Source organism: Solea solea, chromosome 5, assembly GCF_958295425.1.
Source record: "Solea solea chromosome 5, fSolSol10.1, whole genome shotgun sequence".
Lineage (NCBI taxonomy): Eukaryota > Metazoa > Chordata > Actinopteri > Pleuronectiformes > Soleidae > Solea > Solea solea.
The window spans coordinates 28,631,720-28,769,585 of NC_081138.1; the positions used below are offsets into that span (position 1 = coordinate 28,631,720).

Below are 137,866 nucleotides of genomic sequence, written 5' to 3' on the forward strand. Positions count from 1 at the left end.
CAGTTCCAGCACGACTTGGCTCTACTTGATTATTTTTGCTTTTCCGTTAGTGATAGTACCTGGAACCTGGTGTTTTTTTTTGTTTTTTTTTAAGTACCTGCCCTGGCGAGGTTCCAAGTGAGCTGACCCGATGCTAAAATGTGATGTCACAGGAAGAGTTGCTGAACTGTAGATCAGTTAGAAAGACTTCAAAATCCCTGAAAACCTGCGTTCATCTCCAACATTTAGCAAAGTTAACGGAGCAGTCTGGTGTATTTACTGCCGAAAGCCGGCGATCGCGTATTTCAGACGTCAGAGTCTGATTCTAATGATTCAGTTACACTGAACAGAACTGCGTTACACGTCACTAGTTTGTGTGTTTGTGTCGCGTATGAAACAACGCCGCGGCAGTTTTGTCGTGCAGCCGTGCTATGGCGTCTCCGTCCACGTTGAGGAGGAACTGCGAAGTAATGGAAAATGATACCAAACCGAGTAGAGTTGAGCTTAGTAAGAAAGACATAATGCATCACCTAACCCTAAATCTAAGTCTTAACCCTCAGAAGGCCGTTTAAAGTTGTGAGGACCAGCTAAAATCAAAATGTGTCCTAACAGCCTACTACAGACCTGTACACACACACACACGTACAGTACAGGCTGCACTGTGTACTGTAGGCTTCAAAGGCCATGTACTGTACATGCACTGCTCTCATTAACCGCGTTCCCGGGAGCAAGAAGCAGTTATGTCAGCTCTGAATCTCACCGTTACTAACTAGAGAAGAATTATTTATGTCCGTGGGTTGATGTAATACACACCGTATATTAATATCTTTATATGCACTCACTGTATTAGGTGTCAGTGCGTTCAGAGATTTTGCCTTTTGACGAGCAGATGTTTGATTTACTGTTGCCTTCCTATAATTTTTTTAATTAATCTGGCAATTCTCTCCTGATGTCTGGAGGCATTTTCACCCAGGGAAGTGGATATTTTCTTTTAATATGGACCATTCTTTCTTTGAAAACCTTAGAGATAGCTGTGCATAAATTTCCCAGTAGATCAGCAGTTTGTGAAAAATTGGCACCGACAACTGTGCTGCGTTCAAAGTCATTGCTTAGGCCCAGTTTGAACTGAAGCAGGGTCGTCTTTTCCATAACGTGTTGATGAAATATAATTGGCCGGACATTTGTGTTTACGATCACCTGAACAAAGTGGACGCGTCATGTTTAGAACATCACTAACCTTGAAAAAGGCAGCGTTCTCCACGTGCGCGCCGTCTGATTTGCCACCTGTCCGTCTAATATTTTGTCGTTTATGAGAAATGCTTGACTCGAAGCGTCGGGACAGTTAACAAGTGCATCTAAAGATTTAGTGCCTTTTGGGGGCATTTATCACTCATTTCAAACATCGTCATTTGTCAATATTCCATCAGTGGAAGTGAGAGATCTGGACTGCTGCTCTTGATCGATGGTTGTGCAACTGATCTCTGAGGCGGGTGAGAAGAAAAAAAAGAAGTTTGCAAAGAATGGATGCCTCGCAGAGGTCAGGTCACGTCGTCCACGTGCGCACAAAGACATGAGTTTTATTAATTAGCCTGTGTTTTTAGTTAACTTGCAGTATTTTTATTTAAAACACAAGTATAAGCAAAAAGAAATAATTTGAACGTAAAGGATGAATGAATCTGATGCATTCATCCTTAAAGAAACTGGGTCGGGACCCACAGATGGGTCACAGGAGATGCTATATTACTTTAAGTTGCCTTGCATTTTTGTTTTTTTTGCTTCATTTTAAGATTTATTGAATAACATGAGGCATAAAGTGAAGTTGTGATTCATTCATAAGAAAGGTCACTGGTTTACTTAATATAATAATACCAGGTGTTACAGACAAGGCAGGGAAGAAAAAAAAAATAGCCAAAAATACTAGATTGTGCACAAATTTGCTCTTGTCATGAATTATGTTGTGACGTTGGGTCACAATTGTTTTCTCCTTAAGGGCAATAGCTATCTATCTAGCCAGCCATCTAATTAATCTGGTCGTTCCACCTATCCTATCCTTCAATGTAATTTGTTATTCTTTTTTTCATGTCACATTGGGATTTATTTCTATATTAACGTCTGTCAAAATTTAGGCCTCTAGTCCCGCCCCCACTCCCCAGTCACATGGACCTCCGTTACTAGCGATGTGCCACACACGAACGAGCCGGGTCTAAGAGCCGATTCTTTGTAGCGAACGTAAAAAGAGCCGACTACCGTCGTTCAGGGAGAACGGAGTCTTCTGCCGAATCCCTGATTTTATTTTGATGGACAGCGAGGACAGATACCATACCGGCTACGTACACACAGAGTGATAGAGAGAGACGGAGGATCCAGATTTAAATTCAAGCTTGTTGAGGGAAAAGTTGAAGAAATTAGCATCTTGGAGACAGCGAAGCTCAATGCAGGGTTTGGTTGTTTGTTTGGTTAGTTGGTTGTTTTCAGTTAAGTGCAGTTTTCTGTGTTCAGTTGGAGCATGTCATGTCGTGTCATGTCATTCTCATTCTCTGGTTGCAGGTGACAAAGAAACTTTCACCGGTTCCACCCGACAGATGCCTCTGACCTTCATGTGGAGAGAAAAAGGTGAGTTTGAATGTTTTTAATCAATGAAATGTAAACAGGAGAGTTTTCTGTACAGTTTGATCCAGTGACAGCTGCAAAAAAAAAAGTTATAGATACATAATTATGACGTGTTTTCATACAAAATCTACTATCTAATTTAGTTAACTTGCTAAATACCTGGAATTAGTCCTGAGACTCGACTCAAGTTTTTTTTCCCCCACCAAACAAGTGCAGACATTAACTGATGGGCGGCGTTTTAATTGTTCTTCTCTTGCCTGACGAGATTATGCCTCTTAATGTGATAATCAATCAGTCTGTGTCTGCTGGACCGCCACAGGTGAAGCCCAACATCATGGACGCTAAGATTCATTATCCGTCCCACACACAAAAAGCCCCTCCATCACTCTAATGCGTCTCAATTTAACCAAATCCAAAAGCTGTAATTCATACATGTTTGGCCCGGAAAGAGCGCGCACACTCAATCCAAGTGTTAACACTGACCTCTGCATGGACCCCTGCCAGCGCCTCAGGGCAAAATGTTCCTCCAGAAAAAAGGTGTTTCCAGATGGAGTTGACTTCAGTTTCTTCTTCTTCTTCTTTTAAACTTCCAGGCTTCAAACGTTGTTGGAGTGGACACTCCTGGGCCTGGAGGGAAAGCATGAATAATAGATTCTTCACCCAAAGGGGGGAAAAAGGACAATGGAAGTCAGACACACGAGGTATGAAGGGGAGGATTAAAACTCAATTTTCGGCCAATACTTTGAGGTAAAAAGGTCATAAAAACTTTAGGGGATTGGAGTGGATGGGGAGATGACACCCTCAAATTAAGAACATATTCATGTGTAATTCAAGTATATTGCAGGGGCCCTCCTGGTGCATACTTTTAAAAGCTGTAAATGGGATATTCAATAGCCTATTCATCACATTTTACGCGTGCACTTAAGCACTTATATATAATATATTTATTATTCATACTCCGGCGGCAGCCGTCGTGAAATGTGTGCAGCTGTAAAGTGGTACAGGATGTCACCTCTCTCTCTCTCTCTATGTGCTTCTTCACACCCTCTCTGTTTATATTTTTGTTCAAGTTTGCCGTCAAACGTCTGACACTGATGCAGTGCCCGCAGTAATCAGCTGGTCGTGTTTTTGGGGCTTATTTCATCCACATGCGGCACCCCAATCGATTTTATATGGCCCAACCCCTTAATTTCTAATTCTTCTAGATTATAGACTATTATAGAATATAACACTAGGTACGACTGTTTGCTATTGTCATGAACAGTGAGAATATTTTTCGATAATAATACCTAAGGTTATACTCTTTACTTATATATATATATATGTGTATATATATATATATATATATATATATATATATATATATATATATATATATATATATATGTATTTAACATGAAATTATAGCATGTTAGCAATTATGAGCATGTTTAGAGCTTTTACTACAGTTGTCCATATGTTATTATTTAATTTTCGATTTTCATTTGCATCATACATGTCTTTCCATAGCGTAAACAAACACTTTTACTTTGAAATTCTTAGCTAATTCTTAGCTCCCTCATGACCAGACTTGACAGACTTGTGTTTTACTAAACTTTCATCATCCTTGAAATCCCTGGAGGTTTGTGAATTTGATTTTTTTCCAAGGTCCTTGAAAGTTTTTTGAAAATTGACCTCAATAGACACGGGTCATTGAATGTGCTTTAATCTTGTGCAAGAAAGAAGTTAAGTTGCTGCAAATCAATAAAAGTTTGTTCCATGAAAATTCAGTCCTTGAATTTTAGGGAATTGGTCCTGGAAAGTCATTGAAAAGTCAACCAATGTGTGGGAACCCTGATGACAACATTGCTTTTGTGTATAGTATAATATAGTATAATATAATAACATTTTGTCTAGTTTTAATGCCAAACTTATTCCACTTTTCTTTCAGAAATGGTTTTATTTGCACACACACACACAAATTAGTGGTGAGTGAATTTCATCCTTTTTTTACACAGCAGTGTTGAACACACTCACACAAAACGGACACAGGAGCAGTGGTGTATTGAGACTATTTATCTGTGCGCGAGGAACATTCGGTCCTTGAATTTCAGTGAATTGGTCCTTGAAATGCCCTTGAATTTGATGTCAACCAAGGTGTGGGAACCCATGCTTCACAGTAGAAGTTTGTTTTGCAACCCAGAAAACTACATCCGCGCTTATGTACAGTCTCTGGCAGCGACCGAAGCGACACTTTATTTATACATCCCAGGGCTCGTCCTCTGGGTTTTGGAAGATTTTCTGACACCGTCGACAATTACCGCTGGTTTTGCTTAATAATAATTAGTCATTGGTGCAAAGTGTGTTCCTCATTCCAAAGTCTCTATTCCAAATTACAGCAGCAGTGTGCTGACCAAACAAGTGCGATGCCTGCCTTGTTTCATAAGGCGCACAGAAGGTGACACCGAGGCCAATGCAGCACGTAATGTGAAGTCAGCAACAAGGGAGGTGGCAGAAGGGAAATGTCTTCTATTTATCCTTGCTGTCGATTTTTTTTTTCCTTTTACCTGCCTCCCTGTCCCTTCTGTGCTTTCATAACTCCCTATTCTCTCTGTCTCCTTGTCGCTGGATGGCTTTTTCTCTCTGCCTTCCTCTGTGCATGTGGCTGTCGTCCTCCCTCCCTCCCTCCTTCCCTCCCTCCCTCCCTCCCTTCCTCTCTCTGTCAGAGTCAGCCTTTGATCTTGCCAGTCCTATAGCACAGAGGTAGACAGTGATGCTATACGACTCTTCTCTGCCTATTAATGTCTCAGCTCTTGCTCTGCCGATTGCAGGAGGTCTTCTGAGACATTATATCCCCCCCCACGCAAGTCTCTTTAATGACAGGCTGGGACACACTTAATCATGAGCACGCACTGCTCCATGTGTATTTAAAAGACGCGAGCAATAGGTTTTCGAAATGTATAAGTAAATAAAATGGTTACGTCCTCCCTCATTAGTGTCAAGCGTAGCGTTCCATAAACGTGCTGTTTTGTTTTCCGTAGATAAAACACAGCACCCTGTCGCTAACTGTAATCCCATCCAATTAATCATTTTGTGGCACAAGATGGGGGAAAAAAAAAATATAACATTATGATACTCAAATACAGCATTTTCACCCATATCATCCTTCTTTCCCGCGGGTTAATCATTATTGCTGAAGAAGAATATGATGAAGAAGGAGAAAAAAAAAAGCATGTGTGTCTGTGGCAATAAACAGGAAAATTAAGATAAACATCCATTAGGGACGGTTCAGAGATTGCTTTTTCAGTGCCACAGAAGATCTGTCAAGAGAGAAAATGGGAGGAAATTACGGCAGTTGAAGATTTATTGAAACTGTTATGAAGTTATGCACGGAAACTTTCACCCCGCGGCGACTCCATCTGAATATAAAAGCTGCACAAAAGGAACGAAAAAAAGATTTGTTTTTTTTTAAAGTTCAACTGTGTAAGATAACATATATTGACATAAACTTAAAGTCACAACGCTGTTTTTATTTGTGTATAATAACTAATGACTAACGTTGCAATGCAATATGTCGCTCCACCACTAGATGTCACTAAATCCTGCGTAATAAGCAGATAAAAGGCAACTACGCAGATTTATCTACAAAGATATTTGTGTTTTTAATGTCTTCCTACATTACCCAGGATGCATTATGCAGCACCGACACCTCAATTCAGGTGTGTTATTTTGTAGCTAATGTGAAGCTAATTCTTCTGACTCGACTGAAATCGACTCTGGTGAGTCACTTGAGGCAAGTTAAAAGATTTTGAGCAACTCATTACACTGTAACAGTGCGTGAAGTATATTCGCCCTATTCCACTATGGTCCCAGCTCGCCTCATCTCGGCACGGCACAGTTTAGGTTGGTTTTCCACTACAAAAATACTACCTACTCAACGTGGGCGGAGTCATCACTGCACGGCTGCATGAAACTGTGGTGACTTTGTTTTACACGTGACACACACACACACAGGTCTGTAAAATATTGTGATTTTAGACATTTCCCTGGTTATTTTTGGACATTAAGCCACGTTATTTTTAACGTTACTGATCTACAGTTCGGCATTGCTCGGCTTGTTCTTGTGTTGGACGTGTCTTCCTGTGACGGCACTCTGACCCTCGGACCAAGGCTCGGACCAATTGTCACTGGTGGGCACGTAACAGAATAAAGAATAAGGATATTTCTCGACTCAGGGGAAACTGAGGTTGGGAAGCACAATTTTTCAAAAATACTGCTCCTATTCTAGTAATACAAAGCTAAATGCAAATCGGGGAAATATTCCTTTAACCGTGCCGAGGCGAGAGCGAGTCGAGCCCGTGGAAACACGCCATATGAAGAGGAGGATGATGATGAGAGAGCAAATTATCTTATTGGGAATAAATCTGCCTCCTGTGAAAAGTCTGACCGCGATAATGTATATAATATATATAACTTCACAAGCTCAATATTTTCTCAGGTGGGTATAAAAAGTAGTTTGAGAACCACTGCTCTAATTCTAAGGCTATGAAAAACCAAACAGTGTTTGATGTGATTTGATTTTAAAGTGATTTCACTTATACAAACAGACTCCTGAGTCGTGAATTCAATATCTGCCAATAAAGCTGTCTAAATGTTACACACTGGAGCTTGAAATACAGTTATTTATTATTATTTTACCGTACCTCCTCCTCCTCCTCCTCCTTGATCAAGTGTAGCCACGATGACGTTAACAATGAAGAGAGGAACTTCTGTGAAGACATTGCCGACATTAATCAGTAATAATATCGTTTGTGCTTATAGATTTAAAATTCAAAGATGGTATTCTCTCTCTGTGAGCCAGTCAAATGTCACTCGTTCTCCCTTTCTTCCCAAACCCACCTCCTCCCCCTCGTCCTGCTGTCTATTCATCTTTGTGGAGTGATGGCTCAATTACCCGTCCTCACACCGGGGCTTCACAGGTGGACAAAATGAAGCAGGATGCTTTGACTCTGTTCCGACATGAACTGTGACACTGGTTATTTATGAGCTTTGGGTCGATTTGGTGAAAAAAAAAAAATGCCTCTATGAATGAATGAATGAGGGAATCAATTAGTCATTGACTCTGGAACTGATATGAGCAATGCAATATCATCCAGTGTAGATTTTAAATTAAAATGTCTTATCATCTGCTTCCAACGGTATTAAATGAAAGTGATCAATCCCCATCGCTTCCAATCCCGACTCTCCAAATGCTGATCCTTCATCTGCCAGTTTGTGAAGCTCCTGGTTCTCTCCTCCCTTTAATCCGCTCTCTCCCTAAGTGCCTGTTCCCGGTCTCGAGCCTCGGGGAATCCACGCGACCTGATTGTGTTTTGATGTTCCCTGTGAATGCGACAAGTGCACTCACACATTTTCGAGACAGTTCCCAAGGAGGAGAATCAGAGGCAGGCGAAAGACGGAGTGTTTACTATCGCTGTTGTCAATCCAGTGTACAAAAGTACACAAATCCCTGCATTAGCTGGTTTTTAAATCCCCTAATTTGTGCCATTTCTGGTTCCTAATCTGTTCAGAACTGACTGTTTCATTTCTTTTTCAAATCACATGCTGTTTGCAAGATTGTTTACTTTTTAGTGCTCTCGCAGTTATATGGTTATAAGCAGACCTTTGTCACAGGAGCCATTTTGTCATCATTACATGCGACCCTTAAGGGAAAAGTGGCAGAGAATGAATGAATGAATTAATGAATGAACAAAGGGTTATCATTCATTTTTTTTTACATAAACACAGGTGTTTCAAATGACGATAATTAATGTTTTGAGCTATATCTAAGAACACTAGCGGACTTAATCACTAACACCTGTGTTTACAGAGCATTTCAGGTCAAAACAGACTAAATAAAACACATTCAAAGTCTAGTTTCAAAGAAAATACTTGTTTCTCAACGAAATATTGCATCCTAACCGTGATATTTTATAATAATAAATCACTTTTTGTATGAGTTGGCTGGCTCATTAGTCAGTTGGGTTTATAAAACTGAATCATAACCAAATCGTTAATGAGTGGGAAAACTAAGAGGCCATTCATGGAGGGAGGTGTCAATCAAAGTTTTTTTACCCGCCCACTCAGTCCACAGAGGAGGTTCTAATTAGGAAACGCAAGGAACACCTGTGTCGGCAGACGAGAGTTAAAGCCATCTATCTTTAGCCACCATGAGCAGCCGTGTTAAGCACTTAAAATAACAGCTGTAAGTACAATTTTTATGACATCACCATGCACAGAAAATTCTGTAATTCCAGTACTTTTTTCTTGCATGTTTGCGTCTTTTTGTTTGGATGTTGCTCTACTTTGTAAACACTTAGATGCTGAAAGTGGACATTTCTGACTTGGATTTGTCCTTGTTTATGTGACTCGAAAGCTCATTTGTATTTTCACAATCTTCAGAAATACCTTTCATAAACCTTTTTATGGAGTCCATAGTAGCTATGACAGGCAGATTGGACACTCTAAATTGACCGTAGGTGTCAGTGAATGGTTGTTTGTCTCTAAGTGGCCCTGTGATGGACTGGCAACCTGTCCAGGGTTTAACTCGCCTTTTGCCGCATGTCAGCTGGGATTGGCACCAGTGACACTCATGTGGTGGATAAAGTGGTTGAAGATGGATGTAATAAAGCTGAAAAAATATCGGTAATAAATAATAGGTGAGGCCATTGGTTAATTGGTTAATTGGTTAATTCATGCACCTTTTCTCCCTAACAAGCCTAACTGTTAGCAAAGATGGCGGACACGCTTACATTCTGGGAATGAGGTCCCGTGCCCCTACGAGTGGGTCAAAAAAGTGTGGAATTAGGGTTGCAGTTTCAAGCCTCGGACCAAGTGTCACTGGTGAGCATGTAACAAAATAAAGAATTAATATATTTATCGACTCTGATACTAAAATACTACCCCTATTCTAGTAATGCAAAGCTAAATACAAATTGGTGAAGTATTCCTTTAATTTAATTTAATTTAATTTAATTTAATTTAATTTAATTTAATTTAATTTAATTTAATTTAATTTAATTAAAAAAAAAAAGTTTTATTTTCTCAAAGTCTCAAAGGGCTTTTTCCCCCCTTGGAACTATTGTGTGTAATTCCATGCTACACTCAAGGAACAGGGCGAGAACATCAGCTTGTTAAGAACAGGGCCTGCTTGTAATTGCACACACATGGTGACGTATGTGTGGGCAATTACATCCAAGAAATGTCATGTTGTTGTTGTTGTTGTTTTTTTATCCCCTCCAACTTGTGCCAGAAGAAATGTCAACAAGCAGAGAAATATGAATGTCAAAGCCGTTTAAGGGCAACACCATTTCACAAGTGTGAACAGATTATTGTTGTGTCGCTGCTGCCGCCGTGTTGCCACATTGATTATGCACACCTATTTTGGATGAATAATGCAGGTGACTAAATGGTTCTACAGACGTAGTTCAATTATCATGAATAATACATCGATTATTAAAAGGCGTTTGGAGAATTTGGTCACACGGGGCATCAAATAATTGCCAGATTTGTGTTTCTCTTCAACATAAAGTCACCCAAAACACCACAAACAACATCTGCTGTCTTGACGGAGAGATGCAATTTCACAAGTGTGATTACAAATCCATAATACTTTATACGGTAAATGGAATCACACCTTTTTCAAAAAAAGTAATAAATAAGCTCGGGGTTATGAGCTCCGGAACAGAATGTAACAAAACGGGAGACATAAATCCCCGACTTGGACTCGTACTTGTGTAAAAAATGATCTTATTTTATTTTACTGTCTGTTCCTCTTCTAATTAAATGGTCACATAAAATTTAAATCTAAATCCATTTCCTCCACTCCCTCCCCCCATCCACGTTTTGTCCATTTGACTGTCCTCCACTCATCAGCAATAACCAGGAAATTATTAAATTATTAATGGGCTTCGCGTTCCAACTGAAACTTTAATAGATACACTTCAGTTTTCCACATATCTGTGCAGCACACAGAGCGTTTCCCAGCATGCATTTAGTAAAAAAAAAGCAGGGTAAACCTTTGTCTAACTATGTGGTCACATTAACACCGTTCTTTACTTTAGCTAAATCACAAGGCAGGGTCCCAGTGGATCCTTAAAATCCTTGAAAGTTTTTGAATTTGAAGCAAGAACGAAGTTAAGTTGATAATTAGGTGAATGTCTCCCTTGTGTGTTACGACGCCACCTACTGTTTCATGTTGGTTGATGTACAACTAGGCCTATGCAGAACGAACGTCGTTGACGTGAGACTCCATGCAAAACAATGAGTGAGTAAAGTTAGGCAAGAGAGAGCAAATAACGATGTGATGCCCGGGAAATGAAAATTCCAAGATCTCTGTCTCACCAAAGGAAAATAACAAAGACTGACTTTGACCAAGATCCCAAAAAGTGTAAAAATAAAAGTGGACGCCATGGATGAAGCGACTCTTACAAGTTGCCCTCCACATTTGGTCCTTGAATTTGAGGGAATTGGTCCTTTAAAAAGTCTTTGAATTTGATGTCAACAAAGGTGTGGGAACCCTGACAAAGTGAATACAATGCTGCAAGACCAATATTAGCAGTTAGCATGTTAGCTATCCGTTGTAGCTAGCTGTTAATAACAGATAAACCAGACATGAAAAAGTCTTCAAACACAAAATCTACACTTTAATCTTGTATCTGGTACACGTTGGATCAGTTGGAGTGGGCCCAACATACCTGAGATTTGTTGAGGACAATTTGGACTGAGAGTAAGGTTAATCGTGTTAACCGAGAGGTAATGAAGTGAAAGATTTAGTGCGGATAAAGTCGTCAGCAGGAAGTAGAAAGACACAGCAGGTCAAATGTGTCTTTAACCTTTAATGGGATCAACGAGCCATACGATGAAGGAAGACTGATTAAAAGATGGCTAAAAAGTGTCAGACTGGAAAATAGAAATGAGTCAAACTGGAGTCCAACTCAACGACTTAATCACTCAGTTTGATCCACTGGAGAAGACTGTCTGGACTTGTATAGACTCTTCCTTCTTATATCTTGTGTGATCCTGCATACACATACCAAATTTTAGTTCAAATCTGATGATTTTTGACAGGGCTGCATACTACACATGTTTATCTATCATTTCAAACCAATCTGGCCTTTACCCCCATGACCTCTGGTACCAACAAGGCAGTTTCCTACAGAAACCTGCAGCTATAGCTTGATATTTTCTCTCTTGTGGAGAATTCTCTGTAAACTTCAGAGATGACTATGTGTGTGTGTGTGTGGAAAATCCCTGTAGATTAGCAGTTTGTGAAATATTCAAAGCAGCCGTCTACCACGAGCAACCATGCTGTGTTCTAATCTGATTTTATTCCCCATTCTGACGCTTGGTTTGAGCTTCAGCAGGTTGTCTTGTCTAATGTCTACATGCGTACATTGTGACTGTGAAGCAGTGGCAGGTGAGTGTGTGTATACTGTAGGTATGTACACTTTCACCGCTTTCTTACTGTGTTTATGTTAATGTTAATGATATGGTTAATGGGTCTCAGTGGCTCATGTGGTTCAAAAAAATGGGTCTAATCCTCATCAGGACACTTAAAAATATTTGGCTTTAGTGAGAGAAGAGAAAGGGAGAGAATGAGCTGGCAATTGAAACGGAGAGGATTTCTAAAAATAGAGAAAATGCGATGTCACTCTCGTGGGCTCAATATTAACCAAATAATTAACATCAATTAAGTGTCCACAATGAAAATTTCAATAGCCCCGAGGCAACAATACAGTAAAAAAGCTTGCTTTTTAAATGGAGGAGACGAGGCTCTATAACTGCACACACACTCCCTTCATACACCTCAAGGGATAACTATAGTTGAATGAAATCCACTGTAAAGGCTCTTGCTCAACAACATGATGGAAGGATGTATCTCGCAGAGAATTGCAGTGCTGGCACTCTCAGTGGTCAGCGAAAGGGCAGCTGCATGGCGTCGCCTGTTTGAAACCCTCCCCTGGAGAGGTGATGCATGATGGTTTCTCAGTGACTCATCTCATTAAACTGAGTCTAATCCTCATCAGGACACTTAAAAAAAAAAAAGACATTTGGCTTTAGCGAGAGAGAAAAGGAGAGAATGATTTGGCAGTGGAGCTGCTTTTCATCAGATGTTCAGGTTCTTATTGTTTTTCCTGGCCCAGATACTTTGGATAAACAGATGAACATAATTGTGCACGATGCCGAGCCATCCTTAAAGGGACACAATGCAGGATTTTAACTTTTAATTAAAAAATAATGTCTCCAAGATTACTTTGATGGTACCTCGACGTACAACACTAGCAATGTGTTCATGGACACAAGTAACCGTAATAAAAATATGTCACGTAAACATGCCTTTCAGTCCTTTAAAACACAATGCAATGTTTTCAATTGTGCAAAACATCAAAGCGAGTCCAAGAGAGTTGGAAGAGCTTTGTTGAGCGAGAGAGAAAGAGCCACAGAGAACAGGATGAAGATGAAAGAAACAATCAGTGAAGCTGCTAAAAACCAAGCTGTTTAAGAGGTGAACACAGCACCTTTTCCCCCCCTCTGTAGTTGGCAATAATTCACCTATAAGCTGGTTGTCAACCAACAATAAACCCTAACAGAGAAAGAAGAAGAGAAGCCAAGAGTGAAAGAGCTCAGGCCTGACAGTTTCCAGCTTCTTAGAAGTGAATTTTCTGCTGATCTATTTGTCACATAATGAAGAGTTTGCCGTTTTTGTTTTTTTTAAACCACCACAGTTTTTAATCTTCAGCTTCTCCCTGTAGGGGTCACCATGGCGGATCATCTTGTCTTCTCCTTTGTGTCCTCTTCTGTGACACCAATTGTCCTCATGTGCTCTTTCACAACATCCACCAACCTTCTCTGTGGTCTTCCTCTTTTCCTCCTCCCCGGCAGCTCCATCGTCTACATCTTCTGCCCAATGGAATCACTATCCCGGCTCTGCACGGGACCAATCCATCTCGACCTTGACTCTTACTTTATCTCCAAACCTGAGCTGTCCCTGGAATATGCTCGTTTTTAATCCAGTCCATCCTGGTCACTCCCAATGAAAATCTCATCATCTTCAGCTCCGCCACCTTCAACTTCATCTCCTGACAAAAGAGTATTTTATTTTAAGTAAATACACTGATGTGATGCAACAGTAGGACGGTGATATATTGTTTCAGTGCATCCAAAAGCTGACATTTACATACTGCGCTCTCCACCCACCCCTCCAAAAAACATCCAACTGGACCTGATCCACAGTTTGAATGTGTCTAAAAGGCCAAATCGCTAGAGAAAGGGCTTTTTGAAAGAGAGGGCCATAAATATTCCACTTCTTTATCTGTTTAAAGTGCAGTCTTGTCAACACATTGTGGTGGATTAACATATAAATGTCTGCTCCCTTCAAAGAATTGCAAGCCGGTAGTTAGAGAATACTTTTGAAGGTCATGAAGCCTTTCACGTCGCTTAATCACACAGTGGATTCGACGTCCCACTGGGCCTCTGCGGACGCAGCTTCAATCCAATACCTAAACCACAAATCTGTGCTTCTCCTCCTGCCACCACCATCGATCCTCTAACGACAGGTGTTCACAGGTGTTTAAATGTGGTCACGCATTGACCGAAAACCTTTGTGAGCCTTAGAACAAAGGGAATCAGCTCAGTAAGGCAGCGGGAGAGCGAGGACCGCCGTTTATATGGCGTCCTCTATAGTTTGTTTGATATGTCACCTTCCCTCTGTACCATGAGATGATGTTTGGAATACCTAAAATGTCTTGTGATGTTAAATTTAGAGGATTTTAAAATGACATAGAGTAAAAAAAACAAAAACCTCTCACTGATTCAGTTGAGCTTGCAGAATGAGATGGAGATCAATTCTAATTCTACGCAAATGTCACATTTTACAATTAATCTATTCATGCTCAAGGTAGTAAATAATCAAGATTTCACAACATCAGGGAACAGAAAATGAGTAATTGACATGGACAATAATGGCTACACTGCTAGGTTGAGCATTTTCAGACTTCAGGTTACAGTGTGACTTAAAATGTTTCTTTAAATTTGTCTATGATGATGTTGATTCCTCATGTTCTTCATGATTTGGAGGGTAAGGATTGTAATTTATGTTGTCTGAAATGGTCAGTATGTCTATATTTCACCTGGGAATCGCAAAAACATTAACGGAATGTAAATGATGACCTTTTTGCTTTGACAAAAACGAACGAAAACTGCATCAATCAAACACAACATGCCTGCAAAAGGGCAATGAAAAAGGCCTAGAAGGCATGCTAAACTTAAAGCTGGAGTGCGTCATTTTTTGTCGTTGTCAATGTTGTCATTCTGCCTCTGTTTGGCGATGGAACATTATTTGTTTGCTATGTCCTTCATCTGGAAACTGTCAGGCAAAACTATCAGACCTGACTGAAGGGGGCGTTTGTGTGTATACAGCAGCAGGGCAGGGGCGGGCGGGGACAAGGAGCATTTATCCTGTTAAACTGTCAAATTCGCTTTTAAAACTTTTCTTGAATGCTTCTTTGGGTTTTCAGTTTGCAGCCGGCTCGCTTTACTAGCTCAATGCTGCCATTATCCTTCGTCTATTTTTGCGTAAAACAGATGTCTATGGGTGACATGAGATTTAAACACTGCTACACTGAGAAATACAGAGAGAAGCTGATAGACTCAATCAGCATTGTTTGAACTCATTTCAGTAGCTTGAATGGAAAAGTAATTTGTTTATAATTAAATGTTACGTACTATAGCTTGGGTTTTTTTTTTTTATGTACGGCCCTGAGTTTGTTTATGGCTCTGTGGTCTATACAATAGCGATAAAGTTGTGGTTAATAGTCTCAGTTAAGGTTGACGTATTCCTCTTGGCTGCAGTGTGAACATCAGTACTGTGGTTCCTGAGTTTACAGCCTTGAACCTTTCTTTTTTTTTTTTTTTTTTTTTAAATAGCACTTTCACGTTAACCGTATACAACTCTGCAACTCTGTGATAGTTCAAATCCAGATTTATCAAGCATATTGATTACAGTTCACCGAGACACGGATGTGAGGGGAAAATGATGACTGTTCCCAGAGCTTTAAAGAAAGTGAAGCAAGGACATCAGTGTGTGCTTAAATAAGTGAACATGTGCAATATTACTGCTTTAAAAGTTGAGCCAAACAACCAACACATTGTTGTCCAGATATACTTAACGGCTCCTTTATTAGGGACACCTGTTCAACTGTTCGTTAGCGCAAATATGACCCAAACCGATCGTTGGAATGAGAGCGAAAGGAGATTTAAGTTGAGTTTGAACTTGGAACGGTTGTTGGTGCCAGACGAGCTGCACTGAGTAGTTCAGAAACTGCTGATCTACCGGGATTGTCAAGCATAACCATCTGTAGAGTTTACAGAAAATGATCCAAAAAGGAGAAGTTCTAGAATACCACACTGTTGGTTTATTCAGTGTTGTGTGTACCTAATAAAGTGGCAGGCGAGTGTTTTTCTGCTACTTTTATCCCTCGTCTCTCTTCATGTCGACTGAGAGTCTCTCATGATGAAGAATTTCAAATGACGGTGGTATCTGCCCACCTTTGAATTTTATATTTTCATATAACTGATAATGAACTAACAGCCTCTCTAAATGCGAGAAATTATTTATAAACTTGGCGCCAAACTTCACCCGTAACAGCATCCCTGCCTTTTACAGACACACTCGAACACATTAACACCTTCCAATGTTGTTTTTAAACCATCTTATCACTTTCCTTCTCAGCCAATAAAATACAATTACACCCCTCTGTCCCTCCATCTGCCTCCCATACACCCCCCCCCCCCTCTCTATTTCTCCTTCTCCTCTTCCTGCTTCTCCCCCTGTCCTTACTCTTCTGCATGACCAGTTCCATGTCAGCCCTTAATTGTGTTTTGATGTTCCTCCAGACCTGCAATTGAGCTCCATTCTCGGCAGCCAAAACAGAACAGACATTTGTCACCGCACCGAGAGACTGCTTACCCTGTCACACACATTCTCTGCTGCTCACCTCCACTTCAACTTCTTTTTCTCCTCTATCTATCTATCTATCTATCTATCTATCTATCTATCTATCTATCTATCTATCTATCTATCTATCTATCTATCTATCCATCTATCCATCTATCTATCTATTCATCTTTATTTTGTTCTTTGTAGATTTGTCAGAGAGCGTGAGCTGTGGCAGAATAGCATCAGTGTAGGATGAGACCAAAGACCTCGTTTCCCCACTGGGGCCTGTGTCACATGTAATCACTGTTACTTGTAAGACAAGCACACACACTCGCACACACATGCAGGTTCGTGCAGCTATTCTTCTGAGGACACTGCCTTGATTTCCATTCATTAGGACGGCCTAAATAGAGCGTTATCCCCAACATTAACCACAACCAAATCTTAAATCTTCTGCCTCATTAGGAACCTGTTTCTTTTTTTTGTCTCCATGAGGATTGCTGGTCCTCACAATGTTGGTGTTTAGACCAGGAAAGGTCGCAAATAGGTAACAAATACAAGAACACACACACACACACAGAGAGCGAGAGACACACTCTCAAACTCTCCAAACACTCAGCTAAGCTCAGCTCTGGGAGTCAATATTTGTGCTGTGCAAGCTCTAGACAGAGGAAGGCTCCTCACCTCATCACTGTGCCACCAAATCATGAAATATTCAGAGTTGGGGAGACGGGAGGCGGGGGGAAGAGAGTGAGAGTGAAATGATACGAGAGAGAGAGAGAGAGGTCATGCATAAGAGAACCAGCTGGACTGAGGTAATGTGGGTAGGAGGCTCGGTGCTACAGCAGAAGATCTGACGAGAAGGAGCGCTGTGCTTGTGAAAAGATAGTGAGAGAGGGAAAAAATAGAAAGCAAGGGAGGTGTTATAGGAAGGATGGAGGCTGAGGAGAAAGTGAGATGAAGAGGAGAGGGGTTGACGTGTGCGACAGGACAGAAAGAAAGCGAAAGGACCGAGGGGTGAGAGGAGGGGTGGCTATATTCTAACCGTGGAGGAAATAAAGATGTAGACTGACAGGCAGACAGGGCCGGGAATAATCAGGCAGCACAGTGTGTGGTGTCCGACACCAGAGGAGGTGTGTAAGAGTAAATGGAGCTCTTTATGGTCCCAGACAGTGTTCAGCTGAAGACTGATAATCCCCATCCAGGACTTAATGAGGGTTTATTCTTTCACAGGTCATTTTGTCCTGGCATCACATCTGAGAGACTTCTCACTGGCAGAGCTGCTCTGTTCACGTCCACACTGTGCACTTTGTGATTTTTAAAGGATCATTACGCTACCATTTTTTTCCCCGATACTTGTTTGTGGTTTAGTCACACTCGACTCACACATTTGAGTCGATTTAAGGCTTGATGGACGAGCCTGACACGCAAGTCTGCCCCAACACGTGGAAGGAACTTAATCCTTAAAGCACAGACTAGATGATCCAGTACAGACACAGGACCACACACTTGGTGTTTAACCCTTAGGGCTCCATGGTAATTTGCCATGGGAATAATTCACAACTATGAACATCCTGGGGATGTGTCTATGTGTTGTTGAGTCAAAGTTATGATTCATTTCATGTTGCATTTTTAGTCGTGATATAAAGCAAATGTTTTTTTTATTATATCGCATAATAGGAGCTCTAAAACACAATTTTTTGGAAATCCTGAAAGTGGCAGCCTTGCTTTTTCACATATGCAACGTTGTACATGCTTCACATCTTTACTAGCTAGATCCACGTCGAGACAACTTGTACACACAAAAAGTATCTAAAATAAGTATGAAATCTTAAAAATAGTTATATTATGACAACTGTTGTTATATTATATTGTTATTATATAAAATATATTAAACCAGCACGTACTTGAGGGTTTCTATAAACATAATTACATATAAGTTGTGCCAGTTTGAATTCAAAATAGAATGAGAAGTCTTCAAATATAAAATATCTTGCTCGTTTTAATTAAAAAAGCTATATTTAAGTCAGTGCGAGCAATTGAAGTCACTGTTTGTTGTTGCTGTGTGATCTCGCTCTCTCTCTTTCTCTCTCTCTCTGTCTTTGATGTTTTTATGAGAATGCAGTTTGAAAAGTCATGTGACTCACATTTCAAAAGAAAACTTGACCCGAACAGTACACGCGTCCTTCAGCTCTACTGTTTACCCTTTGAGGGTTGTAGGGGGGCTGGAGCCTTTACCAGCTGACATTCACACCAACACCAATTAACCTAAACTTGAACTGTGGGAGAAAAAAAATCCACAGAAAAAAACTATGATTTCAGAAAAATTCCACAGTGGAAAACAACCTCTTGTTGTGAGATGAGGGAGCAATAAGGAAAATTATTATCCAAAATTTGGGATGTTATCCTTTATTTTAGGTTTATTTTGCTTCAGTGTGATTATGTTTTTTTTGATCTTGATGAAAATAAAGTCTGTAGCATAGTAACAGAGAGTGGAAGCCACTTTAGAAGAATTAGAGGTTCTAACAATAGCCCTGGTTTGATGATTTGTAGGTCACAGATGATCCTGCCGCTGCGTAGCATCCTTGTTAGCCTTCTCCATTCACTGCTTCTCAGCAGGAGCTTCATTGTCTAATGGGTATTTAAGACATACAGTGCAGCCAAGAGCTACACACTTTTTAAAGGCCACATAGACCGGAAGCTCCAATTAACGCTGCTTTTGTGTATGTATCTGCGTCATTACCTCGTTCATGAAACCCTAAAGTTTCAGAACAAACAGTTCAGCCACTGCTGAGAAAATAGGGTTTTATTGTTTTCCTGGGCTCTGCAAAGCAGAAAGGCACTTCCGTTTCCTGATGATGTCATCAGTAAACCTCACCACTCCTCTCACCACTGTAGCTCCTCCTGGTGCGGGCACTAGTCCGGGCACATCCAGTTGCGTACATTCAATCGCAGAAGAAGAAGAACTACTCTCGTTGTAGCTGCTGAGATGAATTGAAACTTTTAAACAAAGCTCTTATGGGGAAACTATTGCCATGTCAACCATATGTGCAGCAGAAACAATACAATACCTTTTAGATATTAATGAGAACAAACTCTGCTGGTCAGTCGCAGGAACAAAAATATTCAGTCTAATCCAGTTTATTTCTAAAGCCCCTGTAATGTACAAAGTGAAAAAAGCCGAACTGTCGATCAGTTAAAAAGACTTAAGAATTCTGGAGTCTGGTGTATTTAGCGACAGCACTGTATAAAATGGCATCATGTCAGTTGTTAGGGAGATTTTTGATTATCAGGTGACATGACCAATGATGGAACCTCTGGGGTTAAGTTGAAAGAGTTCATTGAAAACAGCTCAGATCTGAGGAGGATGCCTGAGGTAGTGTATCTGGTCCAGATGCCTGGCACCTTGGTATCTAAGGAGGGAACCTTGAATGGCACCGAGTTTGTATCTTATCGTACGTTCTGGCTGTTTATATTGAACACCAGGTCATGGTTATGAGAATATGTGAGAAATTAAACGTAAAGATGGCTTAAGATTAGAATTTTCTCTCACAGCCGTGCCATCGTCAACTATCGGTTTGAGGGTTTTTTCATGACTAAAACAAGATTTCTGATCGTTTTATCTTCTTAAATGTGAATATTTTCTTCATTTCTTTGATCCAGATAACAAAGAAATCATTCAGTCGTTAGCTGCAGCTCTACTGAGTCGTGCTCAGTGAAACAGAAAAGTGCCACAAAACAACACAGAGTGTTGAAGACATGATGCATTTTTAAAACAGATTTAAAGACAGGAAGTCCGGAGGCTCGCCTAATGTGCAGCAGCAGCTCAATCCACGATTTGGGAGCTTCTACCATGAAAGCCTGATCCCCCCTGAGCTTCTGCATCAAAAGTTTAAAAAAAAACAAACAAACACAGCACACTGGAATTAATTGATTTAGTTTTATTCATGAGTAAACGACATGTTTCACTTGTGGCTTATACAGCTCAACTGGGCAAAGGGTTTCACAGCCGTGCTAAATATCAGGTCACGTGACCAAGTCATTTTACAGATTAAACATGTCAGCTGAATGCCTGACACATTAAAGTGTTCAAAAGTGCCAAAACTACAGTGTTTCACAGACACACACACAGATTTAGCCACTGCTCTCCGCCAACATTGAGTCATGTTGGGTAGTTAAAAAAAAAGGAGGCAGCAGAAACAGAGACATCATCATCTTTCCTCCACATATATTTTTTTTCTCCCTGTCTTGTCAAAACCTGGCGCCTGCATCGCCCACAATGCACCTCCACCACTGACAGTTCAGTCAGAGATTCCACCGTAGCCTCCAGCGAGTGGCCTCGAGCGGAGACAAGGACGAGGACAGAGAGAGAGAGAGAGGGAGGAGAGAGCTCCACAGTTCACCTCGCTCGCTTATTTCCAACTATATACACCTAGGGCTTTCTGTTAGTTTTTATTTAATCTTGAGCTCCTGTTTTCCCAACTGATGCTGACTCATGTGACCTCACTGCGGGCACTTTATTAGACCACTATAAACACACACAGGTGGATGTGTGGACATTTTTGACCTGATGTTAGGATCATGATCATACAGTGAAAAGAAAAAGAAGATTTAGAGACGGTCTAAGAGGATACACTGAACATATTTCTTTAGTCAGAGCCCTTGTCTTGTCTGGCGTCGCTGTCCATGGTGCTGAAATGCTGTTCTGTCCCAGAAGTCCACTGAGATCAAATCAGAGAAGGAAGCGGTCTCCAATTTCAGCTTTTTATCAAATTTGGGGGGCCTTTTTGATCTTAAATGACTTAAATAGGACACTTGTTTATCTTAAGAAGTTTTGTCTTAAACAAAAGTTTATGTACCAGGCTTGATACTTGAAATGAGATGTCAAGCTTTCAAAAGATGCTTTTGAAAATATTAGATTCACGATATGACAAAAAGCCTCTTCAGTGCATTTCCACCATACTTAACCCTTTACCACTGAGCGTATCGACGATGACACGCTTGCACAAGCACACTTAGGTAATTACGCAGTGGTTTGAAGTTGCATGTGAAAGCCAACGTGCGTTTATTACAGTAATTGCACTCTTTGTCGCCAGAGAGGAGAAATGTTACTGTAAATATGTTTTAAACTGTTCAAAATTCCTATTTAATGTTGTGTTTTTTTCTCTAAAACAATTTTAAATTGTTAATACACTATGTTAACATGCAGTAAAATGTAAATTACTGTCATATATTAAAAGATATTCTGGAAAAAATGACAAAGAAATCACACTTTTATGGTTAAAATAAGCAGGACATTTTGAGGCTTAGGTGTTAAAGGGTTAAGGTGACTGAATATTCCACTCCTTGGGCTTAAACATGAATGTAGCCATGGAAACACAATAGAAACAACAGTGCAAGAGGGAAGACTCCAGGTAGTTGCCTGTTTTGACAGTACAGACATCAAAACAGTAAGTAACAGCCTTTGTTTTCTGAAGAAGAAAAACAACAACAACATACTGCAGACAGCATTTCCTCTCACCTACCTCACAAGTCCTAACATCATTATCTGAGCCATTGTATTATTTTACACATTTATCTTCTTTGTTTATTCTACTTTTTAACATTTACTTTTAATAAATGTTTACTTTTACCTCCTCTATCCTTCCTCATCTTTGCGTTTCTGTCATGGTCTGTTACCTCTTTTAGAACCTTTTCTGGCGCCAACACTGACCTTGTCAGGACCAGCAGACCTCGTGGAGAACAAAAATCTGGTCCTAATGAGGCAGAACCTCATTTCAGAGGAACTGGTGACGTTTAGAGCTAAGATGTGAATTGTGGATAGTTTCAAGTTTAGAGTTAGAGTGGTTAAGTCTGTCCCAATGAATGAATAATAGCTGAAGACACCTCTCTCTGTGTGTGTGTGTGTGTGTGTGTGGGCTTTTTTCATGGTTAAGACCTGGTTTTAGGGTCATTTGAGATGGATTGGATTAAGGGTTAGGGAATGTATACTTGTATGTACATCTTTGTGAGGACCAGATCTTACATCTTAAACGGGGTGTTTATAAGTTAGGACTTGTTTTAAAAGTTAGGGGTAGAATTAGGGTTAGGTTAAGGCATTTAGTTGCGATGGTAAACGTTAAGGTAAGGGAGTATGGAATGCATGAGGTCTTTAAGTGTCCTCACTAAGAATGCTGTACAAGAATCTCTCTCTCTGTGCACATGTATTTATATATTTAGGAGGACATTTGACCTTGTAGGGGACATTTTGGTTGGTCCCCACAACTTTAAAGGGCTTTTTTCAACAAACAAACACAGGAATTAAGGAGATTTTATGAAAGTGAGGACAATTTGGCTCGTCCATCACATCTTAAGTGGGGTGTTTATAAGGGACTAGGATGGTTTTAGGGTTAGGGATTGAAGTTGTGATGGTTAAGGTTAGGGTAAGGGAGTGACAGCAGCCCACTGGAATTGTTATAGACGTATAGACATGAGGTCTTTAAGTGTCCTCACTGAGAATGATGTACAATTATCTCTGTCTCTCTCTGTGCACCTTTAACCCGCACCACCTTGTTTGCAGCATCTCTCTGGGTCTGCTCGGCTTCCTCCCCTGTCACCATAAATAGGAACTGCCCCAGACACACATTACTATTCCCACAACATGATCCAATACAGCTATAACCTACATCACAGCACAGAGGCGATGCACTGCTGTAATAATGGCTTCATATTTCCTTTCACCAGCACCATCATCATCATCATCATCTCCCCCCCCCCCCCCCCCCTCCACTCACTCACCCTTCGGACAATCAATAACAGACACACTGAAACCACTGTCCCGCGCATTTTATTTGACGCGATCATGCGGAGTGAGGGATGAGATGAAACTGTCTCTCAGACCAAGTTAGATTTGCGCGCAAACTGGCTCCTAAATCTCAGAGGAGAGAGAGAGGGAGAGAGAGAGGGGGGTGGGGGCACAGTGATACAGAGAGAGAGAGAGAGAGAGATGCACTAACAGAAAGAAGTGAGGTGGGAAGTCCTTGATTTTCGCCTCTTCGCTCCAGTTGTTGCGTAAAAATATGAAATTATCGACGCAATCACTCTTTCAAGAGCTTTTGCTCACTTTTGTGCTCATCTGAGTTTGTTTGTCCACGTCGTGTTTTGCGGGGTTTACAGACAAATACACGATCTCCTCTAACTTCATTCACTTGGAGGTGTTTGTGCGCAATGGCTCCGCGTCTGGAACGCGACGGATTCGGGATGCTCGGCTGAAGGAAAGACAGACAGACAGAAATCCAGTGGACGCGACCATGATCCTCTGAGTCTGGATTCTCGGTCGCTTTTCGTCCATGAAAACCTCTTCTCCCCCTTCTACTTGTGCGGATCTATCTCGGAGTGTGTGCGGTGTTTTAATTCAGAGCGCACCTGCTCCTCCGCGTCTGTGACTCAACGATGTGCTCCAGTGGGAAAACCTGCGTGTTTCTGTTCCTGCTTAAAAGTATCATGTCGGACCCGGGAGCCACGAACCAAGGTGAGTCACAGCGCCAACCAAACACAGACAGACTGAGAACAAGGAGGATGCAGGAGTCACATTTCACCCACATTTATAAAGTATTTTCTCTTTTACGCACACGCAAAACACAACTACATCTATATCACAGTGGATATCGCACTAAAATTGAGTCATTTCACCTTTGATCCAACTTAACACTGTTTCATGTTTGCACGTTACGTTATACAAACATAACACATCTGTTTAAGGATGATAACCTTGACGAGAGCTGCAACTAACAATTAGAATCTGTCCATGATCTTGTCAGTTCATTGTTTGGTCCAGAGAATGTTGAAAAATATTGATCCTTATTTCCCAAACTTTGAAATGATGACGTCCTCTAATGTCTTATTTTGTCCACAGACCAAAAAAATACTAAATGTTAATGATTTCTTTCTTGCCAGAAGCTAAGAAACCAGAACATATTCACAGTTAGGAAGCTGAAAAATCACGAATCATTAAGGAAAAAAACAAAAGAAAAACACTCAAAATGTCAAATTAGTTGCTGATTAATTTACTAATTGATTAATTAGTTGTTAAAATGTATTTGCTATAAACACCAAAGTTACAATATGATGTCAGGTGTGATTCCCTTCAGGCATTTTACTCATTTTACTCGTACAGTATGTGACTTTGTCAGTTTTCAGGCTTCATCTGGACAGAAACTACATTTAAAGACTCTTAAAACCTCACAATGTTTGTGAAAGTTTAAATTTATTGGCTGAATTGAGATCACAGCAGTGATAATGATGATTGGTTAGCTTTTTACTTCAGTTATGTGTCAAAATAGACACATTTTTCTTGGTGTATTACAAATTCAAAATCCATTTACAAAGCCTGAAAATGCTGTTTGAACCTCTTCAATTCATTTATCTTTATTTATCCCTTAGGGTAACTCCATTTGTGCCAGAGCATCAATCAGTGTGTGCGGCACACTTCACATCATCACCTTAACTTCATATCATAGCATACATATTGCAACATATCATCACGGCAACGTACGGCAACACAGTGGTTTCAATGTAATCTCTTAAAATATGGTTAAATGTTCATTTTAATTAAATTGATTCTAAAAGATGGAGAGAAAAACCTCTTTTGGTGGATGTGACTGCCTCTAAATTGTGTCCAAGATCATGTTCAGACCTGCATCATAATTGGTTAGATGCTGTTGTTGTGCCGCCTTCTTGGCCACGCAGGTCACTCTTGGAAAAGAGATTTTTAAATCGCAATTAGGGCTTTTTATCTGCTTAAATAAAGGACACACACATATATATATATATATATATATATATATATATATATATGCGTGTATATATACATATTGAGCGGATTTTGTCTACGTTCCAATCCCTTCACTTCACACTGAATATAGAACTCACGTCTCTGAGAAGCAGCACATGTCAATGTCTCAGCACTTTCCAACACAACTCAGCTCCAAAATGCACACATCGACACACACAAAATCACAAAATATTGGCTTATTCTGTCAGCAGCGTTGATGCTTATTTAGATTCCCGCCTCTCTCTGTCGTGATGAGTTCATTAATTCATGGATGAGCGTTCGGCGTCCAGCTTCTGGCTTCTGTGCAGTCCCCCCGAGAGGATTCCACTCGCGATAGCATTCGTGTGGATTCCGCGACGTGTGGCCCATTGGTGGGAAAATTAAATGCACCACAATCATTTTCTCCACTTTCCAAAAATCATCTCCCCCCCCCCCTCTTTCAGCCACAAGCGAGTGAGAGAGTGAGCGAGTGCACTTGCATAAGCGTATGAAGAGCACAGGCCGTGGTGATGTTATCTTCCCACATAAGTCACATGGGTTACCGCTTGCTTAAATGTAATCAGTTCTTCACGCCTTCCACTTTGCACATTTTGCGCCGGGGTCACTTTCATTTTCCGCCGTCAATGTGTTTGGATGCACGATTTCAAAAAAACGACGTCAGGTGACCTTTCACAAGCCGAAAATGCCATACGGAGTGAGGACAATTTGGGAAAGTGAGGACGTTTTGACTGCTCCAAAAGGGCTTTTTGGGGGTTAAGACCTGGTTTTAGGGTTCAGGTTTAAAGTAATGCATTATGTCTGTGTGTGCGTGTGTGTGTGTGCTCAGTTTTCCCTGCAGGATGCCTGCCTGCCTGTGATGGAGGAAAAAAAAACCGAGAGGAGTTTAAAATATAGTGAGAATGAGCAAATGTATGCTATCGCCATGCAGGTGCAATCTATCAAGAGTGAGTTCGGTAATGAACGTGAATCACTTCCCCGTGTCCTCAAGAGAAAGTCAGAGAGATGAGATGGGACGCAGTCTTTTATACAACGGCTAATTTATTGTTTTGCCCGTTTCGGGGGTCGACATGGAGATAATTGTGCGATATATATAATATCGGTGACATGAAGCACAATGTGCGGGGATTCTCCGAGGAGTTTATGTGCAGCTCCGCACTGACAATGCCTGCAAATTCACCAGTGGAGTTCTGAGTCATGCTTGGAACAACCACAGACCGTTTATAAAAGTCTGTCCGGTCCAACCAGGAAATGGATTATAAAGAACTCACATTCAAACTCTGCTTGAATGTGAACCTAATTCTAAACTTGTTTTATAACTTCTGTAAGGAGTTAATCGTCTCAATCGCGAGTTGCAGGTTTTCTTCAGTTCTTTCGGCTGCAAAATGTCAACATCTTTGCACTGTGGTTTTTTTGTGGGCGGGCCTTAAGAGGCTGCCTGCTGATTGGCTATTGAGATTTGGAGTGACAGCTCAATGGACCGGAAGTCGTCACAGGCTTGGAGCCGCTGTCCCTCTGGAACTCGGTCCCCAAGTTTTCCCCGTCGACGTCCGACAAAATAATTGTAAATATCTGTTTGTCAGATTATAAACGTCAGATACTTCAGTAGCCAATCAGCAGGCAGCTTCCTAAGGCCCGTCCACAAACAAAAATCCACGGCGCAAAGAACAATTATGATTAAATCAATATTTTATTTGCTTCGTGAACTTTAAGTGGACGCACAAGCTGCTGGTTCCTGTCGACTTATTCCCTCTCAGTTATGTGCAGTCAGTGAGATAATATGTGCATTTTGAACGTTTGTTGTTGTGCGTATCGTTTTTCTTCTGATTATCTCCTGACGTGATTATGTGCTCATCACGTTTGTCTAATGTTTTTGATGCAGTAATTCGACGGTGGATTGAGATGCACAAAGTGACGAAAGTGTAAGCACAATAAATCCATCAGTGACAGAAGAACTACAGTGTCGTATATTTACTGGAGGGAGTAATATCTGTAACAGTTTGAGGGTTTATATTATACTTTAATATACTACCCTTAATTGCACACTTTTTTTTTTCCCTCTCTAGGGGTTGCCACAGCAGATGACCTGCATATTTGATTTTTATGCTGGATGCCCTTCCTTGCAGTCAGTTTGTTCAGCAAACCGTTCACTACTATTTTTTAACTGATCTACAGTTCAGCGTTGTTCGGTTTGATTCTCGTGTCGGACGTCGTGCTCATGACTCTTCCAGTGACGACACTCTCTGACCAATAAGTTGCCAGCAGTCTGTTGACGTCACATTTTAGTATCAGCTCAGGTCGCTTGGAACCTCGTCAGAGCAGGTACTAAAAAAGTACCAGGTACTATCACTGATGCAAAAGTGGACACAGTGGACCTTTAAGTTAAGATTTAAATAGTAGAATAGGGGTAGAGAGTGAAGAGTAGAGTAGAGCTGAAACGATTAATTGATTAATTGATTGCTAAATGAATCGTCAACTATTTTGATAATCGATTATAATATGATATAATATAATATAATCACTTTGAAGCTTTTTTCATTATTAAAACAAGATTTCTGATCGTTTTAGCTTCTTAAATGTGAATATTTTCTTAATTTCTTTGCTCCAGATAACAAAGAAATCATTAAAAGTGAATTATTTTGGTCTGTGGACAAAACAAGACAATCGAGAACATCATTATTTCCAGGTTTGACAAACAGTGGCCAACAATTGTAAACGTTTTCTGACATTTTATGGACCAAACGATTACTCGATTAATCATGAAAATAATCGTTAGTTGCAGCTCTAGTGTAGAGTTATTTTTAATTTTACATATGTAGAAGAAGACGAATCAGCAATATTTTAGAAACGAAGGTTGTTCCAGATTTGTCCAGGATGTTATGTACATCCCATCCGTGAATATGGCCAGAGGTGAGGATGACAATGTTGTCAAACCATCAAAAAGTCTGTCCCTGATGGGTCAATTCATAGCTTCACTGCTTGCCAGTCAGTCCCCCTGAGGTCTGCTGTCATCGGACCCTTATTATAACTACTGTATATATGCGAGACGTACCCAGGCATGCTCCAGGTGGAGCCTCGTTGCCCCGACTGTCACGGCTATAATGATTATATACTGAACCATGTATGAGGGACTGGACCACATATGTAATCCTCTTCAGATGTGGAGACTCTTGCATCGTTGTCTTTGTTATCAGGAGAGGAGACTGTTGTTTTTAGCCATTAGCAGCCAACTGCAGTTTCAACCCCACACGTCAGATTAGATTAGACTAGATTAGGTCTGACTTTATGTATCCCACACTGGGGAAATTCAGAGGTACGTAGACGAGTAACGAGTGAAAAGGAAATAGAAAAGGGCAATACAATCGACAAAATGTAGAGTATGAAAACACAAATGCAAAAGCAGGAGTGCAATAAGTGATCTTATAAGAAAAGGAACAGGGTTATAAAAGTGTGGTAGGACAACGTCCGTCTTAACAACTGCACGCTGACTTCAAACGCACGGTCCCTTGCTTTTGTCTCTTTATGAGATTAGATAATAACACGCTGGGACAGAGCACACACAGAAATCATCTGTGTAATAAGCATAATAATAATAATTATTGTGATTATGTGATGGAAAAGTGGAGACGTTTTACACATTTTGTCCCACTTTGTCCTCAGGTAAATTCCACGTAAATGTCTAATTTCCTGCCTCTAATGACGTGGGCACAGTCATGAGCTTTTACGAAATATGGACAAAACTCTAATTATGATGGTTTGTTCCTTAAGAGCAGGAACACAGTTCAGCTTCTTCACAGAGACGGATGAAAGAGAGCACTAAATGACAGTGATTTACAGAGTGAAGCGGGAGGCTCGCCCAGACGAGACGTCACCGTGACCTCTGCTCGCTTTACCAACAAGCAGATCCTCACATCTGAGCGACTGCTGAATAAGGAACTAAATACCTTAAAGGTCTGACGTCTCTCTGACAGCTTTACGCAGATCCTGCGCTGCATCATCTGTGCCGTGATCAGATGAATTAAGATTCCGCTGTCAACTTTTATAAACATCTCAAACAGAAAAACAATGATTCTTCCTCCCTCGGTGTCTCTCCGACGACAAGAAACAAAAAAATGAAGACAATTCTTTTGGAATGTCAGCCAAGTGTTTATCTTCTTGAATATCATCAGCCAAAAGTGCTTTGTTGTCGCTTTGAAGAAGAAGAAGAAGAAGAAGAATCTTTGTGATGTGACTGAACTGCGGGTTACATTACGTATTCTTCTGTTTGAAAAGTCGCATATGGTGAAAACTGGAATAGCTGCGTAAGTCGCCTGACACACGAGCGGTATTTGTTGATACTGAAGGAAACATCATTATTATTATTATTATTATTATTACATCTCGATATCAATGTAAATGCTCGCTGAGAGCTCACAGAGAGGATGGATGACACCCACGTCGTGTATGGGAAATATGGAGAGAAAGGAGAGGGTTACCTCAGTTCAACATAATACCTGGAGTCGCCGTGTTACAGATACAGTAACAGTAGAAAGAGCTTATACCCAGAGAGAGATTTCAAAAAATTGAACTGTGCCAGAGTTTCTAAAAGAAAAGGAAATTATGCAGCCTAATTATTTCATAATGAATATATTTCATGCCAGCCTTGGTTTCCCAGAAAAATTTGACTTTTCTGCTACGATGGGACGCATTCAATTCGTACATTCTGTACAAGAATGAAAGGTTTGAGTGTGACATTTTGAAACAAATTGTTTCACACTTTCGCACATTTCTGTTCACAAGCCAAAAATTCTCTCACCAAGAGGAGGACGGGTACGGGACAGCTGTGAGTGAGGACGCAGATGTACCCAAAGTCAATTTTCTGAAACTTCTCCTGCCACCTCCTTACAACCCAAAACTCTGGATGATGTCTGAGCGATCACATTTAAGAACAGACCAGAAACAAATATTCACAGTAATCCAGCGGGCTACTTTTCTGAAAGTAGCCCATAATCAGGTGCTGTTTGCTCCTAAAGCACAGATTACTGTGTCTAAAACTAACAAATTATGACCAGGAAACAGTTATCAACCCCTTTATTCATAGTGTTCAATTCAATTCAGTTTTATTAGTATAGCACCGAATCACAACATACATTATCTCAAGGCTCTGTACATAGACAACATCAATGAGCAAACACTAGATGCATCAGTTTAGAGAAAAAAACTCACTCCCTTTTACTAGAAGAAGAAATCTCGGACAGAACCAGACTCAAAGATGTGCGGCCATCTGCCTAGACAGGTTGTGGTGAAAGGAAAAAATGGGGGACAGAGGAGAGATGGGTGACAGAAAGGGGACAGAGAATGGACAAGAGGGAGGTGAGGTGGAGACAGAGGAAAGAGACAAGGAGCAGATACACAACTATTGTATCAAGTCATAAGTTTGGAACACTATCATATTGAGATGCACCAACAAGAAATCAGGAAACAGGAAATCCATATTATACCATTCTGTAAACCACACATACATGTGACATTTGACGTTCCTTTGAATAAGATGTGTCATTTTTGATTCACACGTATGTGTGCTTCACAGAGCGGTATAATGGAGACGTGAATGTGTTGATTCTGCCGTTTGCCGTCTCTGTGATTATGTCATTATTTTGACAAGCTACTGATTCAGTCTAATCTCCGACATCGGCTACAAAGATTCAAGATTTCTTGGATCTCCGCATCACTATTAATTTATTTCTTATGTATCCCCTTTTGCTGCCTCTAAGGTAGTAGAGCTACTCATCCTGGGCTCCACACACAACACATACAATATAAAACAAACACACCATAGTTAAAATAAAAACTATTATATTAATATTAAATAATAATAATAATAATGATAAAAAAAAAATTCTAAATGTTATTCAGTGGTCAGGAAAATTCAGAGAGGACAGATGCAGATTATAATGTTTCTGTCCACTATTATACCCAGACAAAAGTAATGTGATTTGGCCTGCTGATAACTGCATGTCAATTTACTCTGTGTGTGTGTGTGTGTGTGTGTGTGTGTGTGTGTGTGTGTGTGTGCTTTGAGTGAGAAAATCCGAGTATCAAATTCAGCACTGTGGTCTCCTTGGGTGATGTATCATTTCCTGCCTCCGAAGATAGTTGTTAGAATGTAATTATGCTATGACTGCATTACTGTGTGTGTGTGTGTGTTTGTGTACATAGGTGTGTGTGTGTGTATAGACACGGCGAAGAGAGTTGGAGGAAAAGATCTGCTGCTGTCAAACATGAAACGCAGCATTACTCATGGTTATGAAAGATTGTTTTTCTTTGTCAGAAATCAATGTCTCCGTCTCCGTCTCTCTCTCTCTCTCTCTTTATCTCTGTCTATGTCGGGTTGTTGAGCAGAGGCAAAGCCGCCTTATTATAGGTTCAGACCTTAATTACCAGCCAGAGGTCTGTAAATATTAAAGCAGCTCATTTAATCTCACCACCGCCACGATCATCTCCAACCTCATATTTGGTTCCCGTCGCTGTGGATTTCCTTGCGAGGAGTTTGCACCCACTTGCATGTCGATCACTCGCTGCGTTTACACCGCCATGTCGGCAGGAAGAGCTTTTTGACGGTGCCAAATTCAAGCCGCGAGAGTTCACCGCGCGCTTAAAATCCATGGAGATCGAGCAGTATGTCGCAGAACCTGGTTGGGGTGATTATATCTGACCCCCTCATTTACCCGGGATTTAAAAAAAAATAAAAAATTAGGGACTTATTGGTCGTTATATTCAGCGAGTGTTCAGACCCCTGTAGCGACTCTTCATCAAAAAAGCGACTGACGACAATTCTAGCGACTTTTTCTGGTGTAATTGGACCTTTGTAGTCTCTGATGTGAAAGCACTTATTTGCACACCGGATGTCATTAAACAACCAAGAACTTCGAGGTGTGGTTTAAACACAATCCACACAGATTACCAGGAATTATTTTCTCCTGGGTTAATACATTCCTGCATATGTTGTGTGGGAAAAGGGGCATTTGAATGCATCCCCCTCTAAGCTCAACATACTGTGAACCCTGCATTACTTTCACTAGAACTCATGCGCTGGAAATTTAGAATATTGAAATAGCCTTTTTGCTTCAAATGCCTGTCATCACCACATGCTGAAATCTCATCCCAGCTGCCACACTGTAGATTATCACCTCACTCTCCATATAGGCCACATACCTCCCACGTTAGTGGTACCTGGAGTTGGTGTGAAATCATTGGTGTAAGTCCGTGGGCATGTCCTGCTGAGCTGCGCTGTACAGCTATATCGTCACCTTAAACATATCCTGACTGTATTTTCCTTATTAATAAATCAAAATTTGGTTTAAATACCTAACGCCTCAGTGATCTCATCACTGATGTCGCGTCGCAGAAGACTTGTGACCTTCTGAGAAGGACGGCGCTAATCTTCACGAGATGGTGGTGCCGATCCGCGTTGTCCCGGACTTTTTCTGAGAACGGTTATTTCATAGGTGATTGAATCTGATAAGGACTTTACAGCTCTGTCAGCCGCCCGTTGACAGCTTGATAACTGTTGTGTGTGCTCTCTCCCTACTTTGTCACCTCCATTTCTCTTCTGTTCAAATCCACCGTCCAACCTCTCTCACGCTCCCCTTCCATCTCCTCTCTCTCTCTCTCTCTCTCTCTGCTCTGACCTGTCATTCTTCTTGCTTATGCTGTCGCTTCTTCTCTCCTCCATTTTACATGGCTTTCTTTTTCACCCCCCCTCCCCCCACACACACTCTCTCTAGTGGTTCTGTTGGACACTACAACAGTGCTAGGAGAACTGGACTGGAAGACCTATCCTGTCAACGGGGTGAGTGACTTTGACAGTTCCTAAAACACTGCACAAGAAGATTCACTGCGAGACACTTTTGTTCTGTGCCGATTGTCATCCACACTGACCGGAAATGAAATAAAGCATTTTTTAGGCTTTATTTGAACACCGCTTAACATTGTACATAGAGCTGCAACTAACGATTATTTTCATAATCGATTAATCGATGAATCGTTTGGTCCATAAAATATCAGATACCATAAAAAATGTTGATCTGTGTTCATCAAACCTGGAAATGATGATGTTCTCAAATGTCTTGTTTTGTCCACAAACCAAAATGATTGACTTTTAATGATTAATTTGTTATCCAGAGCAAAGAAATTAAGAACATATTCATATTTAAGAAGCTTAAACAATCAGAAATCTTGTTTTAATCATGAAAAAAGCTTCAAACCGATTAATCGATTATCAAAATAGTTGTCAATTAATTTAGTACACATGCAAATTAATTGCACATTCCTTTAAGACAAAAAAGAAAGACCTTTTTTGTATTTTAATTTACATTTTCCATCAACACGATTGTTATTGATTCAGATTTTCGGACTTAAAGGATTTTGTTTTGTGCCACCGATCAATATTTCCACAATAACCTTCCAGCTCAGCGTAAACCAAGTGATCCGAGAGAGAGCTAGAGTTTGTGGACGTCCTGCGAGAGTCGGTTCAGTTCACGTGCGTCAAGGCAAACCTTAAATGGACCATAAATTTTTAAATGAAAGTCATGTGTCCTGTATGGAAATGCCGCTCAGACGTTGAGGGCGGCTAAAGTACAAAAGCCCTCGCAATTTCTACATCATTAGATGAGATTAGACTTGACTGATCTCACGCTGGGGAAATTCACTTGTTCCAGCAGCTAAAAAAAAAGGTGGGGGGGGACTGAGGGTAGACAAGAGGCGAGAACAAAACAGAAATAAAGTAAGAAATAAAAAAGGTTAAAGGACAGGAATATTCTGGAAAACATTTATATAATACAATGTGCAGCTTTCACGATAGAAAGTGAACATGTATCTGTCCATACTCATCTGATGAGAGGAGCTGAGGTCACAAAATGGCAGATAAAATCTCAACAATCAACTTCTTTTTGTATGTCTCCTTCTACTGCAGCTTTAATTAGTACATACCTTTCTTCACTCATTGTAAAACTGGTCAATCAATGACTAGACGTAACGCTAATAAGGGCGGGAATCACAGGGTAACCTCACGATGCCATATGCGACACATGGTCCACGATACCAATAATATCATGACACAACGATTTAATTATCACACAATCATTTTATCGTGATATTATTGGTATTGTGATAATAGTAATATCGCGAGACAGTTATCACAGAATTATTGTATCATGATATTATTGGTATTGTGTTAATAATAATATCACGATACAATGATACAGTTATCGCAGAGTCATTGTTTCGTGATATTATTGGTATCATGATAATAATAATATCACAATACAGTTATCACAGAATCATTTTATCGTGATATTATTTGTATCGTGATAATAATAATATCACGATACAGTTATCACAGAATTATTTTATCATGATATTATTGGTATCATGATAATAATAATATCACGATACAATGATACAGTTATCGCAGAGTCATTGTATCGTGATATTATTGGTATCATGATAATAATAATATCACGATACAGTTATCACAGAATCATTGTCTCGTGATATTATTATTATCAGGATACCAATCATATCACACTACAATGATTCTGTGCTAATCGATGTATCGCAAGACATAAAGCGATACATCGCGATATCTGTGTAACTGAAGAAAACATTAAGAAACTTTAATGTGAAAAGTTAAAGGTGCAGGATTTCTCTATTTATTCACAACACAGAGAGCATAAAGTGCATAAAGTCTATGTACTAAACGTGGATGGAGCAGCTCTTAACTTCCCTGCATACATTTGAGCAGCGCCGCCAAGAGGAGACATGAAGTAGTGATGCCCAGCAAGTGCAACTGTCAGGGACTGTTTACTTTAGAGCGCCTTCATTTGTGAATTATAATATTGATATTCGATATGTTAAAAAATCACTGAGTTGACAGGGACAACTGGAGACAGGGAGGATAAAATGGAGTTTTTCAAAATCACACCAACATTTTATGTCGTTTCTCCCTGTGCGCCCACAGCAATCAATGATTAAAACACATTTAGCCTGCAAATAAAATGGCAAATGTGAAACACACAGAGATCCTAATTCAATCGCCTCCCACGTCTTGTGTTTTGTTTTATAGAATACATGCGACAATGTTTATGTGCAACTAATACTGATTCGTCTGGAGATTAAACCAATTAAACTGTAGCGTGTAATTCTTACCAAGGCCAAGGCCCCGGAGGGAAAACGCTGTAGATTTCACTGCTGCAAATATTTCCGCTGGGACTCGGCAACAACAATAATTTTTTCTCCACAACTTAATGTCTGATTTAAGACACGGACGTGGCAGCGCTTGTGCTTTCAGGCTATTATGAAAAGTGCAATAAATCCTTAGGAGCAAAACTAATAAATAGCTGAAACAAAAAAAAAAGAAAAAGAAATGAGATATTTTCAGAGCATAAATGCCAATATTGAAATAACTTCTCCCGCCTCGCATGCAGACGGAACAGGTTTTTTTTTGCTATGGGGAGCAACAGCGCCATTACTCGGTGGAACAAAAACGCACGGCGAGATTTACATTAAATCAATAATTCATTACAACGACAGAGATTTTTATGATATTTTCATAACGCGGCTCTCTCCGTCGTCCCGTTGGTCTGACATTGACAGATTGTCTTGTGTTAATCAAAAGCTCACACCTCTAAACCAGCTGCCGTGTCTCCACCACGGCTAATGGAACAGCATACATTCAATATATTTCTTAAATGTCTTTCTTTTTTTTAACACCTAATGAATTGAAGTGAAATTCACACTGCATTATTTTGTTTTTCCACGTAGGTTCACATTGACGTGTCACACATGCACACAAACAGACACTTGTGCGTGTGTGTAGCTTCTGCCGACTGTGTTTGCTGAGTCAGCAGATTCGGTCGTTACTTTGTTACTTCGTTATGGCGTCCACCCAGAAATAGTTGCACATGGTGTGATGGGTGAATCAGTAACAGGTAATCTGACCGCCCGCACGGTTGGTGTAGTGGTTAGCACCCTTGCCTTTGCAGCATGAAGGCCGTCACATGGGTGTGCGTGGGTTTCAGCAACCAGTAACTTGAGCTAATTACTTTTTAATTTGAAGTGTCCAATACTGGTTGTGATTATCTGTTGCGGAGGACAAGAATAAAATAAGTGCACTTATCTGAATGAACTCAACCCTAATTACTCAGTCACTCACTCACTTAAATGTAATCAATTTAATAGGCGAAACATGTGTTTTCTCTTATGTTCAGACTCAGGAAGGTGTCACTGCTTTTATCTGTGATATATATAATTAACCTTTTGATAATCTCTTTTTTTTAAAAGCTCCCACAGTAAAAATGAACTGACATGGTGTCAGTTCACTCAAAATAAATCTTCAGTGCTGGATAAACAAATTAGAATGTACGGCTTCCATGGAGTTAGTGTGAAGTGTTGTGTGAAAAAAATGAAATGAATGGATGAATTGAACAGTTAATCAAGCTGTAGTAGATAGAAGGATGTTCTTTATTAACGCAGTTAGTCTTTCAATATAAGAAATAGATGATGTTAGACTAAAAAGATAAGAAATCATATGACAATTAAAAATACTTGGATGTATTCTAAACCTGTAATCACATTCCGTGCTTCGGAGAGAACAAGTCGTTCTCCATTGTTCTTATTTAATGTATCGTAACGATCACATACACGTTAAAGTTATAAATGTATATATTTTGCAGAAATCAATTTTTTTACCCCCCAGGAATAAAACACTCACATTACTCATAGCATTAGAGTGTCAATCAGTGCAAATTATGTTGATCACTTTCCAGCGAGGAAAAAAAAAGAAACTGAAAGTTTTCAGGGAAATAATTTGTAATTAAAGATTAAAACATGCCATAAAAATGTCTATTGAAGGTAATGCTCAGCTCAAATTTAAATGTTCTTTTTATAGCCATCATTGACCTGAACTTTTACCCATTTTTTCTTTGGACCAAGAACAATGTTCTTGTTCACAGCAGCTGTCAAATGTTTTTTCCTGTCAAGTGCTGAGTGTAGAACTGTCAAGAGTGAAAAACAACAACATTGCAACGCTCAGAAAAACATCACAGCTGTTCAAAGACGGCACAAAGGTGGGGCTTTCGTGTTGCTTCTGAATGCTTATATAAAATATTTCATTTGACCCAGTCACTATAGGCTTACATGACATTAGAATACATCAAATGATTGTGTTAGTCTAACTAAAACCAGTTTTTTTTTTAAAATAACTGTAAAAAATGATTTTCTGACGCAAACAAAAAGATGCCGCGGTGAAATTCACAGTGGTGCTTTTTTTGGACTGAGTTTATGCTCCGTCACCTTAAGCCTGTCCCACACTTTTCAAAGGATTTCCAAATCTGACTTGGTTTAAAAACTGGGGGCGATCACAGACACAACAAACACACATGATTTAATGTGACTTCAGAATATAAACAGACATGGAAGCGGACTGTTCTAAACTAAAGTTCTTATTGTTCATTGCAAACCAGGAAGACTCTGATGCGTCTGATGACGTTAGTATCTCGTCTGTTAATCCCTCAGATTACAGGATAATTTGTTCAAAACAGCCGGAAATCGGAAAGGCACCCAGTATTGTCGGAAGCGCCAGATCGGTAACAAAATCTGGCCAATTATCCTCCAGTGTAGGGCGGGGCTTAAATAATTTAAAATTTATAGGATGGTAGTAGAAAGACATGGAATGGTACTTGACTACCAACTAGCCTTTAGCTGAGGTTGTTTTGGTCCGTGACGTCAACCAGAAAACACTTAATACTAATGATTTTACCAGTTAAATATCCTAGTTGAGCTAAAGCCACTGTGCATGACAATAGAAGGTGGTATGGTTGAAAACACGACGTAGAAAACTACTTTACCTCATATTATGTTGACATTTTCTTGAAAGACATATATGCCGACATATTATCTTGCACAGGATGGAGCTCTGTTCACTCTTCTGGGAGAGAAAAGTGAAGTTTTGTATTGTGTTTGGAGTTTTCTAATTTAAAGTTCAATAAATCAACAATAATAATGGTAACTCCCATTGATAATGGTAACTCCTATTGAAATAATCTCATATTTTCATCTCTCCAAAATGCACTCTGGCGCACTTTGATATTTCTTGCTTTTTAAATGTGCCTCAACAAATCCACTTGACCTCACAAATTACAGTTGCCAGACCAATTTTCAAAATGAGACTACAAAAACAACCCCAGAAAATCTTTATCAATTTGGTCCATGTTGAGCAGCAGCCGAATCCAAAACAGACAAAAACACAAAATCACAAAATCTACTCGATTGTTCCGAGGCACAGGGGAAATGCAGGAAAGGAGACGCTTGAGAAATAAGAAGAAACCGGTGCTTCAGTCTCACATCGCAACATTAGTGTTGAGTTCAATACCTTAGTTAGTTAATTAGTTCCACCCCTTGTGCTTCACACCTGCTTTGTGTCTGCTACAGTTTACCGGGCTTGCTGCTAATAAGCAGAGTGATTAGTAGGTGCATATCTGATTGTTTGAGAGAGCGCGAGCTGCAGCTCATCTTTCAAACTCCGAGGTGCGCATTGGTTTTTCCTCTGCTCCGAACCATGCCACATCCCGAGGGAGCATTTTCAAAACACGGAAGCACACGGAGTGACAAATTACCATTTTTCTCTTGTTTGTATGCATAATGGAGCGCCAATTACTTAATGCTGATCTTATGCAAGCCGGGAAAGTTCGCTTTCTGCAAGTTTCTTTTTCAAGGTCTGTGAGGAGGGCACTTAAACGACAGCATATGGAAGAAATACTGCTGTGTGTGTGTGTGTGTGTGTGTGTGTGTGAGTCTAACAGTACCTTGTGTGATTTGACCCTTTTAAAAAGTTGCAGAGAATCTCAGACGTGACAGGTTGATTGGCAGGTGGCAAAGCACTGCAGAGGCCATGCAGCAGTATACAGCTCCTCCCTTTTGTGACCACATGATTCAACAGTGAATTTCAGGTGTTAGTCACTTGAGCCAATAACCTTAAGATAACTCCTATCAACACAAAGTGTGTGGAACTCATTTTACCATCGTTGAATGGGTTATAAATGTAAAATGTGTGAAACTGTGGCAGGCCGGGTTGCCAACCATTCTGTAAAACAAGGATTTTTACTCATTTGAAAGGTGAAAGACGTATGGAACACACTTTGTTCCTTATTTTTAAAACTATGACAGAAAAGTTCTGTATATCTTGGCAATGAAGACGTGGCGAGGTAAAAAAAAGATTGCAAAAATATATAATACAATTATAAATATATCGATTTTAAACCCATATGCTTAATGGAAAGTTACATACTTAGAAATACTATTGTGAAACTGTTCCTCCTTTCCTCATCAGGAAGTTGGCAACTCTTAACTGCGGCTGTTAGCATTAGCATTTAAAGCAGGCGCTGCTCATCAAATTCAAAATAGTAAAGAGAGTGTTGGTTGCCAGTGAGTTATTTAAACACGGAAATAAGGTTCATGTTCATGTTCATGTTTAGTAAACACAATGATGTTGTTTCGTGGGCGGAGCAAAAGTGGAGGCAAAACAGGACTGATCATAAATTAAATATGACTTTATTTAAAAAAAAAAAAAAAAAAAAAAATGTAGGAAACCACAGACACAATGAATTTTGTAACCAATTTCCAATGTTTTAATCTTGAGAAAAAAACACAGACTAGACATTCCAGTGAAGACACAGGACCACAAACTTGGTGTTTAATCTTAGGGATCGGATTGGGACTGTTAATAGCTGTTTTATGCTGAGAAACACAAAAAACTGTGGATAAAGTCATGGCTGACACGTCAGAATGAACTCTTGCTCTCATTGGTTATTGCTCATGTCCCAATAGCTGTTCAGTTATAAATAACAAACATGTTTAATGCTCATCATTTGAAATCGGGAAGACTCTGATGCGTTTGATGACGTTAAAATCGCGTCGGTTAACCCCTAACACTACAGGACAATTTGGCCTAAAATCTCAACCCATGATTGTCGGAAGGGCCAGATCCAGACCGGAATCCGGGTGGTTACCCTCTATTGTGGTGCAGACTGATTACCTGGTATGCGATAATGTGATAAACTTAATTTTCAGTTGCTTATCTGTCTGGAGTTAATGTAACTGCAACGATCCCTCTGCTCCCTATTTGCCTCCAGTCTTTCCTGCTTTTGTTTTGCTGATAAAAAAAAAGGGGTATTTCAATTTAAAATGGTTTCATTAATCTTTGATGATATATCATGGTCAAATTGATATTTAAAAAAAATAAATTCCATGTACTGCACCTCCAGCTATGCACATAATGACGGGATTTGGCGTCACTTTTAGACTGTTACAGACAAAAAATACTGTTAACTTGAATAATTGCCATATCACTGATGCATTGTGGAGTCCACTTAACATCACAGAGACAAGGGTACAGCATTATTAGGTGGAGGGAGTTCCAAATGGGAGAGGAACTGATTATGATTGATTAATCATTTAGATCTCGGGTGTCTCATAGAGCTAATTTAAGATAGCTTAATTAATATTAGATTAATTGCTTTTCCACACTGCAGTCAAGGTTAAAGTGTTGCTTAATAATTTACACGTGAGAACACTCTGCCTGAGTCATTTCACTTTCCCGCGGCTTACCTCATTCTGTCCGTCTCTTTGAGAACGCTTTGTACGGCGCGTCCAAGAGAGTTGTCATTACGGATGTTGTGTGTGCGCAGCTTTGCATAATTTCCTCCAATTAAAGTGTATGGAAAGTAAATGCAGAGTTTTCTCCACTTCACACCATATTCATATTAGAAAAGAGTGTCTGAGAAACTAGTGAAACTGGAGTGAAAACAGTTTCTCTCCACTTTTTAAGGTTTTATAAGGTTTTATATCAATATGGCTTGATGACACACAGGAGCCAACAAATAGTACATAAAATACAACAAAATATTCATCAGTATTTGTCAAACCTGGGAATGATGATGTTCTCAAATGTCTTGTTTTTGTCCTCATACCAAAATGATTCATGATTTCTTTGTCATGCAGAGCAAAGAAACCAGAAAATATTTACCTTTTAGAAGTTGAAACAATCAGAAATCTTGTTTTTGTCATGAAAAAGTCAATTATGAAAATAGTTCAGTAATTGTTTCACCTCTAATTTGGTGATGGAGTTCATAGCGGGATAATAGCGGAGAAATTTAGACTTTATGAACTTTGTTCTCTGGGTTGTGAATAAATAGAGAAATCCTGTACTTGAACGTTTTGTTTTCTTCAGTGAGACAAATATCGTGATTTATCGTTATATAACTGTCTCGCGATATATCGAATTATCACCGAGTCGCAATATTATTGGTATCGTGGACCTTATATCGCGTCATGTGATTCCCACCCCTAGCTGTAACCATTAAAACCCCCATTGTGCTTTATAAGCTGTTTACGTTGTTCCATGAATAATGCTGTGGCCTTAAACATTGCAGTGTCCTGCAAGTTCATTATTTTTTCCATACGTTTCCAATCGAACATGGAAATGATGACACATTATCTTATTAACAAGCAAACCCTCAGTCAGTTAGTCAGCCAACGTCACCACATGCTACGATTTGTAAACAAATAAGACGTTAAAAGAAAATGAGTGTAACTGTGGTTCATGTCGCTGGGTCTTTGAAGTGTCCCGCTGTGTTCCTTTAATATGCACAGCATCACATCCGTCACAGTTTTGCCTCCGTTTTTAAATCTAAATTAACAAAGTTATTTACAGAGTAGTCTACTGACATTCATAGATAATATAGTTCTCTGCCGTGGCCTTTAAATGCATAATTAGATTAAAAAAAAAGAATATCGAACACCACTGCTTTCTTATGTTCTGGAAATACACTGTAATTACATGTCCAGCTGTGTAAATGACATGATTTCAGCTGCTGTGAGGAGGAGGATCTGTCAATTAATGTTAAGGCTTTTGAATCTCTGATCATCGCACTGTTTGAGCAAAGCAGACAAAATGAGAGCGTCTGGCTGATGCAACGGCATGAAAACACTGGTGAAGCAGAACATTGATGTTTCTGAAAACGTCACGTGTAGACGTTTCACCGCAGGCGACAGAGCGCACACAGTTCGAACCTCGTGCAGAGTGGCTCCGACAAACCAAATCAAACACCAGCGCTGGCAGTGGCATTTCCAAACAATGATACAATATTTGCTATGAAATTTGCCCTCCAACACATTGTTATACAGGTTTTTATTTGATCTTGTGCTTTTTTACAATAATAATTCATCATATTTAACCAATTTTAACATTTGACATCAGTAAAAACACCTCAAATGTCACTATTTGTGACCCAAAATACACTTGGGTGTACATTGGGGTTGTTGCAGGGTTGGATTTAACAGTGTGGGTCAAATCAAGTAAAAAGGTCTTGATGATTCTTCTTCTTATTATTATAATAACAATAATAATAATAATAATAATAATATGGAAATAATATTGTGATATAGATGGTATTTTAAGACAGCAGTGAGGACCGAATTTAACGTAGATTTATGGTTTTGCATTGTTAATAGTTACCAAACTTACTTTTTTCAAGTATTTAGATCATTATGATGAATTTGGCTGTTTTGTTTTCACATCTCGGGTCAAACGGGACATCATAGTAGATAGAGTTTCCAAAAAAAGTGGTTCACACATCTAATCTCCGTATATGAGGTGCAGTGTTTTAAATATTGCAGCATTTAAATATATTCTTAGGCTGGAGTTCTGCTAATAAATTGCTAAGTATACACTTTGTTTGACACTTGCTTCTAATGTTGTCCTACAGTGGGACGCTATCACAGAGATGGACGAGCAGAACAGGCCCATTCACACCTTCCAGGTTTGCCACGTCATGGAGCCAAACCAGAACAACTGGTTGAGGTCTGGATGGATCCAGCGGCAGGCTGCTCAGAGGGTCTGGACCCTTTCCCTCCTACACACACACACACACACACACACACACTGAGAAAGTGTTGAAACGGATTAATGCAAACTAACAGGCAGCATGACTTTATTAGGATGGATAGCTGATTTCCATTAAAGTTGAAACTCAGTAGAAAAAGAATCAATCAAAGAAGTGCAGCACTGAAAACTGGTTGTACAAAGTTCATTGACATTATAATCAATCCATTTTTTTTAACTGTCTTCATATAGGTTTTTAGATTTAGTTGAAATGAACTTAATTCACTAGGGTGTAATAAAATTACCAAATTACGTCTTTTCAGTGAGGATTGATTTTTCTTACACGCTGACTGTATATTCTAGGTTAAATGCTTTTTCTACAGTCTTTGTTACTTATTTCAATTAATACTTGCTAATTAATTGCCACGATGTTACGAGATCTCTGCTTTTATGAGAAGGTGCAAATCTTACCCTTTCATTAAAATGTTTCTTTTCTCCCTATTTTGACTCAGGTCTATGTGGAGATGCGTTTCACTCTGAGAGACTGCAACTCCATTCCTTGGGTGTCTGGCACCTGCAAGGAAACCTTCAACCTCTTTTATCTGCAGACAGATGAGCCGCTGCCTGCAGCGACACGCTTTCGACCTCTTGACTACGCCAAGGTTGGTTATTGAGTCTTTATAATGGGGGGAAACAGCTCTTTGTTGCTGTGCTGGTATCATTGAAGGTCCAGTGTGTAACGTATAGGAGGGAATAGAATGGAATAGAATGTATTGCAGAGCTGCACGATAAAGCGTAAAAAAAACCGCGATCTCCGATTCACAACAACACGTGATCTCATGATGAAAACCCACATGGTCGTGACGAGAATCAACACAACCACCAAATCCACCAGAGTCCTCAGTTAAATGATGAGATTTTAGACATTTGCTTTGCTAAATGTTGGAGATTAACCCACGTTTTCAGGATTGTTAAGTCTTTTTAACGGACCTACAGTTCGGCAATGTTCGGTTTGATTCTTGTGCCTCTTCCTGTGCACGGCACTCTGACGACGTCACGCATTTTCCCCTGCTTATGGCTAGTGGAAACACGCCATATGTCTCCTAAGCCACTCGAATTTACGCTTTTTATTTTATCTTTTGTTCGTGAGTGGAAAATTGTGCCAGAGAATCGTGATCTCAATTCTAAGCAAAAAAAATGTTTTCCCAGAATTGTGCAGCCCCAGTGTATTGTCATTATGCAGCCAGTGTACATCGAGATCCCACGGGTCCTTGAAATCCTTGAAAGTTTTTGAAAATTTCCCTAAATAGACGTGGGTCACTGATAGTGCTGATTTCCACAGGGACCACCATTGTTCTGAAAAAAAAAGAAGTCAATTTTAGCTCCGTCTGGGATGTGTAGAGTTTGAGCTAAACACATTTAAATGTAATTTGATTGCCGTTGCTTAGAAACTTGAACATTTCTGTGAAGCACCAGACCCACAGTCTAAGTACCGCTCGATATTGCTCCGATCTGATGCCACTCTTACACACTGGACCCTTTAAGTCTCACTGAACTGTGCTAGTGAAGTTGTTTGTTGTCGGACTGCAGGTGGACACCATCGCAGCAGACGAGAGTTTCACACAGACGGATCTCGGCGATCGTGTGCTTCGCCTCAACACGGAGGTCAGGGAGGTCGGGCCGGTGACACACAAGGGCTTCTACTTGGCATTCCAGGACGTGGGTGCTTGTATTGCTCTCGTGTCCGTCAAGGTCAGTGAAGCGTCTGGAGTTACTTCTGACTGCATGAACCACAGACAGCTGTGTCACTGAGGAAAACACCGGCGCATTCTTTTATTTTCCTCATTACACTTCAGGTCTTTTACAAGCGCTGCCCGTCGACTCTCAGGAGCCTCGCCGCGTTTCCTGACACCGTGCCGCACATGGACTCGTCCTCTCTGGTGGAAGTGCGCGGCGCGTGTGTGGAGAATGCCGAGGAAAGGGACACGCCCAAGTTGTACTGCGGCGCAGACGGGGATTGGCTGGTGCCACTGGGCCACTGCGTCTGCAGCATCGGCCACGAGGAGATGGACGGCTACTGCCGAGGTGAGTCGCTTTGGTGGAAAGTATTGTTTTTTTTAAAGATAGAAGTTTTTATACTTTTATACTTTTATTATGTCACCAAACTTTTTATATAATATATACATAAATACGAGCATCCTGTGACCAAGAGGTAAGGAATTGTAACTCAAGGGTTGTCAGGTCTAGAGCTGATTGGGTGCCCATGAGCAAGGCACCTAATCCCCCATTGCTGCCCACTGCTCCTGGGCCCGGTTTGTGCGTGTTTACTTCTGGTGTCTGGTAAAAGAAAAAGATTATATAAAAGAGTACACAAGAGTATTTTACTGCCAATCTGTAACACCTAATATTATTTTGAATAGGTAAACCGAGCATTTGTGAGAGATAATATTTGAAAGAATAAAAATCAATGCAATTCCATGTTATTTAAAAAAAAAATATCTGGCAACCCAAGACTGCACTACTACAGTAAAAAAAAGAGATCGATTTGAAGAGAAGAGAAGAGAAGAGAAGAGAAGAAGAGCCTCTGGGGCCTCCCCAGTCATCTGCAGGAGTCTGACTTTACAGAATTTCTATTCCCTCCTCCCTCTTCTAAGATCCTGCATCCTTGTCTGATCCTTTCCATCCACATCTCTCTTCATCTCCTCGCAGCTCCACCTCCGTGCATCAGCGTCTTTCCTCTCGTGTCCACTTTATTTCCCCTGCACTTATTCCCTCCTCGTTCTCCCCCCTGATCCCTTTCCCCCTCCCTCTTCTGTCATTCTTTCTTTTTAATGCTTGCCCCCCCCCCCCCCCCCCCCCCCCTCACCGCCTCTCACTACCACCCCCTTTGCTGCTCGGAGACCGTAAAGACTGTGAATGTGAAGAGATTAATGTCTGTCACCCGTAGTTTTCCCACCTTTCAAAATAATTACTTTGGCTCCCCAGAAGGGCGTCTCCTTAACGATATTGTGCTCGGAATTGAAAAGTCCATCACAAGAATTTGGCAAAAAAAAGTTTTTGTTTCTGGTGCTTTGCTTGAATGTGGGCGTAAGAAAAAGTCAAAAGTAAAAATGTGGAGTCGCTCTAAATAGTCTCTGGCCTGGTTTCTCAACTAGACTGTGCAGACAGACTGTGGAGCCAAGTGGCTAATTGCCTTCATTTGTTAGTTTCACTGCTAATTTATCTCACACCTAGTCTTTTGCTAAATCTCCTCCAACTTTCCTCTTCATTCACGAGGCTTATTGGTAATTAAGGCAGGAGCTAAATTGAGCCACAGTGCGTGATTAAAGTTAGAGCACGCTCTCTGTTCCCGACCACTTTCTCAGTCTGAGCCACTTAAGGTGAAATTTAACTTAGATTTTCTTGTATATGCACCCTTCTTTACCCATGTTTGTTGCACACCAACAGTGACCCAATCAGTCAACAATTAAATCCATACAACAAATCCTCTTTACAATAGAAAATCTTCATACAAAATGATTCATTTTCACAAGGTTAAACTTACACTCCAGAGCTGCAGCAGATCCCTCAGAGCAGCTTCAAGTGGAGAAATGGTAAAGTCTCATTCAGGGAACGCGTCCTTTATCTGTAAGAAGAGCAAAACACCTGGAACTCTCTACATGAACATTTGAAATTTGTTCCACACTTTCAAATAATTTCAAGAGACTCCTTAAAACCTGGTTTATACAGTAACAAAAATGTCCAAATGTCTTGTATTCTTGTCTTGTACGTCATCATTTAAACACCGATCAACATTTTCTGACCACAAAAGTACCTGATTAATAGTTTAATCAGATTAATCAATCATGATTGTTTGATTCTCCCAAATAAACCATAATAACTCACAAACCGGGCTTAGGTGAGCAATCAGGGTTGGATGCCTTGCTCAGGGGGCACCTCATTCTGGACTTTCAACCAGCAACCCTCCACTTACAAGTTCAAAATTCATGTCGTACTCCTGTGGGGATGTGGCTGCTAAGGTTTTTTTTTTATCCTCCTCACATTTTTCTTAGCTGTATATGCTACTTGTAGTTAAAGACACAGTATGTAATGCCTGCCACTGTGGTCTCTCATTCAAAACAACAAGAAAAGAACATGTCGGGACACAGTGTGGGATCATGGGAGGGCTTATAATGAGTCGTCGTGACCCATCACTTACAAATTCACACCATAGAATAAGAAAAAAGTCAACACACTGGCTAACAAGTACTACTGAATATTTAATTCCTTGATGCCTCATGGGGGGCTTTGCACCAGAAGTTACAGCATAAAGAAAGCGGATAATCTTGAACAGAATCCAGATTTCACTGGATTTAAAAAGTGATATGTACAGTTTGGCTCATATACAGTACGTACACTAGTCAGTCTTGTTAGTTTTTAGGTAGTTTAAAGGCACCGTGTGTAAATTGTAACATTTATTGGTGAAGCTACATGTTACAGCCTCACTTTACCTTTTCCTCCCAAAAATGTGTTGGAGAAACTTTGTAGTCTTCAGCTGAGATCAAGTCTCTTCTTCTGCTCATGAGTCAAAGCTATGATTCATTTTATATTGCATAACTTTCTTAAAATAACAGGAATGGCGATACTTGTGCAAAAGTCACAAAATAGAACTTTGAACTGTGACGAATTTGCGAATTTCACAAATTAATTAAATCTTGACTACTTTTTGCTTATCGGTTTGTGCTGAAAAAAAACATGTAAGACACTCTATGTTGCACATTCTAAAGCAGCCACAACGCTCTGTGTTCTAAGGGTTAATGGTAAAATGATGCACATTATATCTTTATACCGCACAGAAGTCAGGAGAGATAACTGACGTGACACCAGTGTAGGAGCTCTGCTCTTATGGTGGTGACCCACATCCATTTTTCCCCTGCTGCCTGACAGTGGTTGCTTCTTTCCATTGTGCTGTGGCTTCATCAGTGTCAATGAATGGGTCAGTGACTCACGCAGCAACAACTCTGTCCTATTCTTCACATTTTTTATGTGGGAACCCATTTCTTAAAGATGACAAACCATTGTGACCCAATTCACAACATAGATCATGACACAGGCTTCCCACTGGGTTGAAATTCAAGGCTCTTGAAAGTTTAACTAAATAGACGTGGTCATTGAAAGTGCTTGAATCTTGTTGAAAAAATAAGTTAATTTGATATTTAGGTAAATGTCTCCCTTGTCGGTTACTACGCGACCTACTGTTTCATGCCCTGCATTGCTTGATGCCAAATGTATGACACTTATTTTTAGGGTCCGAGCACAAGGTGCATAGGAACCAATTGCAATGGAACTGGAACCGGAAATGAATCGCGTTTGTGACGCCTTTCCCACAACCCAAAACTCATGTTTTGTTTTGCGACAGAAGTGGACGAAAATGAAGAAAAGCTTTTATTGGGTGATTTTTTTTTTAAATGTTTCACATTCATGAACGACAGTTGGTATACACGTTAATCATGTCAGGACGGTCCAAAAAGCCAATGATGACTTTGCCGTAAGTCACACAAGAAAGCCACCATCTTGGGTTGAACAGCCTTTTTTTGGCGATTTCACCGATTTCACCACGGTGGCATTTGAACAAACTTGTCCTACAGCTTTGGTCTGATCATCTTCAAACTTGTTTTAGAATTAGTTTAGAATTGGCTAATTGGGGGTCACACGGTGGTGTAGTGGTTAGCACTCTTGCCTTGCAGCGAGAAGACCCGGGTTCGAGCCCCGGTTGGAACCCCGCGTGTGCGTGGGTTCTCTCCGGGTTCTCCGGCTTGCTCCCACAGTCCAAAAACATTCAATGTGGGGATTAGGTAAATTGGACACCCTAAAATTGACCGTAGGTCTGAGTGTGAGAGTGAATGTTTGTATGTCTCCGTGTGTGTGTGGCCCTGCGATGGACTGGCGGACTGTCCAGGGTGTACCCCGCCTATCGCCCGATGTAGCTGAGATTGGCACAGCACCCCCCGCGACCCTCTGGTGGAGGATAAAGCGGTAGATGATGATGATGATTAGACACCCGATTTGTTTGGGTGCCTTGCTCAGGTGTAACCCAGCCCTTGACAAGTGCTCGGATTTGATCTGACAAGCCCAATTCATTCCCTCTAGGCCATGCATGGGCTGTCCACGGTGAACCACTCAAAACACATGTATTCGCTGCGTGTCTTAGGCCTGCGCTCACAGTGTACAAGCTATGTTGTTTGTCACATTGATGCAAGAATCACGTACATTATAAAGCAGACAGAGCCTAAAGGGGAAAAAAAGCTGTACTGGATTCAGACTCCACATCCTTGGAAATATCACGGTTGCATACCAAGTGAAGGGAAAACCAGAACCTGTTTTTATTTCTCTGCTTTGCAGTCGTTACCATTGGACTTCTTCTTAAAGACCCATTAAGATGAGATGATTGGATTACAGGCTCAATTCTATACACACACCCACACACACACATGTGTCTTGTAGAATGTGTGTTCTGTGCGTGATGAAGCCGTCTGCCACTTTGCAGGCAGCGAGTGCACGAAGTTTAGGCTTGAACTTGCGGTGACTTGTGCTTTCTCCTCGTTTTCATTTTGGAACATTGCTTCAAAGGCTGCTGTGATCAAAGCTGTCTGAGAGGCAGCATGGGGAAGAGCAAAAGAGAGGATGGAGAGAGGGAGAGAGAGAGAGGTATAGAGGGAATAGGGAAAACCCCTGCTCTCTCAACTATAAGCAGAGCTCAGTGCCTCCACGTCTGTCTTTCCCTTCCAGCTGCCTAAACAAAGGCATCAGCGCTTATCAAACCCTCCTCTCCACCCCAATAGCTTTCCGCCAGACTGTTTTGACATCTCAATCGAATGCTTTATCGTGATTATTTTTCTTTTTCTTTCATTCAATGTGAACCACAAGAGAATTACTTAGCAATAGGCTGGTTATATCATGACCCAGATAGGGCAACATCATAGCGCTAATGCTATTTGTTCCACATCCTTTTGTCACAGTATCATATTAGAGACGTCCTTTTTCACCCCAGACGAAATCTAGACGTCGTCGTGACATTCAAACATATTTGGTTGCAGCAGAAACTCAATAAATATGGATATCATGTTCATGCGTTGTGCAAACAAACTTTGAGATACAACAAAAATGCTGTGATTGTTGTGTTTTTTTTACTCATAATGAAGCTTAAAAACCACAATTAATTGTTGGTTTCACTTGGAAAGCTGATGTTTATTACGATAATTATTGATTTTGACAGATTTTAGGAAATTTTAGGTTTAATCATGATAGTATTTTTGGCAGTAATCGCCCTACCTTCAAATGATAATTTTGTCCCTAACTGAATTCTGCTGCTCAAAAAATTCCGTAATTCAGCAGTTTAATGGCATGGATGCTTCTTGAGCCCCACCCACCCCCTGCCGCTGCCGGTGTATACACACAAACGCTCCCTCAGTTAGGTCTGATAGTTTTGCTTGATGGAGTCTGTTTTCAAATTAAGGACAAATAATATCTCTGCTCACAAAGACCAAGTCAAGTAAACTTTATTTGTAGAGCACATTCAAAACATAAAATCAATAAAAACAGAAGTAAATCAGTAAATCTCTGTTCATAGAGGATGATAATATTGTTATAAATTATAATTAAAAATGTGTTTTTATCTTCACTCTGTGAAAATACATGTCAGACTCACTTAAAAAAAAAAAACCCTCTGCTTCGTGGAGACGCAAGGTTGATCAAGCAGACGAGGTGCAACGCTTAAACTCGGTTGAATAAGAAATGAGGAAGTGTGGATGTATTGTCTGGGTCTGGACGCTGCCTCTCCCCTGTCCATTAAGGAGCGCGTGTGTTTACTCTGGCTTTTACCGCTGCTCAGCCAGAGCGAGCGGAGCATCACTCATTCTCTGTGAATTTCCCATCTGCACATCAAAGCTGAAAGACCATGCAGGGTAAACAGAGACTCCAGCTCCATCTGTTTTCTGACAGCGGAAGCCAAGAGAACGTTTCCCCAACTCTGCTCACCCAAACAACTCAAAGTCTCTTATATCCAGACCGGGGGGTGGGTGGGGGGCAAAATCAGGTTTGCGCTCTCAAATCAGATCACACGTGTCCAGACCAATGTAATAAGAAAGTGGGCATCAGTGTCTGTGATTTTGTCATTTTATGTTGCATTGAGATGGACTCCAAAGATATTGTGAAATGTGCTTTGAGCAGCCAGAGGAACCAGACTGCAGTGATCTGATTAGAATCATATTTCAGAGTGAATCCAAACGTCGTTTGGATTGAATTTTGTGTGTTTTTGCAACTGCAAATGTTGAATAATGGATTTGGTCTATTAGTCTAAACAAGTCTTATTTTTTTTGTCATTACAGTCCCGTAAATGTGTCTGTTATCTGTTGACATTCAAATCTTAAGCTCTCTTAAGTGAGACTCTCAGCATGTGGGTAAAGTCCAAGCGTGGTGAAGTGCTTTGGAAAGTGTGTGTTTTTTTGTTTGTTTTTTAAGTCGCACTGATCAATATTTATAGTCTAGTTACTATATATTTCAGAAGGGATTGCTTGTAGTAATGAACCCATAGAAAATTACCCCCCGACTCGGCAGCTCCCCTGAGCTTCGCAGCATCCTTCAATTTATTATTATCTCTGCCAAGGAGGTTATGTTTTCTTCACATTTTGTCTGTTTGTTTTTCTGTTTGTCTGACTCGCCGCTTTTTGAGCATTATAACTCAAAAAGTTAAGATTGGATTTTGATGAAATCTTCTTGGAATGAAGGTTATGGCCTAAGGAAGACGTGATTATGTTTTAGTGCTGATCCACATTCAGACCCAGACTCAGGATCAGTGGTTAATCATATGACATAGGGGCGTTTTTGATGAAAACTCAACTGAAAATATCAGTATTGCTTTAAAAGAAACTGCGGGTCTATGCGTATTATTTTGTGTTTTTATTTATCACATTTAGAACATGCTAAATTAACATAGTTGTCAGATCATATGTTGCCACTGTGTATTCATTCACCAATTTGTGCAAGCTCACATTTCTGAACCAAGATTGCATTGCTTAATAACTACTATTTATTTATTTTATTTAGTTTATTTATATGTTATTTATATGTTATATGTTTATTTATAGTGTTTCAATCACTTGTGCCACAGAAAAATGTGTTACTAACATTCTCTGCTAATCTACATACGCTTTAGTGGGGACCAAAGTCCACGACTGTTGCTGTTTGTGCTGAATATTGACGTTAAAGCTCTGATATCAAACCCTTTATTTAACAAACGTGTACAGAAGTGACATTTTTCACCTTTCTGGTCACAATTTAAAAACTGAAATATTAATAAATTAAGTTTTTATAGCAGCTTTTGTAAGGTGGCATTTTCCGCTGCTAGGAACAAATTAGTAGTTTTTTTTTAAGGAACTCTTAAGGGTTAACTGACAGTGACGACAGTATAGTCAGCTCTATGTCTGTTTACATTTTTAAGTCATGTTAAATCACGCAAGTTTCTGCGAGATCTCACATCCCTGGAATCTCCTCCCTGAAATCGTTTGATTTTGGTCCTGCGTGTCGACTGGATCGTCTAATCATTAAAACGTTGAAAATCGGTTACAAAGTTGGTGGTGTCTGTGGTCTCCCAAGTCAGATTTGAAAATCCCCTAGTTAAGGAGCAGGCTTGAATTTCCTCATATTTTGCCTTTTTAAGGTAAGTGGTTTTCTGTGTGTTTTTGCATCAAGACAAAACACATTATCAGGACAAATTTGTCTCCTCCAGTTAGAAAACCAAAGACAGTGGTGTAGGAGCATGTGCAGTTATAAACGAGTAAACCTCTGATAAAGCTTGTTATGGAAACTATGGGTGACAGTGAGCCCACATTTTTAGACACTGGAGAGAAACTATCCCCACTCTTCACTCCGTAATTCTTTTCTCCACAGTTGTAATTTATTCACGTGTTCTCTGCCACTATTTTCCAACATATAATGTGTGAAGAAGATAAAACTCTACATTTGCTTTTAGGGGACTTCAACAATTTCATGCTCGTGAATGTGGTTGGGTTAAGGTCAATGAGCACCTGCTTAGGGCTGGGAAGGAATTATGTTGTTTTTTTTATTATTATTATCAATGCTGTCAACATCCTCCAGAATATCTTCATAACACCCAAACAATTTGCGACAAATTTTCTGCTGCTCGGTGGACGTGTCGCAGACATCTCGCTTTGTGACACAGCAGGACCAACTTCTCCTCCTCCTCTCCGCCTTAATTACCTGAAAAACACTTTAATAGTAATGATGACATGTGTAAAACAAACATTAAGATGTTCTACTTTTTTTACAGCGTGTAAAAATAGGATCATTTTCCATGGTTTGCAAACACAGTTTAGTAGCAGCGTTCAGTTAGGAGATGATGGAGAGGGAAGATGCTTCACTTCATTTTCCATAGCATGAAGCTACATGAAGTATTTCTCACCCCCTGGATGAGATTCTAGTCCATATATAACTACATTTTTATGCCATATTGTACTTATGTATGGGGAAGTACTTTTAAAAACCTGTAAAACATGTACATATCCTATTTGACAAGATAGATTTCACAAGATTCATCAGTGGACGTCAATACGGAGATCCCTCAAATCCATTATTATTCTCAGAATACTGACTTTAATGTCAGAATTCTGACTAATCTCAGAATACTGACTTTAATCTCAGAATTCTGACTTTTTCTGTGTTTGTTCACTACTGTGTGTGGGTTAAAATAAGAAATTCTAAATCTAATTTTAACAGTTTGATCACACTTTCAAGGTGATAATTGTTGTTGTGCCCACAACTGACTGAAAGTCTGGCGGAAACGTGTTAGTTTAACACTGCAATTGAAATAGAAGGGAAGTTTGCAAACATGCCTGCATCATTAGAATAAAAAAACAAGCTCTTTAAAGCTATAAAATCCATAAAATTCTTTAAAATCTTATTTTCAAAACCAGGTCAGTTTAGGTGACCTTTCCTGTACCTGCAGTCAATTTTTTTTTTTCCGTAGCAAGCAGTGATCTAATCATTTGAAATTTGAAAAGTTGTAAATGTTTAATCACAAGCGCTTAAAGCGCGCGAGGCCGTGCTGATTTTTCGTTGTCTATTCATTACATATTCATTCATTCATTCATTATGTGCCCGCATCTCCCGGCGAGAGCGATTTTCACTGTTTTCATTTTACCGTCCAAATATTAAATCAAATCATTGACAAAAAAATACGCGGCAGAATAATAGATAATTGTTACTTTCAGACCTGAGGTTATTTACTGGGCAAACACAGTGTTCATATTGTGTGTCTTTTTTTCCCCCGTGAGTTTGTGTGTGTGTGTGTGTGTGTACACACAGCTGTATCTCCTCTAAATGGAAATATGTATTTTGTGCCAATATTGTTCCTTTCATGAATAAGAATGTCTTCCTTGACAAAAAGCCAATAGTGACCAAATTGGATCTCATTATGTCTCATTCTGCATGTGTTTGTGTGTGTGTGTGTGTGTGTGTGTGTGTGTGGGGCTTTCTAAATTTTTGATGGACATCGTGGGACGAGTATTGTAATTGTGGTCGTCGTCCACGATCATAACAGAGAGCAGGAAGCAGCAGCTGGAAACTCAAATGGATGAATGTGTGTGTGTGTGTGTGTGTGTTTGTGTTGCCTTTGGCAGGAGCTCGGCACAACAGCAAAGTAATATCTGAGGAGAATGGGAAGTTGAGTGACAGATTACTCATCTCATTAGAAACTTGGCGCTAATGTGCTGTTGGCGGTGTTTTCTGCCTGTGATAATCTTCTGTGTCATTCCTTTTTATGTAACTTCATGCTCAGTTATGTCCACCACAACAACATCTTGTTTTTTTTGATTTTCACTCTACTCTGCGTGTCATGTAAAGATGTTTTTAAAGGAAGTATTACATCTGAAAATACTGGGAAAGAATAGATAGTGATGTAAAAAAAAGCACATTTGGGCATTCATTTGATTTCCCTACAGTGTCTTTAATCTCAGAATTATTTTACTTTAATCTCAGAATTCTGACATTAATCTCAGAATTCTGACTTTAATCTCAGAATTCTGACTTTAATCTCAGAGTTCAGACTTTTTCTTTAATCTCAGAGTTCTGACTTTTTCTTTAAACTCAGAATTCTGACTTTTTCTTTAATCTCAGAATTCTGAGATTAAAATCTGAATTATGAGATTCATGAAAAAAATCTGTATTATGAGATTAATGACTTTAATCCCACAATTGTAACTTTAGTCTCAGAATTCTGACTTTAATCTCAGAATTCTGACTTTAATTTCAGAATTCTGACTTTAATTTAAGAATTCATGCTGGTTTTTTTTTGACATGTTGCCCCTAATACTCTTCCGTAGGAACTTTAAGGCAAAACTTTGCTTGAAAGTTGAACCAAAGTGTTTAACAAAGCAAAGACATCCTCCCTAAAGCAGCACTTTGAGACCAGCTTTACTCTAAATGTCAGAAGATTTGTCGGGGATTGTCGAGGAGTTACGAGGATTTTCCGGTGTGTTTTAATGTTGCAGTGCGTTGGGTTTTGTATGGAGAGGGTTGTTGCAAAGCTATGTTCTTTTTCCCCCCCGGCTCTAACCAGGTGCTTTTTTTTAACCAAGAACAGAACAATCACATGATGTGCAGCAGACATGTAAATAGGTCATTTAATTTTGGTTCCGTTGTTTATGTGAAGAACAACAGAACATGCAGTTGACTTGTGAGTAGATAATGTGATTCTTCTGGGATACAACTCTGTGGAAAATGCACATGAATGTCCGTCAACGTATGAATAGGTCGACTGCATGCAGTGAGTGCAATTTACTTCATTTTACCTACATAAGTAGTACCAATTAAGTAGAACTGCATGCAGGGCAGCAGCTATTCATTACTCAAAGGAAATAGTTTAGACAATTTGCACTATAAATACTAAGAGTCAAGAGCTGGATCATGTTTTTAATGCTTCTCAATGGGCTAATATGGTCTGTGAGGGACAAAATAATTATAATCTGTATAATGATATGAAGATGAGCAAAAAAGTCGACCATAACCAAGGCCTCAACTCAACAGGAAGTTGAATTTTTACAATTTGCACCCTACCCTAAATGAACTAGACACTTCAAAAGCAAAAAGTTGTCGAAAGGTTTTGTGGATTCAAAAGTGAGGTCAGGGAACTGCTGCACTCTCCGACTTGTGGGGGGGACGCGAGGGCCCTATCATGACTGCGTGCAGTCCCAGTTTACCCACATACACACATATTCTAATTCAAATGGCTCTGACATCAAAATGATCTTGAGATTTCCACATTATTGAATAACCGCAACCCATCATTTCCCTTTTTTCCCGCTCCCCACTCACTGCTGACATCATTCTGGGAAGAACTTTAATAGTTTTACCATCTTCTGAAAAGAAATGCAGAAGGAAGGAGAAGTGGGGAAAATGAACATGTCGTTAGAAACGTGAAAAGGTTCAAATGTGTGGCAGCGGCGGTGGTGAACAGTTAAGAGGAAAAGTGGAGTAATCGGGAGAGGAGAGCCGGCTGAATTGGTGTGCAGGAAAAGTGGGACAGTAAAATGGGAGAGAACTGGAGGAGTCGTAATGAGGTAGTAACATGAACCAGGGTGCAGATGGAAATCTGAAATATGCTTAGAACAGCACAACATTTTCAGCTGAACGCATAGTGTAATTTAATTCCATAAAACATTATTTCTGTGTTCAGGGCCTCTTTCTGTAAACGGCCTGACAAACAATTGAAACGTTTACGTTTAAGTGAATTTGAAAGTGCGGAATTCATTAAAGCGGCCGGTTTCACCAAATGATGGCTGACGGTAAATGGTTGGTTAAACATTTCCATAATGAAAAGATGTAAACGTCTAACAATATTACTTTCAGTTCAACTTCAGTTTCATTGATGCCGTTTTTGAAAATGTCTCTTTTTTGTAAAGCCATTCTTTGTGTACCTAGCGTTCTAATCTCTAATTTTAATCTCTTCAATCTGAGGCCGTCACTGGATATTTTCAGCCAATCATTTCATGTTTTTTGGAGAATATTTTTGCATTTTTTGAGGAAGAGTAGCAGACATGAGAGCTTTGAAATGACTTCTTTATACCTCTCCAGGGTTTGCCACCCCCAGTTTGTGAACCACTCCATTAGACTAATAGAAGTGATAGACTAATATAGATAAAGAACTACTGAAGTAAATGTAACTCTCTTAACTCTGTTGTTGTTGTGTGATGTCTGTTATGTACAACCATAAAAAAACTGTTATCTTCTGCTCAGCCTATTTAATATGTACTTTAATGTGTACTTGTATTTGATATGTACTTTAACATGACTTGTATCAACAGCAACAGAAATTGTGGCACTGTGAATGTCTCTGCTAGCGCACACGCCTAACATCGCCATCCAGTCCGAGGTTGATCTAAGAACATATATTATCTGCATGTCTGTGAGGTACTTTTATTCAGAGAAGGTGCTTTTACAGGTGTGTGTGCCATTTGTTGGACTGGACAATGCGCGGGGGCCATTAGCATGTGGCTTAGCGAGCTAATAACTGCGGCGACAGTGATTCATTGTACCTGGGGAAATGAGGTCAGACCACAGATGAAGAGACAGGCAGCTGGAGCTCTGACTTAAATGTAGCCCATGTGCGCTGAATGGAAATGCAATTGCACGAGGAACATTGAGCGTCGCGGTAACTCTGCCTCGCTCTGTCTCCAGCGTGTAGGCCCTCGTCCTTCAAGGCATTTGCTGGGAACTCCAAATGCTCCAAGTGTCCGCTGCACAGCTCCAGCCACGACCAGGCCGCCACCATCTGCCACTGCGACAAAGGCTTCTACAGAGCCGTCAAAGACCCAGCCACCATGGCGTGCACCAGTGAGTCGAATCATTTTTCTGAAATTCTCCTTTTTTTAGCTTCTATAGAAAATAAGTTGTAAATTTAGCTTCGCATTTCACTATAAGCAACTTCCTGGTTCTCAATAAGCCAATCCAACTATTTCCAGTAAGCTGTTAACCAACAATGTTCAAAAGTCAGTGTCCGCAGAAGTTACGAAGAGTGTTTAGCGACGAATTATAGAATTTAGCTGAGGCTGTGCACCTGTGCTCCACTTTTCTCCCCTCACAACGCTTACATTTGAACGCCTTTTTATTCGTTTTAGGCCATTTCGAGGTCTTCAACTGTTGGGGAGATGGAGCAGGGACCCCCCTACTATATATATATATTGTATAAAATAGATTTTATATTAAACTGGGCACACATGCAGCAAAGACAGTACAGATAAACGTGTATTTTTAAAAAGGTACAAATAGAATATACATTATAGACATTAAGTTACCAGAGTATATACAATATGAGCTTGATTATTTATAGTATAAACATGCACATAAGATATTGTATTGATATTGTTACAACGTTATATTGCACGTAGGATGAGTAACATGTCACATAATATCCCCTTATTGCCTTAAAATATTGATTTATGATGATTATGAGACTGAGCAACAGTATTTCACTGACATCGACTTTAAATGTCTCTGTTTCAAGTGTGAAATAAACATGCATTTTAATGCGGTGATGATGATTTGAGTTGGAGGCTTTAATAAAAGTATCGTGCTGGAATGAAACACTCTGGGGCTTTTGAAAACCCGAGCAGTCGCACACCTACACACAGATGCACGCACATGTACAAAGACGCCCTCACAACTTTTTACAGAGTTGTGAAAAAATGAAATGTGAACAGTTTCATCCAAGAAACTGACACAGCTTTTGGAATGATTTACTGCAGCATGTGCTGGAAGTCGACCACCCACACAACTCATGTACCTACAAACAAACTGTGCAGAGAAAATTCAAATTATTTGCACTTTTTTGGCCTTTTGAAGGGACAGATTTTGGCAATCATGTTCCCACTTGGTGTTTTCTGTTACTGTTTGCAATAACAAATTAAAGATTTAAGTGTAGAATACAGAAAAACCCTGTAGTATTTAACATTTCCTTTTGTAAACACACTATCAATAGAACTTTACCAAACCCCTCTGTATGTTTTATAATTATTGATAATGTATGTTGAATATTTTAAAAACTTGATTTTTATTTTTTGTTTTTCTTCTTTACCTTATTTACACATTGTCCCATTTTGAAGGAATTATGGGATGCAAAGCAATGTATAAGGATACTGTGTCCTAAGTTTATTGAAAGTTGAATAAAAATGTCTTTATGAAATTGATTAAGACACTGTTAATACCTATAAGCAGTGTATGTTGTTCCCCACATTCATCCTCCATCTCCTTATTTTACCATCCATACATTTCCACTATATACCCAGGATTTATTTTCAACGCTTTGATATTGTTTTCTCTTGTTATTTGTTCTTTATTTCCCATATAATCTCATTTGTCCTGAAAAAGAAAATACAACGACCAGTATGTTATCAATGAGGTATCGACTTCTCCCCCTGCTAAATATTATCTTTATTTCTCTTCAGGGCCTCCGTCGGCTCCCAGGAACCTGGTCTCACTGATCAATGACACGGCTCTCTTCTTGCAGTGGATGCCTCCGAGAGACTCGGGAGGCAGGGAGGACATCACGTACAACGTCCTGTGTCAGCGATGCGACGGCGACCGCGCCGCGACTCGGTGCGAGCCGTGCGAGCTGGACCTGAGGTTCATCCCGCGGCCTCTTGGTCTGACTGGAACCTCTGTGGCGATACTGGACTACGCAACGCATGCCAGCTACACTTTCCACGTGGAGGCCGTGAATGGCGTGACCGGGCTGGGCGTGGCCGCGCGCTCGCTGGCAAATGTGTCCCTCAACACGCACCAATCTGGTGAGTTTTTTTGGATTCCCACGTCCTTGAAAACCTTGAAAGTTTGTGAATTTGAAAGAAAAATGCTAGGTCCTTGAAAGTTTTTGAAAATTGCCCAAATGGAATTTTGTGCAAGAAACATGTTGAGTTGATATGTGGCGTGCCCTTGCCTGTTATGACCCGAGAAACTGTTTCATGCCCTCCATTGCTCGATGTACGTACTACGCCTACACAGCGGTGTTGTGGACACTGTCCACTGTCTCGCTCTCTGCTGTTGACGTGAGAGTACATGAAGAATAATGAGCGAGTAAAGTTGAGCATGACGTGTTGCCTGGGAAATGAAAATTCCAAGATCTCTGTCTCACCAAAGAAAATGACAAAGAATGAAAGTTGAAAGTTGGTCCTGGAAAGTCTTTGAAAAGTCTTTGAATTTGATGTCAACCAAGGTGTTGGATCCCTGTTTGTTGCTGACTTTCTCATTTATGGTGTAGAACTTGAAATACTTCAACACGCGACATTTTAGATGCTTTGGAGTGGTTTAGTTTTCTGATGTCACTGTGCTGTCTGCGGGCCAAGGTGGTAATACTTCAGATGGTGTGATGGTCTTCCAGGCTGTATATTTTATACCTGGGACAGGTTTTTAAGGTTCGAGGATGAACTATCCCCCAGAAGTATGAAGGGATATCCTAATTTTGTGGAAAGTCCTTGAATTTGATGTCAACCAAGGTGTGGGAACCGTGTTATCTGTTCTGTTTGTTTTACCGTTTCTAGAACTACAGGGGAACCTAACAAAGTGGCTGGTGTGGTAGCAGGTGTGATCTTTTGCTTTTGCGTTTGTTGTGATGTTTGCTCAGTGATGTTCTTCTGCAAACCTTGTTTGCAACAAGTGGTTATTTGAGTGTTGCCTGTCAGTCTCCTCAAACCAGATTGGCAATTATCCCCTGGCATCAAAAAATGTACTTTCTGTTGCTCTCTGGATATTTTATTTTCTCTGTAAACCCTAGACCAGCAGATCAGCAGTTTATGAAATACTCACATCAGCCCTCCAACAACCATCCACATTTAAACCTTCCTTTCCCCATAGGTTTGAACTTCAGCAGCATGTCTAGATGCCTAAATGTATTCAGGGCCAGGTCATACTTACCATGACCATTGCATGTGTACTTGAGTTCATATTTCATTCAAATAGTGGCGATTTCTCACCAGAAAACTGCCCTCAGTTGTGTCCTTTTTGTATTCTTTAGGCACTGTGTTGTACATTTGTGTACAACACTTTGTCATACAATCTCAAGCAAGTTTCCATGGTTACTGTATTCTTCATACTCTCTTTTTGACCAAAAAGGGTTACTGGGACCGTGAAGTTGCTTCCATGTGATAAGCACTTGCACAGGTGTACCTATTAAAGTGGTCAGTTGGCGTATTTCACATGGCTTCTTAACTTGGGTAAAATTAAAAATTAGCTATTAACTGAGGGCTCAGGACTTGTTAATTAATGAATTTATTAGTGCCTTAATTATCCACTATTTTATCAAGCCAAAATGGCAAACTCCTTCCACTTTATTAAATGTGATGATGGGGTGATTTTTCATTTTACATCACTGTAATTAAAGCAATTCATTAGATCACTTTTCTAACATTTGACCAACTGAAAATAATTAATGTTGTGAGTTGTAGCCATGGATGACTTTATTTAAAAAAAATCAACATTTGTGCTGAAACAGTACGTGGTGAGAGCTACACCGTGTTGCAAAAACATTCATCATTTGAATCCTGCTAGCATGGGCAAAATGGCCATCTGGATTTTTTTTTTTTTTTTTTTGCCCCCACTGGAGTCAACCCAAACGAATTAACACAAAAAAAAAACAGTTTACAATCTTGCAAACTAGCAGGTTACAAAAGAGGTTTACTCATTCACAAAGTTCTCTTGCAGGTGGCCAAATGTGCCGTACACACCGCACCTAACGACTCAGTTTGCACGAGCACTGATGAAACGGTTGCCAAAAATACCAAACTGGGGCAAAAAAAAATTCAGGTGGAACAAAAGAGTCCTTGTCTCCTGGTCCCTTGTGGAACATCGATGAGCGCATCAGCGCTTTGATGTGAAGGACCAGGTTTGGTTTATGAGCAACACGATTGTCCACTGTATTTATTGGTTGAGATAACTAGACGGACAGATAGATACTTCATTGTCCTCATTGGGAAATTTGGGAAATAAACCGTACATTTCAGCTTAACTCCATGACCTGAATGGCTTTAGTTCACTAGTTATTCTGTAGTTACTAAAATGTTTCCATATCTTCTTTTGAAGATCAGATTTTAAGCATTAAAGGTCCAGTGTATGACATTGATATATTATATTATATATAATCATTATTATTACCCCTTTTTATTAGAGGTTGATCACCTCAGGGTTGCCATGGGTCCTTGAAATCCTTGAAAGTTTGTGAATTTGAAAAAAAATGCTTCAAGGCCCTTGAAAGTTTTTGAAAATTGCCCTAAATAGACATTGAAAGTGCTTGAATCATGTGCAAGAAAAAAGTTCAGTTGACATTTTGGTGAATGTCTCCCTTGTTTTGTTACGACACAATTCCAAGATCTCTGTCTCACCAAAGACAAATTACAAAGGCTGACTTTGACCAAGATCCCAAGGACAATCACTTCAGATGCAGAGCGAGCTGCAAGTCAATAAAAGTGGACGCCATGGGGCGAAGTGGCTTTTACAAGTTACCCTCCCATCTTAAGATGTGTCACTACATTTGGTCCTTGAATTTGAGAAAATTGGTGCTGCAAAGTCCCTGTATGCGGTTTTTAGAACTTGAAATACTTCCACATGCCGCCTTTCAGACGCTTTGGTGTTGGTTTAGTTTACTTGTGTCCCTTTCCCTTTCTGCTGGCCTAGGTGTTAATACTTCAGAAGGTGTGATGGACTTCCAGGCTGTATGTTTTAAACTCGGACAGGTTTTTAAGGTTCAAGGTTGAACGATCGACCTCAAATTTTGAACAGATGTCCTAATTTTGGATGAAAAGTCATAGCTTAAAGGCCTGGCAATATGGATACATCTTGGGTTGTGCTGTTTCTACGGCGGCCTGAACGGACAAACCACCCAGAACGTGCATTTTTGCCGTTTCTGGTATACAACAGTTCTCTGACACACTTAGGAAATGGAGGGGTGTAAGAGTCCGTAATTTGCATGCTGATGCTCCGTGTATGGATTCATCTTTTAGGAAAAGTGTGTTTAGCATTGCAGCTTGGAGCAGATGAAGACAGTTAAGCAACAGTAACAGACACTGCTCTGCGGTTATATTTGCATTTGTCCTTCCTGAGCACACCCTGCACTCTTTCACACTCTTTCACCCTCTCCAACGTGAAGCACATTTCTGACTTGGGAGGAGTTGACCGATCCATGGCGACATGAACCGAGCCCTAATTAGCATAGCATTAGCTGACCTCTGGTCAATCCCAGCTGGCAGTCCAGTCCTTATGGGCAGAATTGTCTTGAGGTTGAATTGGGTGAATATGGAGATTTAAAGTTCAGGGACTGCGGCCTGAACCCTGTACTTTAAGGGCAAGAATATTGATGGAATAATTGATGGTGGGATGGTTGAGATGAAGGAGGGAGAGCGGATTAATAAATCATGATGGGATGTATGTGGACATTTTTCTTCCCTTTCAGCAGCGAGTGGATAGTGAGCTGAATTTATGATGGGAACAAGACAGTCGTCAGTTGTTTGTATCAGATATATACATGTATATACCTATGTATACATATATATACATATATATGTATATGTATATATATATATATATATATACACATACATGTATATACACATATATGTATATATGTATGTATGTATGTATATATAGATACATACATATTTATGTATCTATATATATTTAGATACATATATGTATATATACGTATATATAAATATACGTATATATGTATATATATATAGACATGTTTTTTTTTTAAAAGGCAAATTGTGAATGTGCTAAATTATCTTGTGCAATTATAGACTATCTGAGACACAACACCTAATTTCTATGAAGGTTTCACCTCAGATTTGCAAAATATTTCTGTTTTTCTGTTTCTTTTTGTTTCTGTAAACAAAGATATTTAACTACGTGACATTTTGTTGGGATAATTATCATTTTTAGACTTTTTTAAAATCGTTTCAACCAGTGGGTGTCAAACTTACAGCCCGGGGGCCAGAATCGGCCCGCCAGAGGGTCCAATCCGACCCTCAGGATGAATTTATTAAAATTTCACATTATGATTACAATCTAAACGTAATGTCAAATACAATATTTTTAACTTCCAGATACCTGTGACTAAATGTTTGTGCCTTTATAGAGCCAGTGTGATGTGTAAATGGTCAATTGCACTTATATCTCTCAAGTAAATTCATGTTTTGTAAGAATATCCTACATTAAATGTAAAACAAAGGAGAAGAATTCAGAATTCTTGTTGTTCATAGGTTATTATGCTATTATTTTAGTGGTCCTGCCCCACAAATTGTGCTGTATGTGGCCCCTGAACAAAAATGAGTTTGAACAATATAAAAAATAATAAGTTATAGCACACTAATTACGTTTAAGGAGAGCTATTAGACAATTATAGAGTTGGAAATAATAAAACTATCCATTAAAGGCTGAAAAATGTGTCTGCAATATCCTTTATAAACTTACTTAAAACAGTATAATACATCACCACGGGTAAAACTGACAACAAACAGCACACAGATGCGTTTTAAAACGTCTCTCGTAGCATTTTACAGATGAACAGTTTCTTGTCACAAGGAAAAAAAGTAATGACATCATTTGCTCCGGCGAAATATTACTGAAAATTAAACTTGTGTTGAGTCAACGGATAATTTACAGCATCGCACTTTTACTAAATTAAACAAGTATGTGTGGCACAAATGAGGTGGAATATTCATTTAGCGAGTGAGAGATGTTTGTTGTGCTTGTCTAAACTTCTGTTTGAACAGGCTGTTGGTGGGGAGGGGGGGGATGACACCGGCTCAATGCCAATTAGCACAGACACTGTGAGAGTGATTCATTCATGGAATTGACTGTGATGTGATGTCAGTGACGGGATAATGACTAATCAAATGCAAAATTAGCAATTAAGTGGATATTTATTTCTTTTTTGTCATAAAGGCGGGGTTGATTTATTCACCGCTGACATGCTATGTGTCGCTAAATGACATATTAATGTCTCATTATGCTTTTAATTATTCTAAACTTGTTCATCAGAATTACTAATAATTCCTCGTCCCTCTTGCCCCAGTCTGCGTGTCTGCCTTTGATCGCTTATGTTGCTCAGTTAAGCAAGATGCATGATGCACTTTTTTGCTTTTGTCAATCATCACACGCGTCAACGGCGTCATACGCACTTACATGCTTTCTGAGTAAAGGTTTAAAAGTGACGCCAATAATCGTAAGCAAAGAAGCAATTTTGAGCCAAATAATCCACTATTTATTCAACTAAATATCTTTAAAGATTTAGTAGATTGACAATGTACATAGCAAAAAAGATGAACAATTTTATCCAGAGAGTCAGTCAATACACTTTGGGAGGAATATTAAACATTACTGTTTGTCAGTCACAGAGGTCAAACTGTGGAATACTTGCTCTGAGTGTGGAGGAGTTCCCTGAACAGGCTCAAGAAACTTTATAAGAATTATATAACCTTGAAATATAGAATATTAGAATGTAAAAATGGACTCTGTGATCCCAGTTGTGCACAAAGAAAGAAAAGGCTCGTACCCTCGTTGTCTGATATCTTCCATGAGATCCTCCTAAATATTTTCATAGTTTCTTAATTGATTTTTATTGGATATTAATCTATATATCTAAAATTAGATTTAAAAAAAAATAATGGTACAGAATTGGCATAATAATTTCAAAGTGTTGTGTCGTCTGCGATACATCCGGTGATAAATGGGTTAAAAACGATATATTTCCCGATATAATGTACATTATTAGAGAAGTAGGTCAATGGAAATGTGTAAAACTAGTCCTGCTTACGTTCGTTGGCAGGTGTGATGATGTTTTCTGTCTTTTTGATTTACGTCTTGTGCTGTTTTGTCGTGTTTTCCTCAAAAAACTATAACTGTGCGTGTGCCTGTTTGTGTGTGTGTGTGTGTGTGTACCCGCTGCACTCGGATTCACTTCAACAGTGAACTGCGCTCTGCTCAAAAATACACCGTGGTTATTGCTCAGCGGAGCGTCTCTCACTGAAGATTCCTCCCACAAAGTGCACTGCAGTATTCTGTGAGTGAGGGAGAGAGAGCACAGACAAATCAATGCAAATATGTGTACGGGGGGAGGTTTGCCGCACAAAGGCAATCACAGAGACAGATCTTCCCTCCGTTACAGGTCGTTGGTATATTGTAAGATTTTAGAATACACCCTGAAATTAGTGTGGTCGTGACTATTTGAAAAGTTTCCATCTTTTTTGAAGGTTAACGAGAGTTTTCATATTTCTGGCGCCATTGGGGGGAATCAGAATAAGTTGAACATGTAAAGAGCAGGAGCTTCATTTAGGCGTTAAACCTTTGCAGACATAAGTGGAACTGATCCTTATCGTCTTTTCTCTCCAGCCAGACACACAAGTGGTCCAAACAGTGCAAAAAGTCAGTTTTTAAAGCAGAACTGCAGGATTTTTAATATTTGAGAGTCATTGTGATGGTTAAATGTGATGTTGTGGGGAGACTGGGGGGGCTGTCTCCACCAAAAACCGGCTCAGGGTCGCAGACCCAGAGTTCTCAGAATGTCCTGAAGTCTCGGGTTTTGCGGCAAAGGCGGCAGTAGCGAGTTATTTTAGACTTTTGTTGTGGCCCGAGTCGGAGAAAAAGAAGCAGAGAAAACCGTTCCTGGGAAGCGAGGGAGAGGAAATGAGTGTCTGACCGAGCGAGGGGGCCGGGGACACGTCAAACATCAGATAATAAACAAATCTTTTTAAAGTTTTTTTGCTCCTTTTGCTCCGGTATCTTCATCCCGAAGATACCGGTCTTTTACAAGATGCAGTGAGGACCAAAGTCACGCCTTTGTTCTCACGTGCCGCGTCCACGTGTGAATGTTTCCACAGCGTTTTGCGGTGTCCTGATTCAGGAGATTTTTGTTTTCGCTTCCCTTTTTTTTCACGCTGCTCTTTCACCTCTCCTCCTGTGGATTCTCCTCTGTTTTCATCTTCCCTGCTCGGGGAATAAGGCTGACTTCTATTTATACACTGAGATGCTGGGGAGTTGCAGCCCCTCGGGATTCCTGTACAGCTCTCCCTGTTCACTCTGTCTCTCTCTTGTTCTCTCTTTACTTGGCCCCCTCTGTTCTGTTCTCTCTTCGTCTCTTTGAGGAAATATGGTTGAGGCTTAACCTATTTTTTTGCATGTTGACAATAAACCAGCAATTCTCAGTTATCGTTACATGTGTGGATTGTGATTGGTTTGTGATACAACTTCTTACATAAGAGGTTTTTTTAGGGAATTTTTCTCTTTGACCAAAATATGAAATCCAACACACGGAAAGTTTAAAGTGGTTCTCACAAAGATGGGATAATTACACGGTGACACCCACATGTGCACGGTGATAGATACGTAACATTATGCCGCATTGGTGCAGACTGAAAATCACCTCCGGTAATGGGATTCTCGCAAACCCATAAGTGGGTTATACATATTTATCTGCCCGGTAGCAACTGAAACATGCCATCATTTCATATTTGAATGACATTTATGGTCACTATTTTTCTTTCATTACTATGTGTTTTAGCAGATTCTGTCAAATGAGAAGCACAAACAGTCACACGTTTTAGTAAAAGTTGATATTTTGGTTTTTTTAGTCATGCTTCATTTCCAGCAGATGAAACTATTGCTTTATATATTATTATTGTTATTATTGTTATTATTATTATTACTATTATAATTGTTATTATTATTATTATTATTATTATTATAATTATTATTACTATAATCATCATTATTATTATTATTATTATTATCATTATTATTGTTATTATTATTATAATTATTGTTATTATTATTATTATTATTAAAATAATAATGATATTATTGTTATTATTATTAAGTGATAGATGATAATTATGACTATGTTCTTGATTATTAGGATTATCTTCTTGGTCATTTGTCTGTGCAGATGAGTGGGAATGTACATTTACTGTGACAAACATACCTCATTCCAAATGCATGTATTCTCTATAGTTTATTTATATATGTTAAAATCAAACCAGATTACTGTAAAGATGATAAAGTGATAAGTTTGAAGTGTTAAGAGTGTAGTAGCTTCCTGCTTAAGTAATAGAGGATGAGTGTTAAACGGCTAGTTATTAAAAATTCCTGAGACTTTCTTCTTCTCCTCTAAATGCTGATAAGTCACAAAAACTTTGTTGAAGAGTTGAATAAGTTTTACAATTGTTGTAATTTTGTCAACTTTTGAGCTGTCGTTGACATTTTCTGACATTTCCAGACTTAAATGTTAATAGATTTGTGGAAGAAAAATATCAGCCGCATTTATCGAACTGGTGTTCGATGTCGAGCACTTTGTTTGTTTGTTGAGTGAAGCAAACTCGGCACCGGTCAGTTATTATTCATGACATTTACAAAGCAAGTCTTCCCTGTGCACCTTTGCATTGTATACAGTGTTCTGTCTGTACACGCTGTGCTGTACGTTCCCGTCTGTGTGTCTGCTGTTTGCCATTAATAACCACAGCCAGACAGAGATCCGCGAGATCTTGGCGCTCTGCTGTGTGTAAGCATCGTTACCTATAGAATGAGGTGACAGCTTGGCGTGTGATCTGGTGTTTTAAATAGAAAGATTCTGTACACGTCGGCTGGGTTTATTTTTATTTATATTTATACAGCACATTATTCAGTCGTCTACGGAAGAGGATTAAAAAAATCTGAATTCTGTAATTCAGTATGGAAGAGTATTAGGGCCACATGTAAAAAAAAAAAATGAGAGAAAAAAAGAAAAATAAAATAAAACAGTGTGAATTCTGAGATTAATGTCTTTAATAAAAATACTTTAATCCCAGAATACTGACTTTTTTTCTCATTTTTCTCATTTTTCTTATTCCTCAGGTTCTGATCTTTTATTTTTCCATAAATTAATTCATTAATAGTTTATTCATTTATTAGTTAAGGAGGAGGAAAAACTAGGGGTGACTACTTTGCTCTTTTATCTTGAAAACACACCGACGCAGCTGACGGGATTACTGCAGCGTGGTCAAGTCATGTAAGCCATTTGTTTACCTGAGAGTGTGTATTTATGTCTTTGTGAGGATATTTTGACCTTGTGGGGACAATTTTGTCTGGGCCCCACAACTTTTAAGGGCTTTTTCAGGGTGAAGGCCTGGTTTTAGGGATAGGGCACGGGTTAGTTGTGATGGTTTACGCTGGGGTAAGGGTTAGTTTTGATGGTTTAGGTTGGGTTAAGGGTTAGTTTTGATGGTTTAGGTTGGGTTAAGGGTTAATTTTGATGGTTTAGGTTGGGTTAAGGGTTAGTTTTGGTGGTTTAGGTTGGGTTAAGGGTTAGTTTTGATGGTTTAGGTTGGGTTAAGGGTTAGTTTTGATGGTTTAGGTTGGGTTAAGGGTTAGCTTTGATGGTTTAGGTTGGGTTAAGGGTACATGTACATGTATTTATATCTTTGTGGGGACATTTTGTCTGGGCCCCACAACTTTAAAAATCTTTTTCAGGGTGAAAACCGGGTTTCAGGGTTAAGGTAAGGGTTATTTTTGATGGTTTAGGTTAAGGTAAGGGCCTAAGCAATGCATTATGTCTATGGTGTGTCCTCACTAAGAAGTTTGTGTGTTTGTGTGTTTGTGTGTTTCTTTAACTCTGCTGCAAGGCTTCTAAAGCACAAGGAAAACAGAGCACGTTACTCCCGTCTGTGCTTCCCTGCACTGGTATATAAATGAAGGTCATTTTATTCACATACTGTACAAAGCTCTCAATAATAAAGCACCTTTGCTCATTTTGGACCTTTTAATACCTTATCACCCAGCAAGAACCCTCAGGTCTGCTGAGTTTGTTTTTTTTATCAGTTCCTAAAGTTCAGTTCCTCACAAAAACCAGTTGAGAAACTACTTTGCACCAAAAACTGTGGAACAATCTAACCCAGCTACAAGTTCTGTTGATTCCTTTCTATTCAGACAAGCATTTGTGGAGACACACGGTGAATTTTCTCTTCTTTTTCAGCCTTTTCCATTGTATTTTTTAATATTCCTCATAATTTTTTTACTGTATCAGGTGTATGCAAAGTGTATATGCTGTTCATTTTGTTTTTTTTATTGTATCTGTGAAGGCATTAAATATGTACGAATCGAGTCCAGGACAAATATCCCCATTGGGACGATAAAAGTGTATCATATCATATTGCAATTATTTTTTATTTTTTTTTATTTTAACCAGACATGTTCCCTATAATAGAATCAGAATCAGAATCAACCTTCAGAATTTAAATAACAGACGAAGAAAACACAACTCTGGTAACATGAAATATAAACATGACAAAAGTATTTGCTCATTAAGAGTCCTTTGGAATTAAAAATGACTGAATTATGAATAAAATGTGTTAGTGTATGTACAGAGGAGCCGAAATGGATTATTGATTATCTATGAGTGTTTTACATCCATGGTTCTCAAAGTGTGGTACATGTAGCACCAGTGGTACGCGAGCTTCCTCTGGCGGTACTTGGAGAAATACTGTTCTATTGTATATACTGTAACCAGGGCACGCGATCGGAGTGGAGCGGAGCTGAATTTGGACCGGATTGTGTAGAAAATGAAACAAATAACCAAAAAAATAAAAGAAAATCTCTCACTCCATCTTAATCTAATCTCACTATAGGAGGATGATGAGAGAGCAAATGATCTTATTGGGAATAAATCTGCCTCCTGTGAAAAGTCTGTAGCTGACTTTGCTCGGCCTATTTACACCACTGGATTTAAACGTTGGTGACGATGGTGTTACTTCAAGAGCTCAATATTTTCTCAGGTGGTTCTTAGTATAACAAGTTTAAGAACATCTGGTTTATATATATTATTGTTGTTGTTGTTGTTGCATTTTTGCTGCAATGAGCATCCGACTGATTTCCCGTGTGCGTACCTTGTTGTTTGGATAGAGGTTAAAAACGCATGAGCTGCTGGATCTTGAAACATTGGGTGACAAATCCTGGCTTCTCGACCCGCGCGTGAAAACTACATCTGCAGCTCAGCGCTCCCCGACTAAATACAGCAACACACCAACTTTCAGAAATGCCCCTTCTTCCAGTCTGTGGGGACTTCTCTGCGGCGTGTCTTTAAAAAACATCGGTGCGGCCGTTGCTGGGATTTTGTTTGTCCAGCAGTGATTTGTATTCCGACAACGACGTCGCAAAACAGCACACGAGACAACAAAGGGATTGGCTCCATTATTTTTGCCAAAATTTGTTCAAGCACAGGCTTTATGAATAATTGATGGTAAATATTTGAATCTCTGCTCGGTGATTCTATGTCTCCTCGGCAGCCATGAGTAAAATAAATGTGTGTGTGTGCACAAATTCAGAGGTAATGACAAAAATGATAAACAGTCGCTCTGGGCGTGAGGATTCAGTCAACGAAAATTGGCCTCAGGTCGCACATCCTGCTACAGCTGGACAGTGAAATGGTAATTTCCTTGGCCCTCCTTCTCCTGTGGGTATTTCTGTTTGTTGATGTTGTTGACGCCTCTTGAACGAGGACTGAAGGATCCCGTCTTTTAAAATGTGCTTTTTGGAAGGTGACCATGAGCTGCTCAGTCCTTCTTTTACAAATCCACGTCACTTTATTTCGTCTTGACTCACAGAAACATTTCAGCGAGCTCGTTCTAGATTTGTACCCGCGAATTGACTCATCTGGAAATATAGCAATGCCGTGAATAAATGACGGCGTCTTGTGTTATTGTTGTTGTTACTGAACTCTTTGATTTATCATTAGGTCCTGCTCTGGTGGGTGCAGTCAGAAAAGACTGGGCCTCTCAAACAAGCATCGCCCTCTCCTGGTCAGAAGTGGAGCAGCCTCCGTCAGACATAGTGGACTATGAGGTCAAATACTATGAGAAGGTAAGTGCATGTAAATAGGTCGGACTGCACTTTCTTAGCCTTTTCTAGGACCTAGTTGTGACAGGGACATACATGCACCAGCCACTTTATTAGGGACAGAGTGGTAGGAGTGACTTTTGCTGGTGTAGCCAATCTTCTTTTCATTTCAAAAAGGTTTAGTCATTTTTCTTTGACCTCCAGCATCACTTTTCCCCAGAGAACTGCTTCTCATTGGGTATTCTATCCTTTTTGGATCATTCGGTAGATCAATTGTTCCCAACCTTTTCCCCCTTTCTTGTGTCCAAGACAAAAACGAACCCCTGTCCTTGCTCACCTACCAAATGTGAATAATGACAAACGTTTATATGCAAAAACAAAAGTTTTTGTGCCTATTCTCACAGTGTATATGGATAAAAAAACAACACTAACAACCATGCCGCAATTAAAGTCACTTAAATCAACTTTCCTCCTCCTCCTTGGAACCTCGCAAGGTCGTTTTGAGATTCTCTACATGCTGAAATGCACTGGATTGCTACCGTGTGATTGGCTGATTAGAGATTTGCATTAAGAACATAGCTTTTTTTATGAAATGTGGACGTCGTTTTCCAGTTTGCAGGGTGAGTCGAACCAGAAATAAATTATTTAACTGAAAAGCCAACAGGCTTCTCAAGAGCAGATTATGTCACTTTTATGTAAGTTCAGCACATTGGAGTGGACACCAGTGTGATTGACAGCTTGTACTGTACCAAATTAGTTCCTGCATGGTTGCTCGTGATGGCTGCTTTACTTTACATGATATCGGTCAAATGTCCACTTTTTATATGAGGTCTATGGTTAACAAGCAGGTTAACAAGTGTACCTAATAAAGTGGCTGGTGAGTGTACACAGAACAATTACTGCTCGCAGAGAAATGTGCATTGGTCGCATGCTGACACCTAAATTTAAATCTTGAGCCTTCAAAATGTATCTTGTGCTTTATTCGCCATCTGCTCTCCTAGTTAATAGGATAGAAAAAAGTATGTTCAAATGTTGCAGCGATAACAAGTTTAATGCGTTTGTTTACCATCTGTTTCTGTTTCTGTTGTTCAGGAGCAAGAGCAGCTGAGCTACTCGTCAACGCGCACCAGAAATCCCAGCGTGGTGGTGACGGGCCTCAGACCCTCCACCGTCTACATCTTCCACGTGCGCGCTCGCACTGCAGCTGGCTACTCGGCGTACAGCCCCACCTTTGAGTTTGCCACTGCGGCTGAAGGTAGCTCGGGGACAAAGGGAGCGTGTCTTCGCTCTGGATTTGTGTTAGGGAGGCACGGGCACTGATTTTCAGTCAGCGAGATTTGTGGAATCCCCTCAATGAGTATGAAGTTAAGTTTGAACGCAATGTACAGGAGAAGAAGAAGAAGGGAGTTTTAATGTGGCGGCGTCTGTGTTGATCAATGATCCCATAAAATCCCTGGAGACAATTCATGGTTGGTCTTTGCTACGGATCAGTGCAACTCATCAGTGCCTCTTCAGGCATGAGCCAGTTATTTAAATGTTTATAAGCTCTTGTATAAGTTCCTGATCCAGGCTGCGCATTCGTGCTTATTACATTTTTTTTTTTAAAGCACGCATAATGCTCGGATGATTTTTAATCCTGTTACACGAATGCCCAACACACTTTTTTTTTTTTTTTAGTGATAAATATGTAGATGTCCACCTTTGCACTCGCTTTCTTCCAGCAAAAACTTCTGATGTAGGTCATGTATATAGTTGGATTTTGCTTCTACATGTGGGTCATGTTTGCTACAATCCAAAGAAAATATTTAATCTACACATTTACAGAGGCTCAATAGCTAATTTATCAATGTGTTCAGGGATGAATCTGGAGGAATTCTCTTGTTTTTGGACTAAAAAATTGATTAACTTACTGAACTGAAGATACACTGTACTTTTTCCCAGGAACAGCAACTGAAACCAAGTTGATAGCAGCTCTATAATAAACTTAACCAATGATATATACATATATATGTTGTATGACACTTTAAAATGCAACAGTTTGTAAAGCAGATGGAAAACATTTAATGAAGCAACAGAGAAATAGGTTTAAAAACCTAGTGTCAGAGTTGTTAGTATCCACAGCTGCTGATGAGTCTTATCTCGTGTTTTCCTCATCGTTCTTGTACTTTTCCTCAGATCCCGATGTCGCCGATCAGGGTCAAGTCCTGGTGGTGGTCACGGCGTCTGTGGGAGGCTTCTCTCTGCTGGTCATCCTCACCCTCTTCCTCCTCATCACTGGACGGTAAGTGTGTGTGTGTGTGTGTGTGTGTCTCTCTCTCTGATGCCCGGCTTATCTTAAACGCCACTCGCACATATTCTACCTACCTTTTTTCGCTTCTCCTAATCTCCAGAGTGGTGCTACAGCAGGAAGTCTCTTAATAGACTGTCTTTTGCCACCATCCAGACGCTCTTATTTTCCAAATGGCTGAACCAATTTTCTGCCTAATTACTCAGCATGTAATCCATGTACCAGCAGTTTGCTCCATTCAATTCAGTTCGCCTCTGGTTCACGGGATTTTACCATTAGTGGCACTTAATAATAAACAATGAAAAATGACCCAGACTTATGACGTACGCAGTTTTTTGGGGTTTTTAATTGTTCTACCAAGTTTTATAGTCCAGTTTTATTTTTTTAAAAGTTACACAATGACATTTAAAGCTACAGTGCGTCTATTTTGAAGTTGTTGATGTTATCATTTTGCGCTGCATCTTTCCTCACTGGCAAGGAATTAACACAGTCGAAGCTGACCTTGAAACTGGCTCAGTCTGTACAATGCGATATTATCCTAACAACTACACTCATTCAACTAGCAATTGGCTCTATGTTTATAATAAATAGTATTTAACAAAGCTAAAGCGTGACCGAGGGTTATGAATTACCCTCTCAATGACTGTCTGCAGGTGTCAGGGCTACATCAAAGCCAGGATGAAGTCAGAGGAGAAGAGGAGGACTCGCTTCCACAGTGGACATGGTAGTGTATATAATTTTTTATACATACAGCACAATTTTCTCCCATTAATGAAGAAAAACCTTGATTATAGGACAATATAAGTGTCTTAAAATATGGATTCATGAGCCTTTGTATCAAATGTTATTAAAATGATGTATAGGTAATGTGATTTCTCTCCACTTTAGTTGCCTTGTTGTTTGTTCTTTCCTGTCGTGTGTGTGTTTGGGAAGGCGTCACGTAGGCAGGAGGAGGAAGCACAGCGGGCTCAACAAATCAGTAGAAAAGTTTTAGTCTGTTACAGAGCCGAGCTCCAGCACTCTGGAGACGGAGGCAAAATAGAATATATATCTCAGATGAAGCCTTTAAACCTGTACAATATAAGCTAACACAGCTATAAAGTACATTAAGTCCCCAGCTCAACCGAACAAGGTGTTAGAGAGGAAGTTTCAGTTATAATTCACAGTGCTCAGTGCTCAGTGCTGCTGCTGCTGCTGCAGCTTCTCCAGCCTCAGCCAGAGAAGAGGAGGAGGATGTTGAAGTCGGGCTGCCTGCAGTGTCTTTATACACATGCATCTCTCTGGGACCCTTTCATTGTTTTTCTTCATCTTTTCAGATTTTTTTTTTTCCCTCTAACCCAACAATATACCTGGAGCAAATACACTAATAATTATAGTTTCACACACACTGCGGTCCAGCAAGGAATCATTTCCTCAGCAAAAAAAAAATGGAAAGTTTTGTGCTTCATTCATTTATTTGTAGCCTACGGGCAAATGTTTGGTTTTTGAGTCATTTTAAGTCTGTGTAAAACAGAGTTTTCTCCTCTTCACACATAATATATGTAAGAAAATAGTGGCTGAGAACACGCGGAAAATAAGTGTAGTAATGAATTATGGATTCAGGATTTTTAGGCGTCGCTATGTCTCCAAGGTAACGATATAAATATCAGCGAGATTAATAAGTGGCTCCTCACTACTGCCTTTGGTCCACTAGCTAGCTAAAATTTATTTGTCTTGAATATGCAAACATACACAGAAAACAACAGAAATATTAGGCTGCAGTACCACTGACAGAGGAAGAGGGAGACAGAGAGCTAGACTCTAGCTCAACCAGCTTCAAAATGGTGGAAATGTTTCTTATCTACCTGTTTGTTAGAGAATACCGGAGCATTTACGTTTAAATTCTGTACAAATACTGATGAACACTAACCCTGGTCCTCACCCTGGACCCCTGGACACAGGTCCCCACCAAAGCAAACAGGCCAGTATGTGTGTGCGGTAGAGAATAGGAGGAGAGGACAGAACTCATACAGTGTTCACAGACTTGCATACACACACTATGTGCGCCCAAAGCAGGTGAACATTGTTTCTCTTTTTGAAGAGATTATTTATAAGCGGTGCTTTTACATTTATTTATTGTTTGCAAACTTTGGTCCCCACCAAAGTGAGTAGGCCAGTATGTGTGTGTGTGTGTGTGTGGTGGTTGAATTTTACATGATATGAAATCAAATTTTTAAACAATTTTTAATCATTTAAACTTGGTAAGGATCGAGGTTAGTAAGACATTTTTCTGTGGGGTGACAAAGTCAGACGTGGGATTTTAATCACTTCACAGGGAAACAGAAACTAGAAAAAGTAATTTTTAAAAAATAAAATAACAATTCAACAGTGTCAAAACACTGTAAATCACAGACCTTCGATACTGTGGAGAAACAAATCTTTTCATTTAAAATGAGAATCACATCAGTGCCAAATTAAATTTTAAATCTAACTACTTCTGAATATACGTAAGTCTTAAAATATAATATGATACGCTCCCCATAAACATGATCTATATTTATGTAGGCTTATTGTTGATGAAATCATCTGTTAATCAATACCATTTCAGTTTTGTCAAAAATGTGCTCTGTCTTGTACAAACTTACTCCAGTGTTTTTATTCCTCAATGGGATTAAATCTTGTGCTTTTTTCTGCAACACAACTGTAAGTTTAATGTTTTACTTTGAAATAATACTCATGGTATCATATTGTATGTTGTGCTTCTTGTCTTCCAGTCCCGTTCTCTGGAATAAAGACATATGTGGATCCCGATACATATGAAGACCCCACTCAGGCTGTGGAAGAGTTTGCCAAAGAGATAGACCCCTCATATATCTGCATTGAACGGGTGATTGGTGCAGGTAAAATTTAATTATTAGGATTATTTTACACATAAACTCTGTGCTGTTCCCCAGACTGATATAACATTAGCGTCTGTAAAATGCCCCCAAACAGGCTTGGCCAACCAAACTGTCTCACTACTAAAGAAAACTCTTAAATTTAAAGATGCAACAGGAAAATATCATGTCACTTGCATTTTCTGTTTATTCTATGTCACAGCAGTGGCAAGACATGCGACAGCTGGTAAGGAAAGATGTACTTTTCCTCAGACCTTTATAAGTCTGCATGAAAACACGATAAATACCATGTGAACTGTAGACTCTTCGTTGTTTTGGATACTCAATTATGCAAATCCTTGTGCCGTTAAAGCAAAGAGCTTAATGTAGTGAAGCAAAGCTTACAAGGAATATGGTTTTATTTTTTGTTTGTTTGTTTTTTAAATCCCCATTACACTGTGCAATCACTTTTAACATCATAAGGCAAAACAAAGTTGTCAATTAAAGCTTTAAATCACTGAAAGTGAAGAGTTATTTGTCTGTAGCTAGTTTTTAGCTAGGTACAGATGTAGACATGAGCTAAACGTAGCTTGTTTCTGTGTATTTTGGCCTTTTGTTCACATGCTAACTGTGGGTTAGCTCTCTAAAAACTTCTACCAGACGATTTTCAAAGTCTTTGTTCATAGTTTATATGTGTGGACAGGAAAAACAGGAAAGTTTTTGGCTTGTAATGTTGTTTACATGAGGTAAGTTGCATAATAGCACTGGACTTTGCCAAATTTGTGCTAGTTTTAGCGTTGCTACGTACACAGTTTATTTTCGTTGTTAGCACATTACAGTGTTTTTGTTTGTCTGTTTGTTTGTTTTTCACCTAGAATGAGGACAGCATTATTTTTCACACCTGATTTTTCAAAAATACCCGCGTACGTGTGGACTAGACCTGAGATTCTTTCGCAGTAATATTTTACAACCCCAAAGAGCACACACATTGAGCTCCACAGTCACAAGTCTTAAAGCGTGGCAGTTAGAGACCAGTCTTTTAATGCCCCCTCAAGTAACACGGTCATATTTTATACTGGGTAACAATTTTATTTTATGAGAACTGTTCAACCCCATAAAGTTCCACTTTTAAATTATCATATCCTCTTAGCAAGCTGATTATAAAGAAGTTTATTATCCAGCACCTTAGAAGAGCAGACTCACAACTGCTGACTATGAATAATAATGTTTGACGCTTCATCAAACTGAGCAGACTGTGGCCGTAATGGAGCCTCTTACTTACTTTTCCTTGTGATATGGGCTCCATCTAGTGGAGGTAGTGTGCAATGACCTACTTTTTTTTTTCAACATTTGCAGGTGAATTTGGTGAAGTCTGCAGCGGCCGATTGCGCATACCTGGAAGGATGGACATCGCTGTGGCGATAAAGACGCTCAAAGGCGGCTACATGGAGCAACAGAGGAGAGACTTTTTACGTGAAGCCTCAATCATGGGGCAGTTCAACAGCCCCAATATCATCAGGCTGGAGGGAGTTGTCACTAGAAGTAAGCTTCCTATGTGTGTTGAGTACCCTGACTCAGAATTACACAATGTTAGGCACTGACATGATGGAGAATGAGATCAATAATTGGTACAATAGTGTCCTCACTTCCTCCGATTGTTGTCTGTGACCAGAAAATTGCAACTCCTGTCTTCTACAACCCTCCGTATGCCAGAATTCTGTGTTTGATGCAGCATTCCAGTGGTTTTTGGTATTTCACATCATGTCTTTTGACTCTCGCTCAGGCAGACCAGTGATGATAGTGGTGGAGTACATGGAAAATGGAGCCCTTGACTCTTTTCTCCGGGTAAGATGAATCTATCCTCACACATACACCTTTTTAAAGAACTATTTTAGGTGTGGTTACATGGTGTATTGACTTCCCTGACCCCATTGCCGCACCTGCCATGGAGTCCAAAAAATCATCCCATGCCTATATGTATGGTATTATAGGAACCTGCTACTTTCTTCTTGCTATTACAGCCTTTTCTGGCTGAAAACCCCCCACTGCACCAAATTTCATTGAGAAAATCAGCATTTTTAGCTTGTGGGGACACAGGAGCTGCTGCTCTTCTGCTGCCTCGTTCGATATGTTTGTGCCTCACAGAAAAATCCTAATGACGGATTTGAAGCACACGATACCATAGCAGCAGTGGATTAAAACCTCCTGTGTGGTGTGATGTAAAAATTGCTGGTTTTCTCTATGGGAGACTGGGCGGTTTAGAAATGAAGGTTTCCAGCCAGAAAATGAAGTGGCGAACACATACGTGAATAAGTAATTGTCTGTTTTTCACACCCTCTCCAGACACGTGACGGCCAGTTCACTGTGCTCCAGCTGGTGGGCATGCTTCGTGGCATCACAGCAGGCATGAACTACCTCTCAGACATGGGTTACATTCACAGAGACCTTGCCGCTCGCAACATCCTGGTGGATGAAAACCTTGTGTGCAAAGTGTCCGATTTTGGGATGTCCAGAGTCCTTGAAGATGACATTGAAGCAGCCTACACTGCAACAGTGAGTCAGGGTCTAACAGTGAAGTGCAGAAAATCTGAATATATCTCTGAATAACAAGCCTCTGTGTCTCAGGGAGGGAAGATACCAATTCGCTGGACGGCACCGGAGGCCATTGCTTATGGAAAGTTTTCTTCCGCTAGCGATGTGTGGAGCTACGGTATCGTCATGTGGGAGGTGATGTCGTATGGAGAGAGGCCCTACTGGGAGATGTCTAATCAGGATGTAAGCCATGAAAAGTCCACAACCACCGAGTCTTTTTTACTTCAGTGTATCTTTCATTGGTGCAAACAACTATCCGTTATGTCTCTTATGTTCCATCTCAGGTCATTTTGTCCATTGAAGAGGGCTACCGTCTCCCAGCGCCGATGGGCTGCCCTGTGACACTTCACCAGCTGATGCTGCACTGCTGGCAAAAAGAGTTCGGCCAGCGCCCGCGCTTCAGCGACGTGCTCTCGTTCCTCGACAAACTCATCATCAATCCCAGTAGTTTGCTCACTCTGGTGAACGATGCTCAGAGGTAAGTGTTAAGTCACATTTAAATTGTGTCTCCTCCTGATTTATCACGTAAACTGGCTCATGATGGTTTGTTAGCCTTGGATGATGCTTTAGTAGGTTGTGAAAATCGTCTTTCTCACACAAAATGGATCATAGGTAGTAGAAATAAGCCTCCAATGTAAAATGTATATCATTATCACAGAGGTACAAACACTGGCCACTTTATTAGGAACAGAGGACATCTAATTAAAGTGGCTTGTAGCTCATTTTTGCATTCAAACATCTTCTAAACACCTTGATTATTTGAGTTACCTTTGCCTTATTATGAACCAGCAGAGTTTTGTAATTTTGCCATTGTGTTGTCTTATTTCGTCCATAGTTTTCATTTTTTTCTGCCTGTCAAAGCATGTTAAAAACTTCAGTTATTGCAAATATGACCCTCATAATTACGCTTATGTCATGCTTACTTACTTTGTGTTTGTCGTCCCCAGTTTCCCCGACTCCCCGGAAAGCTTGCCAGACTACCCTCTGTTCATCTCCATCGGCGACTGGCTGGACTCCATCAAAATGAGCCAGTATAAGAACAACTTCCTCGCAGCCGGATACACAACTCTGGATTCTATTTCAACCATGAGTATAGAGTGAGTGAAGCCAAATTTTAAAAAAAGAAAACGGAGTGCCGTCTCCAAAAAAAGCACACGATAAGCAAAGAAGCAGTGAGAGTGTTAGGAAGGAAAGGTCTTACATACATTCCATTCCTTTAGTGGTTTGTTGTCGTTGTATTGCTTTATTATGATGATGATACATTTTTGGAAGCGTTTCTATGGTCATTTATGGTCATTTGATTCTAGAGACCATTTAGGACACAGGTGTCAAACTCAAGGCCCTCGGGCCAAATCCGGCCGGCCTTGCAATTTTATTCGACGCACGCGATAATATGCTACGTCTTTCCAGCTTTTTTTCCCACTGACTCACTGATTAGTACCAGGTTACCTCACCAGTAAAATAAATAAACAAATTAAAAGTTTGACAACTTTGACAACACAGAGCCGGAACCAGAGGGGGGGTTATTTGTATTTGGTTTCCTCTCTTTCAGCTTTACACATCAAGTGCAGCAAATTATTAGCTAAAATACCTGTGACTACAGGACTGTTTATGCTTTTCTACTTAAATACAGCAGAGGAAATCAGGTAAGACAGATGGAAATGGACAATGGAATGGTTATTTGACCTCATCTGGCCCTCGACTTGGACACAGTTTTTAATTTCGGCCCCCTCTGTTATTGAGTTTGACACCTCTGATTTATGAGGTCAGGCTCTGATGTATTGATGAGAAGACCTAGCGTATGTCTTCCCAGATTGTTGTATTCGTACTTAGATATAAACTCTATGCTTACTGTGCTTGTTATAAACTTATATTAATGTGGTGGACATTTGTGTCCCGTGTTTTGTCTCAGATGCACACAGTAAAACTCTTCTTGTCCCCTTCAGCGACATCAGGCGCATCGGGATCTGTTTGATCGGTCACCAGAGGAGAATCATAAGCAGCATTCAGTCACTGCGCCTGCAGCTTCACCACATCCAACAGAGCGGCTTTCAAGTGTGAGCTGACCTGCTGCACAGAGACAGAGAGACAGACTGTGTGCGAGTGTGTACGTGCGTGTGTGTGTGTGTTGCTGGAAAAAATCCCAACACCAGACTGTTAAGGTGAAAGAGATGACGACACGCTGCTCAGGAGAGAGCAGTCAAAACCTCTGGGCCACATCTGGTCCCGATCAAACACTCAACCCATCGTCTTATGGATTATTATCAATAAAAACCTCCACAACAGCCAACCTCCGTCTGCGAATGCGGTCTCTTCAAAATCTCGACCTCTTCTCTCTCTCGCTCTCTCCAAGTGACAATCCAATAGTTTCTATTGACTTTTCAAATGGTTTCAAGTCTGTTACCTCATGATCAGAGAAGATGTGGGTATATTATGGTGTGGGCAACACATGCTACACAGCGTGTGATTTTTAATAACAAACCTTTCCAGCTGGTTTAATTAATCGACTTGACCAGACATGAAAATAGATGGAATGGGTAAATACAATCATGTTTTTGTTTTTTTTTGTGAACTGAAGACCGCTGAATGTCAAAAGATTTTATAGACACGTGTGTTGGATCCTCATGATAATGCAGTATGTCCTGTAAGAAAAAAAGTCTTGTGGAAGTTGTTACGTTTTATTCAGTATGTTTGTTCCTGAATAAATTAGCCTATTTTAAAATACGTCTTCTGTTTTTGTCTCCTGCTTCTTCACCGTCTCGTGCACATTAACTAAGCAGGTATCCATGGATGCGCGCCCGCTCTCAAACACAATACCAGTGTCCTCTTAATTGTCACTCGAGAGACTTGACACATTTTCTGGACATGAAGTGAATCGTCAGGTGAGTTTGTCAAACAGGTGTTGATGAGCACACAGAGCTTATGAGGCGATGATGATGACCAAAATACTGTACATGTCGTTTTTGTTATCGGGCATCATGTTTTTTTTCTAAAAGCACAAAAAAGTGCATAATAATATACAGTGTCTAAAAAAAGTGTCCGATTATGGCTACATTTTTTCTGTTAATGCTTTTATATGTGTGTTTTCACCTGTAATCAAGTTTTAAAAAAGGATGTTTTGAATATAGCCTATAGAAATAATTTAGTAATTTTTTTTTCTTTATTATTTTGACATAAATCTGTTTAATTCTGATGGTTATATCAGTCTTTTTATATCTATAGATAGCCATAGTTGGTTATGTCAGAGTTCCGACATTATGTGATTAGTCATCGTGTAAAAAGTTTTGATCCATCTAATTGTTAGCTCTTCGGCTTTCTGTTGAACATGCTTCGGGATAATGAATGCTGTGATTTGGGCTATGAAAATAAAATTCTTTCAGACTTTCTCTCTCTCTCTCTCTCTCTCTCTCTCTTTCTCTCTTTATTTGCACTGATTTGTTTGTGTATTTGCTTATTTATCAGTGTTACCTTGGAAAGAGCTTTATTTAACATGCAGATGGCGCACTTGAGTCAGCTCTGTGACTCCACTGAGGCACCAATGGCTCTGAAGGATGGGAAAAGTGAGGCCAGTTCAGATATATTTGTAAAAAAATTACATTTTTTAAGTTATACAGTTATACAACTTTGTTTGTAAAGCACTTTAAAAAAAACAACCATAGTGGACTGTAGGCAAGTGCTGTACAGAATTAAAAAAAAATTAAAGACATAAAGGTTCACATCAGGTTTACGTTCTTGCTTGATCAGTCTATTTTTTCCTCATTTATATTCTTATTTTATTATTTTTTTCGATTCCTATTCCTATTTTATATATATATATATTTTCGTCTCCTTTTATTAATTATTCTTCTCCTTTTTGACATTTTTGCTGCTGCAACAAGTGAATCTCCCTGGTATGGTGTGTCTCATCAAAAACACTTAGGTCTACAAATGACCTCAGGAGGGCAGCAGTGAGTCCGTACTGCGTCTTATCTGCCATACACAGTAAAGGAAGAAGAGTCAGCTCTCTGGTCTCCCAGCAACAGGGTAAATAACTCGACGCTTTTGAGGTGAAGTGAATGAAACTCGGCTTCTATCCCGGTTATTTGATGGACTAACGCCAGGGAATGCGACGTGAATCCCGAGAACAACATCCTGAGGCTAAAAATCACAGGTAAAGTCCGGCTCTGCGGTTAGCGACAGCCAAAGCTAACGTTAGCCAGCGCGTTAGCGCCAAATATAAAACACTTAAATTTGGATTTAAATAAATGTCTAGTGTCGTGTTTGTTACCTTCGTGTTTGAAATGCGTTTTAAACGTCCCTTTAATCGACCCAAGTCATGTCAAATACCATTCACTGTTACGTTAGCGAGTGCTAACTAGCAACATTCACAACAGGAGATTAACTAAAATGTTAATTACGCGGTTAGCACGTTAGCTTAAGTCACACGCGTCTCTGATCTGTCTGTGTTCAGTCATTAAAAGCTGCGTGTTTAAGTCGCCTGGAGTCTTTGCTTCTTCCGAGGTTTTAGGACTGTAGGATACCATTAAATCACAACCAACTTTTGAAATAGTATTACTTTATAAGCACAAATATTAATGATGTCAACAATGACAACATACAGTAGGGGTGGGAATCACAGGGTACATCCGCGATACCAAGTAATATCGCGATGCAACGATTCTGTGATAATCAATGTATTGCGAGACAATCATAAGCGATATACATGACAATATCTGTCCAACTGAAGAAAACAAAACGCTGTGAAAAGTTACAAGTGCGGTATTTAGAGTGAAATTGGCAGGGTCTGTTTACTTTACAGCACCTTTATTAGTTCATTATTGTATTGATATTTGTCCTAGCATATTGATTATTGTATTGATATTTGTCCTAGCGTATTGGTTATTGTATTGATATTTGTCCTAGCATATTGATTATTGTATTGATATTTGTCCTAGCGTATTGATTATTGTATTGATATTTGTCCTAGCATATTGATTATTGTATTGATATTTGTCCGAGCATATTGATTATTGTATTGATATTTGTCCGAGCATATTGATTATTGTATTGATATTTGTCCTAGCGTATTGATTATTGTATTGCACGACGAAGATATATCCCTTACAAACAGTGTATGATTGAATTGTAATTATACATATGTAAATACATATTTGATATACATATGTATTACATACGTATTTGCATGTCTCACTTTCTATAGATGTGTGTGTACACACACAGATAAAATGTTTCCGCTATTTCCTCACCCTAACCATCTCTACTAAACCCTAAACCCTAATCTCTAAATTAAACGTGTCATCACAACTACACCAAATGTCATACATTTGAGTTGTAAGTGTGGATATTTTACACCTTAGAAATATGCCACGATGTTCTGATGTTTTTGTTTTCAGATCACGCTGACAGCTGATGGTCGCTGGTTAGCCAATGGGGCTGTTTGATAAGTTGGTGGGTTGGCTGGGCCTGAAGAAGGAGGTGAACGTCCTGTGTCTCGGCCTGGACAACAGTGGGAAAACCACCATCATAAACCAGCTCAAGCCCTCCAATGTAAGTGTGGATTTTAAAGTTACTTTGCTGTAATTATGTTTGCTTTGTTTTGCGTGTTTACTGTTGTGTGAGCTGCTGCTGAGAGTATACATCTTTTATCTTTCAGGCTCAGGCGCAAGACATCGTCCCAACCATTGGTTTCAGCATAGAGAAATTCAAGACATCCAGGTAGATGTTATCACTATTTATTATGACACTTTTCCAGTTGGTCTTTTCTAGATATTAATGTTTGTGGCAGTTTGATATATTTTTAACAAGTATCCTCTCGTCTCCTCTCCTCTAGTCTGTCCTTCACAGTGTTTGACATGTCTGGCCAAGGCCGGTACAGAAATCTTTGGGAGCATTATTACAAGTGAGTCTACTGTTGTTGGTGGAAAACAATGATCCTCTTTACAATTTTTGGCTCATTTGTGGATCTCTAATCACTGTTTTTCTTCTCTCCTCCTCAGGGAGGGTCAGGCGATCATATTTGTCATCGATAGTGCCGACAAATTGAGGATGGTTGTGGCCAAAGAAGAACTCGACACTCTACTAAATCATTCCGGTAAGTTAATTTGCATTTACCACGGTTTAAACGTGTGTAAACCTACTCAGCTATCCTGGTTTATCTTCAGGTAAGGTTAAAATAACTTTATTCATCTTCTGTGGGGTTTAATGAGGTTTCACTGCCATCCTCTGGAGTTAGGATACTCCTACACCACCCAGTCTGTCATTTTCCCGTCACCCCTTCTCATCTCAGTCCCTCGTGTTCCATCATGTCCTTTTTCTCTGATTCTTATTTGTTGAATATCATGTATCTCTGACAGTTGCCTGTTGAATATTTCCCCATGACATACATAGATTTACCCATACTCTACTAGGAACCTTTTGGAGAACTAGGAGCAATTGGCAGCCACTGATGAGCTCCAGGTTGTTGGTGTCTTGGGTTAGAGGCACTAACAGGAGCATTATCCCAAAAACCTGTTTTAAAACCCACATAAACAAATGAAAAAACTGACTGCAAACCACTATTCCACCATGCTTTCCCCCACAGTGCCACTGTTTATTCTTCTTAGTCTAATTTAAGTCTACATAGCACAGTACATACCAGTACTCCTTGTTTCTGGCTCTTTCACCTGAATGACTTTACACGTTTTTCCGCTACAGATATTAAACACAGGAGAATTCCCATCCTTTTCTTTGCCAACAAGATGGATGTCAGAGACTCTCTGTCGTCAGTCAAGGTCTCACAGCTGCTCTGTTTGGAGAACATCAAAGACAAACCCTGGCACATCTGGTATGAACACGCGTCAACACACATTTCGCTTGTTTACTCTGCCCGCGTTCCGGTACCACTGAGACGACATGTATCACCCAGACTCAAGTGGCAGATAATGAGGATGTTAATAGAGAACAAGTTTGAATTATGTCCTTACGAGTGTTTCTGTCGCAGTAAATGCAGAATATACACGTTGTTGTTGGTTTGTTTCAGTGCCACAGATGCTCTGAAAGGGGAAGGTTTACAGGAAGGAGTCGACTGGTTACAAGGTATGATGAAAGTGAGACAGAGTAATGTGTGGTCAGTTAAATATACAAGAATAACAAGAATTTTGTTTATATACAGCAACTACAGTTACATACAAAACATTGCGAGGTCGACCAATGTGTATTTTTCTCCGACCAGTGCCGATAATTAATGCAAATTCTCTTTTTTTCCTTCATCTAATAAAATAAAACTGTTTATGTATATTATATATATAATATAACTGCTAGTGGCCAACACTAAAAGTCACTGCAGTGCAATCATATACAGTATTTTAAATAAAATAAGGCATAGAAAATATTAAATACAGCACACAGGTCACCTGAAAACCAAAAAAAATACTTTTTGGATGAAATAATTGTGTTTTATTGGCTTAAAAATGCCGTCCAATGCTGATAAACATCAGCCTTTATTTCTGATGCACTCATCATTTAGTTGAGTGATTTGAATAAATATATTTGGTCATTTGAGGTCATTTTCTTTATAAAAGTGAAACTGTATTAGGTTTTGATGAATTTACAATAAGGTACAAAACATCTGAGGACACTTTCCAAGTCGCTTGAATAAAACATGCAGTGCTTACATTTGCATGATCAGGTAATTAAAATGAAATTATTTCAAGGCAGTAGAAAATGTATTACTACATAACATTTAACTAACATTTCAAGTGTACAACACTGTCTGTAGATTTCCCTAGCTTTACGTTACCCTAATTTACTGTGTCTACGTCTTAAATCTTGTATTAGCTGAGTGAGGTACTGGGTTATTCTGAACCTTTGAGGCTATAACTAATAACACATACAACTCAGTGTAGGACTAAAAAAACGTTTGAAACAATACACTTCACAAATTGTAAAGGCTACAGCTTAATTGTTCTGTTTAATTTTCTTCCACATCATACTAGTTGTTATTTCCTCATGTGCTTGTTATTCACCATGTTTCAACTCCGTTACACACTAAATAAAGCTTAATTTCTACTTTAAAAACCACAATTTATTTCAGAAAACGTGCAATCAGATGCTATCCTTGAATCTCTCGGTGCTTCCTTACTCTGTACAGCAGTATTTTGTCAAATCGTGCTGAGTTGGTTGGTTCCACAGACAAAAAAAAGACGCAGATTTTTGATTGACTGACTGTGTGTATTCTTCACTGTTTTCTCTAGATCAAATCAAAACCATGAGGACATGAAGAGCCGAGGAGCAGAGACACTACACACAAGTATCCACATCGGTGGAAGTCGTACGTAAGATGTGACCATAGTAAATGTTTTTAATCCGGTAATGAGATGGTTCTTAAATGTGGAGAGTGATGGAGAAATGAGCCCATAATGTGAATCTGTGGTAACAATAAAAACAGCAAAAGAAAAAGCACTTACAGTACTTAAATACCTGGAAATAGGGGAAATTATTTTCTCAATTAATCGAGTAATCGTTTCGTCCATAAAATGTCAACAAATGTTGATCAGTGTTTCTCAAACCTAGAAAGGGTGATGTTCTCGAATGTCTTGTTTTGTCAAAAAAACAAAAACTATTCTGTTTTAATGATTTCTTTGTTACGTGGTGCAAAGAATCCAGAACATATTCACATTTAAGAAGCTGAAAAATCAGAAAACTTGTTTTGATTCCTTAAAAACACACAAACCGATTCATCGATTGTCAAAATAGTTGACGATTAATTTAGTAATAGATTAATAATCGATTAATCGAGTCATTGTTTCAGCCTTAGTCCTGATACAGAAAGTTAGGGAGCTGCCTAGTGGCCTGCGAAGGTACTGCAGGTGAGCAGGAAAAAGGTCATTAGTTTTGAAATTAAGTTTTAAATAATCATAAAATATTCCCAGTCAAATTTAACTTCTCAGAAGCAATAAAACGAAGGCATGGGATTTAAAATACGCGCTGTCCCTTTGTTTATCTATAACACATGTCAACACATTTGTTCTTCTTGTAAATCTATGATTTAACACTTAATTATGTGCTGGTCAGCCTTGATGGCGTCTGTAAAAAGAAAGAATAGACATAATAACATGTGTTATTAAATATTTTGTCGTGTAGAATTTAAAGTACAGTCTCCTAAATTATCAATTTTCTGTATATTTCAATTTCCATCGTCTCCACTGGCTTCTACATGACTCGGTGAAGTCATTCATCATTTATTTAAATCTTCAGCAGAGGCAAATGTTCCTCCTTGTCGTTCCATCTCACTGTCACATTAAAAACAAACGTTACTATGGTTTATTTTTGACTTGCAGCTAAATGTAAACGCAGCTCTGTTGAATAATACTCCTTTTAAATAGCTGTGAAAACATATTTTGTATATTGGAGATTATATTATATAATTGTAGGCCAGTTGTAGACGGCTTTTTGTACCTGGTAGATTCTGTTGTACATACTGTACTTGTGGCAAAGTGAATAGAAACAATGAATTTATTAACTGTTGACTTCTGGCAAACGAGTTAGGTCGACTGTGGAGTTTGTTTCAAAGTCAAAATGTGGTTATTGATAGAGGAATAATACGCACATTGTCGAAAAGGGAGGTATAGCTCATGTATTTACTCCTTTAGTAAGTTTTGCTCTTAAATAATTGATGCTAAAAACATTTTTTGGCCACGACTCTGTATACGCTTGGTTTCTGGCACTTCTAAAGTTTTCTGTGGCAAAGGATTAAATGCCCGGGCTCGACCTCCTTCATTTTCACCTAGATTTTATATTTGCCTTATATTAAGTCATTGTTAAAGCGTTCCCATGGTAAATTATAACAGGCTGAAGCTTCCATAGAGTTCATAATGCAAGCGTGTGTTCGTCCCACCCTAACATCTTGCATTAAAAGTGAACAGATCACAGTATACTGTATGTGCTGCTTCTTTATTGTGGTACTCTGTCACCTCCATTAAGCTTCACAGCAAATAATCCCCTGTTTTTGACAAATAACTGAAAACATGTGGTCATGAGGGGACTTGTTTAGAGGTTTTGACGAGTGTGGGCTTCTCAATGTTTTTTATCTTATATTTTCTAATAGATTTCCCTATTTTTCTCATATTTTTTTAACTGGATAAAAACAAATCACAGAAACTTTCTTCATGAATTATGATCCATCTCTCCAGTCTGCATTTTGCTTATTGTAAATAACAACAAATCTTTTTATCAAGTTTCTGAAAACAAAATCAACCAATGCTCAGACTGCGATGGACTGATTCAGATTTTTTTTTTTTAGAAAAGTACAAACTATTAAACCCTAATCTTGGTGATAATTCTGTTACTTGTTAATCTTATTTTAACTGTCACAAATAGCAGGTGCTGTGACGTGAATGTAGACATGAATATCAGACTCTTACAGGCTTTCCTGTTTACTTTCAGAGGCTCTAAAACAAACTGTCAAATGTAAACGGAATTCCCTTTAATTTTGTGAATTTATTCTATATTTCCAGGAAAGACTATTTCCTGGAAATTAAATTATTTAATTTTCAACAGATTTACCAACCAAGTCAAGTCAAAAACTAAACATTTCCAATGTCGGTTGTTCTGAAAATTCACCTTTTGTTTTATCTGTCTGTTAAATATATTAATTGTACATCATGTAAACTTTCTGTAGCAGAGCGAATCAGACACTGTCTTTTTTTGTCACTACCACTGGGGGACACCCAAGTCCTAAATATTCAAATCCTGGCTTTAAACGCTTCATGTTGATTTCACCTTGATCCAAACATTCAGGTAAGCAGAAGAAAAAGATTCAGAAAATATTATTATTATTAACTCCAGTTATCTTTCTTCACAGTCTTTAAAATTTAAATTGAAGAATCTTCGGAGCACAAGTTTCAATGTAGCCTCATAGCGAAAGTACAGATTGTCCCTTTTAAAATGTTGTAATGTGTTAATTTTCATAGACTTTTGTGTGAAATCTGTGGACAACCACAATTCAAACCCCTTACCAGTTCCTCAGAGATGACCCTCTGCCTCATTAGGACCAGGTTTAGGTCTCCATGAGGACTACTGGTCCTAACAAGGTCAGTGTTTATGACAGAAAAGCTCCTAAAGAGGTAACACACACACACACACACACATCTTGAGCGGTGCCAACAACAGCTGCTCATTAAACCTCGAGTCCTTTGGCACTGCAGGATTTATTCAGTTAAGCGTAAACACATATTTTAGCTGTTACGCAGCGAAGAACACTTCATTTTGAAAACTGTTGTTTACAAACTACGTTTGATGTGATGACACAATAAACTGTCAGTGTGCGTGTGTATAGCAAAGGTTAAGCCACGTATTTGCACGTAAAGAGAGAGAAAGAACAGTGTTTGTCTTCTGAAGGTGTTCACGGTGCCAGAGACACCTGAACGTCACCGCTTTTGGCAGCAGTTTATCACACAAACTCAAACCCATCCAATCCAATACAGCTTCCTTTATACCACACCTTTTTTACTTAAATAAAAGGGAATATGATGAAATAATTAAAAGGAAAAGCAAAAAAGAGATAACAAATAAAACAATAGAAAAACAAAGACACAATGAACTACAAACAGACCACTCTTTCCAAATTAAAAATTACGCTTCATTTGACCAAGTTGAGGGGAAAAATGGGTGAAACAGCCCAGCCTCTGTCTATATTTGTCCTTTTAAATGAATTTGAGGAAGGTTTTTACAGCCATATGAAAACAATAGAATGTGTAGGCTCCAGTTTAACCCTAAAATATCCATTTTATGACATTAATGAACCATTAAAGTACAGTTTAACTTCATTGTGTGACTCGTTTTAAACTTTACAGGGCAAAAAATAGTCAAAATTGTGACAGTATCTTGTGTATTTTAAAGATAAAACATCAGAAATAAATATAAATTCTGCACAGAGAATAAAGCAACAGATACAGAAAAGATGTTAAAAAAAAGCAATGATCAGTCATTTCCTCTCTTTGTTAAACCACCAAAGATAAACACGTTGGCCTTTCTGCGTCATGCTGAAACCATTGTTACCAAAAGGGGGCGCGCTTTTTTAAATCATTCTTTCCTCATGTGTGACTGACTGCCTCAGCCTTATGGGAAGAATAACTTCCATATGTTTTTCCCCATTTTTTTTCTTTAAGTGGCACTGTATCATTAAATCCGTGCACTGCTCTTCAGGACTCACCCTAATTGGGAGCCTGTCAGTTTTGACAAGTGCAGCCTGCAGATTAAAGGTGTTCACGCTGCACAGACCATTAAGTGGACACAGTCCGCTGATACAGTATATATATGTACACGGGCACATCCTGGAGGGAAAGTGGTGGCTACAGGAAACTTCAATGATGCATAATTACTCTGAGATGAGGAGCATGTTAAGCCTGAGAATTCAGAATTTAGGCCTTTTACAGAAGCATTTTCTAGGAAAAGAATGCTTATGAATGCTACTAAAATTGAAGTTTATCTGCTATAAGATACTCTTAAAGAAAACCTATACAGCTAATTATGTATTTGAACGGGTTGAATTGTATTTTAATTAACGCCTTGGATCACAGTTTTCTCCTGCGCAAAGCAAGGGGATATTTCTGACGCGTAAAAGTCAGATTGGAGCAAAAGTGTGGAGCAGAGTTAATTGCTGTGTGCAATGTCTAAAATGGCAAAATGCCGACGACAGGAAAGCGGGAGAAAGTGACAGCGGATAAAAGGCCACATGGAGTGTAGCTGCGTAATTACAGGCAGCTTTTACGCACCGGGTTTGAGACAGCAGGAGCCACAGTTCAACTGGCGGAATATTGATTATTTGATGGTAGAGGGAGGAAAAAATGCATTAAAATTCATGTCCGGCAATTCCATGATTCAGTCTTAAAAAAAAAAAAGAAAAAGCAACCCCCATCCATCCCAGTTATTGAGTGAAGGAATCTCTCCCACCCTCCTCCAGTTGGATCATCGTGCGCGCTCTGACGTGATTCCATGCGAGGTCCTCATTATTGGAGTCGTTCGGTTTCTCTGACGTGTGTTTCATTCCCGTGACGGCACCTGCGTCCTTATAAGCCGCGGTAAGTCACCCGGGAGACCAGCTTTTCATTGGACTGGCCCTCAGTGTCCACACGCACAAGAGAAAACACTGCACCCGACCTGGCTCTGCCTTGCTCGTCCTTTCCATCCGCATCAGGTGCACCAGCACATGACTGTAGAAATACTTGAGGTAAGTTTTTCTTTTCTTTTTAATAATTTATTTCCGAAGGAGCTCGTATCCTGTGCGTAACTTGGATGTTACGCGCGTTTGTTTGGATAAAGTGAATACATGGAGGGACTTCAAAGGACAATTGTGATTATTTTTTTAACCTTTTGGGCGATTTCTATTTACATTATCAAGTGCATGTGTCATTTTGCGCAAAAGAAGAGAGAAAACAACAAAATGCACTTTCACAACTGATCTGTGCTGAGTTAAAAGTCACATTAGTGACATTTTACACCTTCTTAAAATTGTTCGTGTCCAATCACAGAAAACAAAATTAAATGTGTTCTTATCTAATTCATCCTTGTCCTCCCGTGCGCACGCACGCACGCACGCACGCAGGTCTCCATGCCTTCCCGCTCCATATAACGGAGGACCGGTGCGACGATGACCATCCACGTAGAGGGACTTGTGGCCATTGCGATCTTTTACTTACTGATTCTGTTCGTGGGCATCTGGGCGGCATGGAAGAACAAGCACACGGGGGAGGCGGAGGGCACCGACCGCAGCGAAACCATCATGGTCGGCGGGAGAGACATTGGATTATTCGTGGGTGGATTTACCATGACAGGTGAAAAGCAGCTCCGTGCTTTTATTAAAAGTTCTTAATGACATGGGCTTCTTTTGACAAGATCATATTTGTTTTTTTTTTGAAAATTAAAAAATAATCTAGCATTGATTTTCATCCAATTTTTAATCACTCACTTTGGTCAATTATTCCATCATGGAGGAAACAAAAAAGATCAGATTATTTAAGCAAATATATATATATATATAAAAAATTTCTGTTTGTGGTTTTTATGGTAAAAAGGATTATATTTATTGTATAATGTGTAATTTTTGTTATATATGCCAACATCTTTTTTAAAAATATCACAGCTCCAGCTCCTTTAAAACATCATTGCCATAATGGAATCAAATATCAAATAGATGTCACCCAGATACCCAGAAACGTTACCTTTTGGTTGCAGAACGTTCCCTGAAGGTTCTCCTGTGGTTGATATTGAAAGTTTTCCCCTAATGTTAGTTTTTAGTTGCAAATTTGGTTTCCCAGAACATTACTTTGTCACAACCTTCATACAACCTTTAGAGAACATTCTCTAAAGGTTCCCAGAACGTTCCCCTAACATTACTTTACCTTTACAAAACGTGCTTTAAACATGAATGTGAGTTTTAAAGTAAACTATATAGTGACCTGTTTCAGTTTTTTGTTATAAATGGTGAAATAAAGGTTACATTTGTATAAAAAAATATAAGGAAAGGTGTTATAATATAATCCAATATCTTATTTTTGAGACAGGTTTAGTTTTTCTTCCTTTATCACCAACATAAATATATAATGCTCAACTCATACAAGCGATGTTGTGCTGAAACAAAAGTAATTGAAAACATATTTTCGATTTATTAAGTAAAGGAAAAAAACAGTTGTTATATGGTACATTATCAGATTGTCCCAATATTTGTGGTGACTTTTTATGTTATTCAGCCACCTGGGTTGGAGGAGGATACATCAATGGCACAGCTGAGTATGTGTATCTGCCCGATTTTGGCTTGGCGTGGGCACAGGCGCCCTTTGGATATGCCCTCAGTCTGGTTCTGGGTGAGTGTTTCTAACATATTTGAAGAAATCCAGATGTATATTTTCTATATCTATAGAGGTTTAAGGTGTAAAATGACATCTGTATTAAATGATGTCTGTGCTTATCTTAATCCTCCCATTTTGTGTGTTTCAGTAGACTTCCCTGAGTCTTTTATTTTAATAAATGTCCACGTGAGGAGTACAAAATGGAGCTCTATGTCAGATTTAGGGCCCTGCTTTCAGTTATGGACACATGAATTATCTCTCTCTCTGTCCCAGGCGGCCTTTTCTTCGCCAAGCCCATGCGCTCACGAGGTTACGTCACCATGCTGGACCCGTTCCAGCAGCTGTACGGGAAGCGCATGGGCGGCCTTCTCTTCATACCTGCACTCATGGGTGAGATCTTCTGGTCTGCTGCCATTTTATCTGCCCTGGGTGAGTTCACATCTCCATCTGCAGCAAAATCAGAGAATATACTGTATACTGTAATAAAGACACCATATACATGTATGTGTTTGTTCCTTTCCTGAACTCAGGTGCTACTCTGAGTGTCATCGTGGACATAAACATCAAGATGTCGGTGGTCATCTCAGCGCTCATTGCCATCTTCTACACCCTGGTTGGAGGACTTTACTCTGTGGCCTACACTGACGTCGTGCAGCTCTTCTGTATCTTTGTTGGCCTGGTAGGTTCAAGTCAAAAGCTGAGGAGAGTTTTTCCTTTTTTCAGTAAAAAATAGTAATAAAAAATATGTTAAATCCTTCAAAGAATGAGAGAAAAACAATCACAAGCATTTTTATTCATTGTTAATTATCTTTATCTATAAACACACTATATAACAACCTATCTGCACATTCTTCTGGTTGGTAGAAGATTCATTTTTGGTTTTTTACTTACTATTTATCAAATAACTGCCATACAATCAAATTGTGATTCATTTATCAAACATACATCTTTTGGAAATTGCTGGTTTACTTATTCAAATGAATATCTCTCACATTATCACTTATATCCCCATCCATACATGGCTAAATATAAACACTACTAATAATTTCCCCATTAGCCTATCTGCATGATCTTCTTCTTCTTTTCCTCTGGGATCAATACCGCTTGAGTTTTGAGATTAAATTTATCATCTTAATCTAAAGAGCCTCTTTGTAAGATGCTTCTGTTTTGTGTGACTGTGCTCACTTAACAGTGGATCAGCATCCCATTTGCCCTGAACCACCCAGCGGTGTCCGACATCACAGTGACAGCGGTGAAGGAGGTGTATCAGTCGCCCTGGAGGGGCAGCATCCGCAGCGTCGACACCTGGGTGTGGATCGACAACTTCTGCCTCCTGGTACATGTCGGCTTATTCGTGTCTTTAGACTTTAGTCCACTGACGTTAGTTCTTTTGTGGGGAAAAGCAGCTTCATACACACACACCGTTCATTGGTTAATTTAAAGCTATAGTATGTGATTTTGAACATGAAACCTTGGTCCGTTGAGTTCACACGATGTGGATTAAGATTAACAGCTCCACAATACACTCATCTGTGTTTCTCTATGTAGCACGGTTATGCTAACAGCTATGCTAGTAGAGCTATGCTACTAAAGCTTTAGGTTAAGGAATTGTCCCCAGTTCTCTGAAGCATACTTGAGGTAAAACAAGTGTCCAGAGATGCTTAGGTTAAGGGATTATAATCTAGGTTCTCTGAAACTTTAGTATGGAATGTTTAGAAAACCTTAGGTTAAGGAATTGTCCCCAGTTCTCTGAAACATACTTGAGGTGAAACGAGTGTTCAAAGAGGAGTTTAGGTTAAGGGATTAACCTTGGTTCTCTGAAATTTAAGTGAGGTAAAATGAGTATTGAAAGAGAAATTTAGGTTAAGGAATTATAATCCCAGGTCTCTGAAATACATTTACGTTAAAAAAGTAAAATAAGATAAAAAAAAATAAAAATTATTGCATGGATGTGCTTCACAGTTATATACAGGTACAGTGAAACACACACACATATATATATATATATATATATATATATATATATATATACATATATATATATAATGACAGGAAACAGCTGTTTATTTCATGTGTGGAACCATTAAATTCATTCATTCATTCATTCATCCAGATGTTTGGAGGAATCCCCTGGCAGGTGTATTTCCAGAGAGTTCTGTCTGCGTCCTCGGCCACGTACGCTCAGGTCCTCTCTTTCCTGGCTGCGTTCGGCTGCCTCGTCATGGCCGTGCCCTCCGTTCTCATCGGAGCCATCGGAGCCTCCACAGGTCAGAGAGCCAGGGGTTCGGCTCCCTGTGTGTGTATGTGTGTGTGTGTGAAACGGGTGTCTCTCGATGGGCCCCCGTTGCCCCTTAGATCTGAGACAGCCTGGTAAATACCAGCTGGTTCACCTCATTCATAATGAAGCAGCCGTTTGGTTTAATAACCATGCTGCTTGTGTAAATATTGCATTAGCAGAGGCGAGGGACCAAATTAGAGGTTTGATCTCCAGATTTCTGGGCGTCAAATGTCTCCATGTGTGAGACAAGCGAGCGCACAACTCTGTTCGGTCCTGCGCTGAATTATGAGTCATCCTGTTAAAACTCACCACCGCCAAAGTGCAACTTTTCACAATAAAGCAAACAGGGATATTTTAATTTTAATGCTCAAAGTTCAACCTGTTTTTGGGGCGGTCCAAATCAGTGTGAGCCAAAAAGGAAACACAAAAATGTTCTTTTGACAGTGAATGTGTACTTATTTTCAACAATGGCTCAATACCGCCCTTAACGAGGAGTCTTTTTCTACATTAAAACCTTAAAAAATAAAATAAAACATCTGGTATTGTTCAGTATTTCCAAAATAATCTACATTTTTGTGATTTTATTTATGAAACATTTCGTTCCCAATTATGACACAGGGGATTATTGAGGGTTTTGCAATTTTATCAACTCTCATTATGCAAATCTCGTTGCTTTAAGTAATACATTTTATTCAAGAGATGTTGTGCTTTTATGTTGCTTTTATAACAAATGACAATGAAAAACTTGGTAGGTTTCCTATGGAGGTCTTTTGTGTCTTTTGACGTGTAAGCAAAGAGTTAAATTTCCCTCTTTTTCCAGACTGGAACCAGACGACTTATGGCGCCGTGCCTCCTCGGATAAAGGACGAGGCAGACATGATTCTACCCATCGTGCTCCAGCACCTCTGTCCGCCGTTCGTCTCCTTCTTCGGCCTGGGCGCCGTGTCTGCAGCTGTCATGTCCTCGGCCGACTCTTCCATCCTTTCGGCGAGCTCCATGTTTGCGAGGAACATCTACCAGCTCGCCTTCAGACAGTCGGTAAATTGACACATAACATATGTGTGTGTGTGTGTGTGTGTGAGAGAGAGAGAGACTGTGTATAAAAATGGACGTAGTCCTTCAGTTGTAGTTGAGGAAGTCGAATGTAATTAGCAAAGTCTTTTACTGGGTGTGAAAAGGACTCTGGTTGAATGGATGGGAGTCTACGGGGAAATGAACCCACTTCTCACTTGATTTATGATGCATTCAAATGTCAACTGGAACGACCCCTCAGGTCGGATTCTCACCTTGTAAAGTGGGAGCCACCTCAAGAAACCCAACATAGGATTCCAAGATAGCTGCCACATCAGTTGTAAACACACTCTACTTTTACGGTTACTTGCACTTTCATCTTATTTGTTGCACATGGAGTCAGTCGTACGCGTAAGTGTGGTCCTGTTGTGTTTTTACCATGTTGCTACGCTGTTTGTGTGTGCAAAGTACTTCGCAGAGTGTTGCTATGAACTCGTACGGCTAACAAGGGCTAACGATGGCTAACAAGAATTTCTCAACTGGAAAGCAGCTCAAGTCAGAGGTGACTCCCAGTTCCGACTTTCGATGTCAGTGAAATGCATAACATTTTCCTAAAAAGTTAATTGTCTCAATTGTTTCACGTCGTCGTCTATGGACTCTCCCATTTATAGAAAAATAGACAATATAGCACCATCGTGACTGACAGTTGGTATTGTCCAATAGGAACCAAACAGGAATCTGGAGACTACGCCCATTTGTCTCTGGTGTGTTTGTGCGTTTGTTTGTTTCTACAGCTGCTCCACACTGTCACTTTTCCACGTTTTCCCCATTTAGGCGTCGGACCGAGAGATTGTGTGGGTGATGCGTATCACCATCTTTGTGTTTGGCGGCCTCGCCACAGTGATGGCCCTCCTCACCGGCTCGGTGTACGGCCTCTGGTACCTGAGCTCGGACCTGGTTTACGTCATCATCTTCCCCCAGCTGATCAGCGTGCTCTTCGTCAAGGGCACCAACACATACGGCTCGGTGGCCGCCTACCTGTTCGGCATGGTGCTGCGTATCGGCGGAGGGGAACCCTACCTGAAGCTGCCTCCTTTCATCTATTACCCCGGCTGGACCACCGAGATAAAGAAGCACCACATGACCGGAGAGCTGGAGGAGTTCGTCGTCCAGAAGTTTCCCTTCAAGACTGTCTCCATGGTGGCCTCGTTCCTGGGGAACGTGGCCTTCTCCCACCTGGCCAAGTACCTGTTTGAGAGCGGCAAGATTTCGCACAAGTACGACTTCCTCGACGCGGTGGTGTCCAAGGACAGCGGCGAGATCATGGACAAGACGACGCTTGTCGTGCGCGGCAACAACATCGGCCTGTCGGAGATGAAGCCGCGGCTGAGCGTGACCTTGGCGGCCGCCTTCACGCGCCGCGACACACTGCCTGCAGAAACCGTGGAGGAGGAGGAGGAGGACTCGTCAAGCCCAGACTCCTCCCACCATGATGAAGAATGACAAACTCGGGGGAGGAAAAAAAACTGAACATGTGACCGAACTGCCAGAACGTTGGTTACATTGTTGGATACCTTTGGACTATGGAGAGCCAAACCCCGCTCGTAGAGACTGGATATCAGCCCAATGTCAGGATATAGATAAATAGTGTAGCAGCTTGCTGATTGTCCAGCCATAAAGCTGTCTTTTTTTGTCACATACACCATCTCACACACTCACTTCCTTCCTTGAAGCGGTTTGTAGATAAAGGAACTGTTCAAAAGACTCTTAATTAGGGCCCGAGCCACGAATGGCAGGGGCCGTAACGGCTGACCCTACTGTTGTCCTCCAGATGATGTGGTTTTGCGGTGGTTTTTGAGGGGGTTAACGTGCATAGAAACTCTTGAAACTTGAAAATGCAATATCGGCATAGTTCCTGGACCCATGTGTTGCTCAAGGGCTCTATAGCGCCCCCCTAAGGTGAGAACAGAGTCAAAATTGAGTTCCCTCGAATTTCCCGAAACTTGGTGGGAAGATGTTTTCGACCAAGACGAACAAAAAAGTCGACTGTAACCATGGCCTCAACTCAACAGGAAGTAGGCCATTTTGAATTTTGGCATCCATTTTAACGATTTGCACTATTGATTTGCATATTGAGTGAGGCAAATAGTGAGGTCAGGGAACTGCTGCACTCCCCGACTTGCATAGGGATGCGCAAATCCTTTTCAAACTGAGGTGAAACTGCAAACTGCAAACTGGTGGTATACAGTATCAAAAACGGATGATTAACTGACAGCACAACCAGAGTTTGTGTTGTTTGTGCCAATCAGTTAACAGCAATAACCTATACACACATGTACAACAATTATTGTAAATGTCTGACTGTGAGAGTGTAAGTAAAAACAGAAATTATTAAAAAAAAGAAATGTTTATTTTAGAGCTTTAATGTGCCATATCGAGGACATCCATTCAGCGCGTGACAGAGATGTACAAATTCATTAAAAGTGAAATAAAAAGCCAATGGACAGGTCTCTCATGTTCCCGTCGAACACGTTAAAACTGTGACTCGAGAAAAGGAACGATCCATTCATCACGTCCCGAGTAGAAAATATACAAGCAGTCTATAGTGAAGCATTAGCCGTTAGTGTTCGCTTTAATGTCGAGTTTTTAGAAAGTCATTCGTGTAAATTAATAGTGTTTGAAAATTATCTTTTTATTCAGTTGCCTTAAAACCTTCAAGTTCAAGAAAAAAAAGAAGCCACAGCTCGGGAACCAGACGCCGCTCCAACCGCAGTGATTGATGACTTGAATACGAATGTAACCTCAAGAAAAGATCCAATTATATCACGTAGTAGTGCGTCGTTGACTTGATGTTTGTGTACGTTTTTTGTTGCTGTTTGTTATGTGATTTGCAAAGTCAAACACGGCGGGTTCTGATTTACACGTTTATTTATCGGTGGTGTACAGGTTATCTTCTCTGTGCTGTGTATATTTGTATACATATGATGGAAAAAGAAGAAAAGAACATATATATATATATAGATAGATAGATAGATATAAATGACGCTGGTATAAATGTTTATTTATTTTTGGTGTCACAAAAAGATGAAACAATAAAAAAAAGAAAGAAAACAATGTAAGGGAAATATATAAACTCTACTTTTGTAAAAAAAGAAAATGAAATTTGTGTTTCCACATCTGTTGTTCGCTGACTTTACTTTAAGAATATGGGGTTTCAATCATTTAAAATTGCCATTTTTTAGATTTTTGCCTGCTTCTTTCTTGCTGAAAAATGATCCTCCCACTAAAAGGTTCCTCTTGTTTGTCGTTTTGTTCAATTGTAAATTTAGAGGCTTGAAGATTTAAATTTTGGCTCGTAAGAAGAGCAAAAAAAAGGGAAAACATGTGACTAAGAAACAGAGAATGTGAATCTTTTCCATTGTTTTCCCTGCTTTTCTTTGGAACTGACGACATAGTTCATATTTTTGCCGTTTCTTTTCTCCAACCCACCTTTTTAAAACCGTAATGACCAAGTTTAAAGAGAAAACATCAGTCTGCTTTGCCTTACACTGAATGTGCAGGACTTTCTGTCTTCTTGTCTTCTTGTTTTCTTGTCTTGTCGTTCGGGGGCCTGCTTTTGGCGATGGGGACGGAAAGACGGACAAACGAGAACGTGTCTGAAAACGTGACTGACATCACAATGGCTTGGCTTGCGTCTTTGTCCCCCCGTCCATGGCCCGCAGTGAAAGACGGCATCTTAAAATAGCTCTTCCCTCCCTGGTTATTTACATTACCTTAAGTGCTTTACTCTCTCTCTTCTCTCTTGGTTGGGGTGTGGGGGGAGGAGCCACCACAGATTGGGTGGGGTTACTGGCATTGGTCGCGCAGAGAAGACGGACTGTGTCGTGGGGGGTGTAGCCATTACAATCCACCAACCCTGATGCTCGAGAGTGACGCAGATGCCCCACCCTTCCACCATCGTCTACGTCCTTTTCGTCGTCCTTGAAAACTACGACCAACACCATAAAACAGAGGAGAGGGTGGAGGAAGAGTCTCCTCCTCCTGCCATTCATAGAAAGTACCTCAGAGAGCACTCATGATAATTAACAATTACGAAGAAAAAGTCAATCCATTTATTTATGGCTTCACTGATGACGGAGAGATTGTTGGGGGATGGGACGGTTTTGTGGGGGTTTTTTTTGCCAGCATTACGCTCCGCTAGAGAGGATTTGGACGCAAACCAAAAGCACATTCGTTTACTCATGTCCAGTTGGTATATTTAGAACGTCCTATGACGTCTTTTATCGCTGGGAATTTGAAAAAACTGAATCTTTAAAATTGATGTTTGAAATTCAACAGTAGATTTAGGATTAAGTGCCAGCAACGACTGAGATTTATGCCCCCAACCTGCGTTCTTACTCTTCATCAATGGAGAAATGTTCTTTTTCTTCTTTTTTTACCGTATATAATCAGATTACAAACACAGACAGACAGACAGAAAATGTGAAATGTCTCTCCTCATTTATCTGCTACAAACTGTCTTTTTCCTTTAACAGATAACAGAGAATTCTGGGAAACAAATATACTATAGAGCACTCTAGAGCCTAGACGTGGACATGCAGATGAGACACAGAGGACAGATGCTGCGTTCAGATAACACGTCTGTCCAGACTGGAAGAGGCACTTTAATTATTTATATTATAAATCCACATTTTCTCTGAATAAGCTATTTTTATGCCTTTTTAAATAACTGAGCTGAAAGCAATAGAGTTAATGTATTAATTAATATAATATAAGGAAATACACTGCAACAACAGCACAAAGCACAGGCAGAGAGAAGAAAACAGACGCAATATTTTTTACTTTCTGCCAAGAAAACGTCCCATTTAGACTTTTTTCAAGGGAAAAAAATGGTGTCTAACGTAAATAATTTAAAAGGAGGCAAATATATGTCCTTTTTCATGATCAGAGTTTTGGCGAGAATCTAAAACTAAAACATTTTGTGAGTCATTGGATGTGCCAAATGTTAGCCCACATATTTTAGACTCTTTATTTTGTAATACACTGGCCATAAAATGGCTTTTTATGTCAAAACCCTTTTAAAATTTCTCACTTACACAAACAAACATGGCTATTAATTATCTTCCCACACGTGAAACAGTTCATTTTTGCCACAATTTAACACCAAAAGCACCAAAAACATTCTGGAATAATGTTAAATTTAACAGTTTTGATATTAACACTAAAATTAAATTTTTAGTTCACTTCATTTTAAAACTATTTCATAGAATATTTAAACATTTTAGAGTTACTTAATACATAAAAAGTTACATTTAACATTGAATTCCTCCCAATCTCATTTGTTTTTAAGTTAAAATTTATTTTAAGAAGAGACAATTCTTTCCTTTTTTCTTCTTTAAAAAAACAATGTGAGACATACGTATGTGAGACACATTTTGGAGAGAAAAACAACATTTTTTTTTCTACAGTGTGACCACAAAGAATATCACTGAACCCATGGCACGATTATGTCCTTGTGCAGTAATGTCGGCTGTAATTTAATAACAAGGTGAGGGATGAAGACGTAGAGAAGGAAAGGAGTCGGTCAGATTTGGGAAGGAAACATGTGAAATTAGACTTTTTTGTGTGTGTGTTATTTCAGTGGCAACGCTGAGGGGGAAATTCCAGTGACAAAAACACAGAGCACTGAATCCCGAGGTCGTGGACACACGGCATCATGATAACGTCATGTCTTATTATGTCCCGCACCTTAATCGCTCCATCTCCTCCATTAGTCTCTCTCAAAGCAGCTGAGGAACATCTTTTAGCAGAATGAATGAATGAATGAATATAGCAGCTGCTCTAATCCAATCAGCCACAAGAACCTAATTACGGAACCCAGCTTTGTTCCACTGGGGGCCGGCAGCAGGTAGACTGCAGTCTGCAGGGCTCATCGCAGGAATGAAAGAAAAAACCCGCTTCAGGGATGTAGGAATTACAGCTGCAGAGTCAGAGCCTCAGAGACTAGATTTGGGAAAGAAGCAGGAGCAGCGGTCAGTGATCAATAAGAATCTAATTTCTCTGATTGGATGTCCTTCATGTATGTGGGGTGCAGAGACTGAGAATGACACAAAGCTCCATCACAATGTTTATGTTTTATTATGCTATTGTTTTTTTTTCGGTACAAACATCTCCACACAAAACGGCACCACGGTTGTTTATCCTGGGGGTGTGTGTGTGTTTATAGGTCACATATTCAGGCTTTAACAAATTCGTTTTTTCCTGTCTCCTTACGTTCATAAAAACGAGCCAAGTGAACTTTGAACTGTGACGTATTTCCCAAATTTCACAAATTCAATCCGATTTTAAACATTTTGAGTACATTTTTCCCATCAGATTGCTTATAACAAAAGCTCTGTGTTCTAAGGGTTAATATTGTTTCCATTCTTGTTCATGATGTTCATAAAAATGTATTCAGTTAGGGGCAGTTTATTTATTGGGAGGAATTAAATACATACATATATATATATATATATATATATATATATATATATATATATATATAATATATATATATATATATATATATATATATATATATATATATATATATATGGACGTTTTAATATGCAAATGAAGAAGAAAGACATGCTTTCTTGTACGTGAAGGCCGCCCAGTGTAGTCCCCTAGCATAGTACAGTACATGGGAAAGGGAGGGATTAGCAGATTATAATCTGCAGTTTCACCATTAGATGTCATAAAACATGGATACATTGATATTTTGAACAAGAATTTTAAAAAAGTTAACATATTCTGGACTTTTGTGGAAAAAAACACAAGAAAACACTCGACACACTGAGTTCTGAGTGTTGTGATACAAATTCATTGAATGCAATGTCTGAGATTTTTCTTCTTTGTACTAAATCCATGGCTTGGACATATTTTTTACATCCTTTAAATTACATCTTGCACAAGTGGTCATGTGGTTTTCCCTCTAATTTAATATTTAATTCAACAAAATTCTTTACGAGACAACTGCCACAGCGGACGGCGTCTTCATATTTCCAGACTGGTGTCTTTCTCCATGTGAGAGCTGCTCTGCTTTATCATCATGTTCCCTCCACTCCATCTCTTTTATAGAGACAAGAAGGAAGGAAGGAAGGAAGGAAGGGGACAAGGCTGGATGGACACTCATGTTTTTCATGCCATAGAAAGTCAGTGGGGAGAATAATGTAGCACACACATACAAAAGCACACATTAGCCCCTGGGGACCTGCTCACTCACTGAGTGGAGACACTGAGGGAGGACGGCTGCGTTAGACCGATGTGAAACATACTCTCACAGGCCCTGGAGTGGATGGTCATGGGAGGGCGGGGGGGGGGGGGGTCGTGGGGGTCGCACGAAAAGGAAAGTCCCACAGTGATGAAAATTCTGTTTATATGTTCAGGAAATGGAAACCGTAGAATATTGTTTAACGTTCAACATGTTAAGTTGCTACAAAATGTCGTCGTAGGGTGGATTTTTTTTGGCTCAGTGCAGTGCAGGAGGTTCAGCACCGAGGGAGAAGAGACGTGAGAAGAAAGAAACAAAGGACAAAGACGGGGGAGAGAGAAAATGTTCAGAGGGTCATCAAAGCTCTTAGCTCATCACGACGCACACGAGTGTCCAGCCCCACCCTGTGTGTGTCTCTGTGTGTCTCTGTGTGTGTGTGTGTGTGTGTCGTTAGTATCACAGTCAGTTCCCGGTCTGAGTCTGAGCCAGAGGATCCATTAGAGCTGATTGAGGAGCACAAGGGTGCAGATTTAACCCTGAGAGAAGGTGAGACAGGGAGAGAGAGGGAGTGAGAGAGAGAGAGAGAGAGAGAGAGAGAGAGCATGCACTGTTAGTAATATAGAAACAATTTTACATGCTTGACAAACACAGGTTTTCCCAGCATTCATAGTGAACACACCCCTTACCCTAACCTTAACAATCACAACTAAGTGCCTAACTCTAACCCTTAACTTAAAATCAGGTCTTAACCCCTGAAAAAGCCCTTTAAAATTGTAGGGCCAGACCGCTAATGTCCTCACAAAGATAGATTTGCATGTTTTTTGGATCACACACACACACACACACACAGTCTGGTTTCCATACTTCAGAGGACATTGCACTGACTTCCATTCATTTCCTGGAGACTTACTATGATGCAGAACCTGATTCCTGAAGAACTGGTTAAGTTTAGGGCTAAGATTCGACTTGAGGTTGTGTTAAGGTCATGGTCAAGGTCAGCGATAATGCTTTGTTTAGGCTGTATTTATTTCTACTGTATAAGAAACAGAACTATGTGTCTATGTTATCAATCTACAGCTTGTTTCTACTGCCACCAAGTGGCAAATGCATCAGCTGCAGCCGGTTGGAAGATATTTATTTTGAAGACTTATTTTGTCTCATTTCAGTAAATAAATGGACAAATGCACTTGAGGATTCAATTACATCACCATGTGACATCATCCCTCCTTGATTCCACTGCTGAGAAACAGACGCTAAACATTTAAACTGTGCTTTTATTTAGAGTTTATACTGAGTAATCTAAACATAGATTATAAACCTGTACTATAGTCACTGTGGTAACAATAATGTGTTTATCTATGCTGATGATGATGTCATTTGGTAAATATGAGTGTGTGTCGGGATGCTTTTGTTGTATTTTGTTGGTTGGTGACTGAAAAATGTGTTATCGTGCATTTAGCTCCCAAAGGTATTTAAATTAGTGGCTCACTTAGAGGTTTAATCTGATTCTGCAGATGATTCAGAATATTTAAAAACGACCCCACAATAATACATGTTGGGATTTGGCTTTATACAAATGCAATTTATATGATATAATGCTGCTTTCAGACTTATTAGGACTAATTTTGCTCATAAACCGTGAATTGTTGCCAGGATTTCACACATGTTCACAGTATGTCTTACAATGTATTATATCATTATCATTTTACAGGCTTTCGTTTGATTAATTCACAAAATAAAACCTTATTTTTGTGTGTCTCATTTCTTACAGTTTAATACAAGATTAAAACAAGTAAAAAACAGCTCAACTAGAAATACGCCAAATGTTCTTGAATTCATTAAAAATGCAGCACTTTTTAAATTTCTACAAAACTTTTTCAAACAGCATTGTTAGGAAAAGTACAATAAAACAGAAATTGACTGTACCTACAAGGAATTGAAAAATGTTTTAAAATGTTTTTAAATTCTGAATTTAAGAATTTACATCTTAAAATTTCTTATATTTGTACACACACAAAACCTTACAAATGAGCTGTAATATCTTACTAAGATACTTGTTCTTAATATTGTAGTGAGCTCTCAAGTGTAAAACATTTTTAGGCCAAAAATAAGAACAATTTCCTAGAAATTAGGCTTATTTTACTTTCTTAAAAAAATATTTTTGCAGTGTAGTCACTTCCAAAATGCTGTGGACAATTTTATATATAATGTATAACATAATTATCTGTCAATTTACAGTAATTAACTAAACAATGGTGCAATAACTTACTGTAAAAGAACAATAATTGACTGTAAACACTCATAAACACAATGATTTGATGTGAAAGTAATGCAACTAGTGGCCAATAATGACTCTATAGTCAAATATTGTTATTATGGATCATTAAGCTTATTTTATTTACATAAAAAGAGCAGGAATAGAATATAATAGAATGTCCTCTGGATATACATGATTAAAAACAATAAGTATAAAACCAAATAACAATAAATATAAGATAAGATTATATTCTATCCAGTCCTCATTCTCATGTACAGTAAAAATAGGTTATAGGTTATAGTGAAGTCTTCATGTGTGCACTGAAGCACAAGAGATTCAACAAGCTCCACAAGTGTGTTTTGGAGAAAAAAGGGGAATGAATAAGGACAAGAAGAGAAGGGTTTCTGCCTGTCGTCTCTGTGTGAGTGGCAGATAGAATCGGGGGAGAGGAACTGAGAGAGAAAGAGAGGGGAGACGACACAGTGATGTGGGAGCTGGTCTCTGTAGAGAGAGCACAGAGATGGTATTGAAGGGTGTGTCACACTCCGGTACACTGCAGACTGACAGTGTTTGGGCTGCGTGTCACACCGCAAGGCAGGAGGTCACATGACCATGTCTCACACACACACACACACACAACACGTGTCAAAAAAGAGGAAAACAATTTCACAGCAAAAATCCAACAATGCTTTCAAATAATGTCCTCAGGGGGAAAGTGTCTGACGAAAATAAGATCGTTTATTTATTTATTATCATGACTATTTTTTTTTTTTTCATCAGAGAACAACTAAGTTATTTTACTTCCAAGTCTGGATACTTTGAATCCATCTTATGACCACTGGGGGGAGCAGGTGGACTACAACAAGTTTGAATGTGTTGATTTCATGCAAAAAAGAAAATAAAAAGGTAACTTTTACTGTGTTGTTTCGCTTCAATAAGCTTATCCTAGTGTGATTCACTTCTGTGGACTTCAGAAAGATTTAAAGGGTAAGGCCTGGTGTCTCATACACATGCAGGACATAAATGAAATAACTTTCACAAAAGTACTCCTTATATAATAAGTGACAAATATGACCCACAAATTTGATAGCAAAGTCAATTTTACAGTATTCAAATGTCTTCTAGATTTATTTTAGGACCTGAGCTGCCAACGTTTCTTATCATACTCAACTTCTTTCAATCCAATTATCTTCCACTCGACTGTGAGAGAAGTAGTAACCTTTAAGGACTGTGACACAGACATGAGTTTGAGACTGTAAGAGAGAGAGAGGGGGACAGTTTAGGAACTAGAAAATTCTGCGGCAACATTTTGATCGTGTCTGCTTCTTGCTGCCGATTTTGGGTGGATTTAAAGAAGGGGTGTCCATATGAGGGCCAGATTTGATTATGTGAAGATGACTTTTTTGACTGATTTTGGACGACATTTTTTGACTGATTTTGGACGACATACTATACTATGACTTTTTTGAGTGATTTTGGACGACATACTATACTATGACGTTTTTGAGTGATTTTGGACGACATGCTATACTATGACTTTTTTGAGTGATTTTGGACGACATACTATACTATGACTTTTTTGAGTGATTTTGGACGACATGCTATACTATGACTTTTTTGAGTGATTTTGGACGACATGCTATACTATGACTTTTTGAGTGATTTTGGACGACATACTATACTATGACTTTTTTGTCACATTTTGGACGACATGCTATACTATGACTTTTTTGAGTGATTTTGGACGACATGCTATACTATGACTTTTTTGTCACATTTTGGACAACATACTATACTATGACTTTTTTGATTGATTTTGGACGACATACTATACTATGACTTTTTTGAGTGATTTTGGACGACATACTATACTATGACTTTTTTGTCACATTTTGGACGACATACTATACTATGACTTTTTTGTCTGATTTTGGACGACATACTATACTATGACTTTTTTGTCACATTTTGGACGACATACTATACTATGACTTTTTTGAGTGATTTTGGACGACATGCTATACTATGACTTTTTTGAGTGATTTTGGACGACATACTATACTATGACTTTTCTGAGTGATTTTGGACAACATGCTATACTATGACTTTTTTGAGTGATTTTGGACGACATGCTATACTATGACTTTTTTGAGTGATTTTGGACGACATACTTTACTATGACTTTTTTGACTGATTTTGGACGACATGCTATACTATGACTTTTTTGAGTGATTTTGGACGACATGCTATACTATGACTTTTTTGAGTGATTTTGGACGACATGCTATACTATGACTTTTTGAGTGATTTTGGACGACATACTATACTATGACTTTTTTGAGTGATTTTGGACGACATGCTATACTATGACTTTTTTGAGTGATTTTGGACGACATGCTATACTATGACTTTTTTGAGTGATTTTGGACGACATACTATACTATGACTTTTTTGAGTGATTTTGGACGACATGCTATACTATGACTTTTTCGAGTGATTTTGGACGACATGCTATACTATGACTTTTTGAGTGATTTTGGACGACATACTATACTATGACTTTTTTGTCACATTTTGGACGACATGCTATACTATGACTTTTTTGAGTGATTTTGGACGACATGCTATACTATGACTTTTTTGTCACATTTTGGACAACATACTATACTATGACTTTTTTGAGTGATTTTGGACGACATACTATACTATGACTTTTTTGAGTGATTTTGGACGACATACTATACTATGACTTTTTTGTCACATTTTGGACGACATACTATACTATGACTTTTTTGTCTGATTTTGGACGACATACTATACTATGACTTTTTTGTCACATTTTGGACGACATGCTATACTATGACTTTTTTGTCACATTTTGGACGACATTTTTTGACTGATTTTGGACGACATACTATACTATGACTTTTTTGACTGATTTTGGACGACATACTATACTATAACTTTTTTGACTGATTTTAGACGACATACTATACTATGACTTTTTTGTCACATTTTGGACGACATACTATACTATGACTTTTTTGTCACATTTTGGACGACATACTATACTATGACTTTTTTGTCACATTTTGGACGACATACTATACTATGACTTTTTTGTCACATTTTGGACGACATACTATACTATGACTTTTTTGTCTGATTTTGGACGACATACTATACTATGACTTTTTTGACTGATTTTGGACAACATACTATACTATGACTTTTTTGAGTGATTTTGGACAACATACTATACTATGACTTTTTTGAGTGATTTTGGACGACATACTATACTATGACTTTTTTGAGTGATTTTGGACGACATACTATACTATGACTTTTCTGAGTGATTTTGGACAACATGCTATACTATGACTTTTTTGAGTGATTTTGGACGACATGCTATACTATGACTTTTTGAGTGATTTTGGACGACATGCTATACTATGACTTTTTTGAGTGATTTTGGACGACATACTATACTATGACTTTTTTGTCACATTTTGGACGACATACTATACTATGACTTTTTTGTCTGATTTTGGACGACATACTATACTATGACTTTTTTGTCACATTTTGGACGACATACTATACTATGACTTTTTTGTCACATTTTGGACGACATTTTTTGACTGATTTTGGACGACATACTATACTATGACTTTTTTGACTGATTTTGGACGACATACTATACTATAACTTTTTTGACTGATTTTAGACGACATACTATACTATGACTTTTTTGTCACATTTTGGACGACATACTATACTATGACTTTTTTGTCACATTTTGGACGACATACTATACTATGACTTTTTTGTCACATTTTGGACGACATACTATACTATGACTTTTTTGTCACATTTTGGACGACATACTATACTATGACTTTTTTGTCTGATTTTGGACGACATACTATACTATGACTTTTTTGACTGATTTTGGACAACATACTATACTATGACTTTTTTGTCACATTTTGGACAACATACTATACTATGACTTTTTTGAGTGATTTTGGACGACATACTATACTATGAATTTTTTGAGTGATTTTGGACGACATACTATACTATGACTTTTCTGAGTGATTTTGGACAACATGCTATACTATGACTTTTTTGAGTGATTTTGGACGACATGCTATACTATGACTTTTTGAGTGATTTTGGACGACATGCTATACTATGACTTTTTTGAGTGATTTTGGACGACATGCTATACTATGACTTTTTGAGTGATTTTGGACGACATGCTATACTATGACTTTTAAGAGTGATTTTGGACGACATACTATACTATGACTTTTTTGAGTAATTTTGGACGACATACTATACTATGACTTTTTTGTCACATTTTGGACGACATACTATACTATGACTTTTTTGAGTGATTTTGGACGACATACTATACTATGACTTTTTTGTCACATTTTGGACGACATACTATACTATGACTTTTTTGTCACATTTTGGACGACATACTATACTATGACTCTTTTGTCTGATTTTGGACGACATACTATACTATGACTTTTTTGTCACATTGTGGACGACATGCTATACTATGACTTTTTTGTCTGATTTTGGACGACATACTATACTATGACTTTTTTGTCACATTTTGGACGACATACTATACTATGACTTTTTGGACACATTTTGGACGACATACTATACTATGACTTTTTTGTCACATTGTGGACGACATACTATACTATGACTTTTTTGTCACATTTTGGACGACATACTATACTATGACTTTTTTGTCACATTGTGGACGACATACTATACTATGACTTTTTTGTCACATTTTGGACGACATACTATACTATGACTTTTTTGAGTGATTTTGGACGACATGCTATACTATGACTTTTTTGAGTGATTTTGGACAACATACTATACGATGACTTTTCTGAGTGATTTTGGACAACATGCTATACTATGACTTTTTTGTCACATTTTGGACGACATGCTATACTATGACTTTTTTGAGTGATTTTGGACGACATACTTTACTATGACTTTTTTGACTGATTTTGGACGACATGCTATACTATGACTTTTTTGAGTGATTTTGGACGACATACTATACTATGACTTTTTTGTCACATTTTGGACGACATACTATACTAAGCCTTTTTTGTCACATTTTGGACGACATTTTTTGTCTGATTTTGGACGACATACTATACTATGACTTTTTTGACTGATTTTGGACAACATACTATACTATGACTTTTTTGAGTGATTTTGGACAACATACTATACTATGACTTTTTTGAGTGATTTTGGACGACATACTATACTATGACTTTTTTGAGTGATTTTGGACGACATACTATACTATGACTTTTCTGAGTGATTTTGGACAACATGCTATACTATGACTTTTTTGAGTGATTTTGGACGACATGCTATACTATGACTTTTTGAGTGATTTTGGACGACATGCTATACTATGACTTTTTTGAGTGATTTTGGACGACATGCTATACTATGACTTTTTGAGTGATTTTGGACGACATGCTATACTATGACTTTTAAGAGTGATTTTGGACGACATACTATACTATGACTTTTTTGAGTAATTTTGGACGACATACTATACTATGACTTTTTTGTCACATTTTGGACGACATACTATACTATGACTTTTTTGAGTGATTTTGGACGACATACTATACTATGACTTTTTTGTCACATTTTGGACGACATACTATACTATGACTTTTTTGTCACATTTTGGACGACATACTATACTATGACTCTTTTGTCTGATTTTGGACGACATACTATACTATGACTTTTTTGTCACATTGTGGACGACATGCTATACTATGACTTTTTTGTCTGATTTTGGACGACATACTATACTATGACTTTTTTGTCACATTTTGGACGACATACTATACTATGACTTTTTGGACACATTTTGAACGACATACTATACTATGACTTTTTTGTCACATTGTGGACGACATACTATACTATGACTTTTTTGTCACATTTTGGACGACATACTATACTATGACTTTTTTGTCACATTGTGGACGACATACTATACTATGACTTTTTTGTCACATTTTGGACGACATACTATACTATGACTTTTTTGAGTGATTTTGGACGACATGCTATACTATGACTTTTTTGAGTGATTTTGGACAACATACTATACGATGACTTTTCTGAGTGATTTTGGACAACATGCTATACTATGACTTTTTTGTCACATTTTGGACGACATGCTATACTATGACTTTTTTGAGTGATTTTGGACGACATACTTTACTATGACTTTTTTGACTGATTTTGGACGACATGCTATACTATGACTTTTTTGAGTGATTTTGGACGACATACTATACTATGACTTTTTTGTCACATTTTGGACGACATACTATACTAAGCCTTTTTTGTCACATTTTGGACGACATTTTTTGTCTGATTTTGGACGACATACTATACTATGACTTTTTTGTCACATTTTGGACGACATACTATACTATGACTTTTTTGTCACATTTTGGACGACATACTATACTATGACTTTTTTGTCTGATTTTGGATGACATACTATACTATGACTTTTTTGAGTGATTTTGGACAACATGCTATACTATGACTTTTTTGAGTGATTTTGGACGACATACTATACTATGACTTTTCTGAGTGATTTTGGACAACATGCTATACTATGACTTTTTTGTCACATTTTGGACGACATGCTATACTATGACTTTTTTGAGTTATTTTGGACGACATGCTATACTATGACTTTTGAAGTGATTTTGGACGACATACTATACTATGACTTTTTTGAGTGATTTTGGACGACATACTATACTATGACTTTTTTGTCACATTTTGGACGACATACTATACTAAGCCTTTTTTGACACATTTTGGACGACATTTTTTGACTGATTTTGGACGACATACTATACTATGACTTTTTTGACTGATTTTGGACGACATACTATACTATGACTTTTTTGTCACATTTTGGACGACATACTATACTATGACTTTTTTGTCACATTTTGGACGACAAACTATACTATGACTTTTTTGTCACATTTTGGACGACATACTATACTCTGACTTTTTTGTCTGATTTTGGACGACATACTATACTATGACTTTTTGGACACATTTTGTACGACATACTATACTATGACTTTTTTGTCTGATTTTGGACGACATACTATATACTATGACTTTTTTGTCACATTTTGGACGACATACTATACTATGACTTTTTTGAGTGATTTTGGACAACATACTATACTATGACTTTTTTGAGTGATTTTGGACGACATGCTATACTATGACTTTTTTGAGTGATTTTGGACGACATGCTATACTATGACTTTTTTGAGTGATTTTGGACGACATACTATACTATGACTTTTTTGAGTAATTTTGGACGACATACTATACTATGACTTTTTTGAGTGATTTTGGACGACATGCTATACTATGACTTTTTCGAGTGATTTTGGTCGACATACTATACTATGACTTTTTTGTCACATTTTGGACGACATACTATACTATGACCTTTTTGAGTGATTTTGGACGACATGCTATACTATGACTTTTGAAGTGATTTTGGACGACATACTATACTATGACTTTTCTGAGTGATTTTGGACAACATACTATACTATGACTTTTTTGAGTGATTTTGGACGACATGCTATACTATGACTTTTGAAGTGATTTTGGACGACATACTATACTATGACTTTTTTGAGTGATTTTGGACGACATACTATACTATGCCTTTTTTGTCACATTTTGGACGACATACTATACTATGACTTTTTTGACTGATTTTGGACGACATGCTATACTATGACTTTTTTGAGTGATTTTGGACGACATGCTATACTATGACTTTTTTGAGTGATTTTGGACGACATACTATACTATGCCTTTTTTGTCACATTTTGGACGGCATACTATACTATGACTTTTTTGAGTGATTTTGGATGACATGCTATACTATGACTTTTGAAGTGATTTTGGATGACATACTATACTATGACTTTTTTGACTGATTTTGGACGTCATGCTATACTATGACTTTTTTGAGTGATTTTGGACGACATGCTATACTATGACTTTTGAAGTGATTTTGGACGACATGCTATACTATGACTTTTGAAGTGATTTTGGACGACATGCTATACTATGACTTTTTTGTCACATTTTGGACGACATACTATCCTATGCTTTTTTTGTCACATTTTGGACGACATACTATACTATGACTTTTTTGAGTGATTTTGGACGACATGCTATACTATGACTTTTTTGTCACATTTTGGACGACATACTATACTATGACCTTTTTGAGTGATTTAGGACGACATACTATACTATGACTTTTTTGTCACATTTTGGACGACATACTAAACTATGCCTTTTTTGTCACATTTTGGACGACATACGATACTATGACTTTTTTGACTGATTTTGGACGACAGACTATACTATGACTTTTTTGAGTGATTTTGGACGACATGCTATACTATGACTTTTTTGAGTGATTTTGGACGACATACTATACTATGACTTTTTTGTCACATTTTGGACGACATACTATACTATGACTTTTTTGAGTGATTTTGGATGACATGCTATACTATGACTTTTTTGAGTGATTTTGGACGACATACTATACTATGACTTTTGAAGTGATTTTGGATGACATACTATACTATGACTTTTTTGACTGATTTTGGACGACATACTATACTATGACTTTTTTGTCACATTTTGGACGACATACTATACTATGACTTTTTTGAGTGATTTTGGACGACATGCTATACTATGACTTTTTTGTCACATTTTGGACGACATACTATACTATGACCTTTTTGAGTGATTTAGGACGACATACTATACTATGACTTTTTTGTCACATTTTGGACGACATACTAAACTATGCCTTTTTTGTCACATTTTGGACGACATACGATACTATGACTTTTTTGACTGATTTTGGACGACAGACTATACTATGACTTTTTTGAGTGATTTTGGACGACATGCTATACTATGACTTTTTTGAGTGATTTTGGACGACATACTATACTATGACTTTTTTGTCACATTTTGGACGACATACTATACTATGACTTTTTTGAGTGATTTTGGATGACATGCTATACTATGACTTTTTTGAGTGATTTTGGACGACATACTATACTATGACTTTTGAAGTGATTTTGGATGACATACTATACTATGACTTTTTTGACTGATTTTGGACGACATACTATACTATGACTTTTTTGTCACATTTTGGACGACATACTATACTATGACTTTTTTGTCACATTTTGGACGACATACTATACTATGACTTTTTTGAGTGATTTTGGACGACATACTATACTATGACTTTTTTTGTCATATTTTGGACAACATACTATACTATGACTTTTTTGTCACATTTTGGACGACATACTATACTATGACTTTTTTGACTGATTTTGGACGACATACTATACTATAATTTTTTGACTGATTTTGGACGACATACTATACTATAATTTTTTGAGTGATTTTGGACAACATGCTATACTATGACTTTTTTTGTCACATTTTGGACGACATGCTATACTATGACTTTTTTGAGTGATTTTGGACGACATGCTATACTATGACTTTTGAAGTGATTTTGGACGACATACTATATACTATGACTTTTTTGAGTGATTTTGGACGACATACTGTACTATGACTTTTTTGTCTGATTTTGGACGACATGCTATACTATGACTTTTTGAAGTGATTTTGGACGACATGCTATACTATGACTTTTTTGAGTGATTTTGGACGACATACTATAGTATGACTTTTTTCCGACGACATACTATACTATGACTTATTTGAGTGATTTTGAACGACATACTATACTATGACTTTTTTTCTAAACAACGACAGAGCTGCACTGAACAGGACTAGAACACACAATCTCTGGGTTAGCTGCCCAGTGTCTTACCCATTAGGCCATTGAGGAATAACTTTTTTGACAGACACGTTTTTGTCACATTTTGGACGACATGCTATACTATGACTTTTTTGAGTGATTTTGGACGACATGCTATACTATGACTTTTTTGAGTGATTTTGGACGACATGCTATACTATGACTTTTTTGACTGATTTTGGATGACATACTATACTATGACTTTGTTGAGTGATTTTGGACGACATGCTATTCTATGACTTTTTTGAGTGATTTTGGACGACATGTTTTACTATGACTTTTTTGAGTGATTTTGGACGACATACTAAACTACGCCCCTGGAACCTTTTAAAACTTGAAGCATTTAGCCAAAGTGGTATTTTGGTGGAATGAGAGAGAGAGGGACTCACAAGCCCCTCCCCCGCTCCCTGTCCCTGAAACGCTTAGAAAAGTCATAGTGCGTGATCCCCGATAAAACTGCTAATTTTGACTTAGGATTTGTGGGGGGTTTCTCAAAATTGTGCAACTAGTTACCCGACAAACCTTTGGCAGAAGAGGAATAAGTAGAAACGGAATAAACGCGAGGGAGTTCTCACTAGAATGCCTTGCAGGAGCAGGCACTTATTAGAAAGAAAAGAGAGAGTTAATCGTTTATTACTCAAATTACAGCAAAATACATGTTTTCCAGTGTTAATTATGTGGAGAAAAAAAGCTCAAAACTCAAATTTAATACATTAGTACCTCTACTTAAACCAGTGGGAACAAATATACATAGAATAGGAAAAAATATTTGAGTTTTTCAGATGATTTATTGTCTAAATTTTGAAAGTAATGTGTTTTTTCTACCCTCTAATAAATAATACGATATTAAATTATTTAAAAAAATAAAAACTCATGGTATAGCAAAATTTCCATTATAAAAGTTGCATACAATGTGTCTCGTAAATGTAAATGTATTTTAAAGTCATGTCAATGAACAGTTACACTTAACAAAAAACAACCTGCTGCTATCTTTACTGTCCACTAGATGTCACACTAACACAACAACATTAAATGTCTTCATTGTAAAACCAGTGATGACAAGCCCACAGTGGACATGTGTGTGCAGTGTGTGACAGCTAAATCCATGATCTGATCTCATGTTTCACTTATAACATACTTCATAATATTTCACAATAAAAGTCTGATGTATTTAAAGGAAGCACAATTTTAGAGCAGTTTTATTCTAGAAACTGGAACAGAAATTGGTATCTCTTTCATATATATATACAGATATACCACTGGAACTGTGGGGAATAATTTCCACTGCCTGTTTGCTGTCGACAACGTGCAGCTCAGTGACAGGCACGGCTCATCAGCGCGATACGCGTTTATCAGGCTGCTGCAATCAGTTAACATGTGTCTAAATGAAGAGCGTGACGTTTCTGCGATGCAGTTGCACTAATCACACGTCCAGTGTGGAGCCTGCTTTAACCAATTTTTCCGCTTCCAGTTGGAAAAAACATCACAAGGACATGATGTTACTGCACAACCACTCGAGAATCATTATAGAGGCCACACTGGGGTGCAAAGACAAAGAAAGACAAGAAGTCATGGTTTGGTTTTGATGGTAAGATTAGGTATGACTAACCCTAAGATCATCTAACCACGGCTGATGCAACAGGGCAACCAAGACAGACAAGAGAACAGCGGCTTATAGTTCACAGTAAAAAAAACAACAAAAAGAAGGGATATCTAGAGCTGCACCTCACGATTATGTTCATAACCAAACAATTAATCAAGTAATCATTTGGTCCATAAAGTCTCAGAAAATGTAGAAAAATATTGATCAGTGTTTGTCAAACCTGGAAAGGATGACGTTCTCAAATGTCTTGTTTTTGTCCACAAATGAAAATGATTCACTTTTAATGATTTATTTGTTATGTGGAGCAAATAAACCAGGATATACAATAACACCATGGTCACACACCTCCCGAAAGATTCTTCATTTCAGAGTGGCAACAAGTTGAATTTGCACTTTTGCTTTAGAACGTCAACATAAGATAGTAGGAGGGGGCTCCATTTCGCCCCAACAGGTCCCATTTCTCTGGGGCCCCCAAAGTCTCTTGACACACCCCTGCACTTTTTTTATTCACTTCCCAACTGTTGGTCAAATGTGTTATTACTGTACGTTATTATTCTGCCCTGACATTATTTGTATGCTTTGTCCTTCATCTGACAATAGGATCTGTAAAGCAATACTATCAGACCTGAGTGAGGGAGCGCTTGTGTGTATACAGTGGCACTACAGCTTTAAGTCTGCTTAGTTTGAACTTTTTCATTGTATTGCAGGGTTTTAACCTTAAACAAGTTTTATGACTTTAAAAAATTAAAAAAATGACAAATGTACTCAAATTCAAGGACCCAAATGTGCTGACACAGTTTAAGATGGGAGGGCAACTTTCAAGAGCCTTGAAATAAATTTTCAAACTTTAAAAGATTTCAAGGACCCATGGGAGGGCCTGTTCTTATTCTACATTACAAATTATATCATATTCTTACGTTACTGTGCGAGGAAATCAAACAAGCAAACAGTGAAATCTCTGCAGGATTTATTCCATCATAAGAGGGTCTCAAACAAGCACATTTTCACCACAACGCCACCCTAACAAGTCTTGATTACTCCCCCGTATCATTATGAGTCCTTTCTGCAAGCAGCAGCAGCAGCTGTGTCTCTAAATGTTTACGCTGCCTCCAACCTCGTTTGTTTCTGAGCAGATGGATGCAGATGGGTCTTTATCAGCAGCCTCATCAACATCTGACACTCTGTGTGTGAATCAAGTGAAATTTCAACGTCTGCGATAACAGACCACTTACAATCTTTGGGCTGGGGTATAACGAGCAGTTATGTCAGCGGCGTGTGAAGTAAAATACGAGCACGGGCGACACTGGCTCTGCTATTACGCGGAAATGGAAGCCTCTTTTCAATGATCACCATTGTTGGTTTGTCACGTGGACATAACTTTGTCAGTTTTCCATTTCTTTTATTTTGGGGACGTAGACGACACAAACCCAAGAGCGAGTCACGACAAAGAGCACAGTTTGAAGAGTTTAGGGGCCAAAACTGACAAAAACCAGCGCACTATATATCAATATCAGATGCAATTCTGAGATCAGAGCTGAAGATTTTAATATTGTCCAGACGCTGTTTTTATGAACACATAACATTGAAAAGGAATGGAATTATACAGTCAATCACCTCAAGCATCTTTTTTGTTTTTGCAATAATGTTCCCTAAAAACCAAACCGCACCAAAAAATGTCGATTGTTGTTTCCCCCAAACATCAAAATAATGATTTTCTCAGATGTCTTGTTTTGTCCCCAAACCAAAATTATACAGTTTTTAATGGTTTCCTTTGTTTCATGGAGAAAAGAAACCAGAAAATATTCACATTTAAGAAGCTGAAACATCAGAGAACCTTATTTGAATTATTAAAGGAAATACTCAAAGTGATTAATCAATTGGTCGGTAGGTAGGTAGAGGTAGTTAAGTAGGTAGATAGGTAAGTAGGTAGGTAGGTAGGTAGGTAGATAGAGGGCTGCAACTAACGATTATTTTCATAATTGATTAATCTGTCGATTATTTTCTCGATCAATCGAGTAATCGTTTGGTCCATAAAATGCTGAAAAATATTGATCAGTGTTTGTCAAACCTGGAAATGCCTTGTTTTTGGTCATCGACCAAAATAATTCAGTTTTTAATGATTTATTTGTTATACGGAGCAAAGAAACCAGAACATACTAGAAGCTGGAACAATCAGAAATCTTGTTTTAATAATGAAAAAGCTTCAAACCGATTCATCGATTATCAAAATAGCTAACGATTAATTTAGTAATCGATTAATAAAAGATTAATCAAGTAATTGTTTCAACTCTAGTAGATAGCCAGACAGACAGACACATATATAGATAGATAACTATAAATATAAAGAGGGAAACAATATGATTACAGAAAGTCCTTGAAGGCAACATGTCGTTCTCTCTGAGCTTCCCACTGAACAGTTAAAGCCTCTGTCGTCTTCTTCTTCTTCCTCATCTTCTTCCTCCTCCCTCTCAGTATAAACATTGGAGCTCAGAGAGGAAACTCTCCATCTGTCCATCCTTGTTAGGACACACAAGCAGAGATAGACACTCAGTAGAAACACAAAGGACAAGTATTAACTAAAACCAGAACACGGACAGAAAGGAAGGGAGATGGCACAAACTTTCCCGGAGATAGTGGAGCTGAACGTGGGCGGACAGGTGTACGTGACCAGGCTGGAAACTCTCACCGCGGTCCCCAACTCTCTGTTGTGGACCAAGTTCAGCCGCGGCTCCCCGGGAGAGCTGGCCAAAGACAGCCAGGGCCGCTTCTTCATCGACCGGGACGGCTTTCTCTTCCGCTACATCCTGGATTATTTGCGGGACTCGGAGCTCTTTCTGCCCGAGTTTTTCAAGGAGAAGAGGAGGCTGCGGAAAGAAGCGGACTTCTACCAGCTGCCGGGGCTGTTGCGGTGCCTGGCCGCCGCCGATGACGGCTCAGCCGCGGAGGAGGAGGACAGCGCGGAGTCGGAGGCTGTGGAGCTCAGCAGCCCGGTCACCTCCGCCTCCTCCTCCGACAGGACCCCGCGCTCCCCCGGCGCCGACTCGGGCTACATCACCGTCGGGTACAGAGGCAGCTACACCATCGGCAGGGACATCCAGGCGGACGCTAAATTCCGCAGGGTCGCCAGAATAACCGTGTGCAGTAAGATTTCTCTGGCTAAAGAGGTGTTCGGGGAGTCCCTGAACGAGAGCCGGGACCCGGACCGGCCTCCGGACAAGTACACATCCAGGTACTACCTCAAGTACAACTTTCTGGAGCAGGCGTTTGACCGACTGGCCGAAACTGGCTTCCACATGGTGGCATGCAACTCCACCGGGACCTGCTCGTACGGCAGCAGTGACCCGGGGGAAGACAAACTGTGGACCAGCTACACCGAGTATGTTTTCTTCCGATGAACGGACTGAACTCTGCCCTTAGTCTGGCTTCAGGATGGCACCGTTTGTGTTGGTTGGTGGTGTTTTAGAGCAGTTGTATTACTGCATATTCTTCTGGATTAAATTATCCATTCATTATTAATATTTTTTTCCCACTAAATGCCACTTCAACCACAGACTTTATATGAGACTTTAACAAACATTGGGGACCACTCTCAGACACTGTAGTTCCTGCATTCATTAAAGGGATAGTTCAGTTTTTGTTTTAAGTGTAGGCCAATCAGTGTTGCCAGCTCTGGGAAAAGTATTAGTTTTGTTTGTGGACACTCAGAGCTATACATACGACATGTTATCTCGTGTGGAAGCTTATTGTCATGGGAAAGTATAACTAGAAGCAACGCTCCCCGACTTTAGCAGTGAAACTCGCTGTGTTGTGTCCGGAAAACCACACGAGATGACATTGTTTCCACAACAGAGAGTTGATGGTGTTAGTTCTGTTTAAAATACAGTGACTTGCGGCTGGCGCTCCCATTGCGTCACAAGATGTAGAAAAATTTGGTGTGAACACAGCATTAGGACCCATCATTCAAGAAAGATTGGAAAGATTGGTAAATTGACCTTAGGTGTGAGTGTGGATGATTGTTTGTGATGGACTGGCAAACTGTCCGTTGAGTGTTGGTAGAAGATGGATGGATGATCAATGATGTCACAACCTCTGTCATGTTAATTTGCCTCGCAGAAAACTACTACTATTGGACAAAGTTGCGATAATTATAATTATAATAATAAACTTCATTATCATTGATTCCAGGAGTAACTGGACAACATGGCTGTCAGCAGGGACAGAAAGGAAATCATGTTTTTAGCAACTCAACAAAGAAGTTAAATCGGTGCTGCAGTACCTCATATTACCACACGTCAAAAAACCCAAAACTGAACTATTACTTTTTTGTATTCTTGATCTCTTCGTACATATAGCATTCACAAGGATTCTGTGGAAGAAAAACAAAATGCTACTTGTTCTTATCAAAACGTATCACAAATTTAAATTAGTTGAAGAAAATGTGCATTTGTTTTCCCATCCCCTGACAACCCAGTGGGTGGAGTTCCGTTAAGAGTAGGAATCACCACAGAGATTGAAAGTGCAACTCGACATAAATAAAAAGTGCTATTTGTTGCTGATACATGGTTCTGTTTTGATCTCTTCATGTAGTAACCATTGCCTCTTGCACTAAGTTGAGTAATGTTGTGGTTTCCCTCCTCTCGTCTGCCGTTTCCGCCATTTTTTCCCAGTGCAGTTAAAAATGTTTCTTCATACTTTATTCTGTCTCCGTCTCTTTTGCACTCATTCACATTTACCATTATTATTGAACCTCCATCAACTGTAAGAAGTAACATTTAAATCTTTATACTTTAAATTTTCTTTCAATAAATCTTCCAAATTCCTTGGTTTTTTTTGGCGATTTTCTCTATGATTTTCCTGAATTTTGTTCTTCCCTCTTTATTTCATCCTAGATTTTTTTACACTCTTTATAATTACTGTATGTTCCAATGCTGTGATGATGCGTAGGATTCAATAAAGGTACCTCTCTCATCATGACTCATGACGTTTTATGTGTCGGGTGTGAAATACCAAGGTTTTTTTTTTTATTGCTGTCATTATTATTAATATATTACCTCGGACCGTGGTTCTCAAACTGTGGTACGTGTAAACACCAGTGGTACGCGAGCTTCCTCTGGTGGTACTTGGAGGAAAATAAGAAATACTACTGTATATACCAGGGTATGTGATTGGAGTGGAGCTGAGGGATTTGAGACAAATAACAAAACATTATAGTGAATTAACTAATCTATAATTTCACTATACCAGTGTGTAAAGTATATGTGAGGCAATAATGTTTACTTTGAGAACTCAGTATTTTCTCAGTGGTACCTGGTATAAAATGTTTGAGAACCACTGCCCCGGGATATTTAATAATCTCTAGAAGATTATGTGAATCCTCTAGTTATTGTCTCTGCGATTTCTCCAGCAGTGGGAGACTTTTAATTTTAGAAATTCTACCTGGAAGCATTTTGCATTTGTTTTCCAAGAAGAAAGTTATTTATAAAAAATAAGGAATTGTGCTGTCAATTCATATCATCTCTTTTGCTCTTCTGTGGGAAACATAACATCCAGACTCTAACATGAATTATGAATGTCACTACGTTCACATGTCCTGCTACTCTTCGTCGCTTTCATAAAGACTTGCTTTGTTCACGCGAGGAAAAGACATAAGCAGTTAAGTCATGGCTGCAGATAATGTTTGGGGGCAAGTCTATTTTAAACCTGAGCTGTCATTTGTAGAAAGAATATGAAAATAGGGTTCTTGCAACCTTGTTGCTCGAACCCTAAAAATAAATAAATAAAATAATACATATGACCATGCATCTCCTTCTACAGTATTATAAGTCTTTATATTTTGGGTACGTATGTAAGGAAAAGTCCTCTAAATAATGACTGTCATAATGGTATGTTGTTGTTTTGTGTCATGTTTCTTTTCCTTTGACAGTGGAATAATTGTCGCTTTATTTAACTGACCACTGTCCACACGCAACTGTAAACGCTAGAAGCTGATGAGAGAGGGGAGAGTGCTTTGAGCAGAGGTCAAACTCGTGGCCAATGGGCCACATGCGGCCCCCTGATGGATTTTATGTGGCTCACCACTTAATGTCAAGTTATAATTAGTCATTTCTGTATCTTTTTGTGATTTAATGATTGAGTTGTATCATAAAAAAACAAAAACAACACTTTTATTTGGAAAATATTCTTGTCATGAATATCATTAATGGTGTTTTTATGGTGTAATTATGTTTAATTGCCTGTTTTGAGGTCTATTAGGTCTTAAGTTTCTGGTCTTATTTTATTAGTATTATTTATCTCTGAGGTACAGCACATTGTTACAGCTGCTGTTGTTTTTAAAGTGCCTTATAAATAAAGTTGGATTGTATTGGAAGGTAGATGCTCGTTGGCCGTGGGTAATGAGTGAGTTTGGGTCTTGGAAGATACTCTGTGTAATGTCTTAAATCACACTCCACAGTATGATATAGAGGTTTATCTCGCCATTGAACAGCCTTTTCTGACCGGAAACGGAAGTTTGTCAACTGCTCACTCTCCTGCACCAAAGTCCAGAGAGGAAAATCACCATTTTTAATATTTCCTAAAAAGTTCCCCATTGTTTTCACTTGACCCAGCTTCCACAAGTCTGTTTGAAGACAAGTCTTGAAGATACAAGAAAGTAATTCTGCAAATAAACACATTATAGACAATTTTGAAAAGAGTTTGGGAAAATGTTTCCTTTTCACAGAGATATAAGGTCACATAATACTTTAGACTTTAGGGTTTGGTGGGAATTTTTCCCAAAGGTTGTATGTTGTATTGTTTTTTTACAGTAGATATGACATTAATCACAGTGTCCACTGATAGTCAAGAGAGATAGATGATGTTATAAATAGCTGCATTTTACAGTAGAGCAGCAGTGTGAACGTTATTCAACAGCGACTTTTATATCAGACACAATCTGCCCCCAAGAAAGCTGTTTCCTTGGTGCTACTTGTTAAAGGGTTTGTTTTTTTTCTTCCCATTGTGAATTTGTTGATTTCTACACTCTGTCACAGGGTTAAATAAATTGATTATAAATTTCACTACTGTTTCAGTTCAATCACATCCCTGTTTACTACAAAAATGATGCCCAATTGAAGCTAAAGACATTTATTCAAACAAACTGTAACCAAAAAACAACTTTGTTAACCTATTTGGCAGAGAAGAGCAGAGCAGTGTCCTCTGCAACACAGAAGAGCTTTGTTATCTCTCCTGGGCAGGATGCAAGGGAGGAGGAGGACGGGGAGGGGGAGGAGGAGGAGGAGGAGGAGGAGGAAGAGGGGTCACTCTTTGGCTGACAAGTACAGTAATCAAATGCTTGTTCCCCTGTGGGATTGAGAGGCACAAATCCAAGATATCCCAGGATAAAGTCTAATTCAAAAAAGGATTTGTGTGTGGGCCGTGCAAGCGTACTTGAATTAAAATGTGGAGAGAGGAAAAAAAAGAAAGAAAGATAGAAAGAAAGAACAGCGAAATGAATCATTTATCTGTTAGATGTCCAAGAACATTTCCTGTGATAATTTAAAGGCTTATTCTGAAAGCGTGCTTGTATGAAGGCACTGAGACAGAGTCAGCACAGGCTTTGTTGTGTGCGCCACAGCTGCTGTGAACCAATTTAATATACAGATGCTCAGCCTCTCTGAAAACATGGCTGGCAGTGGAGAGACGAGGAATAACAAAAGGCTCGCACAAATGTCTGCTGCTTTATCTTACCATTAAACAGCCTCTTCTGACTGGAAGCTGGAAAGTTGAACTAAATTAACTCCTGCACCAAAGTCCATAGAGAAAATCAACGTTTTTAGCCTGCGGGGGTCACAGGAGCTGCTGCTCTACTGCTGCCTCATTTAGTGTGTTTACGTCGCGGAGGTTAATCTGAACAAAGTATTTCAAACGCCGAAGCCGCAGAATAACATATTTGAACTTAATGACTGAGGCAGCTGTGGATCGACAACTCCTGTGTGCCATGATGTAAAATCGCTGGTTTTCTCTATGGGGTTTGGTGCAGGAGAGCAAACTGTTAACAAACTTCAGTTTCCAGTAGAGAGGAAAAAGTAGTGATCATAGACTTAAGCAGGCGTAGATTTGATTTATTTTAGATTATTTTTTATTTGATTTAAGTTCCTAAAATCAGTTTTTGCTGCACCCGTACCAGTTCTCATGCGTTTCTCATCCAAACAACGTCAAATTTGGCACTGCACTCACTGATGCCCTTTGGAAGCTGCCAAGTTTGACACCTGTCAAGCGTCCCGTGAGACGGTTATGTGATTAACACACAGACAGACGCTCCTTGCATTTTATTATAAAAAATCATAATAAAAGTTGTTATTGTAAAATATACTTAAGGGGATTTCCTCCCCCATAACTTTCCATAGGCGCACAAAGTCATAAGAACATCACGAGAACATTTTCTGCTATACCAAGGAGCTTCCTAAGGGCTCTAAAGAGCGACATGTCCACACAAGAAACCTCATATCTGCTGTCAGCTGACGCTGCCATCTGGACAGGAAACAGGAAAGATCGACCACAGCTCTTTCTCTTGTGTGATCTCCAGAAACAGGACATAGCACTCGCAGTTTTCTGCAGCAAAATACACACTTTTAAATGAGACTTTTACGACAAATACTGAAACATTAAATCATTCAATGCCTGCTTTACATTCATCCGAGATGACGACAGTGAGCGTGCATGCGTGTGTGGTATGTATCCTCAGTGCTAAAACGCCTCCCTAACACATTTCACTTGATGCATGCATGTTTCTCTGTGGAAATAAACTCTAGCGTCAGCCAAAGAGCTAAAAATGTACACACATTCATACAGGAACACACACAGAGCGCAGCAGGAAGACAGATATAGGTGCCAAATGAGCCACTTTTGTAGAGTTGAAGATAACACAGACTGACACGCTGCCTGTTCCTCGTATCTCAGCGTCTATAGCTCGCTGCAACCTGCTCCGTCTTTAATGCTTAATTTTCCATCACCAACTCTCCTGTGATAGAGAATATCACACTTATCACCGACAGAAGCGCGCATGAATAATACATTCACACTGTATTTCTAGCTGAGACCGAGACGTGTGAGCGCAGAACAAATCAGGACAAACACAGACGTAAGACAATTTCATTCCCACAGGGTCTAAAATTATATTTGATGAGATAAATGCTTCTTTTTTTGTATGACAAATATCAAATTTGCATATATTTATATGCGATGTTACGCAACGTTTAAAAGATGCTGGCGCCACATCGGTTGAACAAGTCTTCCAACCGACAGGCTGAATCAGTTGAATTCTTGGCTCCACACTTATCCCCACAATTGCTCCAGAGTTGACCCCTGAGCTCAGGACCTGGATCCTTAAAGGCGACATAGACCGGAAGCTCCAATTAACGCTGCGTTTGTGTGTGTATCTGCGTCATTACCTCGTTTATGAAACCCTAAAGTTTCAGAACAAACAGTTCAGCCACTGCTGAGAAAATAGTGTTGTATTGTTTTCCTGGGCTCTGCGAAGCGGATCGGCACTTCCCTATGCTGATGATGTCATCAGAAATCCTCACCACTCCTCTCACCACCGTAGCGCCTCCCGGTGCGGGCACTAGTCCGGGCACATACGGTTGCGTACATTCATCCGCAGAAGAAGAAGAACTACTCTCGTTGTAGCTGCTGAGATGCAGAGCATCCATCGTGCCAGAGGGGGAAGTGTATCTGAGAGCTGGCCTATCTATTACGTCACTTCCAGGTACCTGGCCAATCACAGGACAGTGGGAAAGCTCTCGTTGGCTGGCCAATCACAACACAGTCCTGGTTCTGGGGGTGTGGTTTTGGTCTGAAACAGCGCGGCTGACGAGAGCGTCAGTGAGGAGATATTTTGATCGGCTCGTTTGCAGCGACTAGGAGGTTTTTAACCGTGAAAACAAGTTACTATATGTAAGTAGACCTCAATAACTAACATATATGTGCGATACAAGCATTCGATGTCACCTTTAAATTAACCTTGATTGTGTTTTAGTAGCAAATCAAACCCGAGCTCCTTTAGTTCGACTTGGCAAATTCACTCTCAGAATCTTTGGACCTCAACTCCACTTACTTTGGTCATCAGCTTTTTTCATAGAACTTAATATCCTCAATTATCTCAATATTAGAGCAAACGCTGCAGCCACTGACTCGGCTTTAATGCAAAGCACTGCTGCTGCAAAACACCGGGTTGTATTACTGCACAGTCAGACTTGCTGCTGTTTGCTAAAGCATTTGGAAAAAAAATAGCATTGACCCAGGGCTTCATGCGTTCCCTGGGATCACAAATGTTTTCCCACGACAGTGCGTGACTGAATTGAATGTTCTCATGTGTGTGTTTGTGTCTCACTATAGTGCATATGATGCAGTCATGACCCTTCCTTAAGGACTCTTAAGAATTACAAAACAATCATTCAGGAAAAAGAATTTCCCGGAGCAGTTTTGTGGCCGAGCCACTAAAACACTGTTTAAAGCCACAGTCCATCATTTCATGGCTTTCACTTTGCTCTTGAAACCACAGCATTATGATGTCAGCAACTTTCATTCAGTTTTACAATCTGACAGTTGTTGCTATTAGCATAATGGATTACAGCGTTACTTTACTCAAGTTCCTTTTTAATTGAGGAGTTTGCACATGGGCCTGCTTCTTGCTGCTGATTTGGGTGGATTGAGCCTTTAAAATTTGAAGTAGTATTTTTTTTTACTCTTGCAGCTGGTTGCACAAGCCCCTCCCCCTTCCAAACAGCTGTTCCTAACTGTCCAAAACTGATGAAAAACAGAGAAAGCAACATGTTTTAAAGTTGTCATATTTCAAGAATGGTTGATGATGGAGATGCAGTTTTTTAGGATTTCAGGAGCTCCCACATTTTAATTTGTGAAAGATGGGTCTGGATTGACATATACATTACAGTTTTAAAATCACCTTCATCTCTTCATTTTGATTTATTTTTTTACAAACTACAGAGCTGAGCTTTAACATTGGGGTCAATGGGAGGTTTTGACGAGAACTATTGAACGATTTTAGGTGATTTTAAGAAAAAAACGCAAGTCATATGAAAATGTGAACAACACACAGGGTTAGACAACAACCATAGCAATGTTTTTATGTAAAAAAAAAAAGTCTGTTAAGGCTGGAAATTGTGGGCAGAAGAAGAGTTTTTCGAGATTACTGTGATTATTCTGTGACATCAGCACGCTAGATCTGTAAACGTCCAGAAAAAAGTACAACACTTAAACTGCGATTGTTTAAAAAATTCGAATATATATCGGAACTTTGATTTAGTTGAAAAATGTCCAAAGTCTTGTGACAAGTTTAAGGTTTCAACCAAGTCTCTACGTTAAAGAACGACAACACTGTGAGGCTCCAAAGTGGGCTTGGTTGAAAGCATTTTTTTGACCGTTTCCCATTCATGTGTATGTGGAAATTCTTCGCAGTGGTTACTCGAAACGCTTAGAAAAGTCGGAAGAGGAATACGACAAAGAAACGCGGAAGAAAGATCTCATTGCTCTGCGATGCTAAGCAGGCACTCCTAATAACGAAATGATTGGCTCTCCATGTTGGACCGCAGTACAGTCAGCCGGTGACCTGAGCTTGGATCAAGTGAAGTCCCAGGAAAAAGCCAAGAAAAGACCTACAGTACAAACCTGCACACAACAGGCTCTTGTTCTTTCTTGGCATTAGTACAAACACAATAAATAACACGACTTGTTTTTAATCAAAAAGGCATTAGAGTGATACACCCTGGTTTAAAGGAACTTCTTCACATGTCTTGCAGCAGCAATGAAATCTGTGCTCAGAGTGTGGGATTATTCTCAATCCAGACCAACACAGCTGCAACTGCCTTTTATTACATACAGGTCATGTTTTCAGGTCGGGATTATTATTTATTTATAATAAAAATGCCGACCTAATTTAAGTGGAACTTGATTCACAGTTACAAATTAAAATTGCCTTGGGGAATAGTTTTATTGATGCAGTAGTTTAGATGGTTTCGGAGTTGCAACCACTTTATTAGGTACACCTGTTTAACTGCTATTTAATGCAGATATATAATCAGCCATCAGCATCGAGGCATGCAGGCATGGTCAAGACGAGCAGCTGAAGTTTAAATCGAGCATCAGAATGAGGGATATTTTTTTTTAAATGTGGCATGGTTGTTGATGCCATGTGGTGACTGTGATGCAGGCATGATGCCATGCAGAAACATCTGGACCAGGACATCCCATGGTCAGACTGAGAGGAACCTCCCAAAGTAGCGGAAAATCATAGAGCGAAGATCCAGTTGGAATTGTGGAAACCAAAATTGAGGAAACTGGTTAAAGGAATAAAAAAGAAAAACTGTGAAGTTCTTTAACTGAAAATCTTTCATGCAAGAGGTCAGTGGGGAGTGCAACAGAGATGATGATGATAGAGTTGAAGTAGCTTCATTAACTTATAATAGTAACAATATAACTGTTTGTCACAACAGAACCTCAAATCAGAAGATCCCACGGCTGCCACTTTATCAGGTGTCAAGTGTACCTATTAAAGTGGCCAGTGTTAAAAATAGGTTAGATAGAGAAATCGTGTCGGGCCTTAAAGGACGATTGTTCAAAAAACAACCAGAGAGAGAATCTACGAGCCTCCTCCAGCGAACACGTCAACGGTCTAATTCCAGGACTCAACCTCAGTGCCTCGCGTCCAGAGAAGCTCTTTTCTGGACGAGTACCAGCTCTGTGTACTTTTGTCGGGTTAGAGGAAGTGTGTAAATGTCGCCAGTCTCTGCTGAGCTGCTCCCAGCGCCCAGCAGCAGACCGGATATTGGTGCAGGCTGAGCCTTGCGCTGTGCCGGTAAACTCAAAAGGTAAAAGGCTTGCTGCGGGGAACAGAGAGGAAGAGCGGGAGCATCCTCCTCCCCTGCTGCGAGTGCAGTGGGCTTCCTTTCACAAGAAGTGCAAGCCTCCCCCCACCCCCCTCCCTCCTCCTCGTCCTCCCTCCCTGTCAGTGTTGTCTGAAAGGGCAAGACATGGAGAAAGCAGTTTCAAAATCTGTCACCGAACCGTCTCCTTATTAAAGGAATTTAAGTTGCAACACGAAAGGCGAGACACTGAATTCTATGAATCCTTTGTGCAACGTGTTTCCATGACGGCTATTTCTTGTCAGCGAAGTGACACTAGAGGAAGTGTCGTCCTCTTAATCCAGGCCTCTGCCTCTGCAGCAACAGTCCACTTCTGCATTTCACCACTGTTCCTCTTCTTTGTTTATAATCAAGTATTGCACACATTCATGTTCCACAGAGGGTTGTTTTCAAATGATTTTGATAAAACACTCTGTTTCCTGAGCCACTAGCAGTTCAGTTGACATCTGAAGTTACAAAGAAATGTCCCGACGTTCATCACGTCGTGTCAAACACAGGCGACAGCGGCGCACACTCGTCTACACACGTATACACTGCTGAAGTGAGGTTGTGAAAGTGTGCATTTTCAGAGTTAGCAGAAGAAAATGATGGGATATTATCTCATAGTTATGACTAAGCATCTTTTAATCATGACTTAGTATTTCAAAACTACAATTTAGTATCTCCTTATTATGAGAGTTATGACTCAGTGTCTCAAAACTATGACTTAGCATCTCTTAATTGTGAGACACTTTCTCAGGGATATAACTTAGTATGACTGTAAACTTTCTCATATGATTTCTCTCAAAACTATGACTTAGTATCTGTAATTACAATTTAGCGTCTCCTAATTATGAGATAATTTCTCAGAGATATGACTTAGTATGACTTAGTAACTGTAAAATACTTTCTCATTTCTCTCAAAACTATGACTTTGTATATGTAATTATAACTTAGCGTCTGCTAATTATGAGATACTTTCTCAGAGTTTTGACTTAGTAATTGTAATATACTTTCTCACATGACTTACTCTCAAAATTATGACTTAGTATCTCATGATAACAACATTTCTCATAGTTATGACTCAGTATCTTGTAATTATGACTTAGCATATCATAATTATGAGGCACTTTCTCAAAATCATGAGTTTCTCAAACCTGACTTAGTACGTCATAATGATAATTATGAGATACTAAAAATGACTTAGTATCTCATAGTTATGACTTAGTAACTGTAATATACTTTCTCATGACTTATTCTCTGAAAACTGACTTAGCATCTCATAATTATGACATACTTTCTCTGAGTAATGACTTACTGTCTCAAACTTAGTATCCCATATGAGATAGTTTTTCATTTTGCGATACAGTGTCTTTATTGTGAGTTACTATCTCAAAACTATGACTTAGTACCTCACAATTATGAGATACTTTCCCATGATTACAAGATACTGAGTCATAAGTCTGAGAAACTATCTCATAATTATGAGATTATAAGTCATAACTATGAGATATGTTCTTGTATGTCTCAATTATAAGATACTTTCTCAGGCGTATGACTTAGTATCTCAAAACTATGACTTAGTATCTCAGACCTATGACTTAGTATCTCAGACTTATGACTTAGTATCTCAAAACTATGATTTAGTATCTCAGACTTATGACTTAGTATCTCAAAACTATGACTTAGTATCTCAGGCCTATGACTTAGTATCTCGGACTTATGACTTAGTATCTCAGACTTATGACTTAGTATCTCAAAACTATGATTTAGTATCTCGGACTTATGACTTAGTATCTCAGACTTATGACTTAGTATCTCAAAACTATGATTTAGTATCTCAGACTTATGACTAAGTATCTCAAAACTATGACTTAGTATCTAAGACTTATGACTTAGTATCTCAAAACGATGACTTAGTATCTCATAATTATGAGATATTTTCTCTGAGTTATGACTTAGCAGCTCAAAGATATGACTTAACATCTTAAAAGTATGACTTAGAAATTGTGATATACTTTCTCATATGAGTTATAGTTAGTAGTTATGACTTAGTGTCTCAAAACAATGACTTAGTATCCCATAAATATGAGATAGCATTTCATTTTTTAGATTTTAGATCAAAACTATGACTTAGTACCTCATAATTATAAGATACATTCTCATAGTTATGATTTAGTATCTCAAAACTATGACTTCATAATTATGAGATATTTTGAGTTAGTACCACCCTGATTATGAGTATTTCATTTTGAGAAACTGTCTTGTTGTCAAATATTATCTCAAAAATGATGACTTTGTGTCACAATTATGACTCTTGTGTTTCAAGTGATGGAAACAGGTTTCCATATAACAATAACAGAAGATCCTGACACGAGCGTCTGTCCTGCTAAACATCAGCAGCAGCTTATTGAAGTCAGGAGGGAGAAGAAAAAAAAGCGTCTGTTGCTGAACGTTCACCGTGTTTAACCTCGTGAACACATGAACGGCTGTCCCGATTACATCTGAAGTGAGGATTATAAAAACAGATTCCAGGTCCCCCGGCCTGTGTCTGCCTGTCTGCTCAGGCTCTGGTCAGTGTCAGGGCAGAACTGTTCCACTGAGAAGACACTCGCCAGATATCTGCCGGGCACAGACACGCCCACTGTCTCTCTTCCTTCTGCTCCCTCAGTCGTTCCTGATACACAGACACAAAACGTGGTGTTGTTACTGTGCAGTGGAAAAACAGACAATTCCCAGGTAAACACACGACGGGGGATGAAAGCCACATTTCCATGTCATCTTGGTTTCTCGTTTGGACTCGACTGTGTAAACACGGCGCAAAACACACACTCTCACTTCACGAAGGTTTAAAACCACCGTCCTGGAAGTTTCTGACTCCAAAACCATAGTTTATAGAAAGGGTCACGTTTCCAGAGACGTCTTTATTAAGTATGCGATCGAGTGAACAGAGAACCTTTGTTTTGAATGAAAACAAATTTCTCCCCTGAAGTGAAATAATACTGCAAATAGCAGCCGATTGAAAAATAATAATAGTGTTTTTTTTTTCCCTTATACTCAAAGGAAGCAAATCGGGGCCTTCAGAACCTTTTAAGATTCTGTCACGGGGTCATGATTTTCCACTCGGCGTCTCTGCAATTATGACTCAAATAAGATAAAACAAAACAAAACAGTATCTCGTAGAGAAAAGTCCCGTCGACGGCTCGAGACGGATCTCTCCCACCGCGTTTCTCATGAATACACAGATTTCACAGACATTGCCGCTTTGTCGACATGCAAATCTCCAGCGTGAAAGAGCGATATTATCACCGGGCCATCTGCTCGTTTGTGGTCCAGATGTGTTAACGACAGTGCCGCAGACATATTTGACATAATGGGTAAGCAAAATGACAGGCTGGGGGGGGGGGGGGGGGGGGAGTTACTGTACGAGTACAAGAGAGAAACAGCGCTCTTCAACTTTAACTCTACTTTTTATGGAACTCCATGTGTGGCCTGAATCCTCTGTTATTTCTGGCTCGTTGTACTCGTGGTATTTTCCCGGGTCAAAAGAGGCATTCGAAACATATGGAGCGAGTCAGAAACTGAAGGAAAAAATAAATAAACATCTATTTGAGGAAGAGGAGGGTCACTGTAAACGGGGGATTTTTTTAATCCGTGCCGGACGGCTGAATTTTAACTTCTCGGTTTAAGCGTGTGGACGCACAGAGCTCTCTGAGCTTCTCTGTGAGAGACAATACAAATGATTTCTCTAAAAGTTGAAAGCTTGTGGTCTTCGCCACAGTCTGGTGGAAAACACCAACGCTGTTCTTAAGGCCGCCTCCTTTCCCTGACCTCAGATAATTGCAGGAAAACATTTGCTGCTGCTGCTGCTGCTACTGCACATTTTTTGATGCTCCAGAATATTGTTTTTCTTTTAAACGTCTCATTTGTTTGTCTTTCCTTCTTGAATATGTATGAATGTGTGTCTGTCGTGAGGACATTGTGAGGACACGTTTGTTGGCTGGTCCTCACAAGTTTAAAAAATGGCTTTTAAAGGGTCAGACTTGGTTTTAAGCTTAGGATCAGAACTGGGATAAAGGAACACTTCACTGATTTGCTCTTGGTCCACAACTGAAGAAAAGAATGAAGATATTTCTCAACTCAGGGGAAACCGAGGTATTCCTTTAAGTTTAGGGTAAGGGGACAGACAATGCATTGTGTCTTTCAGTGTCCCAACTGAGACTACTGTGGACACACAAAATGCCTAAACCACAGGGAGTAAGGACAATTTGCCTGGTCCTCACGTTCTGTCACCCCTTAAAAGGACTTTTTGAGGGTTAAGACTTGGAGTTAGAATTGGGTTTAGTTCCCATACCTTGGTTGACATCAAATTTAATGACTTTTCCAAGACTTTCCAGGACCAATTTGCTCAAATTCAAAGACCGAATGTGCTGACACAGCTTAAGATGGGAGGGCAACGTGTTATTGATCGGCAGCACAATCTGCATCTGGACAAGTGATTGTCCTTAATGTCTTGGTCAAAGTCAGAGTTTGTAAATGTCTTTGGTGAGACAGAGATCTTGGAATTTCCCAGGCATCACGTCGTCATTTGCTCTCTTGCTCAACTTTACTTGCTCATTGTTCCGCTGGTGATTACGACTCCATATTGGTTCTATATAGGCTTAGTCTACGTACATCAATCAATGCAGGGCATGGAACAGTAGGTGGCGCCGTAACAAAACAAGCAAAACATTCACGTAAATATCAACTTAACTTATTTCTTGCACAAAATTCAAGCACTTATTAAACATAATAATTAAAAATCTTGTCCGTCACTTTTCTCTCTAAATATGATTTCACTGCATTAGTAATGGTGCTTGGAACAGTTGTAATGTTATGAAATACGACGCTTTCCAGACGTAATGGCCAAAAAAAAAAAAGGAATTTTAAGAGTTCGAAGGCCATATCTTGAGTTAGTTTGCAGTTTCCCTCCAAATTATGATTTTTTTTTTTGTCCGTCAAATTTTGAATGATATAATTAGAGATTTCAAAATTGAACAACTTTTTTCCATGTTTCCAAAGGATGGAATGTTTTTTTTTAACGTTTACACCAAAATAATGGGCATCAACAGTCCCATTGTTTGGCAACCGTCCCTTGAGAACCACGGTCAAGCTTCTTGTTCACTAAATACTTAATATTTTCACCTGCAGCTGCACGTGTTGCTTGTAATCCAATAAATAGAGAAACAATGACCATGTACGGTCATCACAGCGTTGCTAAAACAGGAAATCTGATCTGCACAGTCACAATAGCCACTTTTCTTTTCCCCCCTCCACATGTCACCGTTACTATTGCTGAACAGACGACCACGAGCTCCTCTTTAACTTCGGATGTCACTTCCCCAATTTTAAAAAGGTCAGGAGGTCTCTCTCTTCCCTTTTGTCAATGAAACCTCCACAAACACAAGCAACACTACACACGATTCTCACAAACGCTCATTTCATCAAAAGGCAACGAGATTTGAGAGACACGGGCGTTGATTTTATGACTATAAATGGAGACTTCACAAGCACATAGTGTTTATGTGAATGTTTAAAAAAAAAAGAAGCAGCTTTACAGTCGTGTAAAAAAAGCAGATTCCCTTATTTGAGAGGAAACGTTTAAACCTCTACTGCAGACACTAATATATGAAGTGATATCTGAAATAAGATACCGGAGTGTATACATTCTGTGGGAATGTTCCATTTCAAGATAAAAAGGCTGTTTGACAAAACTGTATATAGTGCATATACATCGGGAAAAAGAATAAAGTCGGAAAATGTTTTCCTA

The 137,866-nt window shown here is 39.2% G+C and overlaps 5 protein-coding genes across 6 annotated transcripts in view; all 5 read left to right on the forward strand.

Annotated features, from left to right (window-relative positions):
- Positions 1–3,887, forward strand: part of nsun3 (NOP2/Sun RNA methyltransferase 3) — a 10,168-nt gene extending 6,281 nt beyond the window's left edge. For both annotated transcript variants that reach the window (XR_009240210.1, XR_009240211.1), the window contains exons 9-10: positions 2,527–2,592; positions 3,183–3,887. The gene's annotated coding sequence lies outside the window, so the exon portion shown is untranslated. The remainder of the gene's footprint in view (positions 1–2,526; positions 2,593–3,182) is intronic.
- A 19,673-nt stretch (positions 3,888–23,560) lies between these two features.
- On the forward strand, positions 23,561–82,624 carry epha6 (eph receptor A6). Its single transcript, XM_058630220.1, has 20 exons — positions 23,561–24,056; positions 33,122–33,186; positions 43,160–43,288; positions 43,788–43,937; positions 44,866–45,027; positions 45,132–45,360; positions 58,006–58,161; positions 59,772–60,113; positions 72,077–72,201; positions 73,270–73,432; positions 74,353–74,458; positions 75,118–75,188; positions 77,218–77,343; positions 78,676–78,861; positions 79,103–79,164; positions 79,663–79,872; positions 79,945–80,094; positions 80,196–80,389; positions 80,859–81,008; positions 81,858–82,624. The coding sequence occupies exons 1-20, from the start codon at positions 23,978–23,980 to the stop codon at positions 81,970–81,972; spliced, it is 2,970 nt and encodes a 989-aa protein (XP_058486203.1). The 5' UTR covers positions 23,561–23,977; the 3' UTR covers positions 81,973–82,624.
- Positions 82,625–83,895: 1,271 nt separating this feature from the next.
- arl6 (ADP-ribosylation factor-like 6) lies at positions 83,896–88,291 on the forward strand. The gene is made up of 8 exons (XM_058629598.1): positions 83,896–84,061; positions 85,305–85,458; positions 85,565–85,626; positions 85,742–85,810; positions 85,908–86,002; positions 86,605–86,734; positions 86,930–86,985; positions 88,143–88,291. Exons 2-8 carry the CDS (start codon positions 85,339–85,341, stop codon positions 88,166–88,168), a joined length of 558 nt encoding a protein of 185 aa, XP_058485581.1. The 5' UTR covers positions 83,896–84,061; positions 85,305–85,338; the 3' UTR covers positions 88,169–88,291.
- A 4,548-nt stretch (positions 88,292–92,839) lies between these two features.
- Positions 92,840–101,239, forward strand: LOC131459093 (high-affinity choline transporter 1-like). Its single transcript, XM_058628520.1, has 9 exons — positions 92,840–93,118; positions 93,494–93,722; positions 94,638–94,751; positions 95,010–95,165; positions 95,267–95,415; positions 95,929–96,072; positions 96,850–97,003; positions 97,835–98,052; positions 98,860–101,239. The coding sequence occupies exons 2-9, from the start codon at positions 93,539–93,541 to the stop codon at positions 99,526–99,528; spliced, it is 1,788 nt and encodes a 595-aa protein (XP_058484503.1). The 5' UTR covers positions 92,840–93,118; positions 93,494–93,538; the 3' UTR covers positions 99,529–101,239.
- A 20,417-nt stretch (positions 101,240–121,656) lies between these two features.
- On the forward strand, positions 121,657–124,135 carry LOC131459092 (BTB/POZ domain-containing protein KCTD12-like). Its single transcript, XM_058628519.1, has one exon. The coding sequence runs from the start codon at positions 121,771–121,773 to the stop codon at positions 122,554–122,556; it is 786 nt and encodes a 261-aa protein (XP_058484502.1). The 5' UTR covers positions 121,657–121,770; the 3' UTR covers positions 122,557–124,135.
- Positions 124,136–137,866: the final 13,731 nt, after the last annotated feature.

What these genes read in the sequence shown, in the direction of transcription:
- epha6 (XM_058630220.1), top strand. Translation starts at nt 23,978, where the DNA reads ATGTGCTCCAGTGGGAAAACCTGCGTGTTTCTGTTCCTGCTTAAAAGT. An exon ending in GGGAGATGTCTAATCAGGAT is followed by an intron (nt 80,095 to 80,195) that starts GTAAGCCATGAA and finishes GTTCCATCTCAG; the next exon opens with GTCATTTTGTCCATTGAAGA. An exon ending in ATTTCAACCATGAGTATAGA is followed by an intron (nt 81,009 to 81,857) that starts GTGAGTGAAGCC and finishes TGTCCCCTTCAG; the next exon opens with CGACATCAGGCGCATCGGGA.
- arl6 (XM_058629598.1), top strand. Translation starts at nt 85,339, where the DNA reads ATGGGGCTGTTTGATAAGTTGGTGGGTTGGCTGGGCCTGAAGAAGGAG. An exon ending in ACCAGCTCAAGCCCTCCAAT is followed by an intron (nt 85,459 to 85,564) that starts GTAAGTGTGGAT and finishes TTTATCTTTCAG; the next exon opens with GCTCAGGCGCAAGACATCGT. An exon ending in CTTTGGGAGCATTATTACAA is followed by an intron (nt 85,811 to 85,907) that starts GTGAGTCTACTG and finishes TCTCCTCCTCAG; the next exon opens with GGAGGGTCAGGCGATCATAT.
- LOC131459093 (XM_058628520.1), top strand. Translation starts at nt 93,539, where the DNA reads ATGACCATCCACGTAGAGGGACTTGTGGCCATTGCGATCTTTTACTTA. An exon ending in GGGTGGATTTACCATGACAG is followed by an intron (nt 93,723 to 94,637) that starts GTGAAAAGCAGC and finishes TATGTTATTCAG; the next exon opens with CCACCTGGGTTGGAGGAGGA. An exon ending in AGCTCGCCTTCAGACAGTCG is followed by an intron (nt 98,053 to 98,859) that starts GTAAATTGACAC and finishes TTCCCCATTTAG; the next exon opens with GCGTCGGACCGAGAGATTGT.
- LOC131459092 (XM_058628519.1), top strand. Translation starts at nt 121,771, where the DNA reads ATGGCACAAACTTTCCCGGAGATAGTGGAGCTGAACGTGGGCGGACAG.